The sequence below is a fragment of the Vespa mandarinia genome, chromosome 7, assembly GCF_050613455.1.
Source record: "Vespa mandarinia isolate Hongniang chromosome 7, ASM5061345v1, whole genome shotgun sequence".
In the NCBI taxonomy this organism is placed as follows: Eukaryota; Metazoa; Arthropoda; class Insecta; order Hymenoptera; family Vespidae; genus Vespa; species Vespa mandarinia.
In genome coordinates this window covers 6,538,194-6,680,816 of record NC_140816.1, presented here as the reverse complement: position 1 = coordinate 6,680,816, position 142,623 = coordinate 6,538,194, and the positions used below count along the sequence as shown (strand labels likewise).

Genomic DNA, 142,623 nt, shown 5'->3' with positions numbered 1-142,623 from the left:
ATGTACATATATACATATATATTGTAACATATATTACATACTTTATTGTATACATTCAATAATAAGGAAATATATATTTAGAAATGATACAAACGTAAAAATACAAATCAATATTGATGCTTACTATTATCACAATTGACACATGCAAAAACCTATCAAAATTAAAATGATATATATATACTGTTGTTGTTTTACATAATAAACCTGTTGATTAAAATTATTAATCTAATCATTCGTATAAAATAAGCATTTCATAATTATGTTAAAAGATCTATTCATTTTTTATTAATTACCTTTGCTTTGAGTTTTTCCACCTCTCCATCTGCTAATGCAAGTTTATATTGACTCTGCAAGCAATTGATGACATACACAGTGCATAAGCAAAAACAAAAAAATTGTACTAAGAACTATACTAATTTACTATGATAAATATTACAAAATATATCTATATATAAAGATAATACCATAAAAGATATAAGTGAATAATGAAATATATAATAATATAATGATAATGTACATGTACAATATATATCCTATACACGCACGATAAAAATATAAAATATATCATTTATTACATTACATTCTTCAAAATCTTCTCCTATCTATTATAAACATATTTACTTGAAAAAATAAAAATGATAGAGGATAAATTAAAGCATGCTGCAAACAATGAGACTATAAGTAATGTTTCTCTCATTATATGCATATTATAATTTATATATTATCATAAATACTATGAAGCATATTCTATAAATAAAATCATTTACAAAAAAAAAAAAAAAAAAAAAAAAAAAAAAAATTAAACACATTAATAATTGAAAATCTATTATATACAGATGATGTATAGCACGAAACATTTTGTACAAAAGCATTTTCAAAAATTTAGAAAAGAATACCTCTTGTAAAAGTAGCCTCAAACTATCAACATCACTTTGTGAAGGTGCAGAATGTGGCGGCATTGACGAACTGATAATGGGAGATCTGCTACGACTAGATGGAGATAAATAACTTTCAATGGGACTCTGAGGTGGTTCTCCCTCTGAACAAGAAGACATTGCCGGTGAACCAGGTATTCCACCTATGGAAGCACCAAGTGGTGCATCTTCTCCACTTCGTTGTCCATCGGGTGATGCATCCGAAAAATTAAGTCTTCTAAATAAAGAAGAAATTATATTTATTATTCGACTCCAAAAATATCTTTCGTAAATTGTTATATATATATATATATATATATTTAATATTTTCCTCAGTACTTCAAGGAGCCTCAAGCTCACGTTGAAGTGGCCACAAGTTATCGTCACAAAGTTTAGCGAGCAAGGATATACCATCATAGGAAAATTAGATTTTATAATGGAGAAAAAAAAAAAAGGAGAGAAAAGAAAAGAAAAATTACCTGTTAGCAGAATTAGCTTGTTCCCTTTCTCTGTCTGCTTGCAAACTTTGCCGAATTAACATCGCAACTTCAGAATTTTTTGGATCACGCTCCCTACCAATCACAAAACACACAAGACCTGAAGTATTACGCAGAACGCTAGCTGCATATGCTTGTGTGACACCAACTAAGGATTTTCCATCCACTTCTACAATCTGATCATTTACTTGTATCCTGCCTTCTCGTGCGGCTGCACCTTTCGCTGTTATAGTTTTTACAAAAATTCCCAATTTTTCAAGACCTGCATCTGCACCAACACCCATTCCAATTATACTAAGGCCTAAACCTTCTGGTCCCTTCATAAGTTCCACTGGAAATACCTATTAAAAAATTTTATTTCAATACAATATTTATTATAAAATATTTTACACTTCGTAACGCGCATGAGCATATGAGCGAGCTCGTGTATATGTATTTTTATTATATATGTATAATTAAATTCGAAACATTGTCAAAATACCTCCATTTTCTCAACACGTTTTTCAAGCTCATATTCTGCGCTTGCTGCTATAGGATCTACGTCTTCATTACGTCTATCATATTCATTCACAGAATGTGTCGAATATACTCTCATTGGACCTGTATCAAATGAAACTTTAGTAGTCTTTTTAACTGGTACAGTAGATGGATAATCTTCATCTTCGTCTTCAGACTCTGGTATGCCTGAAACTTCCATCCAAAAGTGACCATCTTCAAAATAATGAACTCCATTCTCCACCAATATCTATAGATAAATTAATGTACCCTTTATAATAGGTTACAAAGGTATAAAATTATTGAAACTGTATGATCAATGTATTACAATTTTTCCAGGTGTTGGAGTATAATCTTCTTGGTGCTCAGTTTCTGTATCATCATTGGTTTCATGTGTGTCATTTAAACTACTAACGGATCCCAGTAATCCACTTTCACTACCTGTTACCGAACCCACTTGACTCTCCGTTAACGAATCTATTGTCAAGTCGCTACGTGATCTGTGGGATAAACTAAAAATGATAATACCTTAAGTATATGGAGTGTAATATATCGCTAATATCACATGGAAAATGAAAAGTTTATATAATGTGCTAATATAATTAAGATAAAAATTTAAATGAGAAGATGCAGAGAATAAGCCGCAAAATATTTTTACCAAACAAAAAAGCATAATATGCCAAACTGAATCACCTATAATCATGAGTTGTGCTATTGATAAGACTGGAATCAGGAGCAGATAAAACATCAGAAAGCCAATCTGGCGCATTATCTTGTTCTTCTCTATCCTTATCCTTATCCACATCTTTCTCTTTTTCTATAGAAATTTCTTCATCAGCTGCTTCTGTAGTATTTGTAGGAGATAGTAATCTGGCAATTTCTTGTGCTTCTTCATCCGATAATAGAGCTGATCCTTGTCTAATTCATTATTTTCACGATTCAATTTTATTTTTATCAATTATTTGAATGAAAAAAATCCTGCTAATCAAATAATTACATTTACTTACCTTATTTTTTTCTCCAATATACTGCATTAAGTTGATTAAGTTGTTTGGTAGGAGATTTATATCCAAATAAAAAATCAATGTATTAAAATATAACAGAATAAATAAAGTAAGGAAAAGGCAAAAAGTGAAAATAAATTTTACTAAGCCATTTGCAAATATATAGCAGAAATAAAATATTATTGCTTCATTAGTATGTATATATATATATATACATTCTTTATATCATTTATTATATATATATACAAACACACATACTTTATATAATATATTAATATTAAATCTATTTCTCTATTAAATTCAAAGTTTATATCACATAGATTGCTATAATATGCATTTACTTACCGTGAACTTAATAAATTTTCCGCCTCATCAGCTGTCATGGTATCTGGAGTTATAGGAACTGTTTGAGAAATATTGGCTTTAGATGGTGTTTCTTCTATTGCACTTTTTAATTCTTGTTGATTTTTTATATCTGTTACCTCTGTTGGAGGCATATTTTCTATATTAGTAATAGTTTTAGTATCACTTGAATCACTATCATCTATAAAACTATTTTCAGATGTAGGAAGTTCATTAATTTGCTTTCTTTCCAAATGCTTTTGTGATGTTGTTATGGGTGATATGTTTACTTGCTGAATTGAATTTACAAAACTGTTTTCTGATAAACGTAGTTTAGCTAATTCAGCTTTTTGTTTTTCTTGTTCCCATGTTGTTTGAGGATGAATGTCTTCTACGTTTTTATTATTTATAAAGTTAGAAGATTTTGATGATCCATCAGTGTTTACATTGCTTTTGTTTGCTATTGTTTTTATTACAGCATTGGATGGATCTGCTAAATGTTTAAGTTCATTCAATTCAGTTGTATTAATATTTGGTTCTGTTATACTATTTGTGCTATGACTGGTAGAGATAGGAGCATGCTCAGTGCAATTTGATGACATATTGTCAATCTGATCCACCTTATTACCTCCTTCAATAAAACTCGAGCGTTTTCCAGAAACCTCTTCTTTATTTTTTGCCAATTTTTCTCGAGCAGAACTTTTTATTTGATCATTTTTAACATTAGACATTGTCTTTTGGCACATATTTTCAGTTAATAACTGCTTCTCGTTGGAAATATTTGTTTGTGATTTATTATCAAATGTTTTACATTGATTTGTTTCTTCAGGCATGAGATTTACTTTTGGTTCTTGGACATTATGAATTACTTTCTCTTGCACATTTTTAAGAGAATTTGCTCCTGTATTAGATTTTATATGAGCTTTGCTATCTATTTTACTTTGTAAAACATTATCCTGACTTTGTTGCACTCGCTTTGTATATGGAGAAGGTATTGGGATATCTTTATGTTCTAGTAGCGGATGTTCCTGATCAGAACTAACAACAGATGGAGGCCGCTGTCCCAAACCAGCAGCTTGTAAATCAACACGAACATGAGAACGTCGGACAACCGTAGTTGTGTCTGTTTCGTTAAATTTTGATTCTTTTTCTGCTGCATTATCATCCTCAGCAATAATTTCTGTATATGTGGCTGGTTTTTCCTGTTCCTCTGAAGCCAAATCATAACTATTACGGCCTGAAAATATAAAATGTAACGTTTCTATGGATAAAATTTAATCAGAGAAAAAATTGTGATCATTGGTATTATATGTAGAAAGGGAGATCATAAATGTACCTCGACAATCAATGCAGAGCAAACGGAGACACATGGTACTACTATATTTTCAAATTGAAAAGATTATATATATTATATGCAAATGAAAAATGAAAATTAATATATTTTTTCAATATAATAATACTATAATTGAATACTTTCATATTTAATAATGAAATCTTTTATGTTTGCGAACATAACCTTTCACTATGTTTATTCTACATATGTTGTGTTACAAAGAAAATTCTATTGAAATTTGTATGTATTAGCAATCTCTCTCTATCAAAGTTTCTTTTTTTAATAATATTATTTCATTTACTTTATTTATATAGATACATTATAAAATATTTTATGAAAAGTATATTAGCCATGACTACATTATTAAAAAATGTTATAATATTTAAACGATAAATTATTTAGAGAATCTTTTAGTTAACTTCATTATTAATCTTTAACTTTCAGAAAATTTTTCTTATATCATATGTATAAACCATGTTATGTATCTTAAGCACAATATTTAAGCTATGTACATCTCACATAACAAATTTTTGATTTTTAAAATATTTAAATATTTAAATATTTAAAAAATATCTTTAATAGTATTATATAAAAGTATTAATAAGTTAATCAAACATGCCAATCACTTTTGTAATATAAATGCACCAAACCACAAGGAGGCAGATGCTAAACAGAGTTCATACTGATTTCTATAAATAATACTGTTGAGACTAGCAGGAGAAGTATAAGAGCATGGGTAGGAGGAGAAAACAGAAAGAGAAGCTCACATATTTTTATGTTTTACTATTTTGGCAGATTGCCAAATTTATAAGAAAGCAAAATTTAATTGTTATTAGCATTTAAGAGAATATGTAATAACAAAAAAAAAATAAAAATAAAAAAAAATAAAAAAATAAAAAAATAAAAAAAATAAAAAAAGATAAAAAAAAATAAAAAATAAATAAATAAATAAATAAATAAATAAATAAATAAATAAATAAATAAATAAATAAATAAATAAATAAATAAATAAGTAAATAAAGGAAAAAATATGGTAATAGAATATAATTTAACTTTCCTGTTGAGAAAATTACATATTATTTTGGCATTTATATCATATGTTGAAAATAAAAGGAATATACACTTATACATTTAAAAGTAATATTACCTGCTTGAAATTTTTCTGACATTTCTCTGTCAGCTTTTTCTTCTTTACTGTCTTTTGAAGGTGAACTAGGAGAGCTCATACTAGAAGATGCACTATCAGTACCTCGTGAAGGAGGTCTTAAATCAGATTCTGGTGATTTTGTTGCTTCTGTTCTTTTTTCTTCTAATAGAACATCTTTTCTTTTTGTAGTATTTGTATATGGTTTAGCCCAATCTGGTCTTGGATCAGTTCTAATAACTTCATTTTTTATTTCCACATCTAATGCATCTCTAGATGATTTTAAGTCTGCAGCTTTTTTCAAAATTTCATCATTTTTAGCCAGCCATTCATTTTTCCACTCTGATGTTTTTGGTGGCGAACGTATAGGACTTGTTGGATAATTTACATAATCTGGTGCTTCAAGGAAATCTATATCTTTACTCATCTTATTCTCAGATATACTGCTGCTTACTGTATTTTCTGTAGACATGCTGCAAAGTGGACTAGAAGTACCAGAACTTCTTTCTCCCAAAGGAACACTTGCTTTTATTGGCCCAGGAATATTACAATTTGAATTTGTAGAATTGCTTTTATTAACTCCTGCATTTATTACAGTTTTAGACGCTTGAGTACCTGTGCTTTTTATAATCTCAGAATTTTTGGCAAGAGCTTTTCCTGTTGTACTTTTTTGTACAACAGCATACTCAGGTACAGGTATATCCTGAGTTTTTTGTGCAGGTGCATTAAGTACATTCTTTGAAACATCTTTTTGTTCTTGATTTCGTTGCAAATTATTACTATTTTGTATATTTGAACCTTTTTGCACAACAGCATATTCAGGTATAGTCGGGGAAGTTTCAAAATATTTGTTTATAGTAGCATATTCTGGACTATTAGGAAGTTCTGATGGACTTAATGAGGCAATACTAGCAGGTCTTTCTTTTTTTGTATTAGCATTGGAAGAATTTCTTGTTGGTGGTGGAGGTGGAGGAGGAGATGTAGCAGCCGATGGCCTTGCAGAACAAAAACTTGCAGATCTTATTGCTGGACTCGCAGATACATCTGTTGATCTTTTAGTATCATTTTCTACATTACTTGAAATCTCATTAAGTCCCGTGGAATTATTATCACCAGAAAATTTATTAAAATTTTGATTTAAAGAAATTTGAACAACTGATCGATTTGGGTCAGAATTATATCTACTTGGTCTAGTTTTAGAAAAATGGCTTGTCCAATTTTTTTGTTTTTCTATTAATTCTTTAGAATTTAATTTTCTTTCTGGTTTCTCTGGTTTTTCTGGTCTTTCATCTAAACGATTTTCTTTTCCATAATTCTTTTCACTTTTGTTAAATGGAATGCGCGCTTTAAATTTGTCAGTTACATTATCCAAGCCATAATTATGTCCATTTTCAAAATGTCTTTCTGCATTTAAAGTTGGTACACTTGCACTCCAATTACTCAAGTGATCTCTAGTTCCTGGTGGTGATGGAGAACGTGGTCGTGGTGATCTAGCTGGAGAAGTACATCCAGAACCTGAATTCGCAGAGCTAGAGCGAGAACGCAGGCCATGCAAATTACTTGGCTTTGTAATACGATCAACACTGTAGACATAAATATGCAATATTTAAAAATTTTATGGCTTACGTAATTTTATACGTTTAATAACAACTTACGGTCTGTTTGGTTTATTTTCTTCACCAAGTTTTTCAAATAATGCACGAGCATTATTGAAACGTGCAACATGACTTTCTGTTCTTACAACTGTTACTTGTGTAGGTGATTCTTTTAGAGGTACAGATGGTTCCTTAAACCCATCCGATAAAATTGCATTTCCTTTGTGAGTTAAATTATCCAGTTGTGGTTTTGATTGAAAAATATTTGCTATGGCTGAAACCTTAGAGCCTCCTACTCGCTTCTTCTCCTCCACTGTTGCCATTGTTTGTATAACCTTATATACAAAGAAAAAAATTACGTTATATGTATATTATTTATTCATTAAAAAAAAAATATATATAAATAAATTTATTATGTTTGTGATAAAGATACTTTTATTTATTTATTAAAAATTTTAAGTAGATATATAATAATACCTGCTTTTATTCTAGGTATATATAGAAGTCATATATTAGATTTGTAATCCAGAATACTTCAGCCCATTGTCATTAGAATATAGTGCATATTCACCACCTTGTTTCTATTCTAAAAATAGAAAAATCAAAAAAAAATAAAAAAAAAAATAAGAACTTAATATCTAATAAAATATTAAAACATAAACCTATCTATACTTAATTATCTTATGCATAATTTATTATAATTTTATTGACATATTTCTGTTCATTAAACACTTGCAGAGTGTATTGATTTTTCTGACCTTTTTCAAATTTAGATACATGTTTCCATACTCATAGAAAACATGCTTATAAGTTTTATAGCAGTACAGTACTGCAAGTGATAATAAAAAATCTTAAATAATAAATAAAATAATATTTATTATTTTCTTATAAAAATCATTTAGAGTTAGAGTTTGTGTAAAGATAGTATATAGACGTAGATCTTGTCTGGGTTCTACCCTCCTCCCTTTGCCATAGCACACCATGCTCCTGCAATCAATACTTGAATCCTACTCTGTAGTTGAGACATGAAAAGAGGAGACATATATTCATACATTGGATTTTTACATGACAATAGATACTTTTTTAGGGTATAAATTTTTGTGAATAGTACATTAACAAATACAAAATAAGTGCTAATATTGTATTATTGAATGCAAAGACGAGTTTCTTTTTAGTTTGCATATATTATTTGTGTTTAATAAATATTTTTTTGAATTAAAAAAAAAAAAGAAAAAAAAAACAGAAAAGAAAAGAAAAAATAATTCGAAAATCAAACATTAGTTTTATTATAATTTTAACAATAAAACTAATTCTGTCTCTTTCTCTCTTCTTTCTAATGTATTTTAAATACAAAATATTAACTTTTTTTTACATGAATAACTCTACTAAAGTCTTTTTAAGAATTAAATAAAATTAATCAAAGGATTTAAAGTTTGAATGTTAATGAAATTTTTAAGCACGATTCTATTAACTGATATTTGCAAACTTTGAATAATATATATATATATATATATATAAATATATATATATATATAAATATATATATATATATAAATATATATATATATATAAATATATATATATATAATATATATATTTATAGAGTATTGATAAAACACATTATAAAAAAGTAGTCTTCATAAAATATAAAATAAAATAATTAAAAAATGTAGCAAGATCGAATACAAAAGCATAAAAATAAAATTACTTTATTTATAGATAGAATATAGAATTTATGTTATACTGTATATAAGTTTATATTTTAAATTATGATTATAATTACTTTATTACTTCAATATATTTTATTAAAATTGCAAACAAGAAATAAATTATTAAACAACAAGTTGTTTACGTCCAATAAGAAATGTATAAGTCATAAACGTGTTACATACACACACACCACACACATAACACAACACACATACACACGCAACACATACACACACAACACACATACACACACACGCGTTATGCAAGCAAATACGAAAGCATATGAATTAATTTTTCTCTTCGGATTAATAAATTTCATTTCTATTGCTTATAAAATCATTTCATCTATTTACTTTTATTCCTTAATAAGGAAAAGATATTTGTTAAATCGAATATATGGATTATTTCAAGATAATATTTAAATGGAGCAAAATTATAAACAAGGAAAATAATAAATATTCTATCAACGAGAAAAATAATATAAAAGAATAAAATTTGATAATAATATTTCGTTAGATAGATATAATAAAATGTGATAATATAAATATGTGTATAAATATATCCAAATAAATCTACCTTCCAAGCGCCATTATGAATCATTAGCCATCAAATATAACGACTATATAAAATCATGATTTTGTAGTGAATACAAAACGTTGATTCTTATTCGTTACACTTACACAATACACAGAAAAAAAATCTATATATTAAAGTACAAAAAAAATCTCTCTTGTGTTAAAAAAAAAAAAGGGACAAAAAACTTTTAATTGTTTATAGGAAATATAAACTAACCAGAAATGTCACCATGTGCACGAAACCATTTTCTCCGGGAAGATGGAGAGAGTAGTATTGAAAGTTTTGTTTTTTTTTCTTTTTTTTTTTTTTTTCTTTTTTTTCCCTAACGATTCGATAGTCCTTTAAGAAACAGGACTCTCTATCGCGCACTTAAAATTTGTTTCTTCCTAAAGGGAAAAAAAAAAAGAAACTATTCTTGGCACTGTCAAATGATAATCACTGCTTGGATTCCTGGTAAACGCTTGTTTTCACGGATTCTTTTTTTTTTTACTTGTGTTAAAACGACTCCAGATCTAACAATCTTATTAATATCGAAAACTATTCTACTTATTTCTTAATTTGGAAATAATAATTGATTCTATTTAAAACTAAATGTAATAAGGTTTTACATCACGAAACACTTTCACGACCGGCTGGGTTCCGTCCGTGTCAACAACCCGTGAAAAATGGTCCAAGATGGTCGCCATCCTTTTTTGAAGATGGCGTCTATGGTCTTTCCTAGGGAATTTTCAACACGGCAAGTTATCAAATATATAAACACATAAAAGAACAAGCTCAGCTGTTTTTTTTTTCTTGCTTTTACAGCTTTGACCGAAATATTTTAATAAAATCATTATATTATTATTATCATCATTATTATTATTATTATTATTATTATTATTATTATTATTATTATATCTACGAAAATGTCTTAAATAAATAATACGAGTTGCGGCATGAGGTAATACTTATATAAATGTCGTTATCTTACATTTTACCCTATGATAGACAAACACACATAGATTATTTAAAATATATGTAATATTTGAGTAATAAGACGAATGGTAATGATTATATTTAAAAAAAATTTTTTTTTTTAAACAAGATTCTCGCGTATTTACATAAGAACTATATAAATTTTATGAAAAATTGAAGAAAAGTATTAACCACTAATCAAAATTGTTATCCCGTAAATCTGGACTACGGTCGCTAGTATCGATCGTGAGAACTGGTGAGAACACGTCACACACAATGGACGCTACGGTTTGTATAATGGTGAGCACGTAACTGTTTATCGTGTATTGCATCACAAGAAAGCAAGTTATGGTGTGCATCCTGTGTCAAATAAATGAAAACCGTTAAATGCGCTTGAATCGATGAGCATTCTTTGGTGAGGTGCGAATTGTGTTAGTGAAGAAAATACCAGTGTCACGTAAGTGTGTACGAGCCACTGAAGGTCTTGTAAAACATCAAGGACTTATCTTCGCAAAACATGAACTTTTCTAAGATTGATGAGGATATATAATCATTTTACATATCCGTAGTGGTGCCAAGACATAGCTAAAACCTGTTTTAACGATGAACTTTTGTAGGCATAGCGTTCGCGCTTTAAAAGACTATATATTGAAACTTTTTCAAAAAACGAGTATATTATGTGTCATGAAATATAGAAGAATGTTAAGGACTGATTATATTATTCGGTAAAATTAGGGCTTAACGTTTAAATTGAAAAGATAAATTTAATCACATAAATTTTCACAACCGGTATTTTTATGTTATATACGGACGATTCATAATAACAATCGTGAGACGTCAGTTAAAATGGTATTTTATTATTATAAATTTTAACGAAAACTAAACCATAGCGCGAAACAATTTTGATTGTGCATAGCTGGAACATGAACATTTTGTGATAATGTTAGATGTAAATTGGAAACTGCTATGGATTATACACACGTTCTAATTAAAGTATACGAAGACAATTTTAGTATCAAGAGTTATAAACCAATGCAAGTTTTTGGCCAATGGATTTCTTGAATATAATAAAACATTATAAAAACTACATCTTTTACCACAGTGACTTTAAATTGGATATTATGTGCGATCTTCTGAATCTTCTTATACTAAAAACATTACTGAGTTGTTTGCTACCGTGTAATTATCGTAAGATGTACGAAATCCTTTCAAATATGATATTCTTGTGGGACAAGTACAATTTTATTTTATCTATCCAACTAGTAAGCCTTTTTTTATATTTGATTTTCAGAAAATATTTAAAGGTGCCAGCACAGCATCGGTCTTACACGGTAACGTCCTGTATTCCTAAAACGATAGAGCCTGGATGAAGGAATCAATAAAGAACTGATCTTCAAGCCTATATCATATTAGTATCAAGGACAATTTCAAACTAGAAGAAGAAGAAGAAGAAGAAAAAGAAGAAGAAGAAGAAGAAGAAGAAGAAGAATGGACAGCAACGCAGATGCAGATAATTTAAATCTAAGTTGTGGAGAAAATGATATAGTGGATGAATTAAAAATTGGAGCTGATGAAACATATGATACACGCAGTGAAGTATCATCCAGCAGCTCGAATTCAGATTCTAGTCAACCTAGTATAAGTTCCATTTCTACTAAATCATCGCGTGGGGATAACAAGAGGAATCGCAAGAATAAAGGAAAACGTGCTAGGTCAAGAGAATCTAAATCTTCCAGTCCCGAAACTAAGCGTGCAAGATCTAAGGAGAGCAAAGGACTTGCTAAGAGTTATGACTATGCAACGAAATTGAATTACTTATTTAGAGATGCAAGGTTAGATATTTTTTTAAATATAAATTTTCAATGTATTATCGATTATGTTAATACTTAATATTAATAAAAAAATAAAAAATTCTTATATATATATATATATATATGTATATATAATTTATATATCTATCAAGAACATATCATACATTTTTTTTTGACAGATTTTTTATCATCAAATCTAACAATGCTGAGAACGTAACACTTTCCAAGGCCAAAGGAGTATGGAGCACACTTCCTCAGAATGAAGCTAATTTAAACCAAGCGTATAGAGAATCACGGAACGTATTGCTTATTTTTTCTGTAAAAGAATCAGGAAAATTTGCTGGTTTTGCAAGGCTCAGCACTGAATCTAGAAGAGATGGAGCACCTATTTCATGGGTATATATGATTTATAATTACATTTTTAAGAAAAAAAAAAAAAAATAACAAATACTTTATATCTATAACAAATAAATGTTTTTATTTTTAGGTTTTACCTCCTGGCTTATCTGCAAAAGCATTAGGTGGTGTATTCAAAGTAGATTGGATATGTAGAAAAGAATTACCATTTACAGCAACATTGCATTTATATAATCCTTGGAATGATGGCAAGCAAGTTAAAATCGGTAGAGATGGTCAAGAGATTGAGCCTCGTGTCGCAGAAGAATTGTGCAGATTATTTCCTGAAGATGAAGGTAAATCTTAAAAATTAATTTTATTTATAATATCTAATTCTTGTTTACATAAAAATTCTATATTTTACAGGGATAGAAATGACTCCAATCTTAAGAAAGTCTAAAGAAGCAGCTAAACATATTATTAAATCAACACGTTCATATAGAGATAGTAGACCTATCAGTAATAATAGTAGATTTTTACGTACTCGAGGCAGAGGACGTCGACTTTTCCTGACATCAAGATCACGATTAGCTTCTTTAGCAAGAGGATCACACTTATCCAGTGGAGAACATAGAGGCTCAAGGGATCATCATCATCATCACCATCATCGATACACTAATTGGTTTAATAGAGGAGATTCACCTTATTCAAAGTATGATGATTTTCATAGTTACATGTTATATAAGTTGTATATTATTTAAATAACAAAAAAGTACAACTAAAACTAATTTTTTAGAGGATATGGTAACACTGGTCTGGGCGTAGCTGCTGCTGCTGAAGCTTATGTTGCAGATTATATGCGTACTATGCAACATCAATTACCACCATTGCCACCTTATGCTGCACCACATCCATATGATCCTCTACCTCCACCACCACCACCCCCAAGATATTATGATGGCTTGCCACTACCACCCGACTATACTGCAGCTGCTTCGGCACTTGAAAAACGCAGTTATGAGCGAAGTGTAGATGAATTTTTATGGAGAACAGCAAGTCGTCATAATCGACATAGCGATCATCGATCATCTCGTGATCACCATCATAGATACAGAGACCGTAGATAAATCACATTTTAAATATTTTATTGAGTATACACATATATTATTAATTTTTCGATTTATACACAACTATCAACTATCCTTATTATGAATAGATAATAGCATGTATTGATTTTATAAAAAAGATTCGTCTAGACATTGAGACTTATTTAAGTCTGCTATTATATGCACTTATATATTATATAAGTATTTTTTTATTACTTTTATACTACTAACTTTTAGTTCCTTCTTTTTATGACAAAAAAAAGAAAAAAGAAAAAAAAAAGAAAAGAAAAAAAAAAGAAAAAAAAATTATATGTAACTAAGTGTTATATTCCGTAACATTTATCCAACTATTCTACTAATCTATGCTATCACTTCAGAAATAATATTAATAACATGTAAAAATTCATTTTAGTTCTTTGAATAATCTATAAAAATGGTGTCGGAACTATACTCTAAATATAATATACAATAAGTATCACTTTTGTCTAACGTGAATACCCTCATTTTTTTTTCATATGTTATTTCTTTAGTCTTTTATCTAGTATCAATACCTATTCTGAGTATATATAATATTATTAGAAATATATATAATTTTCAAACTATTAACATCATTTTATCTAATCACATATAGAATTGCATTATATATGTTAATCAGAACATCTTCTTTAACACAATTAATATTTTTATAGAAATAGATATCAGATGTAAGAAAACATTTTTAAAATGAAACTAATAAATACTGAGGATATCCACATTAGATGATATTGTCAATTTGAAATATATTCATTCAATTTTATTGTACATGGAATTCAAATCATACCTATATCTAGGCTTTACATTATTTTAGCGAAGTAAGATCTTTATATGTGAAATCTTAACTGTAACTTTGATATACTACATGTTTTTACAGCATACATATATGTAACATTTATAGTCAATTTCATAAGTCGATATGTTGGCTTAATAGAAGACACTGCCATAAATAAAAACATAGATTAACAGTGCAATGGAATAAAGTTTAAATAAACAATAGAGACATATGCATTTGATAGAAAAATATGTATGTGCAAAAGATTTCATATTCTTTTAATTCAATATTAATAGTTTTTACTAATCTAAATTAGTATTATATTATATTAATCTAAATTAAATTTTAAATAAAAATGACATATGTTAATAATTATATATTATTATTACTAAAATTTATATTCACATTTTGTTCTGCATTTGCACTTGTAGATTTATGTGTGTTTCTCAGTGCTTTTGCATAGTAAATATAACAAAAAAAAAAAAAAAAAAGAACAACTTTTGAATTGTTTCAACTTTCCTATCCTTTTTGTATCAAAATAATTTGATGCATAGATCGATCTATAAATACAAATGTTTTATAAATATTTTTAGCGTCAAGTATATAATTATTTATATTGGATTTTATTATTCAATGTTATTGTATTATGAAATTTAATAAATAGAAAGGGCTATAATTAATTATAAATGATAAAGTTATGGAAAATCAAAACTAAAAGATAATACTTATCTATTGGATACTCCTACTGTGTTTTTGTTCAAAACGGATGTATATAATCATCGCAGTAAAGAATTGTAAGTGATGAAGATCACATCATCAAAATGTCACTGAAGCTACTGTTCGTTAAATGCATTTTTTGTGTGATTTTATATCTATTAACTTGTTTACTTTTTTTACAATTAAAAGCTAAACTAAATTTAATAGAACATATCTATATTGAAAAAAATAATAAAATAAAAGAAATAGACCTTTCTTCTACAATGTTTGCATACAATAAAAAATCTGTTAATTCGAATATAAAACTATTACAATATAATAAAGTAAAACTTGAATCAAGTATTCTGCAGGTAAGTACATTAAAACATAGAGTATAATTGTAATCATGTATTTATATAAAATAAATTGTACATATTAAATTTTGTATTCTTTCAAACAGGAAAATGGATCATTACTTAAACAAATTTCAAATACATGTGTAAAATATAATTTGAGAACTCCATTAGTAACAAAACATTTCTTATATAGTTCTAAACATAAATCATTATACTGTTGGATCAGGAAGGTTGCATCTACCACTTTTACAACATTATTCTCTAATATACAAGAACATAGGTTTTTTAAAGCTATTACAATTTATTTATCTTTATATTATTTTTTTATTAAATGAAATATCATAATTTATATGATATTTTTAGAAACATGAACTCTTTAACACCTCATAGTTCAAAAGAGTTGGAACATTTGACTAATGATTCAAATATATTTAAATTATTAGTCGTAAGGCATCCATTTGAAAGACTTGTTTCATCATATAGGTAATTTTTTTTATGCTATTAACAAAATATAATATTTTCTTTTTACATGTAAGAACACGATGTTTACAGAGATAGAATAGAAGATAATACAAAATATACTGATCAAGCTTGGATTTATACCAAAAAAATATATCATTTGACAAGACCAAATTTATTTCGTTCTAATAAAACAACTAGTAGTTTTTTCCAAAAAATATTTACACGTGATAAAAGGTATATTTATAGCATTAAGATTATAATGAAATTACAAAAATTATATTAATTATATTATCATTAATTAAAAAAAATTATATTATCATTAATTAATGATTAATCTATATTTTACAGGTTACAAATAGTACCTACATTTAAAGAATTTGTAGCGTGGGTATTACAGGAATCGCCTGAACATGATGATGTACATTGGAATCAATACTACACCCATTGTGCTCTTTGTAATATAAATTATAATTTTATTTTAAAATTAGATCATTATACTTTTGATCAGATTAATTATATTTTTTCCAAATTTGGGATAGATAAAGACAATATGAATTTACCAAATTTGGAACAAAGTAAAGGAGGATGTACTGATTTCAAAATGACTTGTAAATATTTTCAAAATTTGACTCATAACACTATTTTAAAATTGCATGAAAGATATAAAATAGATTTTGAAATGTATAATTATGATTTGGATAAATACTTACTATGTAAATCAGGAATTACTAAGATATAAGATATAAGAATCAAAATATGGAAAAAATATTTATTTCTTATACATTTTTTTAATTATGAATACAACAATCGCTTTACATTTTACGATGCAAATAAAAAAATGAAGGCAGACAAGAAATGATCTAAAATATTAATTAATTTAATTTCTATATTATAAATATTGACAAAATAACACAATCGTTAATTATAATGTATGAATTAAGATGTATGGATAGAATTACTATTTTTGTAAATGTTAGAAAATTAAATGATTTTTGACAACTATTTATATATAAATTCGACACATCATTTAAGCTTACTTCTATTTACCTTAAATAAAATACAAAAAAGAAAATTAATATATACCTATTACTCTGAATATGTTCATTTATTTTATGACATATCTTATCATTATCAACTTTTTTTATATATTTCTTTTAAGTTGTCTCAGTGCCTTCATCATATACAATTAAACAATCATCATCCGTGGAAGATCTACTTTTTTTTGTGCTTGATGTTTTCCTTTCGGAAGAAAGATCAGTCGCATCATCTTCTATAATAGAAACATCCTCTCCATTATTAATATCCAATTTTCGCTTTTTAATGAGGACGTCATTTTCAGTCATATCAGTTTTGCGTTTCTTAGCTGTATCTGTATGTAATGCAGAAGTAACTTCTGTTTCTACAATCATTATAGAATCTTCAGATGAGATATCGATCTGTAAAAAATACTTTCATCAGTTAAATATAATTCAGTAGTAGAATATAGTAAAACAATGTCAACATTATATATACCTATTTGTTAATTTTTTCTCTCTCTTTTTCAATTTCTTTCTTTCTTATAATGAATTTCTAAAAACAAAAAATATGTTAAACTTGCCTTGCCATTTGAAGTCGATGGTTTTTCATCATTATTTTCTTCTTTTGGCATAAGATCTTCTTCGTTTGCTAGTATTAAAAATTCTGGACTTTCATCCTTTACAGAAGGTCGTTCTCGATGCATTATTGTGATAGTTAATGAATAATTTTGATGAAAATCATCGACTTTTAAAATTGTACCATCTTTTATTCCAAATTCTTCTAGAATTTTATTATTGTTTTCTTCAGTCTCCCCTTCTTCACTACTAATAATGACTATACCTTTGCCATCTATTATAACGTCCGGAGCAATCATATTAAGTCTATTTTTCAATACCAATTCATCAAGTTCTCTAATCGTCATTTTGGATGTATCTGCAGCTAATACAGCTTGTGGCGTAGGTGCACAGACATAACATTTAGGATTCGGAGGATTAACATTTTTTTCTGGTACTAATAACTGATTTCTATGGTTCATTTTTAAACGCAAGTATACTGATCTACATTCTTTTAATCTATTTTCAAGAATATAAAATGCATGTAGAACAACCAATCCAGCAATGATGGCATTTGTAGTTGCTATCGCTGGAATTATATTTCCCGCCATAGCTGTAACAAAACAATTAATAATATACAAATTGAATCATTTTATATGCTACGTAACATATTACAATATTATATTGTAATACTTCAAAGCAATTTTCTTGATACTTACACTTGATATCAAATCTTGTCTTTTGTTGTATTCCAAAAATATAAGCTCGAATATTAGCACACGCTGCAACAAAATCCATAGCATGTTGATCATCTTTATCCCATATGAGATGATTATCTGATGTTGTTTCTTGATTAGATTTTAAGCTTTTGCTTAAATTATTTATGGCTTCAGCAAAAACAGTTCCACATTTAGCAATACTCCAACGTTGTTGATCTTTTAGTCCAGGTTCAGACATTTCTTTACTAGATCCAGGTACTAAAGAAATTAAAAATTATACTAAACACTATGAAGCAAATAAATAATGTCATTGATATATTTTACTAACCAGCATCAGGCAAATTTGACCAATCTAAAGGTGTTGGAGGTCTTCTTTTTTTCCATAAATTTTCCATACTGAGTAGATATTTAATATCATCATGGAAAAATTTTGTAAATAATTTTTTGGAATCATAATTACATGATTGTGCCCAAGATCGCGTTGATACACGATCAACATTTCCTTTACTATTTGATTCTGATTCTAAACTATCTTGTGCAACTGTATCTACAATAATAAATTAATTTATACAACTGTTAAAAAATCAAAACTTTCGTTCATTTCGATTATTAAAATATAAAATATTTACCAGTTGCTTCAGGATCTGCAGTATCTGGTGAAACATCTTGATCAGGATCTTCTTCGCCAAATAACTGACTAATAATCATAATTATATCAATATTAGATATAAATCGTACAAACTCTTTTTTGATTTATTTTTATCATTCAATAATACATACTTAAAAAGATGCTTTGCCCATACAATACAGTGAATTGGTTCACTCGGTGTATTACGTATTGTACATCCTGGAAATGTTTTTTGTGCCGCTTTAGGAGTACATTCATAACACTGACTTAAACCTTTCTTAATCAGTTCTACCTGTCCTTCATAACCTGCTGTTCCAGATTCAATTAATGGTACGTCAGCTGCTAGACACATACGGTTTACATGATTTCTTGCCGCTCTATTATCAAGAGCATTCATAACCAAGGAGAATTTTTTAAAGAAGGATAATCCAAATTCTGATCTATAAAAATATATGACATTTATTTAATTTATAATTATACAATTATAAATTACAATATGAACAAAAAAATAAAGACTCTTAAAAGTACTTACGATGTAATACTATCATGATAATGAATTATTTTGGCATTAGGATTAAAAGTTAAAGCAGTTTCCTTTGCTACTTCAGCTTTAGATTTTCCCACGTGTTTCTTTTGAAATAAAAATTGTCTATTTAAGTTACTTACATCAATAGTATCCAAATCAATCTGTAAAAAGAATAAATATTATAAGAAATAGTTTGACATGCATCGAATAAAATTTTAAAATCGAATAAAGAAAAAAATAAACAATCTTTACGAAAGACCGATTCAAGAAAGTGGGGTTATAGAATATTCATATATTTTATAAATATTGATAGGCTTACAATTTCAATATCACTAAAACCAGTCATTACAAGATTTTTCAAGATTTCGCAACCGATCCCTCCTGCACCAACCACAAGAACTTTACTTTTAAGAATAGCATTTTGCAAATTTTCGCGGAAAACTCCACAAATATTCGCCGCCATTTTTAACGCTAAGTGTTATGCACATATATAGTATATACACACCAGCATATAATCAAACGCTTGCGTAGTAAAACATTAAATATGGCTTCCAATCAACCAATTAGAAACTAGAAGACTGGACAAACCACATTTTTATTCAAAATCGTTACTTCAATTATGGAAACGATGATTTTATAATGTTTAAGATAGTTCATTACTTGAGTGATAATATATATTAATAAAATATATACTACAAGAGCAAGCACGGAATGCTACCACCGTCATACGTTTATCATATTAATCTATAAACTTTTGTAGGATATTTACGTAATCAACTCTAAATTAAGATTGTTTTAAATTTCTCATGTGTTACGATTTTTTAATGTTTAAGCGAATATACTATTTCTTAAATATTATGAACTTGGAAGTAAATCATCTATTGATTATTTATTATTTCTAATATGACAATAATTTGAAGTGTAGTATTATAATAATATTAATCGTAAATTTATCGAATGCTAAGAAAAATAATAAAAATTCCTCGTTTCTTCTGTATAATGATGATGAACACTGAATGGATCAATTTTTATATTTTTTCGTATTAATAATATTAGCAAGTTAGGTGTAACCTTGCCTGACGGTCCTGTAAGTTACATCGAATTTAATTATTACGTTTGTAAATGTTTATAAGTGACTACTATATAATAAAATAAACATTGAATTATAAAATAATATTGAATTATACATGACATATAATATGATTAGCAATGTAAAATGTTTAAGTACTTTAAAGTCTAAATGGATAAGAAAAGAACAATTTTTTAAATCGGATAAAGACATGCAGCCATTCGCTCGATAATACTTGCATTATAAGATTTACAATTAAACTTTGCAAGTATTAACGACCCAGGTCTCACCACGTGGAGGTTGCTGCATGTGGAGACCCACGGACTGACGGTGACTCTACTCTAAAATCCGCGTTCCGCGATACCGGTCCGCGATACCTTTCCGCTTCAATGCACTGGCTTCTTAACTAACAGGGTATGAGTAGCTTTGCTACTACACACCTCTTACAGATAGCTCCACCATTTGCACCGTCCGCTTCAGACATAACGGATTATTAAGCACATTCGAATTCGTGCTTTCCGAATTTCGAACAATCAAAGCGCACTCCTTAGAAATACTAATCGCGTCGCGACACTCACGTGTGTGTTATAATTACGTAGATTCTACTGTTAAGCCGAAATTCGCGAAGTACCCCCAACGAAATTTTGAAGAAATCAAACGAAGTCCACGGTAGGACCTTTAATCGCGCCCGAACACCCACGCGAGTGTTAGAAAAACGATGACTCTACTCTACAATTCGCGTTTTCGATTCGAACAATCAAACGAAGTTTAATCGCGCCCGAGAACATCAACGCCTGTGCCCGCCGACACGCGCGCTAATGTTCTTCCTATCCTTCCCGTATTCGCGTGAAAAAATCGATGATGAATCCTGCCATGCGATGTACCATCCGGTCGCAGATGAACCTATCCCTCGATGATCTATCCTGGAAAAAAAGAATGTAAGCAGAAAATAAGAAAAAAAAAATATATTAAACAGAAAATAATATATATACACATATATAAAATACAAATAGAAAATATATATAAATAGATAAGAGACCTAGAAAAAGAAACGAAAAGGGAAGCAGCATGCATCATACCATGAGTCCTACCTAAACTAAATCATAATTAATAGAAATATATTAAAAACATAATTAAAAGGAAATAACATATTAATAACACAATTGAAAACATAATTGAAAAAGAAAAATATGAGATAGAAACGAGAGCCGGAGAAAGAAAAGAGAGACCCAGAAAGAGAAGAATAGAGGGCCCCAAAAAGATAAGATAAGAGAAACAGTTCTATATGATGCTGAGACAGCAGCCCGCACAGAAGCCCTCACCCATGGGCCCCACCCATGGGTCCCACCCGAGATTTATAATGGATAATTAATAATAGTAAACAAGACAAAATAGAAATGACACCGGACATTAAAGTGTGATAGAGAAATTACCTTTTCGTTTCTCTGAGAAATTATTGTACAATAGAATTCTGCCATATTTCTTCTTTTGAAGTATTATTAGCGACATAAAGTGGAAATATATTAATGTTCAGTTGGAATTAGATTAAAAAGATATTGGAAAAGTAAAAAAATATGCAGCCATTCGCTCAGTAATACTTGCGTTAAAGAATTTATAATTAGAGTATGCAAGTAATACCGACCCAGGTCTCACTACGTGGAAGTTGCTGCATGTGGAGACCCACGGACTGACGGTGACTCTACTCTAAAATCCGCGTTCCACGATACCGGTCCGCGATACCTTTCCGCTTCAATGCACTGGCTTCTTAACTAACAGGGTATGCGTAGCTTTGCTACTACACACCTCTTACAGATAGCTCCACCATTTGCACCGTCCGCTTCAGACATAACGGATTATTAAGCACATTCGAATATCGTGCTTTCCGAATTTCGAACAATCAAAGCGCACTCCTTAGACTACTAATCGCGTCGCGACACCCACGTGTGTGTTATAATTACGTAGATTCTACTGTTAAGCCGAAATTCGCGAAGTACCCCCAACGAAATTTTGAAGAAATCAAACGAAGTCCACGGTAGGACCTTTAATCGCGCCCGAACACCCACGCGAGTGTTAGAAAAACGATGACTCTACTCTACAATTCGCGTTTTCGATTCGAACAATCAAACGAAGTTTAATCGCGCCCGAGAACACCAACGCCTGTGCCCGCCGACACGCGCGCTAATGTTCTTCCTATCCTTCCCGTATTCGCGTGAAAAAATCGATGATGAATCCTGCCATGTGATGTACCATCCGGTCGCAAATGAACCTATCCCTCGATGATCTATCCTGGAAAAAAAGAATGTAAGCAGAAAATAAGACAAAAAAAATATATTAAACAGAAAATAATATATATACACATATATAAAATACAAATAGAAAATATATATAAATAGATAAGAGACCTAGAAAGAGAAACGAAAAGAGAAGCAGCATGCATCATACCATGAGTCCTACCTAAACTAAATCATAATTAATAGAAATATATTAAAAACATAATTAAGAACATAATCAAAAATATAATTAAAAATATAATTAAAAACACGATTAAACACATAATTAAAAACATAATGAAAAGGAAATAACTTATTAATAACACAATTGAAAACATAATTGAAAAAGAAAAATATGAGGTATAAACGAGAGCCGGAGAAAGAAAAGAGAGCCCCAGAAAGAGAAGAATAGAGAGCCCCAAAAAGAGAAGACAAGAGAAACAGTTCTATATGATGCTGAGACAGCAGCCCGCACAGAAGCCCTCGCCCACAGGCCCCTCCCATGGGTCCCACCCGAAATACACAAAGGATAATTAATGAGAGTGAATAAGAATAAATAGAAATGACAGTGGACGTAAAAGAGAGATAGAAAAATTTCCTTTTCATTTCTCTGAGAAATTATTGTACAATATATTTCTGTCAAATTTCTTCTTTTGAAGTATTATTAGCTATATAAAATGAAAATTTATTAATGTTTAGTTGGAATTAGTTTGAAAAGATATTGGAAAAGTAATACAATATGCAGCTATTCGTTCGGTAATACTTGCATTTAAAAATTTACAATTAAACTTTGCAAGTATTAACGATCCAGGTCTCACTACGTGGAAGTTGCTGCATGTGGAGACCCACGAGCTAACGGTGACTCTACTTTACTCTAAAATCCGCGTTCCGCGATACCGATCCCTTATGCCTTCCGCTTCGGATATCTTAGGCATGGTACAAAGCTAACAGGAAGTATCTAGCCTTAGCTACAGGGACTCCACTTACAGAAAGCTTAACCGTTCAACACCCTCCGCCTCAGGCATAACGAATTATTAAGCACATCTAAATTCGTGCATCCGAATTTCGAACAATCAAAGCGTATTAATCGCGTTCGCGACACTCACGTGTGTTGTAATTACGTAGATTCTACTGTTCTATCCAAATTCGCGAAGTAATCTAATTGAAGTGTCGAAGAAATAAAACGAAGTCCTCGGTAGGACTTTCAATCGCGCACGCGAACACTTACGTGAGTGTTAGAATAACGATGACTCTAAGTTGAAATCCGAAGCGCACTCCAAATTTCAACGCTAAAACGAAGTCCATGATAGGACTTTTAATCGCGCCCGGATACCCACGCAAGTGTTCGAAAATCGGTGACTCTACTCTAAATAAACTAATCGAATATTCGAGCAAACAAAACGAAGTCCCCGGTAGGACTTTTAGTCGCGCACGCGAACACTCACGTGAGTGTTAGAATAACGGTGACTCTAAGTTGAAATCCAAAGTGACATATGCTAACCGGTATTTAGACTTCCATGATATTTGTCGGGATTTCCGCCCCGCTACCAAACATTAGGATTGTCATAACATCAGCCAGCTATGTACAGCACTACAAGGTAAACCGTTCGCGCACCCCGAATTTCAACACTAAAACGAAGTCCATGATAGGACTTTTAATCGCGCCCGGACACCCACGCAAGTGTTCGGAAAACGGTGACTCTACTCTAAAAAAACGCGTTCGCGTGGTAATCTAATCGAATATTCGAGCAAATTTAAACGAAATCCCCGGTAGGACTTTTATGTCGCGCTCGCGTTCAATCACGTGAGTGTTAAAAAAACGGTGACTCTACTCTATATTCGCGTTTTCGATTCGAACTATCAAACGAAGTTTAATCGCGCCCGAGAACACCCACGCTTGTGCACGCCGACACGCGCGCCAGTGTTCTTCCTATCCTTCCCGTAACCGCGTAAAAATCGATGATGAATCGTGCCAGGCGATGACGCATTCGACCAGAGATGAACCTATACCTTGATGATCTATCCTGAAAAAGAAAAAAAGAAAATGAATAAAAGAAAGATAAGAAAATAGAAGTAGCTCTGCACGCTGCTAAAACAACAGTCCGCTTCATCTCATGGGTCCTACCTAATGCTTAAAAATTAAAATTAATTAGAATATATTAATAACAAACCTAAAAACATAAAAACATAATTAAAAAAAATAACATAAATAAATATTAAAAAGACATAATTAAAAAGAAAAAACATAATAAAAATCTGAAAAGACATAATGAAAAGAAATAACATATTAATAACATAATTAAAAACATAATTAAAGAAAAAAAATATGAGTAATAAAAGAGAGCTGCTGAAAGATAAGAAAATAGAAGTAGCTCTGCATGCTGCTGAAACAACAATCCGCTTCATCTAATGGTTCCTACCTAAAACCTGTAAATCATAATTAATAAGAATATATTAAAAACATAATTAAAACCATAAAAACATAATTAAAAAGAAATAATATAATAATAATCTGAAAAGACATAATAAAAAGAAATAACATATTAATAACATAATTAGATACATAATTAAATAAGAAAAATATTAGATAGAAAAGAAAGCTGCAGAATGATAAGAAAATAGACACAGCTCTACACGATGCTAAGACATCAACTCGCACAGAGGCCCACACCCATGACCCCATCCCATGGGTCCCACCCGAGACTAATAGATCATAATTAATAATAATAAATAAGAATGCAAAATATGAAATAGAAAAGAGAGCCCCAAAAAGAGAAGAAAAGAGAAGCAGCTCTATAAGATGCTGAGAAAGCAACCCGCACAGAGGCCCACACCCATGTGCCCATCCCATGGGTCCCACCCGAGACTAATAAATCATAATTAATAATAGTAAATAAGATTGCAAAATATGAAATAGAAAAGAGAGCCTCAGAAGGAGAAGAAAAGAGAAGCAGCTCTATAAGATGCTGAGATAGCAACCCGCATAGAGGCACACACCAATGGGCCTCTCCCATGGGTTCCACCCGAGATATGTATAGAGGATAATTAATGATAGTAAATAAGAAAAAATAAAAATGACAGTAATTATACGAACGATAAAATGCTGAATTTAATTTTATTAAACTTAAGAAAAATAAAAGATTAATTAAAAAGAAATGAAATATTCTGAACACAGATATAAATAAATATTATTCTCTCTGAAAAACATATTATATTTATTAATCGATAATATATGATAATATATGTACATGTTGTCTATAACTTTGCTAAGAATATCCTATTGTTTAAATATTAATTAATTATTCCTTCACGTGTTCGTGATCCCACGACTCGGGCCTAGCTGAAAAGAAATAAGGAAAGAAAAAAGAATTAGTATATATGTATATAAATTATACGAACGGTAAAATGTTGAATTTAATTTGATTAAACTTAAGAAAAATAAACGATTAATATAAATAAATATTATTCTCTCTGAAAGAAATATTATTATATCTATTAATCGATAGTAAATGACAATAAATGTATATGATTTTTATAACGTTCCTAAGAATATCTCATTGTTTAAATATTAATTAATTATACTTTACGTATATCGTACATTGTTTAAATGTTAAGATAATCCTATTTATTAATTATTCCTTCCAGTGTTCGCGATCCCACAATTTAGAGCTAGCTGAAAAGAAAAAAGAAAAACGAAAGAATATGTATATATGTACATTAATTATACGAACGATAAAATTCTGGATTTAATTTAATTAAACTTAATAAAAATAAAAGATTAATTAACAAAAAAAATGAAATATGCTGAATATTGATCTAAAGAAATATTATTTTCTCTGAAAGAAATATTGTATTACTTGTACATTTCATAGATATATGATTTTAATATAAAACTCGATTTTATTAAAATAAAAGTATGAATTGAATTGAACTTTAGAAAAGAAAAAAATGTACAAAATTTATCAATCGACTTTAATGTAAAATTTGATTTTGTAAAATTAGAATTATAAATTTAATTGAATTTTAAGAAAGAGAAAATGTGTAAAATTTATATCTCGAGTTTAATATTAAAAATGCATAAAATATGAAATAATCCTATTCGCGTACGTGTAACAGTGTGGGACCAGAGACGGTTACTTCGTCTCAGTTTTTTAAATCCATACCTATCACCATAAGAGCATTTTGAGTGACAACATGGTAAAATTTAAATAGGATTAAGAGCCATTCTCGAAAGTTTCTAGTGAATCTTCGAAAATAACTCAATATCCTAATAGTTGCTCTCTTGAACCATAGTTTGAAAATACATTTTTACAGCTTAAGAGAAATTAGAATTAGTATATTAATTGCTGAAAATCCTGAGCTAAAAATTCATTAATTTATAATCTAGACCTACGGGATATGACTATGAATCTCTTTGTTTATTAGCAAATACTCTACTAGACTTTTCTCTTACAAAAGTAATAACTCTACCGAGACTTTTCTTTTTTTAATTCAAATTGATTTAATTAATATTTATTTAAAAATATAATTGCAAATTCTTGGACACTCCTTCTTATAAACGAGAATTTTAATTATTATAAGAAAGTCATGCACAATTTCGCTTATAATCCAGAGACTATCCATCGCGAATATCTTCTTGCTCATTTTTTATTAAAACCCTTCAGTAAGTATTATTTTTCGCATTGGACAAATATTTAAAAATGTATTAAAATATTCAAAATTTGAAATAATTATAAACACATTTGAGTAAAAAGATCCTATCCTGATCTAATAAATAAATCAAACAATAAGAAACCATTCACGAGTAAATATCCGAAGAAATTTACTCGTGGTCACTCAATGCTCTTCTAATAATTAATTACAACCAATCACTCGTGCCGATTCGGACCTTTCGTCCTCGACATGATTGAGTGATCAGAGGGATTTAAAAATTCACTCACTACTTAAGAAGTTCTGCGATGGCTCCAAAACACTCGTTCACGGTTGAAGTCGAAATTGAGGATGGATGATTCTTTAAAATTAAATAGGTCGACATCGAAGTTGATTGAGATCCTCTTCAATGATGCACTGACCCTATTACGCGATAAATATTTTTAAACGAACGGTCACTGAATTTATTTCGCGAAACTCTACTGTCTTTTATAAATACAGTCTATGTAACTGTTAAAAAAGCAAAACGTTTTGGTGAACAAACACTGATTCTAACGATTGCATTGCACGCAATCGATGCAAAACAACACATTTGTTTAAATCGCGAAACCCGAACGAACAAACACTGCTTCTACATCGCGATAGTTTTATTTAAACGATACAAATATTCGATTTTATCATTGAATTGCTGGCGATTGCAATGATATTCTGAAACAAAAAAATAAAAACAGAATTATTATTAACACTGTTATAATAAGAAACTGTATAAATTATTGAAGAAATATAAGATATAAAAATATATTTACCTTAAATATTCGTTGATACTTTTAGGAAAGAAATCCTGAGAGACTTCCGATGTTTTCTCGTCAAAGGACAAAGGAGAACTGATTCGGTAATCGTCCAAGTATGTAAAGATATCGTATATGATAATAAAAAAAAGGCCAAAAAATACAGAATGAAAATTTAAAAATATCGAAATATTAAATTAAAATTATTGTAAGTAACACGCGAGTTATTACCTTCTTAATGTTTAAATAAATGCTTAACTATTGTTTAAATATCAGTATATTATACTATGTGTACATCAAAAATTGTTTAAATAATTGAAAAATTATCGAAATTATTAATTAATAAGTTTTCCCGATTAGAAATAGAGATTATTGATGTGCACTGGTCGGAGTGCAAAAGAAAACTAACACGCGAATCGTCAAAGTTAATCGAAGGATCGTTTATGTTTATACTACACAAGGCCAACTACCGCGAGATCAAATTTTTAAGTATTGGAATTTTATTTTAAAATTATTTTTAGTTTATCACGCGTCCCCGTCTTTTTAATGTTTAAACGAATAAACTATTATTTAAATATTACTATATTGTACTACGTGTACATTAAATATTGTTTAAATAATTGAAAAATTATCGAAATTATTAATTAATAAGTTTTCCCGATTAGAAATAGATATTATTGATGTGCACTGGTCGGAATACAAAAGAAAACTAACTCGCGAACTGTCAAAGTTAATCGAAGGATCGTTTATGTTTATAATACACAAGGTCAACAACCGCAAGATCAAATTTTTAAGTATTGGAATTTTATTTTAAAATTATTTTTAGTTTATCACGCGTCCCCGTCTTTTTAATGTTTAAACGAATAAACTATTATTTAAATATTACTATATTGTACTACGTGTACATTAAATATTGTTTAAATAATTGAAAAATTATCGAAATTATTAATTAATAAGTTTTCCCGATTAGAAATAGAGATTATTGATGTGCACTGGTCGGAGTGCAAAAGAAAACTAACACGCGAATCGTCAAAGTTAATCGAAGGATCGTTTATGTTTATACTACACAAGGCCAACTACCGCGAGATCAAATTTTTAAGTATTGGAATTTTATTTTAAAATTATTTTTAGTTTATCACGCGTCCCCGTCTTTTTAATGTTTAAACGAATAAACTATTATTTAAATATTACTATATTGTACTACGTGTACATTAAATATGGTTAAATAATTGAAAAATTATCGAAATTATTAATTAATAAGTTTTCCCGATTAGAAATAGATATTATTGATGTGCACTGGTCGGAATACAAAAGAAAACTAACTCGCGAACTGTCAAAGTTAATCGAAGGATCGTTTATGTTTATAATACACAAGGCCAACAACCGCAAGATCAAATTTTTAAGTATTGGAATTTTATTTTAAAATTATTTTTAGTTTATCACGCGTCCCCGTCTTTTTAATGTTTAAACGAATAAACTATTATTTAAATATTACTATATTGTACTACGTGTACATTAAATATTGTTTAAATAATTGAAAAATTATCGAAATTATTAATTAATAAGTTTTCCCGATTAGAAATAGATATTATTGATGTGCACTGGTCGGAATACAAAAGAAAACTAACTCGCGAACTGTCAAAGTTAATCGAAGGATCGTTTATGTTTATAATACACAAGGCCAACAACCGCAAGATCAAATTTTTAAGTATTGGAATTTTATTTTAAAATTATTTTTAGTTTATCACGCGTCCCCGTCTTTTTAATGTTTAAACGAATAAACTATTATTTAAATATTACTATATTGTACTACGTGTACATTAAATATTGTTTAAATAATTGAAAAATTATCGAAATTATTAATTAATAAGTTTTCCCGATTAGAAATAGAGATTATTGATGTGCACTGGTCGGAGTGCAAAAGAAAACTAACACGCGAATCGTCAAAGTTAATCGAAGGATCGTTTATGTTTATACTACACAAGGCCAACTACCGCGAGATCAAATTTTTAAGTATTGGAATTTTATTTTAAAATTATTTTTAGTTTATCACGCGTCCCCGTCTTTTTAATGTTTAAACGAATAAACTATTATTTAAATATTACTATATTGTACTACGTGTACATTAAATATTGTTTAAATAATTGAAAAATTATCGAAATTATTAATTAATAAGTTTTCCCGATTAAAAATAGTGATTATTGATGTGCACTGGTCGGAGTGCAAAAGAAAACTAACTCGCGAATCGTCATAGTTAATCGAAGGATCGTTTATGTTTATAATACACAAGGCCAACTACCGCGAGATCAAATTTTTAAGTATTGGAATTTTATTTTAAAATTATTTTTAGTTTATCACGCGTCCCCGTCTTTTTAATGTTTAAACGAATAAACTATTATTTAAATATTACTATATTGTACTACGTGTACATTAAATATTGTTTAAATAATTGAAAAATTATCGAAATTATTAATTAATAAGTTTTCCCGATTAGAAATAGATATTATTGATGTGCACTGGTCGGAGTGCAAAAGAAAACTAGCTCGCGAACTGTCAAAGTTAATCGAAGGATCGTTTATGTTTATAATACACAAGGCCAACAACCGCAAGATCAAATTTTTAAGTATTGGAATTTTATTTTAAAATTATTTTTAGTTTATCACGCGTCCCCGTCTTTTTAATGTTTAAACGAATAAACTATTATTTAAATATTACTATATTGTACTACGTGTACATTAAATATTGTTTAAATAATTGAAAAATTATCGAAATTATTAATTAATAAGTCTTCCCGATTAAAAATAGTGATTATTGATGTGCACTGGTCGGAGTGCAAAAGAAAACTAACTCGCGAACCGTCAAAGTTAATCGAAGGATCGTTTATGTTTATAATACACAAGGCCAACTACCGCGAGATCAAATTTTTAAGTATTGGAATTTTATTTTAAAATTATTTTTAGTTTATCACGCGTCCCCGTCTTTTTAATGTTTAAACGAATAAACTATTATTTAAATATTACTATATTGTACTACGTGTACATTAAATATTGTTTAAATAATTGAAAAATTATCGAAATTATTAATTAATAAGTTTTCCCGATTAAAAATAGTGATTATTGATGTGCACTGGTCGGAGTGCAAAAGAAAACTAACTCGCGAATCGTCAAAGTTAATCGAAGGATCGTTTATGTTTATAATACACAAGGCCAACAACCGCAAGATCAAATTTTTAAGTATTGGAATTTTATTTTAAAATTATTTTTAGTTTATCACGCGTCCCCGTCTTTTTAATGTTTAAACGAATAAACTATTATTTAAATATTACTATATTGTACTACGTGTACATTAAATATTGTTTAAATAATTGAAAAATTATCGAAATTATTAATTAATAAGTTTTCCCGATTAAAAATAGTGATTATTGATGTGCACTGGTCGGAGTGCAAAAGAAAACTAACTCGCGAACCGTCAAAGTTAATCGAAGGATCGTTTATGTTTATAATACACAAGGCCAACTACCGCGAGATCAAATTTTTAAGTATTGGAATTTCATTTTAAAATTATTTTTAGTTTATCACGCGTCCCCGTCTTTTTAATGTTTAAACGAATAAACTATTATTTAAATATTACTATATTGTACTACGTGTACATTAAATATTGTTTAAATAATTGAAAAATTATCGAAATTATTAATTAATAAGTTTTCCCGATTAGAAATAGATATTATTGATGTGCACTGGTCGGAGTGCAAAAGAAAACTAACTCGCGAACTGTCAAAGTTAATCGAAGGATCGTTTATGTTTATAATACACAAGGCCAACAACCGCAAGATCAAATTTTTAAGTATTGGAATTTTATTTTAAAATTATTTTTAGTTTATCACGCGTCCCCGTCTTTTTAATGTTTAAACGAATAAACTATTATTTAAATGTTACTATATTGTACTACGTGTACATTAAATATTGTTTAAATAATTGAAAAATTATAGAAATTATTAATTAATAAGTTTTCCCGATTAAAAATAGTGATTATTGATGTGCACTGGTCGGAGTGCAAAAGAAAACTAACTCGCGAACCGTCAAAGTTAATCGAAGGATCGTTTATGTTTATAATACACAAGGCCAACTACCGCGAGATCAAATTTTTAAGTATTGGAATTTTATTTTAAAATTATTTTTAGTTTATCACGCGTCCCCGTCTTTTTAATGTTTAAACGAATAAACTATTATTTAAATATTACTATATTGTACTACGTGTACATTAAATATTGTTTAAATAATTGAAAAATTATCGAAATTATTAATTAATAAGTTTTCCCGATTAGAAATAGATATTATTGATGTGCACTGGTCGGAATACAAAAGAAAACTAACTCGCGAACTGTCAAAGTTAATCGAAGGATCGTTTATGTTTATAATACACAAGGCCAACAACCGCAAGATCAAATTTTTAAGTATTGGAATTTTATTTTAAAATTATTTTTAGTTTATCACGCGTCCCCGTCTTTTTAATGTTTAAACGAATAAACTATTATTTAAATATTACTATATTGTACTACGTGTACATTAAATATTGTTTAAATAATTGAAAAATTATCGAAATTATTAATTAATAAGTTTTCCCGATTAGAAATAGATATTATTGATGTGCACTGGTCGGAGTACAAAAGAAAACTAACTCGCGAACTGTCAAAGTTAATCGAAGGATCGTTTATGTTTATAATACACAAGGCCAACAACCGCAAGATCAAATTTTTAAGTATTGGAATTTTATTTTAAAATTATTTTTAGTTTATCACGCGTCCCCGTCTTTTTAATGTTTAAACGAATAAACTATTATTTAAATATTACTATATTGTACTACGTGTACATTAAATATTGTTTAAATAATTGAAAAATTATCGAAATTATTAATTAATAAGTTTTCCCGATTAGAAATAGAGATTATTGTTGTGCACTGGTCGGAGTGCAAAAGAAAACTAACTCTCGAATCGTCAAAGTTAATGGAAAGACCGTTTATGTTTATATTTCCTGAGGTCAACTAAACCGAAATTAAAATTTGGAAGTTATGGTATTTAATATTAAAATTATTTATGATTATTCACGTGCTCCCGGCCTTTAAATGTTTAAATAAATGTAGTATTGTTTAAATATTATTTTTATGTACACCCTGTACCGTAGTTATTATTTAAATAATTAATAATTATAAAGTTATTGAAAGTAGTAATGTATTAGTTTCGCGATTAGAAATGAAGAGTCGATGTGCACTAGTCGATGTGCAAAAGAAAACTAACTCACGAATCGTCAAAGATAATGGAAAGATCGTTTATGTTTATATTGTTCGATGGCAACTAATCCGGAATTAATATTTGAAAGTTCTGGTATTTAATATTAAAATTATTTATGATTATTCACACGTTCCCGTTCTTTTAATGTTTAAATAAATGTACTGTTGATTAAATATTATTTTTATGTACACCCTGTACCGCAATTATTGTTTAAATAATTATAAAATTACGGAAAGTATTATTGTATAAGTTTTCGCGATTAGAAATGAAGAGTCGATATGCACTGGTGGAACTGCAAAGGGAAACTAACTCTGTAATTTTCAACCTTATTCGAAGGATCGTTTATATTTATATTGCATAAGGCCTACAACCATGAAATAGAAATTTTGAAGTATTGTAATTTTATATAAAAATTATTGAAATTTTCTCGAGCATTACGATCTTTTTAATGTTTATGCTAATATATTATTGTTTAAATATTTATTTACTGAAGTCCGCATACTTTTGTATTGTTGTATTGTTTTAATCAAAAATTACCGGGAGTATTAAAGTTTATGTTTCACTTTTAGAAAGAGAGAGCTTATATGTTTATTCATCGAAAGTGATCTTGTCTTTCAAACCTACATCTTCAAAGTGAAACTATATTAAAATTGGTCAAGTACTATGCCTGGTTTAATTGCTGATATAAACCATGATGTCATTAGTGATGATTAACGTTCTTAAATAACCGTATTTATTTATTGTACAAAATATAAATTTTGTACAATATATTCTACATTTGGTTATTATTTAAATATTTGGAGAATGACGAACTTTTGATAACATAGTTTGAAAGTACTTTTTATTGTAAGAACTTATTTTTCTCTTTATAATATTTATAAATTGCGCAATTATTACATAGTAAATTAATCAAGGGAATTAATTAAGGGATGCTAGCAAGATAGTCTTTAACATTAGATGGATCTAATCTTCTAAATCCATTTGCATCGCAAATACCAACTTCTATGTTATCTGCCGTCATTTGACCTTCAAATCCTTCTTTCAATGTAAGAATCGCAGTGTGGACAGCATCATCCAATTCCAAATCTTCGCTATATCTTTTTTCAAGGAATGTTTTTCCATTAATGAAATTTTTTCCCATGGCAGTTGCTTTCCATGCAAAATAAGCACCAGATGGATCGCATTGAAATAGATATGGTTTTCCATTATCCCATCCACAAATTAATAAAGATACTCCAAATGGTCTAACACCTCTATAATAACATATTATCATTATATAGCATTCGTACAGTCTACATATATTTATTATTATAAAATATTGTCAATTTATACCCAGATTGTGTATATTCCTGCATAAGCATAGCTACTCGTTGGACTAATTGAGCAGTAGGAATAGGTTCTTGATAAACAAGCAGATATTGTTGAGCCATTTTACGAGCTTGTTTGACAAGTAATCTGTAGTCAGGTCCCATACCGCTATATACCATACCAATGTGCTTTGTAATCATTTCAACTTTATTGACACTGTGTTCATCGTAAAGTATCGATTTATGTTTGTTTTCGGTAGCAAGTACAACTCCATTTGATGCCTTAATACCAACACTGGGAGCACCTGCAGCCACTGCAGCTAAGGCATATTCTATTTGAACCAATTTCCCGGATGGGCTATATTAAACAATAATTAGTTTCATAAATTTGTAAGTTATAATGATATATCAAACAAATATTAATTAAAAAATTATGAACTCTATTAATAATCTAAAAAAATGATATTAAAACACTGTAACAATGTGTTTTAGAAATAAAAAATAGTTGATTATAGGTTAACTTCATAATATAAAATCTAATGTTAAAACTATGTATGTATATGTCTTAAATATATATATTTTTAATATTATTTAAAAATTGACAAATTATTGCACTAAAATACTTACCTAAATGTGGTTAATGAGAAACTATAACGTTCCGAAGCCATGACAATTACCTTGCAATAACCGCGACGTTTTAACAACTCTGAACTTGTGCTTATATCATTTCATACCTTATTACCTTACGATTTTATTCGTCAAAAAGTACAATATCACGCTATTGCTATTGGTACCCCAGATAGCGGCAAAATTCAAATTCTATTTCTTCATAGTAATATTTTTATAAATATCAAAGGAAATAATAGAAATAATATATGTTTAATTGATTCTGGTATAGTATTATTACTATATCAGTCGTATGTATTTCAAGTAACATAATGTTTTGTTATATGATTTATTATAATAATTTCAAAATATGTAAATATTACATTTACAGCTTATCTTATTATCTAATTATACATACGTTATAATTTTAATAACTAGAAAATAATAATCGGAATAGGAATAAGAAGCGACTATTTTTTTATTATTCACAGCATTTCTATATACTAGAAAATTCACATTCTTTAACTAATGTAAGACATTTTAAAGAAATTGTGTTTTAATGATTGTCGCTCTATTAAGGATAAAAATATTTTTTGATAGCAAGAAATTTTTTATACATCAACTTTTTTTATACATCACCATTCGAAATATATTCTAAATTCTTGTATCAACTAACTGACTAGAATTAAAAATAAAATGCATGACATATTGCACCCAACATATTATTTTGTAACAGTGACCTTTCAAAATTACAAAAGGACATTGTGAGAAAAATGCTTATCATAAAATTACAATTTACATGTACATAAAAATAGAAAATACAATGTTGCAGACGAATTACAGAAATGTGCATTTTACATTGAACTTTATAATTTGTTATAAATGTATTTAATAAATACTATCACATCAATTTATCCTTAAAAGTCCACTACTGCGATAAACTTAAGACTATATTTACATTTTAAGCAATTGTAGAGTACTTCGGGATATGTAATAGTATTATTTAACAATGTAGCTGAAGAATATACTATTTTAGTATAATAATAAAAAGTAAAGTAATAGATATTAAACTGTAAATATTTTTTCTCTGTGTATATCAAGTATAAAAACCCTAATTTAAAGCAATTTTGTTACAGCAATAAAAATAAGCAAACAATTACAAAATATAACAGATTCGTCTAAAACTATAATAACAGAATGTTAAAAATTCTTTTTGCTTTGTAACTATGGTGGTGCAGAATGTGGAGGTTGGGGTCAGTAATTTGATGTTCCACTTCGTTTTTCATTGGCAAAATATGATACGAAAACTACATCTCCACCTACATTTATGAGACACTGACCCTAAAAAAATATAATATATACTTTAATAATTATTATCGATCCTGAAAATTGTCAATAGAATTTAAAAGCGAAAATTTTATGTTAAATATATAAATAATATACTTGATTTTTATGAAGATTATGGAGAAGAACACATTGAGTCATAAAAAAAGCAACCATTGCATTTCCTCCTAATGCTGTAATATGTGCACGTACAATTGCTAATATTTCCATTACAAAGCTATGTGTAAATCCACTTAATCCACCATTCTGTAAAAAATGTATCTTTCTATACGATTTTTTTATTTGCTATCTTTAAATTATTATTTTTAGTAATTTTTCATAGTTATATATATGCAGTCAAAGTCTAACATAAAAGTTAATATCCTGATAATAATATGAATATACCTCTCTTACAGATGTGCTTTCTCTGATAAAGAAAAAGTTTAGATTTCCTAAATATCTTTCAATTCTACCACCTGGTAAATATGATAATGGTGTTATATCTACGCCATATCTTTCTTTCAAAGGCACCTAAAATAAAATTACGGGGGATAAAATATATAAAATATATTTCACAAAATTACAAATTTTTAACTTTTCAATTTAATAACAACTTGTACTCGTGAAATATCAGTGTAGACTCACATGTTTATGTCTATGTGTAGTATGTATCTTTGAACGTAATGGTGAACGTGGTCTTGATTTTCGTCCAGAAAGGACCGTTAATGTAGACGAATTTGTAGTTCGAGTATTTAATGTATTGTCAGACACAATAGGAGCTTCTATGTGATCATCTTCGAGATTAAATATCATCTCGTGTTCATCTACAAATAGAAATTTTTTAACTGTATTATTATAATAAAGTCCATAATAATATTATCATGACGACATGAAAACTAAAACTTTACCTGATTTTTTCACTTCATCTTTACTAAGTTGATGAATTAGCAATTTTCGTTTAAATTTATTTGACTTCACAGGTTCGCCTAATCCAAGTGCCATACCAACAACAGAAAGTTGTATTTCATCTTGTTCAGGAAGTGCAACTTTAAATTGCATATCACAAAGTGCACAAGGAACCATTCTCCTTAATTTGAAGAAAACTGTCTACAATATATTATAAATATCAATTTTTCAAAAGATATATTATATTATTTACAAAATGAAAAGTATATTCTTGAATGCTACTTAAAAAGAATTTTGTAATATACCTGCAGTAATCCAGCAAAATATTTTGAAGGCATTGATGCTAATTGACCTGCTGGAATCTTAGCTCTGGATACTTGGGTAAACATTTGTAAATTTCTTACAATTTCTAGATCTTCTAATCCAGGAATAGTTTGTGTATTTACTACGTGAAAATCATCAGGTGGCCTATCATCTATTAATAATGATATTCTATCCATATCCTCAAGATCATCTACTTCTAGTATGCAAGCATCTCGGGAACCTAATGCAACATCAAGTTCAGGTAAATCCTCGTCCGAGTCGTCTGTATCAGATGTAGTAACAATACGTCCAGTTTCATTGTCCTATTAAAAAATTATAATAGTTGCTTAATATATAAATTCCATAAAATCAAATGAAACAATTTGAACATATTTCATTTGAACATACCCCTCCTATTGGTTTCAACTGATAAAATTCTATATTTTTTTTTACAGTTTCTGAAAGAATCTTTTGAATTTCAACCAATTGTTCTTCATTGTGCCAAGAATTATGAGCAGCAATTTGAGGAATAGAAGGATTAGGTAATGCTGTAAGAAAAACAGCAGTTCCAACTGCCATTCCAATCACCAATCTTTCTCCAATGGAAACTTGCAACTTTAAACCAAAGACAGCATTCATACCTTTCATCTTTAACTTATTCAATAATAAACAATATAATTCATATTCCAAAAAAGGCAAACAATCAGAAATTTCTTTTGCATTTAATTCACCTCTCAAATCTTTCTTACTTTTACAGACTGTTGCTTGAATAAAACATCCTCTACCAGTCATAGGTATATTTTCAGGAAGTTCTATAGTAGTAAACATTACGTCTGGAACTTTTGCTCTCTTACATATAGCACATTTTGACATATTGACTTTAAATTGAATATTATTTCCACTATATGGTAAATGACAAAGATTGCATCCATGAGATTGCATATATGATTCATGATCATTACTTTCAGATGTACATTTATTTCTTCCACTTAAATTCGTCGTATGATTAGATGTATCAATGTCACATCTTTCTGTTTTGTTAACCGATGACTTTTGGCAAGGTTTATCACGATCTGATTCCATAGATGCTGTAAGTAATCCTTGTTGCAATCGACTTACAAAGACATTATCCTGATCTTGATTTGAACTATGAAGATTTATAACAGCAGCTGTACCACTTGCATTTAAAACACAAACGTCGTCGCTAAAAACAAATGAATTGATGTGTATCATATTGTCTATTATTTATGCTTATTTAAATATACATTTATTTAGATATTTTACCATATGCTAGTTTCTTCTTTATAACCTATGACGACATTACACGCTAATGCCCTTGCATGTGATCTTACTTCCATTCTAATTTCTGTCCACCATGCATCACGACCTTCTGGTTCTTCTAAATTACTTATTCTTTCCAATAGTTTAACTGATCTTGAGCTTACCAGACCACCTACCTCAATATGATGTATACAATGTATAATTTTATATATCCACAATATTACATTAATATACTTTATTCCTTCCTCAAAATACTCTCTTTTACTATTTTTATAAAACATAACAAAATAATATTTGTTCTTTAACTTACGTGAAGATGATGCACAAAGCTTACCTATATGTACAACAAAACCAGGAGGATATTGTTGCATTGTAATAAATGGATATTCCAACATTTCTAATGCATCTTGATTCATAGTTCTTACTACAGCTGTTGATGTTTTCATAAAACCACCCATTGATCTATCGCTTCCTGCCAAAGAATTACCTGAAATATAGAATTAAAGTAATTGTAATTATTACAAATATGTTAGTATTTCATATGTTTTTTCTATTACATACATACCTTTTGGTGTAATACTCAAATCGGAATCACTGGATCTTCTATGTAAAGGAATGATATTATGTGTTTTTGTTGCAGGCGAATGTAAAGTTTTTGTAGTTGTTGAAGAAGGAACAGTAGGAAGTGGGTAACTTGGACTGAATGATGCTTCCTCTTGATGTCTACAAAAATACAAATATAACGAATTTATATTTATATTTGATCAAATCACAAAACATATTTCACTTATATTTATTATATTTATCATAAATTAAATCAACAAATAAAAATATACATACTCTTCAAGTGGTATATTATCTGAAGGAGAATTAAAAACATCATGTACTTTTACAAGAGTTACTGCAGTTCCTATACCTCGCGCGACAATACCTGATTCTCCTTCTAAGTCAAAATTTTGCAGATATCTAATCATAAATGAAAAAGTACAATTGAGAATTAAAGTACAGTTCACAGATAAATAAAGATATTTGTACATATTTACCCAATAACAGCATTTCCACCTAGATCTAATGCTTTCAAACCTATTTTTCTCTGTACTTCTCCACTTAATTTAAAAAACAATGTCTGACGTGCTTCATTTGATGCTCTAGGTGTCCTTATCTTATCGATCCATTTGTATTCCGGATCATCACTCACTATTAATTCTTCAACAAAACCATGTATCACTTGAGCATGATATCCATGTGGTATATTTGGTGCTACAAATATTTCATATTTATTTTACTATTAGCAAGATATTTACATAATAAATATTGTTCATAAAATATAATTAAATTATTATATATGTAATTTTGAATAATAAGTAAAAAAAAAGAACTATTTATATATATATATATATATATATATATATATATAAATATATATATATATATAACAATTGCTCCTATGATTTGCTCAAATATATGATATGAAATATATACTTAATATCATACAAAATTTTTTTTCTCGATAGTATTATTCTCTCAATAGTAGTTTTTTTTTAATCTCAATAATATTATTACAGTTAATAAAATAAAATAAAATTCACACACTGTTTTAGGATATATCTCCTGTAATATGTAATTGACAGATAATAACACTTATCATCAATAATATGTACTTTCTTGGAGATTTAAGACAATTTATATGTAACAATACTGTTTCTTTGCTAAAATGGTTGCCAACACTGATGTTTTATCAGAATGGATATCTTTTGCTGATCCAATTAAGAGAATTGCTGAGAATATTCCCCCTATAAAACAAAAATTTATTTGTAAAAATATATAAATGTAAAAAAATATACGCATAAAAAATTATTTATAGGAGGTATATGTACTTTTAAAGATATTTATAATTATTCTCTTAATAGTTAGTAGAAAAGAATTACTTTCACCTAAAATAAAGCAAATCATAGTGCAACATAGTAATATAAATGAAAACATTATGAAGAAGAACCTAAACCTCCTTTATGTTCATTAAATGTAACATGAATAATTTAAATGCTTACAATAGAAAAACTGTACACCGCATGATGATTGCCTAAACTTATTAAAATCTAAGAATAATTCCACTTTAACAATAATGTTTACTTCACCACGAATACCATGCATTGTATCATATACTGGCAACCATCCTGTCATAACAGAGCCTATAATAATGCAGAATGTAAAAATAAAAAACTAAAGTCAAAATAATATTCGTATATATACACATGTATGTAAATTTTTCTATTCATTTTTTATTACTACCTTGAGAACCAGCACTCGAATTTAAAGCTGCTTCCAAAGTCCAAACATTCTTAATTAAAGGTGTTATACCAGGTAATAATAATGGATTTAAATTTATATAAACTTTGCCAATTGCATCATTGGCAGAATAAGTGTCATGATCCATTAATCTAATTTGTAAAGGTTCATCTTGTAACTCGGCATCGTCTACTTCAAATTTATACCATTCAGAATTCCATTGAGGATTTAAAGATTTTCTGCACACATCAGTTTTATACGTAACATTTCCAAATTTTAGTTCAACGTATGCATCTGTTGTATCACCTGAACGATCCATTACAGGCAAATTACGGCCTGCCAATACCTTTACTTTTATCTTTCCAGGCATAGTATTTTTTTAATAAGTATAAAGGTTATCGAATATAATTATATCATTTGAATAAATTAAATATCCACTTATTTATGACTAAATATTTACATTCTACTGTTTTATGGCAAGTTAATGTTTGTGTCATGCATTCACTTGTATTTTTGCTACAGATATTCACAATTAAAAAAGTTATTACCATCTAATTTTCATGATAATCAGATTTTATATTATTGATCAAATCATATGGTAAATAGATCAACTATTTTACAATATCACCCACTAATTATAATATTTATAAGAAAACTATTTATTAACCTTAAAACTTTCAACGGTACACGTTTCATGCTTATCCAATAAGGATAATTACTGATAGATTTTTTATTTATGATCTACAAATTGGTTATGCAAGTGTGATTTTGTACTTGCGATTCTTCATCATTGATCTATGATCATGTGATATTAGCGTGATAAAATTAAGCGAATATCTATAAAAACAATCACCCAATACTGTCCACCACTAGAATCTAATAAGATTAAAGGAATAGTGAGCGAATATGACAAAAGGAAAAATCAAATAAAATCGATTTTGATCTTACGATATTTATTATTCTTAAGGTTGGTACGAATTGCAATATATCAACGTAGAATTTGAAAAAATTTTTGTTGGTAGAATTTTGTATCTTTCTATGTGCTTTTAATTTGAATAAAGTATAAATTCTTAGAAATTTTTAATCCTTCAAATGAATAAATCGAAATTTTTAATAATATAAAAGAAAATAAAAGTAATGATTTAAATATATATTTAAAAATTACTTGTTTTTATTGATTTTTATTTGCAACATTTTTTAATGCAAATAACACAATCATCTAATTGTAACCAACCAACTTTAGATCTAGTGATATTTTAATTTATCTTAAGTATGTTGGTGGGTGTATACGTTGCAGTTCCATTGTCCATCTTCTATCCTGACAATACGCCATTACTTGTTTATTAAGCGTGGGTTTCAGTGAAAAATAAATTGACTCTCGTGTTGTATCATTTCACTTGTAGATAAATTTTATTATTTTTGTTAAAATAGTGATTGGAAAACTTAATCTATCCCATCTGAGGCAATGCCTTGAATTAAGTATATAGGTTAACAATTTTTCTTATGATTATAGAGAATTATATTAATAATTGATTGTACACGTATTAGGACGAATACAAAGTTATTTTATTGTTTATCTATTGGTGTTTACTTTGCTATGTTAATCTGTGTTGATAAGATACGATATATCAATTGCACACACATATATCCCTCTGATGTCATTAGTGTGTTTATTGTGCAATCTTATTCAATGTTATTTTCTTTCAAACATAAAGAAGAAAAGAAGAAAAGAAGAAAATATAGAATAAAAATAATTCTCTTTTTCAGATTCTGCAATAAGACATATATTAATAGAACTTTACTAGAATTTGTGGAATTATTATATTGAATAAATATGTTTGGACAATCTGGAAATACATCCTTCAGTATGTTAATTTAATTCATTGAAAAGTTTTGAAACTTTTTTATATAATATGTTCTATTGATACCATTTATTAATTTTAGCTGGTTTTAATACTGCTACACAAAGTAGTCCCTTTGGTCAATCAGCATTCAGTAAACCAATTACGACAAGTAGCTTTGGAATGGGTACATCTCAAGTCTTTGGCAGTGGTAATACTTCACTTTTTAGTTCAAAACCTGCTGGTTCTTCAACTAGTGGGTTATTTGGCAATACGACTACGCCACCAGCATTTAGACAACAAACTAACGCTCAGCCTTCTTTTGGAGGTATTTTTATTGTATTAAAAACTGCAAATATACATTGTTATAGACTTGCATATATGCATTAATATGCATTTCTAATATTTATCTAAAAATTTTAAAGATTAATCAAGAATATACATATTAATTTTAACTCCTTAATTTCTCTAAAATATTACTTTTATTTACTTTTTATTTATTGTTTTGCAGGTTTTGGTACAACCAATACAAATACTAATCTATTTGGTACACAACAAAATGCAACCCCAAGTCTTTTTGGAGCAAGTACAGCAACGTCTGCTTTTGGTCAAGGAAATAAAACAGGTGGATTCAGTTTTAACAATCCAGTTTCCAGTAATTTATTTGGTCAACCACAACAAACATCTCAACAAGTTACTCCTTTTGGTCAAACTAACGCAACTGGAAACACAAATCTCTTTGGTACAACTGGTGGTAAGTTACATATAAAATAAAATTTATTTTAATAATCAATTTAATTAATATATATATATATATTAATGTATATCTTAAGGTTTTAGTAATACACCTGCTAATACAGCTATGACAGGGACAGTGGTTAAATTTACACCTGTTATAACTACGGATTCTATGACAAAAAATGGTACAGCTCATAGTATATCTGGAAGACATTGTTGCATTGTTGCTATGAAGGAGTATGAGTCCAAATCGTATGAAGAATTACGTTTTGAAGATTATTCGGTTGGTCGAAAAGGTCCACAAGGTCCACAAGGTAAAGACAATAATATTATTTAAAATATAAAATTTCTGTGTGTGTGTGTGTGTGTGTGCGCGCGTGCGTGTGTGTGCGCGCGTGCGTGTGTGCGTGTACGTGTACATGTACGTGTACGTGTGTACAATATAAACTACTGTAATAATTTGATATTAAATATTAATCAATTGGCTAATTAAACTTGATTTACATTTGTAATAGGACCAAGTACTGGGCTTTTTGGATCAACAGCACAACCCTCTCCTTTTGGAAATACAGCAGCTGGCACTAGTACTGCAGCAACAGGTATACATTTGAAATTGTATTAGTTATCTTATTATATAGAATTGAACTGAACACTTCATGTTATTTATTCATATTATAACAGGTTTTAGTGGAATGAGTGGAGGTTTTGGAAGTACCAGTCAGTCTGGATCAAGTAGTCTTTTTGGTAAACCAATGACAAATTTTGGAGGGCAACCAGCAACAACAGCAAATACATTTGCATTTAATTCTACAACCAACACAAATCTTTTTGGCAATAATACACAAGCTAAACCTTTTGGCAGTGAGTATATAAGAATTTTTAAGGATTACTTTGTAGCATTTTTAATTGATTATATTATATATAATAAAGTTATATTAATATTAATTAGCTAATTATTACTTGCAAAATATAAATAACTTAACATTTACAGCAGCTGCTCCAACATCACTTTTTCAAACCAGCAATGCTAATCAAACTGCTGGTACAGGTTTTGGCAACATCAATACTACACCTAATACAGGTTTTGGACCTGCATTTGGTAATCCTCAACCTAATCAGGTAAATAAGAAATATAAAGTTAAATATAACGTACTTCTATAAATTGTATAGATATTATTTATATTATATAATATAATATTATATATATTATATAATATAATATATTATAAAATATAATTAATATCTTAACATTTTCTTTTATATGTACAGACAATTGGATTATTTAGTCAGAATAAATCAGCATTTAATATACCTTCAACATCATCCGGAACTGGTTTTACAAATTTTGGACAAACATCTGTAAGTAACAGTGGGACATCTTTGTTTAATGCAAAACCTGCTATGAGTGGATTTGGAACTCCATCGTTTGGACCGACATCAGCACCTTTGAGCTTTGGATCTAATACAGGTTTCAATACAGGCCAAAATTCTGGGAATTCGCTATTTAATTCATCATTTAAACCTGCAGGACAAACTCCTGGTTTTTCTTTTGGCTCAACTGGAGCACCTTCTACGGGTCTTGGTAGTGATTAAATTAAATTATAAATGTGAAAATATATTACAGCGATTTATATGGTAATAGATCTAATATTTTTAATTCTTTATTTAGGCACCAACACAGGCTTAAATTTGGGTGGTAGTTCAACCCTATTTGGCCAACAAAAGCCAAGTGGAGTTTTTGGAAGTACAGGAAATACTACAACATTTAATAATCCTGGTTCATTTGGAGGATCTTTTTCCTTTGGAGCAAATAATAATACAATGTCTGGACAAGGAACTGGTTTACTCAGTGGGTAAGTGTAATTATGCAATATGTTACACAAAATATTTTATAGCATTCTTTAAAAATATATATATATATAATAATCTAACGTGTTATAGATTAGCACCAAACCAAGTAAAAAATTCTGGTACTGTTCCCGTACATCAACAAATTTTAGCATTGGTATCAGCACCTTTTGGTGATTCACCTTTATTGAAAAACCTACTACCAGTAAGTATTAGATTGTAATTTAAAACAATATATAATCAAACTGTATATCATTGTTTTATAATTTAGGCTTCTGGAAAAACAGAAGAGCTTTTAAAACCGACAAATGCAGCATCGAAGATATTGAGCAATCCACAGTACAAAGTCGCGACTAACAATAAATCACCAAAAATTAAAACAAAAATTGTTAGCACTACTCAGTTATCTAAGGTATATTTGTTATTAATTTTTTTTTTTTTTTTTTTTTGTAAATAAAAGAAATTGTACATATAATTATTTTACTTTTTTAGAAATCATTGTTTGAGGGGCTTGAAGAAGAAGATCCAGTATTGTCCGAGGCATTTCAACCGCGCCCTAGTGCTAAACGATTAGTATTACGACCAAAACCAATTACAAATTCTACAACGCAGTCACTAAATGAGAATTCTGAATCTCATACAAAAAATGATAGCACGGAAGAGAGAATAGATAATTCCAATGTACACAATAGTAGTATTGAAGCTATTGATAAAGAAAATAAAAATTTAGAAACGAATAGACAATTTTCAGCTGATAGAAAATCATCTACATCATGGTAAACCTAAGATACTTAAGATATACACATATAGTTGTATATATTTACAGATGTTATATTAAAAATATACTTTCTCTCTTTATAATACCACCTTCTATTTTTATTAATAGGTTGAAGTCATCACTTCCACGGAAAGAAAGAATACTATGTGATGACGAATTATTCGAAGGACAACAGTCCCCATTTTCTGAAACTAATAATTCACAAGAAATAATTAACAATACGATAACTGAGTTAAATCCTCATAATAGTATAAATAATCAAACTGATACAGATTTATCTAATTTAACAGAGACGCCTCTGAGCGCATCATTGGGTGATAAAAGTTCCATTGATTTAATTACACAAAATACAGGTATATATCATTAAATATATATAATAGTATATTTACAAAAATATAAATAATATTGAAAAAGTAATCTTTTTTTATATTATGTTTTGTTTAAGATACCAGTCAAGAATTAGATGCAAATTCAATGTCTACATCGCAAAATAATTGGTCTACTAATTCGGCCAAAGTAACACTCCAACGAGTGGGATATTATACAATTCCTCCGCTTGATAAATTAGATAATTATGTTTGTGGAGAAACTTGTGTAGTACCTCACTTTACTGTAGGACGTAGGGGATATGGCAATGTACTTTTTCCAGAGTCGTTTGATATTTATGGCTTAAATTTAGACGAAATAGGTAAAGTTATAAATATGTTATAAATTAACAAAAATCTTTTCATATATATATATATTATTACATATTATATTTTATAGTATATTTTCGGCACAAGGAAGTTATTATTTATCCGGATGATGAAAAGAAACCACCAGTTGGTCAAGGTTTAAATCGAAAAGCTCAAGTTACATTGGAGAGAGTATGGCCACATGATAAAACTCGGCATGAACCAATTACTGACCCACATAGAATAGAAGCCATGAATTATGAGGCAAAATTGCGTAAAGTATCAGCAAAACACGATACAAACTTTCTTGAATATCGTCCAGAAACTGGATCATGGGTATTTAAGGTAAATAAATTATATATACGTAATATGTGATTTACATATAAATGTAATTCTTTATTTATTTTTTTTTTGTTTATTAAAATCGTTGTGCTAGGTCGATCATTTTTCAAAATATGGTTTAAGTGATTCGGATGAAGATGATAATAGTGTGCCACCTAAATCAGATGTGAAAAAATTAAAAATTGCAAATTTGCAACAAAAATTACCTGAAAAAGTGGAACAACAAAAGTCTATAGTAAGAATTAAATAATTTTATTTTTGATATCATGATAATTTATAAACAATAACGCGAAACTGATGTAATTCTTTTTCTTATTTTTTTTCCCCCATAGAATAAAAATGCCACCACCACGACAGAGAATCTAAAAGCAGGAGAGTCGCGACTTTCAAATTTGGAATGTGATTTTTTAGGTACAGATCCCGATTCTCCAACTTACAGTGAGTCTTAATCATATTTCTTTTTATTGAAGATTACTATATAATTTATAATTTTAATGTCCACATTATATTATTGAATATTTTTTTTGGTATATTATATTATTAATATTTTTCATGTTTTCCATATGCAATCTAGAAATAAATTAAAGAATATTAAATTTTACAGGACATCATAATGATGAGAAAAAATTGTTAATCAGTCCTACAACAGCTTATGCACGCATTACTGGCACAGATTCTCATAAATTACAGTTAATGAAAGCAAGTTTTTTTGATACTGCCGAAGAAGAAATGGATCAAGGTAATATTTTCAAATAATAATAAGCGTAAAACAAAAGATATACTATGGTATAGTAATTTTATAATATTCAAAAAATAAATTCTTTTTACAGAATCAGTTCATGATAATTTATCAGTTTTACCAGGAAAAGATCTATCAAATAATTTTTTTAACGTGGGATCAAAAATCGATCGACACAGTGTTGCGAATATTTATACACCAATATTACGATCAAATTTTATATCTTCACAAACATCGTTATCAACGAATGAAGAACAGATGATACATGAAACAAATATTCGTGAGAGACCTTTTGATTTATCTAAATTTAATTTGTAATATAACAATGTAATAACATTTTTTTCTTGTAGGTTCAAAATCAAAATTATCAAATGAAATTACTGGCGCTCAAACATTTGTTCTTGCAAAACCTTTTCCCGATCCTTCAATAGCACCAGTAACCAAAGTAATGAGATGTCATTCAGAAGTGATTCCACTTTCAGAATCTATTCTAAATAAACTACACTTTCGTAGTGCCGCAGATTTTGGTAATATATTATTAAATATTTTATTTCATGGAGATTAATTTTTTATAAAAAATCTATTTTTACTTTGGTTATCATGATACGTTTTAGATTCACGTGTTTTTATATTTATGTCGTAATCATCATATAATTATTTATACAGGTATACAAATGGGTAGAGTATTCAGGTCAAGTTGGGGTATGGGTTTGACATTACTTTCTTTAAGTACGCAAGAACAAGCAGCTAAAATACCATTGCAAAATACATTTGATCAGTTAGGATCTTATGTATGTGGTCGTATACCAGGTGATACAACTTCAATGAATGTTGTGCAACGTTTACAAATTTTGGGAGGTAATGGAGCAGAAGTTGAATATATTCAGATGTTTAAGGTGATTTTTTAAATATGTTAAATATTCTGAGAAATTAACTGTTTTTTGATATACAAACTTATCTTACGTTTATTATAAAATGTTCAAAGGAAAGTATAGAAGGACATTTAAAAATTCAGCTTGCTAATTGTATTATGGGACAGGAAGGAGATTGTCCAACTTTTAATGTAGCAACAGAAACAGCAAGTACTACTTTAAGTGCTCATAGCAAATTAGCTCAAGAACTAGCTGATCAATTTTCTTCAGACATTATGATGGTGTATACTAAAACAGTTTTCAAATTATGTGTGGCACTTTGGGGAGATCTCCCTGATATAAATATATCCACTGGTAATTTATTTTGTATGTGTGTGTATGTATGTGCAACTGCGGGTGCGTGTGCGTGCATGCATGTGTACGTATTATGCTTCAATCATAATTAAATTTAAATAATCAAATATACAATTGATTTGTTTTAGGAAATGCGAAACATCATACTGTAATGGTAAGAAAGGAAGCTGTAGGGGAATGGCTCCAAAGTGTAGTTAAAGAAACTGTAGAGCAAGAAATTGCTGAGATTGATACGGATGATAAAATAATACTTTCGCTGCTTACTGGTATGTATACACATATATATGTATGGTATATAAATATTGTTTGATTTTAGATAGGTTGCACACTATCTTCTAATATTAATTTATTAATAATATATCTATTAATTCTAATAATCTTAATATTCAAAAGCATTGAGGTTGGAAGAAGCATGTCAGATTGCTAGAAAAGTGGGAGATCACTGCTTAGCACTGTTAATGGCACAATTACGAAGTGGATTACCTGTAAAAGAAATGGTGAAACAACAACTTGCAGTATGGCAAGATTTGGATGTTGATGAAAATCTTTCTATGAATCGCTTAAAGTTATTTACTCTGATAGCAGGCGAACCTCTTATTTCTAGTAAACATGGTACCATCAATACTTGTGAAGGACTTGATTGGAAAAGAGCCTTAGCTGTTCACTTGTGGTAAGACAATACTTTATTTACATGTAAATTTATATGTTTAATTAATTAACATTTTGATAAATCTATACAGGTATTTGTCTTCTCCAACTGCTTCAATAACAGATGTTTTGGATTTATATGAATCATCATTCAATGTTGATCCAACTGAAGCATATTCAGTAATACCAGAGCCTGAATATAGAAACAATGAATATGATCCAGAAACAAATAATAAAAAATCAGTGCATGATTTATGTTTTCATATATTGAAACTATATTGTACTGGAAATCATTCCTTGGAAAAACTTTTGAATCCATTAACATATACTTTAGATCCATTCGATTACAGACTTAGGTATTTTTCTAGAATAATATTTCTTTTTCAAATTTATTTATTTCACTTATCAATAAAATGTTGAAAATAAAGTGATTATAATGTGTATTAAAAATAAAAAAATAATAATTTGATACACGCACACATATCCAATCATATTGGATTACTTATGAATTTCTTTTATAGTTGGTTAATGCAACAGACATTACTTAGTTTGGGTTATTCACATCTTTCTGAATACGTGACATCATTGACACATATCAATTTTGCAACTCAATTAGAGGGATATGGTTTATGGCATTGGGCTATTTTTGTAATATTACATTTACGAGATGCTGGACGAAGACGTACTGCAGTATTAGATTTATTGGCAAGACATGTAGAAATAGATGACATTCCTGAATATGTTAAACAAGAAGAATTTTTAAAAGAAGAGTTAGGTATACCGTCAGCATGGATTCATCAAGCCAAAGCCATGAAAAGTCGTGTTAGTAAAAGGTACAAAATACAAATTCATGTTAATCATCTTAAATTTAATTAAATTCCCATACTCTTGTTTTTATCTTAAATGACGTTTGAATTTGTCAGATATGGAGAAGCTGCATGGTATTTTATACAAGCTGAAGAGTGGAATATGGCTCATGAAATTATTATTGAACATTTAGCAGCTGATGCTATAATAAACGGTATAAGATTAATTTCTGTGATATAATTTAACTATTATTAACTGAGTAATAAAATTAATTTTTAATATTAATTTCATTATACAGAAAATTATGAGTATCTTCAATCTTTGCTTAACCCATTGGTACCTGAAGAATGTAGCAATATAATTAGCAATTGGCCTAATCAAGGTCAATTACTTTGGGATTATATAGAAATAACTACTCAAATCCAAAATTTATTAAATTCTTCTGATTCTTGTGCAATAAATTATAAATTGGAATTGCTAAAACCTAGATTGACGTCATTATGTTCAAAAATAGATCAATTTCCTTGTCTGAGTGCTAAGCACAGGTAATATATATATGTATTGATACTGATTTTATATACATACATATATATATATATATATATATATATATATATATATATATATAATAATATAATCCATCTTGTAATAATATTTTCAGATTGTGTCAAGCCGAAATTGCAAAAAGAACATTACATGTAGCTAAAAATTTGCTTATACTGCAAGCAAACGAAAATACATCTATGCTAAAGGTATTAGTTTATCTAATCTCACAATTACCATTACCAGAAGATTATGCCCAACAAGAGTTGCGGCCTATTATTAATATGTGTGTAAATGAAGCAGTTTCGCAAAAAGCATAATTTTTTGTTACAAAGTAATTTAATAATAAGCTATATGAACAAGTCTTTCGTACACTATTTAGAGATATCAATAGATTTTAATTTACAACACAATATAAATAATATAATGTTCATTTGTTTATATTACTTAAGGATTTTTCAAATTGTGAAGTAACAATTAATTAATAGATTTAACTAAAAGGATATCCTTGATTAATATCAAGTTTATAAGATATTAAAATGCACATTTATAAATGTTTAAAATATATTTTAAGTTTGTCCGCTTGCGATATTCAAATAATATTAATGTTTAGTAATGTAAATGTATGAATTGTAATTTTTAATTTATAATAATCCAATTATATATATATATTCTTGTTTTTAACTGAAACAAGAAATAAATCCTATTTCACTTTTTTAACGAAATAAATATCGCATATTTAAATATATGTAATTTCAGTATAATGTAATAATAATTTTTTTTTATAAATTACTATAATATTTAAGCAATTGAATTAAACAAAAATGTAATTAAAATCTTGACCGATTTGTTATGTGTTTATTACACTTGATAAAGTACGTATTTATAATGTTTCAATAATTAATATGCTGTAATGAACATGTAGAGTCTATTACATAATGTTTAAATACTATTATATAGCTTCTTAATCAGATAAATATGACTTATCTGTACTTGATTTGTAAACAAAATATATAATATTATAATAAAGATTATTCGTTCCTATTTTTTTTTTTTTTTTTAATTATTTTTATTCTGTATAATCGAAAAATAAAGTATACTTTAGTAACTAGTTTTTCGTCGGTTTCTATATAGCCATGTGTATCTTAACCTTACTTTTTGATAACTGTAATAAGTATTTCCAACTGATGTTATTCTATCTTCATAATTTTTCTAAAACAATTTTACTAAATAATATTTTATAAAAACTTTACAATAATATATAATTGCAATCAATACTATTAATTAATCATTAAATAAGTAATATTTGAATAAAATATAATAATTATTTATTTTATAAGATATCAATATTTCAACATGGCTAATAAAAAGGTAAATAACTCAATGTTTAACAATTTATCAAAAGATATACATTATAATACTTGTATAAATGGTTTTTTTCTTTTCAGAGAAATAATAGTTGGTTAATATCTTCATTTGATTGTAATACTACGAACAACAAATCTTTAACTAAGAGGACTTATTCTCAAATATCTTATGATGATCATACAGAGATTGTTTATGATATTACTTCAAAGAAGAAAAATACTCATAACTTATCAACATTATTATCAAATTGTGAACCAAAAATGCAATCTGAATTAGTTATTAGTAGACAAAAGCAACAAGAAATTCTGAACTGGCTTCAAAACAAAGCGCATAGAGGAAAGCCAACTGCATTAGTTATTTCTGGTCCATCAGGTTGTGGAAAAACCGTCGCTATAAAATTATTAGCTAATGAAAATGGTTTTGAAGTTACGGAATGGATAAATTCAATAGATCAGATAATGGATGAGAATAGTAAGATTTATAAACAAAAAATTAAATGTAATACTACATGATCCTATAATTATAGATATTTTCATCAGACAGGATAATGAGACAGAGTGATAAATTTGAGGACTACATGGTGAGAGCTACTCGATATAATTCTGTATTATCCAATTGTTGCAAACGTCTTTTATTAGTTAAGGATTTTCCTAATATATATTATGAAGATAAAGAAAGTTTTCATTCAATGTTACAGTAAGCAGTTACTATTTATTTTTATACTTATATTAATTAAGATTTTTATATTTTATATTTAATAGATCATTTTATTTAATTTCTAAATACATGAATACAATTATTTTAGCAAATACTTTGAATTTGGAAGAGATCCTATAGTATTTATATGTACAGATAAGGAGGGAAATTCTAAATTACTACAATCTTTATTTGCACCTCATATAAGAGAAAAATTTAATATTTCTTTCATCAGGTAAGATCTTTTTGATTTAATCGATATGTTGGATTAATTTTGATTAATTTTGATTAATTTTGATTAATTTTGATTAATTTTGATTAATTGATATTTTTTAACATGCTAAATAATTATAAAAGAGATCTGTTTTATTGCACATAAATCATCTTTATGAAGATATTGTATGAAAAACTGAAATGAGAGATAATAATTTAATGGCATTCAGTGTTTACTTCAATATGTTAAAACATGTTCAATATATTTATATAAGTAATGAGATTACTAGAAAACATAAATTTATTCCTTTTTTGTTAAATACAGTATAAATCCTGTTACACAAACAGCAATGAAAAATATGTTAAAAAGGGTATCACTAATATTAAATTCAACAGCAGAAAACTTATTACATATAATGCAACAACAAATCGATGAAATTTTATCCAACAATATTGGTGATGCCCGCAATGCTTTATTGAATATCATATTTATTTCACTTAAAGGTAAATAAAACTTATGCGAAAATTTATAATAATCTAAATCATAAATCAATAAATTCAATCCATCTGAAGGAATATTTTTCTTATTAGTACCAGAAGAACTGTTGGAAAATGAGTGTACTAACCGTAAAGAGAGTCTTGGATTATTGCATGGAATTGGTAGAGTTATTAATCCTAAAAGTAAACAATAATCTCATTAATTTGAAAAAATATTAAAAATATCAAGATAACATTACAATATACAACCATCAAATTTTAGGGATAGAAATAGAAAATTCATGGAAATTTGTTCATAATCCTGATGAAATAGCAGAATATTTTCAATCACAAACGACTACATTTCTGTATTTTCTTCATGAAAATTATATAAATACTATTAGATTCATAGAAGAATCAAGTATAGGTGCTGATGTCTTAAGTCTAACAGATATCCTAAATTCAGAATGGCGTGTAAGTTTTACTTATTTTATAAATTATATGTTAGATTATAATATTACAAAATTTGTGCAGATAAAGTTATTCTTTTAGGATACAAATTTGAATAAACTTAGTTTATCCTTATGTATACGTGGTATTATGGTAGCTAATGAATCACCTGTCACTGGATGGAACCCAGTACGAAAACCACAGTATGACAAAACTATTGTGTTAGTATATTATCTACTTTAAATAAATAAATAAATGCATATAGATTATATATTAATTAATATACTTTTCAGACGAAACTCTTTAGACGATGCAGAAAGTCAATGGTATAAGTCACTAATTGTTAAAGATAAAAATATATTGATCAAGTCTGATCCTGACATGGAAGAAATAAGTGATTGAAACATTGTATCGAATTGTATCGAAAAAAATAATCAGAATTTTGAATACCCTTAAATATAAGTTTTTTTATTTTTCTATTTGTGTTTGCATAATTTCTATCAGGTTAGAATTTTATCTAATTACATAATAGTTCGTTCCTCTTATATTCCTCAATATTACATAAAAACAATATTACATAAAAGTGACCTTATATAACTTGTTACTTTCTTACGAATTTAATATTCATAAACGATTCAAAAATGAAAAATTTTTTTAGTATTTAACATATAATTAATTCGCACACACCATACACACGTACACACACGAATACGTAAAGGTTATAATAAAATTTGTAGTTCAAGTTTTCCTTCACCAGATGGCAAGCCGATGAAATACATGAAGTACATACGCGAATAGTACTGTCGCTGTAAAAAAAAAAAAAAAAAATTCTTATAAAATATTCGACTATTTGTATGTGCAATTATTTAAAGAAAATAAGTAGACATTTTAATTGTTATTGTTATTAAAAACAAGTAGTGCATATTACATTTGAATGTTAAGCGTCTGAACGTATTGTTTTACTTAAAAAATAAAAATTGGCTTATAATATAATTTATTTAAAAAATGTCCTTGATACTACGAGCTAATTTACGACAAAAATGTGAAATTTATTTTAAAAATACTAAGAACTTGAGTTGCAGTTATCTCCGTATAAACTATAATAATAATTATGTTAAGGTTAGAATTACAATTTATTAAGAAGCATTGTATTCAAATTTTTCTTTTAACTTTTTCTAAAATTTTATATATAAATGATAAGTAGTGTGATCTATCTTCTATTTATTCAAATAATTTCTATATTAAGAAGTGTTTGATATTTAACTAATAATATTAAATTTGGAACAAATTATATATTATACTTTTTTTAGAGAGCTGTTCACAACAATCAAGAATATTCTCAAGGAAAATCTTTAGAAATCTATGATGGGATTCTGAAGAGATACATTCGTAATCTGAAGATATTTTCTTTATCATCATCGGCGTTTGCAATTGCGATACAACCTTATTTTATTATGCAGTCTATTGCAATGGACAGTACAATGGGTATTGCAGGATCCATCATATTAGGAGTTCTCTCAATTAGTATGACTTTATTTTTACACATACTAACAAAGAGATATGTGACATTTATTTATTATGATTCTGAGAGAGATAAATACCTTGCTACAACCTACAGCTTATTTCTTCTTGAAAACAAAGTATTTAATATATTTTTTATAAATCTAAAGGTTCTTATACTTCGTAAAAAAGTTATAGATAAAATTTATATTTTACAGATTGAATTTACACCAGATGATGTCGTAATACCAGAGATTAGTGGTATATTTACAACATGCCTTATTAAAGGCAAGCCTTTACTTTTTGATGAAAATAATTTTAATGATTTCAATCATTATCAAAAAATAATGGGGTTTGATAAACCAATAGATTACAAATTGGGTAATCCTAATTTAAATAATGTAACTACTGAAGAAAATTTCTCTGATAAGACTGAAAATAAAAGATAAACATTATAATTTAATATCTCAAAGCATTCGTATTTATTATACACATTTTTTCTTATTTTGAAGAGAAACTATACATTATTAATTTATTTATGATACATATAACTAGTTACAAAATATGTACAAACCAATACTTGAAAATTAAATATTTTTTGTTTCCTATATAAGAAACATTATTGAAATTTTGATCATAGTTAATGATCGTTTTTAATGAGTCTTCATTTGAGATTGATAGAATGATAAACTTTGTACAAAGTTATTGAAAGTTTTGCCTCTTTAAGCAATCAAGCTTTTGCATATTTTGAATTATTCACTTAAAAGGATAAGTTTAATTGAATAAAAGATTAATTAAAATGTTGTAATAATTTTAGAAAATCAGTTAAAAGAATACGAATATTCTCATTCTAACTATTTTATACCAATTCTACCTTCAACCTCGGGATGCATTTGTCATACATTATATGAAAACCTATATATGAAAAATAAGTGCAAAAGAGCGGATATATTAATGAAGAGATCACAGATTAAATAACGACCATCCTTAAAGTTAATTTAAAGGTACATGATAGAAACGTACAATATGATTGTTCAGTCACTGTATACTAAGCAGGTAATAAGTCAAAGTCATCTGAAACATGTACCATCGGAACATGAACATCTTCTATTTGAGGTGTTGCTTTGAATTCACAAAGTCCAACTTCTTTTAATTTCCATTCCCAGTCCATTTTTTGAACGGCATGTAAGGATTCGGCTTCGTTATGATGTCGTAACAACATTGCTTCCTACAAAACAAAACAAAAAATAAAGAATAATTTATAATACAGAAAAAGGCGATGAACAGTATTTAGATTATTGACACATGTACTGTGCTTTTTTAAACTGATATGCAAAGTAATGACAATCAGTCGGTTTTAACACAATATTTTATTTTAACCTGAATTAATAAAAAGACCATATATGAATTTAAATGTGTCCATGTAAAAAAAATAAAAAAAAGAAAAAAAAAATTCAGGTAAAAACGACAATTATTTCTCATAAATTACCTTTATCTTTTCCCATTTATCATCAACATCTTGCAGCCAGCTTAAAAATAATCTCCCATTATACCTACTTCGTGCATTTCTATCTTTTTCTTCTTGTTCTGGAGTAATGACATTATAAACTTCTTCATCTTTAAGAATAGTACAAACTGAAAAAGGAAGTGACTGATTGGCTAAAGCTCTGGCCGCCCTGCCATGAACTCTAAGGATTTCTTGTTCCACAGATAATACTAATTTTTCCTTCTCTACTACGTGTTGCATCCTAAGTCGATATCTCTCTTTTTCTTGTTCTATATACAAATCTTTCATAAGACTTTGCAAACTAACTGGTGGATTAACATTCGGTTCGTTGTTTGCATTTCCAGCTAATACATATGTACAGCGATTCATCAAATAATCTTTAAAACCTTGAGGAGGTTTTGGTTGAACTGGAAATAGGCCTTTTCTTCTTCGTTCAATCTGAAAAATTCATTCGTTATTCAACTAACAAAAAATAAGGCTCGGAAAAAAAGAAACCCTGAGATTATTCTCATGCATCAATAACAAACAATAGATAGTATTATATCGTCGTAACAAAATCCATTATTATTTTTAATCTCACCTGTTTTCTAATATTTAGGAATAATTGGTAACAATTAGTAATAGGTTGATCATGCGGATGTACTTCTGGTCCTGTATTATTCGCTTCCGCTGCTTCATTAGCTGCAGCTGTTGCTGCAGCTTGTTGCGCTTCTTTATTAGGCTTCATTTTTCTTTTTCTAGGATGTAGTTCAACAGGAGCAGATGAAGTAGTTGTATTAGAAGCGGCGGACGAAGCCGCAGTAGTATTACTTTCAGAATTTTCTACTCCTGTATCTTTTTGATTTTTTCCTGTAGATTCGGTATTCTTTTCCGATTTTTCTGTAGCTGTATTCGTTTTTGTTATAGTTCCAGTATTCGATGATTCCGCAGAAGTAGGTTTATTAGATTCTGAATTAGTGTTCTCGGGTGGCGGAGAATGATGTCTTTGTTGTGGCGAAGAATTGTTAGATCGATCGGTCGTAGCTACAGGTAAAGGAGAAGAATTTGAGTAGTTACCATTACCAGCACCAGATCCTGATACTTCTTTTGATGCTGTTGAACCATTATTACCATTACCAGTTCTATAAAAATAATAATGACAATGATAATGATTTAGAAAATAATATAAAAAGAATATGCAAAGTATTATATTGAAAATAAGTGATTGTATATTATAATAATAAAGTGAAATAACAAAAAAAAATAAAAGATTATAATATTTCGTTTTAGCACGAAGACGTATACAATGTTATTAAAAATGAAAAATCGATAGATAAAATTCTTTAAGTAAGAATCTTCACTATAAATCAATGACAATTAATTTTTATTTATACAATAAATTGTATCCTTTACCTATGCGAACTTCTAAGAACTCTTTGATGATGGGTCGATCTTTCTTCAGAATGTAGAGTACCAGTAAAATCTTTTTTATCATCGACCTTTGTCCCACTTCCATTTTCCGTAGGACTAGTTGTACCGCTGGCAGATTGATTTTGATCTTTATCCGTTGAATCATTACTATTAGAACTAGCTACGACGTAAGGCAACTGATGACTTCTATTGGATGTATTCTTTCCATTTCTATTACCCTGTTCCTGTTCGGACGTAGTACTTTGTGGTATAACTATTTTCAAAGGTGGAACTTTAGGAGCCGAACCGGAATCAGAACTTTTAGAACGATCATCTTCACCGTCGGATTCAGGTAATACGGGTGTTGCAGTTTTCGTATTTGTTGTGGAACCAACAGGTGTATTCGAAGGTTTAGGACTGCTCGCCATCGAAGCTGTACTCGGACTTTTTCTATCCGCAGCATTGGAGGCCGCGTTTTGATTATTTTTACTGGATACAGCATTGGAACTTTGCTTTCCAGATTTCGTACACTATATAGAGTAAACAATATCAAAAATCGTATCAAAGAAATATTTCAAATATCTAATAGAGAGGCGCTTTAAATGATACAAATAAAAATTACATCAAAAGTCAATTATTTTTTTCCGAGAATTTCGAGAGTTTTATGGCTTTTACTAAAAAATTAATCTAGAAAGTCTCGAGAAAGAATATAATTGATTTTAAAAAATTATCTAAAAACTTTTGATCTATTATGTATAAGGAAAAAAATTAAATCCTTCGATTAAAAATGAAGAAGGATAGTGTATGATAAAAGCTTCTTACTTTATCTCCTGCATTTGTGGCATTTCTGCCAGTACTTTGTCTTCCAGTTGGTGTACTCTTAACACCGTCCTTTACATTTTCCGTATCCTTACGCTTCTTTCGCCGATTTTCTTCGTCTTGATCATCGGCATTGTCACCCTCGAAAGCTCGTTTAGTCGAGGGTGATGAGGAAATCGATGAGGGATCGTCGGATGTGGAAGAAGCAGCTGTGGAATCGCTAGTAGTCGTTGTCGATCCACCGCTAGTTGTTGCATTATTACCATTGTTTTGGTTTATCTGTCCGGATAATGATTTCCCGTTCTCCTTATCCTTTTCAGGATTGGGATTCGGCGAAGAACTCGTGCCTCTTACTGGCGTAGGTTCTTTCGAGCTTTTGAACTCATAAACGTCACCGTTGTCTGCGGTAGATGTTGCATTTCCAGATCCACTCGATCCAGAGACGTTTGTGATAGCCGATGAACCACTTAATGGCATCTTCGACGACGATTCCATTTGTCCCTGACTCTAAAAATAATATAAATCAATGATCTATATATATATTTTTAGCGATATATCATTGTAGATTACATATAGATATAGAAAAATAAAGATAAAAATAAAAATAAAAAAAAAAGATAAAAAGAATAAAATCCTTAATTCGTAAGATAGCAAATAAAATTACTTTTCTCTAGAAGCTTTCAACTAACAGATAGATTTAGAAAAAAAAATTGTCATTACGCATTAGTGATCTAAAATCGAATATAGATATATAGATCCTACTACTCCGTGAATCTTTTGTCGTACGAATAAAATAGGCTTACTACAAACCGTCTTATTTATACCTGTGCGTTTATAGCACCCTGACGGGAGTTTGATGCACCCCCTTTTTTCTCATCCCTCGCTCCTCGTACCTGGTTGAGCCGGAGCGTCACCCTCGGCGAGCTTCCAGACTGCCCGGTTCCCGATCTATCGACTGCGAAACGCAAGCAAAATTATTTTTTATTAGTTAATAGTTTAGGAGGATGAAAAGATGACGATGAATAATACGCCCTTTAAACATGAATATAACGTAAAAAGTGATTTACGACCTATTTGTCACTGACCTTTCCTACGATTCCGTATACGATCGTAGTCCTTTTTAAATCTATAGAATGTGAAAAAGTGATTTACGATCGATTTGTCACCCTTTTTACGATCCCGTATATACAAGATCGTATTAACAGAAATGTATTTATTATTTTGTCCCATTTTAAATGTATATTTATTATTACGTCATTACAATATCATAAATTTACAACATTTAATTTTACATACAACAACCAAAATTTGCATTCAATTATACGATCATTTACAACTTTAAAACATCGATTAATCCTGAAATAATTATCGCGAACAAAACATAACAATTTGTTGAGATAATAAATTTTTATTTTTAATTTTTCCATTGTTCCAAAATTTTATTTCGAGAAAATAATAATAATAATAATTATTATTATTATTATATAATTATTAAAATATTATTTTTTTTTCCTCTTTTTTTTATGATCTCACGTTCCCTGAACCGAAGGAGAAATCGTGCCAGAAAGAAAGAGACTTGGCGGTCTCACGTATAACATCCGAAAATACATCGCGCATCTCGTTGGTCAATGAATTCTTCTCTCTCTCTCTCTCTCTCTCTCTCTCTCTCTCTCTCTCTCTCTCTCTCTCTCTCTCTCTTTTTCTCTCTCTCTCCTCCGTTCTTCTTGCATATTCATAAACGGGAGAATATTTCAAAATCGATATGAATAGGTTATATTTTTCATAATCTTCCGAAGCGATATTCATGAATATTGTATATTCGACGAAACGAAGTGTCCTCAGTGTGTATTAATATTTATTGATCAAGCACGTTTTTACCATAAATAATGCGTCCTCCAACATCGACGTTTATCTGTCGACAATCGTCGCACACATTATCTCATCTCTCAGCTAACAACAGACTTTCTCTCTCTCTCTCTCTCTCTCTCTCTCTCTCTCTCTCTCTCTCTCTCTCTCTCTCTCTCTCTCTCTCTCTCTCTCTCTGTCTCTCTCTATCTTCTTCCCCTCATATTTTTCTTTCTTAATAACTTCAAAGAAAAGAGATACGAAAGGTGTATATATTATTTATTTTGAAAACAAAGGATCGAAAGAGGACAAAGAAAGAAAAAGAAAAGAAAAAAAAAAGAAAAGAAAAGAAAAGAAACAAGTTGACGTTGCGATAAACAAACCACTTGTCGGAATGGAATATCGAAATAATCACACATCTTTCTCGCTTAAAGAATATTCTCATGAATAAATGAGAATATTATCGACTTACTTAAGCGTAATGTTGATAAGCTAACTCAACTACGGAAGATTGATTTACTCGACGAGTTCACGAACGACACTGCAGTGAAGAAGAAGAAGAAGAAGAAGAAGAAGAAGAAGAAGAAGAAGAAGAAGAAGTAGAAGAAGTAGAAGAAGAAGAAGAGGTAGAAGAAGAAGAAGAAAAAGAAGAAGAAGAAGAACAAGAAGAAGAACAAGAAAAGAACAAGAAGAACAAGAAGAAGAAGAAGAAGAAGAAGAAGCATAAGAAGAAGAGGAGGAAGAAGACGAAGAATTTCGCGATTGTAGTCGTCGTCTCTTACAGAGAGAAGAGACATCACGTGGGTGACGCACGATCGACCATCTTCGTGCTCGCGTTCCTTTCTCGGATATCTTCGACGCGACGACGATAACGGTTCTTCATGGTTGTGTCGATTTCGACGCGAATTGGCGCGAAAATACAAATCATTCATCATCATCATCATCATCATCATCGTCGTTGTCATTATTTTGCAATCGAGGTTAAATATTAGTAAAATAAAATTAAAAAAAAAAGAAAAAGAAATATAAAAAAATAAAAAAAAAATAATATATAATAAAATAAAATAAATTAATTAAAAAATAAATTTAAAAAAAAAAGAAAAAAAAGAAAAAAGTAAGAATTCAATGTACTAAGAGAGAGAAAGAGAGAACGGAGATTTGATCGGATAATACAATCTCTCTCACCCTCTCGGAGGTGCAATAATCCAAGTAGCTGAGTGTCGATGTACGCGCAAGTGCATAAGCCCCCGAGGAGCATAACCAGTGCGAGCAGCGTGAACGTGAATGTTAACGTTAACATGTCACACCGCACCGCACCGCACATCACCGCATCGTACCGTGCCATGCCGCGCCGAGTAGCGTAGTATACACATATCATACACACACATACAACACGTACGTGTATTTGCCAGTCATAGCATGCTTCCGACCTTATCCCGTTTATCCCTCCCACTTTACCACCTCGAGCGCATTCTCTCACGGTTCCTCCCCCCCCTCCGCACCGCCGTTAAGCCAATCCACTCTCTCTCTCTCTCTCTCTCTCTCTCTCTCTCTCTCTCTCTCTCTCTCTCTCTCTCTCTCTCTCTCTCTCTCTCTCTCTCTCTCTCTCCTCACTCTTTTTTCGCTACGCACTCGAGTGTCCACTTTACCAGCATGCCCCGCTAGCCCGTTTCGAGGATGACTAAAGCCAAAGCCAAAGCCACGCTGCTGCTGCTGCTGCTGCTGTTATAGTTTACTCTATGACTCCTCTTTTAGTTGTCAAATAAGATACGATGTTGACTTTTTATCGAACCACGTGCTACATACATTTCTTCACCGACGCAACATTCATTCGCTAATAATGCTAATGAATAAACCTATCAATATTGTAAACAATTAACATTTTCGTGACAGCATCGATAAAAGATATATATTGTCATTTTGTTATCGCATAAACTTTATAACCTTACTTATTATATGTGGTTTATCAGTTAATCGTTTTATCATGTGTATTATTAGCTTTGATAATGAGAAAATTTTCTTATTGATGTATCGATAAAACTATTAATACGGAATAAAGGTCTGTTTTCATAAAGTATATATATATATACGCACATTAAAATCCGATATATTTGAGTTATTATTCCTTATTTTAATTCTGCATCATACAATTATTTGAAATCCTCTTTCATTTTCCCGAAGCATCTTGCAAAGCTTTCATACTTCAATTTGAAATTAATTCATTTCGATCGGATTAACGTACGTATCTCTTCTTATCGAGGATCGTACGTGAAACCTCGTATCGTTTTTAATTCATATCTTTTAGCACAGGAAAATAATTCATTATGATGACGAATTACTACTGGCTTTCTATAAATGACTTCGTTTAATTTCCAAACGCGTCATTTTTGCATGACGAATGTTCTGCCTGAACATTTGTCGGACTATTATCTTAAAAGGAAACAAAAGAAAAACTTTCGTCTTGTAAATTTTGTTGACAGAAAAAAGGATAAATTAACCTTTGCTAGACACATTATTGTAAATTGACATACGAGTACCTCCAGAAGCGAGAAATATTCAATAGTACAAGGTAGCTCAAAAGATATAAACTTATGAATAAAAAGGTATTTTCTTCAAGGAGTGCATATACAAAAATGCACATACAGTTTTACCTTTATTTTGTGGTGGTGTCCTCCGCATTTCACAGGGGGCTCCACTGTCTTCGGCGACGTGCGGTGCAGCGATTGACGCACTTCCGGTCGTGCGTTGCTGCTGTTGGTGTTGATACTGTGAGTGATGATTGTAGTGTTGCTGATAAAGCGACGACGAAGATTGCTGTTGTTCGTGTTGCTCATTCGATGATGTTGCCGTTGTACCAGTTGACGTAGTTGTCGTCGCTGTTGTTGTCGAAACGATTGTCGTTATAACCGGCGTTGCATCTGGGTTCTCGATTTGGGGAGAACGATTTGGACTATCGGTAGTGATCGTCGCAGTTGTCGTTGTTATTGTCGTCGTCGTCGTTGTCGCCGTTACCGTACACGTAGTCGACGACTCGTTGGGCGAGTTTGCACCTGGAATGTCTGTCAACGCGAAAACAATAATGAAATTTCTTGTAAAAGAACGTAGACAAGACGATTTGTTACGAAATTTTATGAAGTGAAATATAAATGTACGTGCGTACGAATACACACACACACACACTGATTAGAATCAACTTAGTATCATTAGTGTTTTTGTATTGTTTTGGAATGGGATAGATAAGGTTAGAATATTTTTACATTCGTCGTGATATTCAAAGAATTTATACTACGTTGGAATTTTGTACGTTTTTTTGATAAGAAATAAAAGCAAGGTCATGGTTTAATATACGACATTTGTAACGAACGACGAGATACATTAGTTCTCGAACATTTTCATAAAGGAAATCTCAACGATGATAGACGGAATTCGATATAAGCGATCAGAGAGAAAAATAAAATCCGTATTCGACGGTTTTCGCAAGGATGCAATTAACCTTGAAGGGAAAAATTCAGCTCGTATCACGGTAGAAACTTCCGGCTACTCGAGTAGATATGTTCGCACACGCACTACGTTTCCGCTAATGTAGTATCTTCCTCGTTCTTCCCTTTCGTTGTTTCGATGTTCTGGAAGCGAGGACCCACACCAGCGGTACGAAGATCTCGTCGAAGAAGCGCGAAATCTTTACAATATTTCGATTCCTTTCGATTTCATCCAAATGGATCATCATTCTCGCGCGTCTTCGACAATTCGAATCAATTTCGGTCTGATATCACGTATCGACTTTCTTCCCATTTTCTCGATTATTAATCAAATTCTCGAATTCCGCTCTTCTTAGCTGCTATTATATTCTATTCTTTTTTTTTCCTTTCCCCACCGTCTTTCACCACGAATCACGAAAGAGTTTTCTCCTTGTTTCGCGAACGAAAAATCAACAGAGAGAAACACAACCGTCACGCCGCAATTGTCGTCCGTCGTCGTCGTCGTTGTTAAACTCAACTTCGGGCGAGTTAAAGCGCACGTTGCGACATCTGTCGTTTAATCGACGAAAATTGCCTACACGACGTGCTCGACGTTCACCCAAGCACGGCCCTATGCAAACTGGTGGCCATGTTGTATCGTCCTGTCGATGATTGGCTCGCCTTTCTCCCCTCCGACTACCTCTGATCATCCCTTCCCCGAATCTACCTCCCACCATCACGTATCAATCGCAATAGGTTGATCCCATGAGTTTGCGCACTACTCGACATTTCCGTATTTGTGTTTCGAACGTGTCTCTGCTCTACCATTGCCCCTTAAATCGACGCTTAAAGGATTTCCTTAGAAACAAAAGAACGAATTGTATTTTAAAATCCATTTTAAATACGTTTTATCATTCAAATATATATACTAAAAATGGAATATCGCAAATATTTTATTTTTATACCGCAAGAAACTTATTATGGCCATTGATATTAAGAGAAATATTATTCGACGATATGATTGAACGAATGTCGAAACATTCTCTTATGTTTGTATTAATCGTTTTTCTAATATCGTATAATATATAATACTATTTAATATTGATTACATTGACTAGTTCAAACATTGACTAGTTTAAAACTCCATATTTTACATTGACGAGGTTATGTTGAACTTAAAGTCGATAATAGATTCGATCGATTCTATTCTCGAATTTCGATTAAATTATATATATTATAATAAATTTTTCTTATATACATATCATTTTACATGAAGTATTTAAGAAAAAATATTATCCAAGAAATCCATTTACTTACACTATATTAGAGCTCAAGTATATAAAGCGTTTTCATAGAATTCAATGTGTTTCCATAGAATTTCTATATATCTCTGTACGATCTTTTTTTTTTTTATTTTTTTATTTTTTTACACGAAAAACAAAGAAATAATAGATGCAATCGATTATAAATCATAAGATTGAAATGAACACATACGATATGTAGGCGCATGAAACTGATTTTAAAAGAGTCGTAATAATTCGCTGATAGCGAACGAAAAAGACGAGACGGATATTTACATACGTGAAAAACAAGTACACAGTACCGGTCTTTAAAGAAGATAGAACAACATAGGAGAGGAGAGAGGTCGTTCAATTATTTTGTTTTTATCACCGATTTTCTCTGATCCATAGAAAGATCAAACGATTATTCGATATGTGCACATAATTAGTATCGATAAATAATGTAATATTTATAAAAATAAATAATTTTTTGTTCGTTCTTTCTTCATTTTTTTTTTTCGAATATTCGAACAAAATACAGAATGGAGCAAAAGTCTTAAATGATTTTAAGGATCAATTATTATTTTTCAAGACATTTTAGACTAATTTTTTTTTTCTTTATTTATTTGTTACAAGTTAGACTTGTGGTTTTATAATCCGGGGAAAAAAAGAAATAACCTAAAAAGTCTCGAAAGAAAGTGATTTATTGTTAAAAATCACATAGAAAAAACTTTTGACCAATTTTGAGAAAAATATCCTTTTGATAAGAATATCGAAAATACATATCGATAAAAATGATGGAGAATGTCCTTATTTTTAAAATTAATAAAAATTTTGAATAATATATCAATATTTTCAACAATAGTATGTACATTCTTTAAGAAGAAAATGATATAATTCTGCATTTCCGTTTTCAATAATCAATCATCTTTGTAAAAATAATATCAGCCATGTACATACATACATACTATACACATATTAAATGTATTAGTGAAAAGTTGCGTTCAGCTTTTATCGATGCATTTATCTCGATGCATTGTTACTATCATTGAATTGAATCGAACAATTGAATTTCCATTGCTCTTGTATTTTTTATAAATCGAAATGAAGAGAGCCCGACATATGAATTTTATAAAAAAGAAAAAAAAGTCAGACTTGTTACAATTCGTTCGAAGGAACGAAATATGTATTTTACTCTGTTAACGCTAACGTTTCATCCGCTTTAAAAGACGCGGGCGGCGCCCGATATCACCTTTTATTCTGCAATGTTTCTTAAAAATATTCTTTCTAACCTCAAAAATTAATTTATTTTATTTCGTTAATATGTGCGTGTGTGTGTGTGTACTTGGGTCTTCTTTTACACGGTATTTGTTTTCATCATTGTTATTTATTCGGTCAGTAATTTCAATCATTTTTAATCTTGTATTTTAAATAAACGATCAGTATATATAATAAACCCAGACGCAACTTTGGCAATTACTTAAAATCTGGACTGACCAATTATATTACGTATTGATCTTTTATTATAAATAATAAACGAAAATATTCATATATATTTAATCATTTATTTAAGAAAATACTTGTCATTAATTAATCAAAATATTAATCAAATAAATAAAAGTGATCTTTTTATACGATTCATACTTTTTATTTATGTTTTTTTTTTCTTTTTTTAAACACGTTTTATTTACTTTTACACGATTGCAAAAATGCACACTAATTAGCTCCCAGAAAATGTCACGAAAATTTTGCATAATTTTCTTTTTTAATTTATTTATTTATTTATTTATTTTTTTTTATTTTTCTCAATAGATTAATTATTCTTTTATGTGTTTATTAAATAAAATGTTCTTAATTAATATATTTCTATATTTTAGATTGCTACTTTTATAATTTGTTATATTTATAGTACATAAATTTTATATTATTTTTTACAAATCAATTTTTTTATATGAATATTTCTTTTTGCACCGTACACGCCCATCGTGTAAAAAAGAGATTTGATGTACCTTGTCCCTATATTTACGCATAATATATTAACGTCACATTAATATTTCTTAACTGAATAAAGCTGTAATAATTAAATGAAATTTTTTAATTTCAATATTAAAAGAAAAAAAAAATAAATAAATAATAAATATATTTACATTTGCAAAGTAAAAATTACGTTTGATCTATAAAATCATAGATTCAACGTGCATAAATCATTTAGAATCAAAAATTAAGAAAAATAATAATAATAATAATAATAATAATAATAATAATAAAAGAAAAAATCCTTCGAAATATTTCTAATGAAATGTTTCAGGCTGTATCGTTACGTATAGTGTGCATATATATGCATGCAATGTAAATGAGTACGAAACGTTCGTCTTTAAACCTTTGAATTCTCAATTAACTTCATGTATATTCCAGAAACTAAATTATAAAACTGCACTTGTTAGAAAATAACATTTATATAAATGATATTAAAAAACATTATATTTTCTTTTCCAATATCTATCCGTTAATCAATGAATCATATAATTTTAAATAATAATATTATAAATTTATAAATAATAATATTATAAATCTTTGTAAACATATTGGATTCAAAGTTCCTAGATTATTTTTAAAAATCGATTATTCTTTTTGCAAGCACTTTTTAGATTAATCTTTTGTTTCCTTTTTTTTTTTCTTTTTTTGTTACTTTCAAATTGTAAAACTATAAGCTTAGAAACGTTTGGCCCACCCCATATATGCCTATAAGCTATAATATCATGATGACTAAGGATCGAATGACTATACGTTGTAAGAAGCGGTATATATACGTAACGCTTTCTATCACGATATATAACATTATCTGTCCCGGTTTGACTATGCGGGTCAATCATAACGTATACGCATTCATGCGTGATTCATTTCAGTCGGTTTTGCTAGAACGAATTATTTATACGTGTTATATGTAAATAATGAAATTTGCTAAATAGAAAAAACAATGGTATAATGACAAAATCATAACCTAAATTTTTTTAAGTGCAATGTTGATCATAGAAATTTTTTTCTCTCTTCCTCTCTGCCTTTCTCAAGAAAGAAAAAAAAAAAAAAGAAGAAATTGATGAGAACAAGTATTAATGAAAATATTGTACAGTTTCATTGTATCTCGTCTTGATAATTATTTTATTATGAAATATTTCATAGAGCCATGAATGATCCTTAAAAGAATGATCCAAAGGACGTGGTCAAAGGAGAAAAGGGAGGAAAGGGGAAGTGCTTCTTAGTCACATAATTAACAACGGAACGAGGACTATAAAAATATATATTGCATTTATTTGAGGGTTTTTTTTTTTAAGAACAACTTTTCTTATTCGTAGAAAAAGGGAAAACATTGAGATATATATAAATAAAATTTTGATATATATTCGTCAGCGTTCGTATGTACACGTCTGTTATAGGTATGGTACGTATATATGTATGTACATACAGGACAGAGAGATAGGCTGAAAAGGAAGAAGAGTCGTGGGGGGCCCTACCTCGAGTATTGATCTGTACGGAGAGTTGTGTGCGGCCAACGTTGCTACCGCTGTAACCGCCATAACCGAATATAATATTGGCCGACATATATATTATAACATATGTACGTCTTATTCGTTCGTAACACCTTGTACAACAAGTGTGTGCGTGTGTGTGTGTTTGGTATGTATGTATATATACACATAGTGTTATAATACTATATAATGGTGAATATATATATATATATCCGTCTTAATACACATCCAATCTCTTTCTCATGTTAGAAAAATTTGAATGAAATAAATATCCGATCATAACTTACCGCTAGCAGGTTCCTTCGCATTAAGATCGTAACCATTCACAAGTACTGGCCGCACACGAAAATCTTCCTTACGGCCAATCGACGATTGAACAGACGATTCTCCATTTTTATTGGTCCATCGACCTTTGGAACCTCGCTGTTGTTGCAACGTCGACGATCTCGTAGTATTCGTATTATTATTCGGTCCTGACTGACTTTCCGGACGATTTCCACCTGAAAATTTGGAAACGTTTTTTCAATGCTTGTCCTTTGTTTTATTATATTTTTCTTCCTCTTTTCTTTTCTTTTAATCAATTTCATCGTAAGACAATGTAATATTAAAAATATTAAAGATCATTGGCGAGAGATGATTTTAAAAAATGACCATATTCCCAGGCTATTTCTACTTATATATATACATATATATATGTATATATGTAAAATTGCAAATAAAAGAGATGATAAATCATCGATTTTCTCGGATAATTAATTGAGATAAACATTAGTATAGACGATATTAAAAGATTCGAAAAAATAGGTCGGTGCAATTTTGGTGAACGTTTTATAAGTCGCGCGAAGAAGGAGAAGGCATGTTAAAACGTTTTTGGAACGGATCCCGGTTGCAGAAATTCCAATGACAGTGAGCGAGCGAGCGAGCGAGCGAGCGAGAGAGAGAGAGAAAGAGAGAGAGAGGGAGAGGGAGAGAGAGAGAGAGAGAGAGAGAGAGAGAGAGAGAGAGAGAGAGAAAGAGAGAGAGAGAATATACGTGGGCGTGCGCACGCACGCGGGCGCCATTTGGCGCGCTTCCGCGCCAATTTTCTGCGACCTGTCACATGGGTCACATAGATTGGTTGACCCTATACGCGCCGATCAGATCGAGAATGCGAATGTAACGATTCGTTCCTGCGAATGAACGTAAATAAATATATCGAGGGTGATCGTTCGTGTGTAAATAATCAAATATTTATTGGTAAATGCTGTTAAGAACGAGACGTATGGAACGTAATAATCGAGCTTGCTTTCGCGTATAGAGTTAAGATATGTTAGGAAGGTAAAAGGAATAAAAGGGCAAGATATTTTCTATTTATTTTTTTTTTTTCTTTTTTTTTTCTTTTCTTTTGTTACGACGATATTGAAAACATAACTCACCCGATACCATTTCCTGAGAGGTCATTTGCAGAAGAAGCGCGAGTTGTTGTCGCTCGGACATCCGCGCAGGGTAACCGCGGAAACGACCGCTACCGCCTGCGGGCATTCCGTCCTCATAACTCATGTAACTCTTGGCAAAAGAACGCACGTGGAGTCGTCGTAATAAGATTCGAAAGAAGAAGAAGAAGAAGAAGAAGAGAAGGAAGTGAAGGAGGAGGAGGAAGAGGAGGAGGAAAAAGAAGAAGAAGAAGAAGAAGAAGAAGAGAGGTAGGAGGAAAAATAAGAAGAGGAGGAGGAGGAAGAAGAGAGGGAGGAGGAGGAGGACGGGGAGGAGGAAAGGGTCCCTCGTATTTTGGCCCTTGTAATTTTCGTTCTCCTCGTTGTTGTCCTCCTTCTTCTCGTTCTGATTAGTGTCGCCGTTGCCACCGGCTCCGTAATCGTATCCGTCGTGTGTTTCGTCGACGTCGTCGTCGTCGTCGTCGTCGGCGTCGTCCTTCTCCTTTTCCTTCTTTTTATTGTTGACGTTGACGTTGACGTCGACGTCGCCGTCGCCGTCCTCGTCGGCGTCGACGGCGTCGTCGTCGTCGTTGTTGTTGTTGTTATTCCGTTCGCGCTCGTCGTCGTAGCCGTTGCCGTTGCTGTCGCCGTTTTCCTCCTTTTCCTTCTGTTTAGTATCGTCGGGGCCGTTGTTGTAGTCGCCACCTTTACTTTTACCGACAACGCTCACGACCTTGTCGTTCTCTTCTTGTATTACTTTTTTCTTTTTCCCTTTCTTTCTTTCTTTCTTTCTTCCTTCCTTCCTTCCTTCCTTCCTTTTCTTTCTTCTTCCTTCACCTCCTACTCCTCCTTCACTTCCTCTTCCTCTTTCTCTTCTTCTTCCTCTTCCTCTTCTTCGTTCTCTTCGTTCGTCTTATTAACGTTCCGTTGTACCCGCGATCGTGGCCCGCCACGAGCGAATATAACCTAGAAGCACACGATCGGTTCACGCCATTTTGATGTGCCGCGCGCGCACTGATACGTCCGATCAACGGTCACGCGATACGCGAGCATTTACACGCGCCAAAGTCGATCGCGCCTTACGAATCGTTCTCGTTCCTCCGATACTTTTTGCCCGCTCGTTGCACTCTACGTTTTTCGACAAGACGATGTGCTTTCACAGGACGACACGTTAGTGTGGTGTAACGCGCGCGAGTGCTGTGAATCCCCTCCCCCGCCCTCACTCATGCAAACGCCGTTTTGCGACTTGAGCTACGAGAACATAATATGACGCAACAACGAAACGTTTTTGTGATCTTTTTTTTTCAGTTGGTACGACTGGATCGCTGTGCTAAACACAAAGGCGGTATTTTCAAATTATCAGTAATATAAATACGTGCGTACGAATGAGATCTGCATACGTAGTATGAAAATATTACTAAAAATATTGTACTTTTTTCTTTTTTTTTTTTCTTTTATTTTTGTTTTATATATCGTTAAGTTATATCCGAGTGATTTTTGTGCACTAATTAGTGTATTGAAAGAAAGTCTTGGGCAAAATAAGATAATATTAACACGGTAACAATAGTAAATTAATTTTAATCGTATACATTTTACATATTTTTTCTACTTTCTTTAGATTTTAATGTTGTTCTAAGAAAAATAAAAAAAAATATCTATTTGAATCGTTAGAATTATAACAGATATAAAAGAAAATTTTTAAAACTAAGGTAAATTATAGTCTGATTTATGATGAACTTTGTAAAGAATATATTGCATAACGGTATTCCATAATACATTATGGATTATATTGGGCCGTCATAAATATTTGTTTCATATCTTTGTATTTTTTTTTCTTCTGTAAAATGATAAAGGATAACTAATCAAATTTATATTTCTTTTTTCTTTCCATTTACTTTTTCTTTTTTTTTTTTTTTTTTTTTTTTTGTATCTCACATGCATTTGCACAGTATCTTCCTTATATAAGTCTTATGACTTGTGTTTATTGTAATGATATTACAATTTAATTATGAATAATTATATAAGAACGCATTCGTTAATTGCATCTAACTTATTAGCTATCTACAATTAACATTATAGAAAATACATAGTGACTTTCTTGTTGCTCAACGAACTCATTCATTACATACAAATTGTTTTTCGTTAATTGACTTTTCGAATACTGCAAATCGTATATAAATTTTGTCCCTCTTTAATGAGTAGTTTTATAGCGATAAAGATTATGAAAACACCAATAACTATGCACAGAGCATTATATGAATCATGTATGGAGTAATTTATTTTGTTTATGAGATTTGTTTTATTTATGAACTGTGTTCATCAATGTCTATGTAACGATTTTAATGATGTCTCAAAGTACAATATGATTTTTATCGAATGCCAAAGTATAATATTTCTATAATTCTTTATAAATGATTATATTAGTAAAATATGTTTATCCAATTAATTTCAACTGTTTTATGGAATAATGTAAAAGATTGCTCACGAAATAATTTTAAATCTAATCTGCATAGTCTGTTTCTATATTTCTGCATTATATATATATATATATATATATATTAATTTATATATATATAAATCCCATAAACAATTGTCACTACACTTAGTAAATTAAAATCTGACAGTCATAGATATCAAATAATTAATTCTGAACTTATATGCATTTACTCAGTATCGTATACAGTCTTCACAAAACATTTGCTGAAAGTTTGATTCAGCAATATGACTAAACTATCTTATATAACTAAATGATCATTGTTCGACAAGAAAATTACAGGAGACATGATTATTCTTTGATAGCAATTAGTCTGCACACTTGAACAATGAGACATAGATAATGCTGTTTTTCGAATTGTGAAATTTATGTGCACTGTCGTATATAAAATTCATTATTATAATGGTAATATTCACATGTTTATATAATTTTATAATAAAGGTGGACACAACACATTTGACATAAATTATTTATATAAATGTAAAGAGTTATACCAAATTTTTAATTACAAAATAAAACATATTATACGCATACATCTTCACATATGCATAACACAATTTATTCTGATTTTATCATAGAAAGTGGTGTGCACAATGTTTTTTTCTCTTTTTCTTTTTTTTTCTTTTTTTGATAATAAAAAAAATTCTTGGCATTTTCATCCTTATGAAATTTTTTATGCGATGCTGAAATGGGAAGATAATTATATACCATAGAGGGTAATTTGTATATCTATATGGCATAAAATTTTCAAAAAGTAGTAATTGGACAGAATGGTCATGTAACTCCAGGCAATTTTAATTAATTATTATTTCCACAATGAATTTTTGGTTAGTCCCATTTCATTGGTCTATTGATTAAGACAAATATCTTAAGAGTTAGAAAATGAATTTTTTTCAATGAAATCTTTGTCCATGCTTTCTCTTGCTTTCTTCATGTATATCATATACATATAATGTTAGTTCGATATTTGAAAGACTAGTAGTTTTATAATATATTTAATTGTTAATGTTTGTTACTGCAATCATTCATTGATGCAATGTCTAACCATGCTGCATTAACAATAAAAAAAATTAAAAATCTATATGGAAGCAAGCAAGGATAAATTAAAATGAGTTTATTCCAATAAAATATAATAAATTTTTTTTTCTAATAACATGAACTTCTTGCATCTAATATAGATAAGGTACATCAAAAGCACTAGCAGACTTTGCATCAAAACAGAATGAACATTTTATTGGAGAAGATCAGCTAAGCATTGTAAGATTTTATTTTGGGAAATGGATATTCTACTTATTGTGTAGGTCAATGATTATAGCAATTATTAGTTTGATTAATCATTAATTCATAAAATGTATTTCACTGAATTTCAGTGATGTAATAGTATAGTTACTTTACTTTCAGACAAGTCGAAGAATGGCAGGTTATAGCAATACACAAAGAGAATTTCAAGTTCTCCATGGTGTAATTTTTACTCATGATTGTTTATAACAGCTACACTATATAATAGTTATATTAATGATTGTTAATAAAAAAAATTTTTTAAATAATCTTATGCAGACACATAGGTACATAAGGGCAATTTAACTGTAATTTCATCATGCTATGGTTAATGTAATTTGTACTAAAAAATTTAATGCTTCAACGTCAATTTTACAAACATTTTGCATGTCATATATTATACTTAATTCATGTACTGCAGATTTAACATTGATAACATTTTCTTTTTTTTTTTATTGCTAAGAAATCATCAAAACAATAATTTGCTAATTAATGTCAAGATGAATCATATTAGTCTCACTATAATCTATACTTCAAATATCTATCTACACGAACATCTTCAAGAGATACTGTCTGTAATTACAATAATGATGAAACTATGACAATGAAAATGGTCAATGAAATCAATGAAGATAATGTAGTATAGTTATAGCTAATAATTAGCATAGTTGACTCTTAAATATACTTTTTACAATGTATACTACCTCGGAACAATGTATACTTCCAGCGGAATGTCTACCAACTTTTCTATCTTCATCATTTGGATGATAAAAGGAAATATTTTTCCCAAGTTGAGTATATGTTTATTAAAACCAGCTCAAATAGCTTTTAGTTTTGTTTTTTTTCTTTTTTTGGTTTTTCTTTTTTTTTTTTTTTTAATGTTAGATGCTACCTTTCAATTTTAAGAAATAAAATGAACTTGCTTCTCGTGTATGATTTAATTTTAATATATATATATAATATATATATATATATATATATATATATATATATATATATTTATAATGAAAGAATTTATAATTTTAAATTGCACCAAAAGAATTCCTAAATAATCAATTAAATAAAGTAGTGGAAACTGACCATGAATATGAATGATATTACTCGGCTTTTTGCACAATTATTATTATTATTTTTTTTTAATAATTAAAAGTTATCTAACTATAATGAACGAAGATATCGCGCTTCGCTTTTCTCAATCTAAATCTTTCTTTAATCGTCTATTTCTATAACGTCGAGAGTTTCTCTACCAGTCTTTTCTTCTTCTCCATATCTAGGCTTTTTTAAAATCGTCATATTGAACCCTGTGTATGACTGTGTATAATTTTATTTTAAATCCTTAGTAAACACACGAGCATATCATATCTGACTTGAGCCACGCGGGCGCACTAAGTTTTTTTTTCGCCAGATTCATATTAGCGTATCTTAGCAAAATTTGGCGTATGGCACAAATTAATGTGGCACGCACATTATGTTACCACTTAGTATTCTTAGTGAGAACATATTTCTTTTTTTTTTCTTTTTCTTTTTTACTTTTCTTCCATATAGGCGCAGGGAAGACTTTAATATATTATCACTCGTTATTTTCTTCCTTTGTTCAGTCATCTTTATGATCGTATTTCTTTCTAATTTGATATTTAATATTTTCAATGTTAAATCTTAACAATGTGCAAATATTTATATGTAATACTTGAAACTGATAAACGTTAAAACTTATGGCTTTTGATTTATTCATGTAGAAGGAAAAAAGTAATATCGCGGTGTAACGATTATAATAATTTCAATACGATCATCATTATAACTTTTCGCACACAATGAAAATAGAATTCCGTTAAAGCCTTCTTTTTTTCTTTTCTTTTTTTTTTTTTTTTTGTTTTTTTTTTTGTTTTTTGCGTAAGAACAAACGTTGAAATTTTGGCTGAGTTTATATAACTTGCACTTGCCCGTGTTTTCACATCATAGGTCAGAAGAATACTTGCATCTTTTCGATCTTTCAATTCAAGAACCAAGTGTCATCAGCGGAGCACTGGTACTTTGTAGAAAGAGTTGCATCGTGTCGTCGATCGTTGTTGATGTTGGTGGTACCATGGTTGATTCTTCTTTTTCTACCATAAGCTAAAGTCTCCAGAGGCTGGATCTTCGGGCTCCTGATGCTGATCCTGTCATACATAGATAGCGATTCCGTCAGATCCAACCTACGATGGATTTCCTATTCTTACGAATGTGCATAATCTCAATCATGGGGCCTTATTAATAATAATAATCGTAATGATGTTCATAACGTGACAATGAGAATTAATAATAATAGTAATAATAATAATAATAGTAATAATAATAATAATAATAATAATAATAATAATAACAATAATAAAAAATATTAAATAATAAATAAATAATAATAAAAATGATGATGATAAAGATGATGACGATGATAAGATGATGACGTTTATGGTTACTTCTCAAATCTAACCATTATATTTTTTAATAATGATAAATAGTCAAAAAATATTGCCTCCCGAAAGATGAAAAAGAAAAAATAAAAGAAAAGAAAAGAAATCAAAATAAATAGTAAAATAAGTGAGTATTATCTTGATATATCTTTCTCTTAGAAAATAACTGTAACGCGTGCGGGGACTTGTACTATACATTTCTTCTTTTCTCTCTCTCTCTCTCTCTCTCTCTCTCTCACTCTCACTCCCTCTTTCTCACTCTCTCTCTCTCTCCTTTCTCTCACTCTCTCTCAATTCCTGTATCTAAATCCCTTTATCTATGGTTGTACCGACCAGCATGAGAAGCGGCAACCATCTCTATGGGCAGAGAACCTCGTCGTTTTACGAGAGGTTCAGGAATAGAATCTCTCTTTCCAAGTTCTCTCTTCCATTTATGGGACGTTCCAATGTCATTTCCTTCGACGATACCTCCTGCGAACATCTCTGGTCCACCGCTACTTCTTCTTTTTAAGACTTTCTTCCGGTTACGTGGTTTCCCATTGACGTTACTCTTGTTAAATAATTCTCGTCTTAACTCTGATATATCTGCTGGTATGGAACCTCTTCTAGGTGATGGCATACCAGGAACAGAAGCAATACTATCAAATGCTCTGTTTGTTCCATTATTGTTACTACTTTCTGTATTATTGTTATTGTTATTGTTATTATTGATCAGCGGGAAATTTTCTCTTTCATCTGAAAAAGCAAAAAAGAAACAAAAATTCATTGTGATTAAACGAGACATAAATGCGCGTGTACATATACATATATACATGAACACACACACACACACATATATATATATATATGTATTTGTGAAAGTTAGAAGAATAAATTTTTGTTACACACTGGGTAAAGAAAACACATTGCCAAGAATATTTCTCAATGTAGCTTCCTGCGGAAGACTAGCTCTTCTGGGTGCGGGAAGATTTTCTTCTCGTGGTCCCAATGCTAAACGATTGAATCCTCCTTCTAAATATAATAAAAAAGTATTTCTTAAATAATTTAAATTTTCGTAAGAGATTTATACGATAAATTTTATGGAACGATTATAATACTTGTTAAATTATCTTGATGCCTAGTAATGTCGGCTGGTACGGAACCACGTCTGCAACTATGATCTACTTTTTGTGGCATAGAAATCATTGTGAAATCATCTAGTCTTGATAATAATGCAACTGGAGCTGATCCACGTCTCTTTTCCCAGCCCTAAACATATTTACAGATAACAATATTCGTTTTATGATTTTCCCTTCTTTTCTCGAATCTTTCATTTTTCCTTTTTACTTTTTACTTTTTATTATAATTTTGTTATTATATATATATAGTGCGATCCAATGATAAACTTACCTGACTATTTCTTCGAGATAAAGAGATATTTTTTCCGGATTCTTCGAAGCCTCGTGGATCGACGTTCTCTTTCATTTGCACATCGAAACTTAGTTTGGCGATCTTGAAAACTTTCTCCCTCACATAATCAGAATCCTTTTTATTAGTTGAGGTTAAACTTTCACCAGTCGAATCACCGATACTCCTTCTTGGTTCACTACTACTATCGCTCGAAGAGGATACACTTTGAACCCGTGGAGGTGAGTCGGGAGGACTGCCAATGAAAAATTTATGAGTGCTAAGCTCAGAAGATACAGGTATCGCAGTGAATCGTCTACCAGTATTATCAGTCAACGGTTTGGGCTCGGTTACAGGGGTTGAATATCTACGTAATTCCGAATCCGTGTTTTTAATTTTAATATGATGAGTTAACGTATAGTGTTCCGATATTTTGCTCGCCAAAATAGTTCGTATTTCATCAGACGGTAACTTCGTCGGACTAGGCTTAATCTCGATGTTGGATTCTATCTTTTGTATATCACCGATCGAATCCTTATTGCTGTGGGAGCCAGTTAAAGAAGCATAAAATACTTCGGTAGAGTCAGATCCCTGAGCCGAAGATGGTCGTTTATGTCGATGTTTCGAATTCGTTTCGTCGTTACGAACGATTTGCATGGAGTGACGCCTTGGATATTCAGCATTAAGATTAGACTCTAATTTTTGTCTATTTAATTCTGCGAAAGCCGAGGTTCTCTTTCTGCATAATATATCAGACGAAAGAGATTCTCTCGATGACTTAATGCCAGTTGTTTTCTTAAATGAAATTACATCCATGTCTAGAATCGGAGGTGTTCCACAGCGGCCACCGGAACAAGATTTATCTTTTGTAGGACTCGAAGAAGAACTGGAAATACTATCGGCCTCCATTAAAATCTGCGTGTAACATTGAGACAATTCTGCCGTTGTTGACATATATCTCATTCTAGCGTATGGTTGCAATGGCGGGAAGGTTTGTTGTCTTGTCAATTGTTTCGTTTGCGTAGCAACTTTCTGATTGTCTGATTGAAGGACCGTACTTAATCTCGATGCTTCGGTACTATTGGTTATACTAGCTATACTAGGCTCCGGTAATAGATTTTCAGCACTGACAGGTCTCTCAACGACAGTAGATTTTTCCGACGATTCTCCTCCTATAATACTCGTTTTTGACGATAACAATGACAATGTACTAGGTTCCAAAGGATTTTGTTCCTTTAATTTAATCGTATGATTCTTCAATTTACAGTGTTCGCTTGGAAAACTATCTCTCCTGTCTGTATTTCGAATCGATAGGGATAATGGTTTCGATACGCTAAGAGGTACAGAATGACGTCTACCGACTCGACCGAATATTGTTTTCCCTGGCAAACTGGACCTTTTAGTACCTTGTATGTATGACGTTGGAATTAATAAATCTATGCTACCTGAATCATCATCCCCGGTGATTTCTTCCCCAGAACTAATAACATCTATTTCCTCCAATTCCGAAATTTCTGTTTCCGTATCTTCGGCGGTTTCTTGGGCTATAAGTGTTTCCCATTTTTTCTGATTACTACGTAGATATTCCATCAAGGAAACGCTTAAACCATCACCAAGAAAACGATGCCATTCTTCATAAAGAGGCGTAACGACGAATTTGAAAAATCCAACTTGAATCTTTGGAATACTTGTCGAGTGTCGATCGCACAATGGCGTTACTGGTAAATTAAGGCGACGTTCGTAATCACCTTGTCGAAAGAATTCTTCGCAGACTTTATAGGACCATTTCCTTGATATATCCCAGGGCCTACATGGATTCGATATATCGGCACATTTTAATGCTATCTGCAATATGAAATGACGATCCTCGGATTTCTTCATATCAAGAATATTTTCATCCAGATAATGCTGGAAAAATGAAAGAGGGCGGATTGTCAAATATCTTTATCATCTCTCTCTCTCTCTCTCTCTCTCTCTCTCTCTCTTTTTTGCTCTCTTGATATTCGATACGAAATGTAAATAAAGGATTTACCCTAAAACATGTAAGGAATTCCTGTTGCCTCGTGATATCTGTAGCCAAAATCAACGAACTGATATGATGTTGAAGTTCCGATTTTATTTCACCTGGTAATTGATCGGAAACACCGCTTTCTATAAGACATCCGATGGCGGACCTCCAGTGATGATTCTCCAGAACCGACGTATTCTGAAGACAATGAGCGAAGATTTCACGTATATTGTGGAATACACTGGATATTCTGCAACGACGAATCGTCGAAATTCGTTTTATACATTTTTATTTCCCTATTATGGAGAATCATTTTCACCTGATATAATGCAGCCAGATGATTACTCGTTGCGACTAAGAACGGTTGATTAACACCTGGATGATCCAAATCGTGGGTTACCGCAGCTATCAAGGAAGCCATAATTTCTAAATGGGTTAAGTGCGTTCGAATCTGCAATTCCATGGCATAGATAGATCAAATTATCGTTATCCTTTCGTTGGCTGGAAATGTGATAGAAAAAGAAGGAAGAGGGGAAGAAAAAAACAGAAAAAAGAAAAAAAGAAAGAAAGAGAAAAAGAAATGGAAAAAAAAAAAAACAAAAAGATTCAAAGTTTCGTTGAGAGCAATTAGGGATATACTCACTTTTTCCTCTTGGAGGAAACAATGCATCGCCTGAGTAACATCCGTGGCGTGTATACTGTTGTGGTAAGGATTTGTACTGTGATAACCCTCTTCGATAAAAGCTTCAATTGCAAAATTGCAAGTAACCAAGACGATTAATAAAAAAGAAGATAAAGTCACATTTCATAAATAATCTTTTAATCTTTATAATTATTTTCATAATGATCAATATCATTTAATTCTTACCGAAGAGTTTCCAAACCGTAACGACATCTAAATTAAAATATTCAAGGAGCCCGTACCAATGAAATAGATGAACGCATAATACTGGCAGAGAACGTCCTGAAAAATCAAATACCGTATATAATATTACGAAGATAGAATTACGAAAATGTATGCTGTTATTCATGCTTTTTATAAATTTAGACTTTTGTTATAGAAATGACATTATACTACAAATAAAAATAGATCGATATTAAGTTGTTACGTAAAAATGATATATTATGTTCTTAGAAATGTTTAACTGAAAATAAATATTTGATACGATATATATATATATATATACACATATATCAGAGGTTAAGCATTTTTCACTGAAAAAGGGCATTTCATCTTAATTTAATACTACTGAAGGGAAACTTGTGAGTTCTAAGAAACATTCAATAAATATTTTTACATTTTAAACGAATTCGGTAATACATTTTAATCATTATCTTTTATAATCATTTTATTTATTTATTTTTTATTACTCTTTTTTTCCTTTTCTTTTTTTTTTTTTTCAATATCCGACGAAACGACGGATACTTTTAAAGCGTGCCCCGTGTTAAGCCACCTTCCGACATATGTAATATTACATGAAATGCAATGAAATTTTCTAATAAATTTTATTTCAAGATGTAGCTCGAAGAAAATCATATGAAAGAAAAAGCAATTTTCGCACGTCACTCACCACCCGTAACTGTTTCCAACGTGAAAGCGTTAAATCGCCAGTTTCCGGCTTTTTGCAAAATACACTGTAAGAAATAATCAAAAAAAGAAAAAAATAAAAGAAAAAAAGAAAAAAAAAATAAAGTGTCAGAGTTTGAATAGACAGAGATAGATATATGATTGATTAATAATAGAGAGAAAAGAACAAAGAATTAAAGTAAGTACATGGACGAGAGGGAATGGGAGTGGGGAACATAGTGGGATGCTATGCGTGTACGATATATAAAAAGATCTTGTAATTGTGATAATATCGCAATTACTCGTTACGAGTAATTAGTAATTAGTAATTAATAAGTCTTGTCGAGAGAATCGCATGTCATCGTTGATAGGGAATTAGACGTTTTTTTAGTACTCGAATGCTCGCGAGGATGAATTGTTACGCGATGATGGAGTGGGGGTATAGAAGGGATGGACGGACGTGTGGGGAAAAGGAGGGGAGACGGTGGTAAGGGAAGTATAATGTAATTAATACTAATTACGTGGTATACATTTACATAGATATCTCGCTACGCTGATAAAAAACAAATGTCATATTTTATTTTTTTTTTCTTATTTTCTTTTTTCTTTTTTTTCCTTATTTTTTTTTTTTTTTATTTCTTTTTTCTTTTCATTAATCAAAGACTTTTAATAAGGCAAAACTCTCTGTGCGAAGTAAAAGGTACGTTCAAAGTGTAAATATATATATATACATATATATATATATATACACATAAACGTACACAGTAGGATGAATAATTACAACTTTTTGCTTGCTCTATATTAGTAGTGTGCGTAACAAAGTGAAAAAAAAAGAAACAAAAAAAAAAGATAAAAAAAAATGAAATTATATTTACTACAGTTGCATTTAACGAGCATCTCGAGAAGTTATATTACTATAGTGAGGAGTGTGGTGTGTATACAGATGGAAAAGCTTGGGTGTTTGAGAGAGAAAGAGATAAAGATAAAGGGTGGGAGAAAGAGAAAAAAGGAATGAGAGAGAGAGAAAGAGAGAGAGAGAGAGAGAGAGAGAGAGAGAGAGAGAGAGAGAGAAAGAGAGAGAGAGAGAAAGAGAGAGAGAGAGAAAGAGAAAGATAGAAAGAAAGAAAATGATAATATGACCAACCTGAACTAAACCATGAAAAATGTCATCCAATATAGCCGGTTCTTGATTGAGAGATCTTGTAACGAGTCTTTTACGTCGTCTTTTATGCATCGTTAAAAATTTGCCGGTACGTTTTATCCTGGATAGTGTAATGTCCAAACTATCTAATAAAATTCGGTCGACGTCCGACAAACGTCTCGTGGATGCTGCTTCCGGTTTCTCAGATAGTAATGTGGCATCATCATCGGTCAGCTCAATGGTCGTTGGTAATGTGGCATCTTCTGTTCTCATAATATACAACATAATACGTTCATTGTATAAAATCGATATTAATACTTGATCTATAATATATGATCTATTATGTAAGTATAAATAATCGATTTATAGTGAAGGAAGATAGATATATTTTAATGTTCGAAGAAAATTTTTATAATTATGATAATTTAATTAATTTATATTAATTAAACAATTGTATATTGATTTTGTGTTTGTGTGCATATGTGTGTGTGTGTGTGTGTGTGTAATACTCAAATATTCTATAAACAATATTGTACTATAAATATTATTATTGTACTGTAAACAATATTGTATTGTAAATATTGTGCATACAACACACACACACACACACACACACATATATATATATATAATATTACATATATAATATTGTTTGCACAATATTTATAGTATAATGTATATGGTAGAATAAAAATAAAATATATGTAATAGTATGTAAAGTATGATTATAGTATATGATATACATAAATAATATCACTATATATTAAGTCAAAGTTATAAAAACTAGAAACATCATAATCGACCTACGTCTGTCATTTGTGAACAATTGATCGAATGTGAATCATAGAGTAGGCCACTCTAATAAGAATTAACAACCCACGCGCACATAAAACACTTTGTACGAAACGATTACGTATTACATATTTATATCAATTCTATTTAACAAATTATTATTATCATCGATAAATCTGTTAAGAAAACTTTTCTTTTCTTCGAATATATATGTATATATGTATATATATATATATATATATATATATATATATATATATATATATATTATATGTGTTTAAGCATCCACGAGAAATACCGAGGTCTCTTCATTTATTTTCATCCTGCGATCTTTACTCTGATGCTCAAATCTCGACGATTTTCTCAACGTAATTCTAAATCTCTTTCTCTCTCTCTCTCTCTCTCTCTCTCTCTCTCTCTCTCTCTCTGTCTCTCTATCTCTATCTATCTATCTATCTCTATCCCTCGCTCTTTCTTTCTCTGTGGGTCGTTGAATCTGTCTGCAATCTGAGAGATTTTCAGAATAGACAGGCAGTTTGTAATTTTAGCGAAGCGTGTCTATTTCAACGCGGTCTGGTTAACTTTGTCGGCGAGTAAACGAAATAAAAGTGTTCGAAAAACGACAACTTTACTATTATTACATATTATATATTTTATTTTGACAAAAAAAAAATCGAATTTTCATATATACACGAGGAGTGCATCCAGAATTTTAAAAAGATAAATATAAAACATCATTACAATATGTATTAATGTATTTTCAATTCGATTACGTTAAATATAGAAAATTTTGATTCGTTTGAAAGGAATACAGGTATAATTATGGTATGTTTCAAAAAAAGAAAAAAGAACTTTTATTTTTTTGTTTGTCTTTTTTTTTTTTTTTTTTTTTTTTTTTTTTTTCTTGAATAAAACATTATATCCGTGTCAAGGATGTTATGTTAGTTATGTATATGTACACGGATTATACGTGTATTAAGTCAGTCGTTTAACTAAGTCCCAGTCGTGATCCATTGTGTTGCAGTTAATTGCAACATGACGTTAAAAGGTCCTAAGCGTTAGTTCGTATGTGAGTTATCTTATTTATAGATCTCATTACATAATTTAAAATGCACTTGCATCCAACCGGGGCCGATGTGCTCTCATTTTCTACGATGCTTTTTTAATACGCATATTAAACATTCGCGTTAATTAGATGCGAGCGATATAGAAAGATTCTATTGTATAGTTATGTGCGATTTAATTTTAACTTAAATTGACCTACATATAAATTTTTAATTGTGTACTCTGGGTATATATAAATTAAATTAAATTAAATTAAATTAAATTAAATTAAATTAAAATAAATTAAATCAAAAAAAGAAAAAAAAAAGAAAGAAAAAAGAAAAAAATAAGTTATAAAATTCAAGCTTCAACCAATTTAAAAACTTAATCCGATCCGAAGAAAAATATGAATGGTGCATATTCATTTTTCGTGCATGTCATAATAAACGAACGATGACAACAATTGAAAGGATCTTTACGTTCTAAATCTTTCATATAAACTTTTTAATCTTATTCTAAAACATATTCAATATCATTGATCATGATCATGCTTTAACTAATTCTACATAGAAATAATATTAAAGATATTCTAAGGAAAAAAGAAAAGAAAAGAAAAGAAAAGATGTACGTATATAATCTTGTGAATAAGAAACGTTATATGAATATAAAAAGGGATATTAATCCTTTATATAAGACTGGGAAGAAAAGTTTTTAAATGACTTTTAAAAATCGATCACTCTTTTTAGACACATTTTTTAGGTTGATCTTTTATTTTTTTTCTTTTCTTGTCAAATCATGAAAACTACGAGAGCTTGGGAACTTGTTTTTGTTATTTGAGAAGAGAAAAGAAACGAAGAAAGAAGAAAAGAGATTAGCCAAAAAAACATTGAAATTAATTTTCTTTTTGTTTTTAAGCTTTCTCATCTAGAAACTTTTGTAACATTCCTTGTATGTGTATGTAGTATATATGTATGTATGTATTGTGTATGTAGTATGTAGTATGTATGTACGTATGTATGTATGTATATAACCATTTGATAGACTGTAAAGTCTGCATATCGAATTGGACTTTACTCACCGGTGATTCGCACAAACACTGCATTCTGTTCCTCGCTATTCACCGTTATTTCGGCAGACCGCCTCTGCAAGAAAAACAAAAGAGATTTTCATTCGTGAGTTTCCATCATCGTTATCCTTAATCAAGTTTAGCGACCGCAAAAAGACAGAACATTGAGATATCACATACATACATACACATATATGCGCGAGCGCGCGCGCATACATGAACATACATCACATACACATATATCAATTACTTTCCAATGTATATGTATTGTACATATGTGAGAGGTAGAAAGGTTACATAATATATTACGCATTCGACTTATCCATCGTCAAATGTGTGTGTATATACGTATGTGTGTGTGTGTGTGTATATGTGTTTCACGTTCATCGTAGTAAACCCTTTTTGAAATGTAGAACGCATAAACCGATGTCTCTCTAAAAATTTTAAAAAATAAAATAGATATTAAATATGTCGATAAAACGAATATGCTTTCATTTTTTCATTTTTTTTTTATTTTTTCTGTTTTCTTTTTTTATTTTTTTTTTATTTTTTTATGATTACAATCGCATCATTGTAATTATATATATATATATATATATATATATATATATATATATATATATTACTATAATAGTATCGGGATAATGATAACTCTATGTAAAAAGATAAAATCAGATGTGATTGATGGCAAACAATTTTTTTTTGTTTTATTATTCCGATCATATTATATAGTTTCATATATTTATCTCGTGACGCTAATAATTGTATATATATATATATATATATATATATATATATATATATAAATGAATAAAATTGTTTTGTTTATCATTAATTGATAGTAAACAAAATTTCTTTTTCCTTCTTCTTCTTTTTTTTTTTTTTCTTTTTTTTGTTACGATCACGATCATAATATTATCATAATTTTATATATTTATCTCGTGACATTGATAATTGCATGTAAATGATAAAAGAATTGTGTCAAGTGCGTATATCGATCTTGACGGAAATTGTTCGAATAAAATGCGGATGGTTTTGAATGTGAAAAGAAAAGAAAAGCAAATGGAAAGGATAAGAAAAAGAAAAAACAAAAATAAAAGTGGTGGGTGGGGGAGGAAAGGAAGGGAAAGAAAAAGTAAATAAACCCCTTAAGGTGAAGGCAATGACGAATGTAAGCAAGAAGCGAGTGAAAATCTTTCTGGCAATATTGATGCCGACTGGAACTCGTTGGCAGGCTTTTCAAACCGCCAACGCCGGCCGATTGCCAATTGCAAAATGGGCCGACCTGAATTCGTATTCATCTCGAGGTCCCTCGATACTGTTTCGCCGTTGGAATATGATCATCGTCGACGTAGCAATGACGAAAAAGGATAGACGTTCGAGATTTCACAGAACTAACGACGTCACGTAGTATATCGATAACCAGTTTAGCGATACCGATACATCTATTGCACATATCCATTACATGTTCTGTTATTACTAGCAAATTTTATTTTATTTATTTCCTTTTTTTTTTTTCTTTTTTTTTTTTTTTCTTTTAAAGAAACGAAGAAAAAAACGAGAAGTAATATCTTTTACGAGGTTTACTCCATCCCTTCTACATCCATTGAGGGAGGGGGGTGGAGAGAGATAAGGTTGGGCGAATTTGTGTTTGAAGAAGAAAAAATAAAAAAGTCCATGAGAATTCATAGAGTTGGATAAATACGTATTATGTATTATAATACGTAGATTACATGTGTATGTATGTACCTGTCTTATATTCATTGGCTTAAAGAACTCGTGAAACTCAATAGAATGTAGCTACAGTAAAGATAAAAGTATTATAGAATCGGATTTTTCTCAAACGCAATTATAAAACGAGTAGCTTCCAGCCAAATACTATTCACGCGATGTACTCGAGATTACTTCAAATGAGATCTTCTTTTTTATTTTTTTTTTTTTTTTTTTTTTTTTTTTTCATTTCTCTTTCCATTTCTTTCTCTTCTTTTTCTTCTGTTTTCTTTTTTTTCCTTTCTTTCTTTTTTTCTTTTTATTCAAACGACGTTTGTTATAAGAGAAAAGAGGAAGACACTCAAAGAGTGGTGCTTATACATAGGAAAGGTGAAAATAATAGGTGAAAGAAGGTAGATAGATAATACCTTGATCTAGGTGTACGATCGATACTTGAAAAATAGTTGCAATTGGGTCAGGTACTCGTATTCTAGAGTAATAAGGTAAAATTTCGAGAGACAGATAATAAAAAAGAAATTATATATATATATTTATATAAACGTTATTGTCAGAGAGATAACAAAATCCAAGAAGGATAACGATAAAGAATTGTAGCTGTGAAATAAAAGAAGGAAAAAGAAAAAATCGATCATCGTTTTATTTTTGTTCTGTTAAAAGGAAGGAGTGTCATCCGTTGCAATATGTTTTGTGCATTTATTCATTTATATATATATATATATATATATATATATATATATGGATTATATATATAGTTGAACATATAGATATTATATATAGATGGTAAAGTTCGTAATATTAGACATTGCGGCTTTAGCCAAGGATAAAAGCAACGGTAGTTAGTGTACTAGGTACCGCCTGCGCAAAAGCAGTAACGTTTAAATTCTTTCTTGTTTGTTTACTCGCAAATATATCGAAGACGCATATCGTCGGTAGGTTAGTATCGAACTAACACTGGTTGGTTCGCGGCCAACCTCCGAAAGATCATTAAGATGATTGGCACGGCCATAAGCGGCTTGTAAACGATATTCTCGCCGATAGAATCGATGTTATAATGATCGAAGCGACACGGATATAGCGTGCAACGGATCTCTTTACTATTCCGTACGGAACGAAAATAAAAGAGATATTAATTAGCTTAAGTGGCTGATCTTCGACGTAAAATACGACGTTTCTTAATAATGCTTATCTTGCATCTCCCTCTCTCTCTCTCTCTCTCTCTTTCTTACGTTAGATTCTTTTTCATTTTTATTAGTATTGATCGAAGATACCATCTTGCTTGTTGAATACTAAATTCATCATTTTTTTGCTATACCCTGTGATAACGAGAATATCGATAATTTATACGCAACATCATCGCAATATGTTTTTCTAACAATTCTATACGACTATAGCCTTCTCTAGAAATGATAAAACGTGTTTAATCATATCCCCCGAGAAAATCAATTCTACGTTCTCGTAAATTGACTTGAAAACTGTAAAACCGTCTAAGATTAACTCGATCTCTCTGTCTATCTCTCTCGCTCTTCCATTCGATTACGAAAGCGGAAAACGACTATTAAGATTGGCGAAAGATCCACAGAGAAACGGCAGTCTCCGTTGAAAATACTATTAATCGGACGTGATTTATCGTCGTGGCGTGCGTTAGCACGTACGCACGCACCAGTATCACCACCACCGACTACTACCACCGAACATTACTACCGACCACTACTACCACCATCCACCACCATCACTAGTATTACTACCATGTGGATAATATTTGCATGCGTAATCTCTTTTCGAATAAGCTAAGTTCCTAATCGATCGATTGATATCCTTTTTTTTTTTTTTTTTTTTTTTTTTTTTTTTTTTTTTTTAATATACAAATCGATTTATATTTCGCATATCGATACGTGAATAATGAAACGTATCAGAACGAAACGGTCCAACGAAAGTTTTAACTCGTTTGGTTCAATTTTAAAAACCGACATTTTTTTTTAATTTTTTTTAATTTTTTTCTTCATGATTTCCTTCTGTATTCGAAATTGACGTATTGTACGTATGTATATATGTATATTGTTTTAAAGTATTATCTCTAAACAGAGAGAGAGAGAGAGAGAGAGAAAGAGAGAGAGAGAGAGAAGAACGAAAAAAAAGAAAATATGCGAATCTATTCGATTTATCGACATTCGTCATGCGTATGTATGTATAATATGTATGTATGTATAATATGTATGTATGTATAATATATATGTATGTATAATCGTTGAACGTATATTAGCAACGATAGACAGTGATATCGACAGGATTTAGCATGTCACTATTTCGCACTGATAAAACTCAACCTTGATGGTATTGGTATTGGCAATATGTATGGTGGTAAGAGTAGATGATATTATATATATAGGTACCTAGATAGATACAAAAATACATAAATACATACATAGATACGTACGTACATATAATAAATGCGTACGTACGATTATCTATCTTCGATTGCATTCGATCGGTTTTTAGAGAATAGGAAAAGAATAACGTTATGAATAGTCGAGAGAGAGAGAGAGAGAGAGTTAGAGAAAGAAAGAGAGAAAGAAAGAGAGAGAGAGAGAGAGAGAGAGAGAGAGAGAGAGAGAGAGAGTTAGAGAAAGAAAGAGAGAAAGAAAGAAAGAGAGAGAGAGAGAGAGAGAGAGAATAATAAAAGAAAAATGGAAGTAATAAAAGAAAAAGAAGGAAAAAAAAAATAAAGAGGTGGAAAAAATCGATAGTTAACTTCTCGTCTCGAGTTTTTAACATCTCGAGCCTTAACATCTCGCTCTACTCAGCCCAGTTTCAGTTCGTCATGACACGATAGTCTGAGCTACTTAACGCGATTGCGAGGAAGCTTTTGAGAGGCTCGGCCCCGTTTTCGATTCGTCCTTTCTCTCTCTCTCTCTCTCTCTCTTTCTGTCTCTCCCTCTTTTTTCTTTCTCTTCTCCCTCGCACTCAAGTTCGGCCTCTGCTGAGTTTTCGCGGCCCCCGAATGCCTCAAGACGTTGGAGGGTGAGTTAGGGTCCCGTGACGTCACAGAGTCTCGCCTCACGTGTCATGGAATTCAGGTCGACTCACCCTTTTCTCTATCTCTGCGCATGTACCAGCGAACGGTTACATGCGCGAATCGGGAGAAGAAGAAAAAGAGAGAGAGAGAGAGAGAAGCAGAGAGGGAGAGAGGGTGGGAGGGAGGAAACGAGCTACCCTCTTCTTCAACTTTATCTACGATCGAAGAAAAGAGACAGCTGCGCATCCCACATCTCGACCTTTCTCTCTTTCGATCGGTGTCATCGAAGGCACGATCCATTCTCTCTCTCTCTTTATCTCTCTCTCTCTGTCAATCTTTTTTTTATTATTTTTTCTCTTCTTATTCTTCTTTCATGTCTTCTTCCATCCTGGAACATCCTACGAGGGAAAAGAGCTTTCCCAGAGCCGACCCCGTTTTAAACCCGCGAATAGGTTTGGGGGGTTAGATGGTTCGAGAATTGAGGGGTTGGAGAATTGGGTGGTTGAGTGGGTAGAAGTAAAGAGTGAGGGTGGAGATACGTCCCAGTTGAGGAAATGATCAATTTTATTATACGTCGAGTGTGTATGCACCGAGATAGGAAATATAGAAAAAAAAAAGTAGAAGGAGAGGAAGAAGAAAAAACAAAAAACAAAAAAAAGAAAGGAAAAAGAATAAATCCAGGATATTTTGCATCGAGCCAAATATTATCGTGAAGGCAGAGAAAAATGTTGTGATACACATATGCACATAGATATCTATCGTAAATATGTACGTGAATAACAAGGGATTTACGATTGACGATTTTTGATCCCTGTAGCCGAGCTTTTTATTGTCTTTTTTCTTTTTCTTTTTCTTCTTTTTTTTTTATTATTTTTTTTTTGTTTTCTCTTTTTCTTTTTTGTTTCTTCTTCTTCATTTACTTACTTTCAAAATTAAGTAAGTAGATATATTTAGTTATACATATCCGGCAAAATTTTCTTGGCAAATGTCGAATATCTTTTTACGTTGAATCATTTCTTCTTTCTACATAAAAGTATCTATCGTAGTGTATGTAGATAAGTGCATGTACATAAAATATTCATTATAACGCTATCTTGTTGTAAGAGTGATTGATAGAACAACGTTACGCATCGCGACGATTTTCTCTACTTCATCTATCACGTTTTCTCTAGATACACGTTGAAACGTTTATAAAAGTGTGTGTGTATGTGTGTGTGTGTATGTATGAAACGTAATATAATTAAAAAAAAAAATTCGTATCTAACATTTTCTTATATCCGTTCTAGGATCGAGATTCGATTGATATGTATCACGTAGAAAGAAGAGACGTTGATTATTTCATATATTTCATTACGTATTCGATGCATCTTCATTGTCGTCGATTGAGAAACAAAATATATACGTGCTCTTTGTTTCATGGAGGTATATATATACACACGCACTCATATATATATATATATATATATGTATATATACATACACACATGCATATATAGATACTTATTTCTCTTGATTAGAGGATGCGAATGTATGTATCGCGCATACCAGATGTGTCTTATTTTGCAATAAGACAAGGCTAAGAAATTTCATTAAAGACATTCATTATGTGCAATGCACACGTGTTATTAACGTTCTTAAAAAATATCACGATAGATTTTCCGACACGTGCGCGAATACATTTCGAATATCTATCTTATATTGGATTGATTTAAATGTAACGTAATTTAATTATTTATCTAGCGTGTATGTGTGTATGCGTAAGGAAGAAAGAAAGAATGAAAGAGAAAGATAGAAAGAGAGAGAGAGAGAGAGACAGAGAGAGAGAGAGAGAGAGAGAGAGAGAAAGAGAGAGAGAGAGAGTTTATGCAAATACGCACACTTCGAATATATTTACGTTGTATTATGCATGTAGTAATAATTGCGACGCGTTAATCACGAACGATTCGTTCCTCTCGTCACCAGGCTAGGGCGATATTTTTCTTTCTTTTTTTTTTTTTTTGTTCTTCTATACTATGCTCGTAGTAGTATTTCTTTTTTCTTTATTATTTTCCTTTATTATTTTTATCTTCTTTTTTTTAATTTTTTCCTTTTTTTCTTTTCTCATAACATACCACAAGAAATATAAGCAAGCTGTAAGAGTGCGTTGAACGATATTATCACTCTTGGGAGAATTTGGAGTGAAGACGATTGAATTTTTGTTGAACTTACATTGAAATTATTTCGAAGTACCCTCGTAAATCCATTCTTTTTTTTTTTCTTCTTTTCTCTCTCTCTCTCTCTCTCTCTCTCCTCCTCCTCTTCTCCTTATTTTAATTAAATACGAGAATACAAAATGAAAATTCTATTGTATTTTTTATCTTTTTTTTCTCTCTCTTTTTTTTCTTTCCCTTTTTTTTTTCTTTTTAAAGTCAGTCAAACAATTTAGGAAATCATTTACAATCGTTCTAGCAATTAGAAATGTAGTCGGCGAATCTTTTATATCAATTGAGAGCCCTGTTATATACTACCTGTTCCTGGTCGTGACAACGGTGTATCTACGTGATCATTTCAATGAAATTATTTTAATCGAAAGGGATTCATTTTGAAAGTCATGAAAACGTTCGTTTAAGTTCGTGTCAAGCACTCCTCCCTACCATAATTTCCTCTCGGCTATTTCAAGAAAATCTACGCGAATCTATCTTTGTACCTGACAGCGGCGAATAAAGTGGAATAATATTATTCTCTTTAACGGAATATATAGTATCTATGTATATTCCTTGTGGAAAATAGATAGTTATATACATACAGACATATATATATATATATATATATATATATATATATATATATATAGATATAGATAGATAAATAGATACGTATTCTGATAAATGTATCGAATCGTGAAATGTGACAGAAACATTAAGCGTTCGCGTAAGAGAGTAGCTAGATCGGGCGATTCATCGACGTGGATGTACAGTAGTAATTATAGTGCTAAGACAAATTGATAGTGCCGGACTTAAGGTTAAGTGCCGCTAACAATTACTCGTTATGCAAACTTGTCGACAACGAATAGAGAATGCGATTGCAAAGAGAGACCTCCTATTCTCGAGGCTTCTCTTTCTTTTTTTCTTTCTTTTTTTTTTCTATCTTTTTCAATGCATAAAAAAAAAGAAAGAAAGACAGACTGAAAGAAAGAAAGAAAGAAAGAAGAAATTTGCAATGTCTAAGTATATATATATATATTATTTTTTTTTTTTTAACCAATACGATATCCATTTATCTCTATACGAAATAAAATTTCGAAACGAATAAGAATGAAAAAAAAAGAATATATATATATATACGATATAAAAGGATACGTTATGGTAGATGTTTGCGGGTGGACTCGTTCGAAAGCAACGATTCAAAATGGTTACGTGTATTTAAGTATGTTGTACGTGCTTTAAGACGAAAACTTTACGATAACGTCCAAGAACACGGGAATAAAGTATATACTCCTGATGCGTTTGTATATATGTATGTGTATGCATGTATCTCTGTCTATCTATCTCTTTCTCCCTATATATATATATATATACGTGTGAGGATCTCAATGATCGCAAATATTCGCTGCCAACATTCGCCCTTTTCGACAATTTCAAGAGACGCCTCGTGTTAATGCCTAACATTAGTCTTCTTTACCAACATGCATGTTTCTCGTGAAATATATATATATATATATATATATATATATATACTTATGTGTGTATGTATACATATACATACATACATACATACATACATACATACATACACACATATATATATATATGCATAAATATATAGTATGTCGCTCTTGGAGACGCTTATTATTAGGTTTACAATTCGAGAATTAGGAGACTGAATCTCACTCTCTCTCTGTCTTTCTCTCCCTCTCTCTTTCATTTGCCTTCAGCCACATTCGTATTCGAAGACTGCACTCGCATTCCAAGGCGTACGTCTTGTGTTATGTTAGTCGCGAGTGAAGTTTCTTAAGTCGTTTAAGCAAGCATGACGACCCTTTTTTTTTACTCCCCCCCTTTTATTCTTTCTTTCCTTCAATAAAACGTTCTCGTTTCATTGTGAACGACAAAAAAGAAAAAGAAGAAGGGAGAAAAAAAAAAGGGAAATTCTAACGGAGATTGTTTCGCCTCCCGTTGTACTGTTAACGGGGTCAGGGCCAATGATTTCGAATGAATACGATACGAGAAGGAAAGAAACAAAGAAAGAAAGAAAGAAAGAAAAAAAGGAAAGAAGAGAAGAGAAAAGAAGTGAACGAGTAGGGAAAACAATTTAAAAAAAAAAAGAAAGAAAAAGAATAGAAAAAAATAGAAGAAAAAAAAAGAAGATAGAAATAAAAGGGAAAGGAAAAAAAAAGAGAGAAAGAAGAGGAAGCAAAAAAGGGAAAAGAAAAGAGAGTAAAAAGCTCCGCTTAAAAAGTCGAATGTTGCGCGTTTGACGGCCGATAATAATCGAGCTCGTGCGAATGATAACGAAGAGACAGTAACAAATGCATGGATCCCAGCGTTCGAAGACTTTCGAACTCTGTGTTAGTATAGCTCATAGCCGCCAATCGGGGAAGCTCTTATCGCACTGTTTATGTCTCATCGAGTAGTAATGTAGTGTAAATGTAGTATATATATATGTATGTATGTATGTATGTATGTATGTATGTAGATGTATATATATATATAGGTATATATGTTGTATGCAGAGGGAATGCTCCAATGAAAGTCGGCGACAATGTCCGATCGATTCTTAATTGCGCTGTAAATCTATTCACCTGTCAGACCTTACCGTGCACCTTTTCCTCCTCCTTCTCTTCCTCCTCTACCTCATCGTTCACCTCCCTTTTATGTCCCTCTACGTTTAGCTTTCGATACTTCGGTGCAATAAACTCTCTCTCGCGCTTGCATCTTCTTTCCTCTCAGTGCACTCCATCCTCCCTTCTCACCGGTCACCCTTTAACCATCCTGCTAATTGCTTATATATTTATAGTCTCTTCGCTAAGAAGACTACTTCTTTTTTTTGTTACTATAACGTAATACTTACTCGTCTTTAAGTAATAGCACGCATTCTACTCTGACCCTTTTCTCTTTTCTTTTTTTTTCTTTTTATTTATTTTAAAAAATGATTTTCCTTAATCTATCATAATAAAAGTTTATAAATTTGAAATAACAGATCTTTCATTCGCATTTTCCTTTTCATTTTCTTTTTTCCTTTTTTCCTTCCTTTATTTCTTTCTTTGTTCCAGTGAAACATATGAGTATCGATTGAATCGGATAAAGTCATTGAGATTTCGGAGCACGTACGAATTTCTCAAGATATTTTCAAAGCGGAGGCTCGATTAATCCGTGCATCTTGGCTTCGTTCGAGAAACTACCCCTCTTTTCCCCCGTCTCTCTACACGAACCCCATCTCCGCCCACCTCTGCCCGCTATTACCCACCTCCCTCCGAACCCCTTCCCCCAAGAATGCGGCACATCCGCAAAGCACGTCACGTAAAGAAAAATAAGTCCTCGAAAGTGCCGACGGCAGCCCGTCCGACGACGAATCGATTACGTTACAGTTGGATGTTTCTTTAAATACGAAGTCGTGTCTCGTACAAAAGTAATACGATACTTTCTGAATCACGTCAAACTTACATATATATATATATATATATATATATATATATATATATACCTATATATAAACTTATATATTATATATTATATAAATCTATATATAAATAAATCTCTATCGCGAAAATACTATAGTTATAAAAGTTCGTCTAACTAGGTAAGGCAAGACTCGCGATTATATTTGAAAGAACTTTGACCGATGTATATACATATACATACATATATATATATATATATATACAACGATACCTTGAACGCAGATATTTAGGAAGATCCAAGCAAGGTTTTTCTTATTTTCTCGATACTTCCCACTCGATCCAGTTTTACCGAGGTTAGGAATAAAGTTTTTTAGGGATGCATCCTATTCTTTTCTCTTTTCGATTTGCTATTCTCTCGTCGTCGTCAACATCAATCGACTAGAGTTTTATATATATATATATACACACACACACACATAGTGAATCGGAGAAAACATTCGTTCGTAGGGGATCCATAAAAAGCCATATGTACTATTTCGTTATCTCGAGTTGCGAGCGATATCAGAAATCGACGCGAAATCGTACCCCGTTTCAAAGTCCATTCCTCTTTCCCCCTTATCCGCTACCACCCTTCCTTAACTCCCACCCTCCTCTCGCCTCTCATACCCGTTCGCCTTTTCTGCGCATTTCCTTTATTAAATAAGTTTCTTCGATTGGATTCCATTTAAAATTTCTGACGATCGGATGAAGAGACAGGTGATCGATAGACACAGATATTCCGTTCTCACTATACGTTTCGTTGCCACGTTACCGAATTAAACTCGATTAGACGAAGTTCTACGAAGAAACAGAGTTAAAAGAGAGAGAGACATAGAGATAGATAGATAGATAGACAGATAAATAGATAGATAAATAGATAGATAGATTAAAAAAAAGGGACGATACGCTGCTACCCGTGAGTTTCTGCTAGCACCTGCAGAAGCCTTAGCCTTTTAAAATAGACTCAATTTGCACAATAATATAATATAAGCCGGTTTGAAAACGACTCGAAAATATTTCAGGGTCAGCGCGGATAGAACGTTCCCGTCGAAACCGTTGATCGAATCCTTTCGAACTAGAGAGGAAAGATATAAGAGAAGAGGATAGGGGAGAGAAAAAGAGAGAGGTAGATAGAGAGAAAGAGAGAAAGAGAGAAAGAGAAAGAGAGAGAGAGAAAGAGAGAGAGAAAGAGAGAGGATATATCCAAGTAGATATTGGGTATTAAGATAATAGGGAAGTGAACGTTTATATGTAAGTAAGTACTTACGTATTTCGAGATTGAAGTCAATATGATGATCCATGCAAAAATAAATGTCGGTGATGGTAAACGAATGATCAGCGGGAGGGAATGAACAAAGCGAGATAGAGATACATATAAAGGAAGAGAGGAAAAAAGAAAGAAAGGAAGCAAGATAGATAGATAGATAGATAGATAGATAGATAGAGAGAGAGAGAGAGAGAGAGAGAGAGAGAGAGAGAACGCAGTGTCACGCATAATCATCGTCCTCACCTCATGCGCTTGCACGGCCTCCTTAACGCAGGCGACGATCTCGTCGGCCTTGACGATACATGCCGTCTCCGTCGGCAAGCTTACTCGAAGATAACGAGGATACGTCGTTGTAGAAGACGTAGCAATCGTAGTAGTAGCGACGGCTGCGGTTGCGGCTGCGGCAGTGGTGGTGTTAGTAGTAGTAGTAGTAGTAGTAATAATAGTAGCAGTAGCAGCAGTAGTACTAGTAGTAGTAGTGGTAGTAGTAGTAGTAGTAGTAGTAGTAGTAGTAGTAGTAGTAGTAGTAGTAATAGCCTTTGCCGTGATGCTGGCTGTTGTAACAGCCGTTGTTCTGGTCGTTTTGCTTTTTGTCATAGTCGTCATCGTCGTAGCCGACAAAGTAGTAGTGGTCGTTGTCGCCGTTGCCGTCGCCATAGCCATAGCCATCGCCATTGCTGTCGTAGTGCTCGTCGTCGTTTTCGTCGTTTTCGTCGAGGAAGAACATAATTCTTGATGAAGATCGGTAGCGAGTTCTTGGTAACAAGATTCGCCAGAACCTCGTCTACTACCGGCGATACACATCGCCCTTCGAAAAAGTGCGGCGACGACAGCGCAAAGGCCGCATTGCGTTCCGCTAGCGCTTCCTCTGCTTGAGAGGGAGCCGCCATTGCTCCGAGCCGTTTTCGTTGTCGCCGTCGTCGTCGTCGTCGTAGTTATCGTCGCCGAAGAAGAATAAGGTGGAGTAGTACGCCGGCGAGTTTTAGTCCCGCTTCCGGGATGCCGCGAACCGGAGCTGCGCGATGCGGAACGTGAACCGGAGCGGGAAGTTGCCGAGCGGGAGCCCGCCTCGCGAGTCTGGGACGCCAGTTTTGGGCCTTCTCCTACATATATATCTCTTTCTCTCTTCTTCTTCTTGTCCTTTTTCTTCTTTTCTTTTTCTTCTTATTCTTCTTTTTATTCTTCTTCTTCTTTTTCTTTCTCTTTCTCTTTTTTCCCTTAGGTACGTTCGTGAATTCACCGTGCCAACCACAACATCAATGAGAACATCCGTCTAATGTCTTTGATAACTATGATGATAACTATGCAACCCCCAAATAAAACATTCCTTTTTTTCTCTTCTCTCTCTCTCTCTCTTTCTCTCTTTTTCTTTTTTTTACATACGTTCGTATATCTCGTATATGTATCTTCTCACGCTTCCATATCGCACAGCAACGATCTCAAGAAGAGAAATCCATGCACCATCCACATGCACCATTCAATTATATCTGTGTCCGTCTTATCTCTTTATCGAACGTTAATGCTTGCCGAGCTATATATATATATATATATATATATATATATGTATGTATATATATATATATTATATTTATATATGTGTATATATATATATGTATGTATGTATATATGTATATATACGTCGATCAATACGAACGAAAGAATATAGAATATATTCTTATTCTTGCACTCGCACGGATAGTTTCTTGACGTTTAAAGATCTAACGCTTCCAGGTACCTTTGATTTTCAATAATATTTGAATGGGTTCATAAATAAGGGAAGAGAAAGAAAGAGATACTTAGATCGTAGCACATCAACGATTTATTCGCTAACCGCGTTATACACGGAATTAATAAAGTAGGCAGCGCGCGCCGGAAATGGATCGAGAGAGGAAGAGAGAGAGAGAGAAAGAGAGAGAGAGAGAAAGAGAGAAAGAGAGAGAGAGAGAAAGAGAGAAAATCGATCAGCCGATATACCGTCCAGAGAAATAAATGAAGAAGTCTTTTATTATCTTCTTCGATATTACTCTCGTCTTTAGAGCTATCGCATGTGTATATATATATATATATATATATATATATATATATATATATATATATTTATTTATTCGCACCACGCGCACATACATATATATTTATTTATGTATGTATGCATGTATGTATATGTATGTATATATATGTATATATATATATATGTATATATGTATATATATATATATGTATATATGTATATATGTATATATATATATATGTATATATGTATATATGTATGTATGTATATATATGTATATATATGTATGTGTATTTATATGCATATGTGATATGTTATATCTTCATAACTATGGATTCGAACATAACTATAGTTCGCTATTTGGTAAACAAGATACAAATAAACATATAAAGGAAAAATGGCACGCGTCAAACGTCTTGACGATTTTCCTTCGATAATGTTATTATATGTATACATTCGTCGTTTCATACGTACGTACATACATAGATCATTGCGAATACTTTTCTTACGAACGTGTTTCGATACGATGAATAAACAGGAAAACTCTTTCTCTCTTTTTTCCTTTCTTTCTTTCTTTCTTTTTTATTCTCCACGATAAGATAGATAAAGAATGAAATGCAACGCAAAAATTCTTCTGGGTTAGTCGCTAAGGTAAAGAGGAATATTAAAAGAGAAAGAAAACAAAAAAAAAAAATAGACAAATAAATAACTAAATAAAATGAAAAAAAAAGAATAAATAAATAAAAAAGAAATTAGAAGAAAAAGAGTCGTAGTTTTTCTTTCCTTCGACCTCGTTTCTACGTAGAATTTTTATTCTCGAGTATAGCGGAGATGGAGAATGAGAAGAGTTGGAGTAAGAAATAATTAGAAAATTGTCGAAAGTATTTCTCGACGTTTCAACGTTTGTAACTCTTTCGAGGCAAAAAAAGGAGATTGGAGAGAAGGGTGAGAGAGAGAGAGAGAGAGAGAGAGAGAGAGAGAGAGAGAGAGAGAAAAGAAAAAAAGTTATAAATCGTAACAAAATTATAGAAAAATATTATTTGAAAATGGCTTCTACAAGGATTATTTCAAAGTTTAAACGTTCGACGCGTTATTTTATTTAAAATCAAAATTTAGATAATCGATTGTTTTCATATTTACGGAGGATCACTCCGTTCTTTCGTCATTAAACCGTCGATAAATAAATAGATTTACAGAAAATTATATTGTCATCGGTCGACGAAAGAAGAAATACAAGTTTCGTGACTATACATGCATACGTACATACATACATACACACACACATATATATATATATATGCATATATTTATGTATGTATATAATTTATATATATATATAAATATAAATATATATATAGACACACACGGTAGTTTCGTACGAATGTATTTATGACAAACGATGCACAGAGTTTATCGAATCGATACCATTTTCCAATCTTCATTATCAGTAATATATTGTTTCGCGTGTATACTATGTAAGATATATATATGTGTGTGTGTGTGTGTGTAGAGAGAGAGAGAGAGAGAGAGAAAAAAAAAAGGAAAAGAAAAAGAAAAAAATTATAACAAAAAAATGAAAAACAACGACGACACGAAGAAACATCGTAATAATGTCGTAAGTCTCTCTCTCTCTCTCTCTCTCTCTCTCTCTCTCTCTCCTTTGTTTGTTTTCTTTTTTCTTTCTTTTTTTTTTTCGAAAATATATCATCGATAACAACGCGAGTGACTTTGCGCCAGTTAAGATTTACTACGATAGTTAACTGAGAACTTTATAAATACAAGACGTTACTATTTATCGAAGCTTATTCAATATATAATATGAACGTAGGTAAATATATATATATTAGATAATGTTACTTAATGACATTCGTGGACTTTCTCTCTCTCTCTCTCTCTCTCTCTCTCTCTCTCTCTCTCTCTCTTTCCCTCTCGAATATATTATTACAATTACCAATCATCCGGCACTAATTTTTTCCCTTCGAGTCAGTTCAAACTAAACGTTATAAGAAAATATAATAATGTAATGTTTAAACATATATATATATATATATATATATATATATATATATGTAAATAGATAAGGCATTCGTTAAATATTCGTCTTGAATATATAATTTCAAAGGGTTAAAGTGAGGATCGAAATTCCTGGGCATATTAAGTATGTTGCGCACGTGTTAGGTCTCCGACGTATATAGAAAGAAGATCGACATAATTTAAAAAGGGAAGTTTACATTTACGCAACGTCATTACGATGCTCAAACGGATTAGAAAATAAAAGAAAGTTAGTTAAGTCTAGTATCGGAATATCCTAGTTATTTTAGTCAACAAAAGGCGAATCTAATTGGTATCGTATATTTAATAATTCAATGACGTTACGCGTAACACTTTGTAGAGAGTTTCTCGTATCGAAAGAAAAAAAAAAAATAAGCAAGAGTTGATAGGATCGTAGGACAGCGAAATCCGGCTACATTTGTTATATGTTGCCATTAATTCCGAAGAAATGAAAAAATTATCAATATCCGTGCTGGAGTCGTGCTCGGTTACTCGTAAAACGCCGAGCAAAGAATTCGCGAAGGAACTCGCGTACGAATAATACTGACGCAGTTAAAGAGCGATTATGTTTATATTACTCGACGGCTATCTAAGTATCGAGACGCGTGAGTATTTGAAAAATAGGAAAAAAAAAAAAAGAAAAAAAAGCAGTCTAACCATCTCCGAACATAGCTGCAACGAGCTAGGCAAGCGATTAAGGAAACGAAGAAGTGAAAGGAGGACCGTAATCTGCGTGCACTGGTTCGATAAATCGTGGTTAGAGATGCGCGTACGATCGACGACCTCTCTCTAGCTCAAGCCAGTAGAGTACTGAAAAAGGAAGCGCGAGGGTGTACCTTCTCCGTTCGGAGGAGAGCCTGCCACTCGTGGCGCTGAGACGAGTGATATCCTCTACGTGAGAAGGACGACGACGACGACGACGACGACGACGACAACGACGATGACAAGGATAAAGATGACGATGACGGCGGCGGCGACGACGACGACAACAACGACGACGACGACGGCGACGATGACGATGATAACAACGATGGGGTAACGCCCGCGCAGAGTTGAGCGCACAGTACGCGTTCGGATCGTCTCCAAGGCGAGCCTAGAAGCTCGACGAGCTCCTCCATCCTTGGCTTTCTGCCTTTCTCGACGATATCGACGAGGGGCCTATCGGGCCCCCTCGCGACGTCACCGTTGCCGTCGTCGTCGCCAGGGACGACGCCGGGGACGTTAGAAACGAAAGGAACGCTGCCACGACGACGACGCCTTCTTGCGTTGGTCCCGATCGCGCACACGCTTCCCTCTCGACGACGACGACAACAACGACGATGACGATGATTGACAAAGAAAAAAAAAAAAAATGGAAAAGAAAAAATATATGACAGCGTCGTCAAAAACGAACGAACGCACCGCGTAAATGAGGGACGGAAAACCGAGCGTGCGTGCGACGGACGTTTGGAAAAAGGAAGGAAACAAAAGTGAATAAAGAGAATGTATTTCTCTGTGTGTATGTGTGTGTGTATTTGTGTTTGTATGACAAAAAGAGAGAGAGAGTAGAGAGAGAGAGAGAGAATGAAAAATAAGAAATCGGTTCGGTAGCGCAACGCCACCCCCGTCGACGACAATGCACGTCGGCCGGCCGGCCGCTATGCACACACTGAGCCCGTACCAAAGCGTCCAGCCGCCGAGACTCGGTCGACGCTCGCCGTCGGTTACGCTCGGCCACTTCCGCCGTTCAACTTCGGTCGACTTCGGACGCTCGACCACGCTTCCCGGTTGTACTCCCTCGCCCCCCACCACGTTACTCTCGCTCGCTTCTTACACGATACATCCGCAACAGCACGCACGGAACTTTTCAATACGCGACAGACTCTCGTCGCGAAAGTGTTTGTTCTGGGGTTGTGACCTCTACGATACTCTTTCTCTCTTTCTCTCTCTTTCTCTCTCTTTCTCTCTTTCTCTCTCTCTCTCTCTCTCTCTCTCTCTCTCTCTCTCTCTCTCTCTCTCTCTCTCTCTCTCTCTCTCTCTTCAAGCATGTCACACCTTTCCCTTCACGTTTCCCCTATGCGGGAATCTAACGTACGGGAATCAACAAAAAAATAAGATTGATAAGAGGGATGTGGGAAGTAAGAAAATAGAAAATGGAGAGAGGATCGATGCATATTCCTTTCCGTATTATATACATGTACTTGACCACGATGATGTACAAAGTTGTATACATACACATATACACGGTATTTACGTATGTACGCACAACGACAACGACAACGACGACGATCTAACGGGTTATCCATATATATGTTACACGATACTGCTTGTCTTGTGAATTAAATGCCACTATCTATGGAAATTCAAATATACCTTCGATCCATCTTGGCGTTGGATGTTGCAAAAAATTATTTCAACTCTATCGAGAGATATGAAAGAATGAATGTACAAAAAAAAAAAAAAAAAAAAAAAGAAGAAAAAAAAAAAAAGAGAACGAAACGATCCGTCTTTACATTAGCGCACCGATATCATCTTTCTCTCTGCGAAAGAAATGTTCCTTTATTATGTATCCGAACGGTTGATTCGAGAACTGGGGATACATATGCAACGAGCTCATGGAATCGCTGTAAAAAAAAATGCCACGATAAATGATATCACTTTTCAGGGAATCGTTGATTGTCCGTGATTACTTTTTCATCTCTTTTACATATTCACTCGTACTTATTGTTAAGAAATGTTACATTCTTTTTATCGAAAGGAAAAAGGTTTACGAGAAATTTATACGAGATGCAAAACTGCATAAATCTCATTCATTTTCTCGCATTATCCAAAGAAGAAGAAGAAGAAAAAGAAGAAGAAGAAGAAGGAAGAAAAAGAAAAAAAGAAGGAAAGAAATGTAAGAGAGAAAAAAAAGAAGTACAATAGTAATATAATTCTCGTATAAGATTAATGGCAAAATATTATTGGAAATAATATAATCCGAAGAAATATATCTTGACTTAAATTGCTTCTAGTTATTAATAGAGGCGGGGCGGTAAGGTAGGAGAAGACAAGTTACTTACTGCGTTCCGTAATCAAAAACACTGAAAGGTAATGAGAAGAATAATTCATTGTGTGAGAGAATACGTCGGAGGGTGAGAGTTGGTGGGTGGAGAAGTAGAAAAAAGATATAAGAGATGACGGAAGAAGAACGGAGAAGTGTAGTAAGTAACGTGTCCATTTGAGAAACATTGCAGTCTCTTTTTTGCTCTCTTCTCTCTTCTCTCTATCTCTCTCTTTCTTTTTCTGCTTGGAGCTAAAACAAGGCAACTGTTTTTCGGGCATCGACCTCGCAATTGCAGGCATCCCTCCGTTGTCAGTAGCTCTTTCCAGTCATGGTTGCTATCTAACGATTCCGTCTACTTCCACCCTCCTTTTATCTATCATTCTCGTCGTCCAAACTCCCATGATTTTCTTCTTTTGTTCCATCTCATCCATCTTCTCCCTTTTGCTCTCACTCTTTTATCTCTCTCTCTCTCTCTTTCTCTCTGTTTCTTCTTCTTCTTTTTTTGTTTTATTACACGTGAAAGGGATAGAGAAACGCATTTATACTGAAAATCCAATTCGTTTCTCAAAGATCGAGGAGATATAGTTTGACTTGACGATAATCGAGAGGAAGTTTATCTGACAAAAAGGCTAACTATATGTCTATCACTAACGGTTAGAATACGGTCAAGGGGGATAGATATATTTTATGGACGAACAAAAGTCGAAATGAAAGAAGAAGAAGAAGGAGGAAGAGGAGGAGAAGGAGGAGGAGAAAAGTGGAGGTGGAGAAGAAAAAGAAGAGGAAGAATAGGACGATTATTCCCCTATATAAGAGAACAAATGAGTCACTTAAATATTTTCGATGTTCGTAATAACAGAATATTTAAAGTATTGTTAAGAGGGATAATAGAGTATATAGAGATAGGTATTATTAATATAAATACATATATATATATTTTTTTTTTTCGATGTTCGTAATAACGGAATATTTAAAAGTATTGTTAAGAGAGATAATAGAGTATATAGAGATAGGTATTATTAATATAAATACATATATATATATATAGCCATAGGGGAGGTAGGTTGCCTCCTTCATCGAGGATGGATCGTAGCAAGTAAATGGGTGGGCTAGGGAGAACTCCGGTTGCGAGAGAATGCGCGCAGGAAGGGAGAGTGGGTTTTACTCCCCGACTGTGGGACTGGGAATTGCGCTGGCGCACCAGGACTCCATTGGCTTTCGGGCTCTCCTGGAAGCCCGGGATTCATCGAGCCCAATGCGAAAGACCCCTACCGTTAAATACGATCTAAACCTATGAATCTAGTAAAACACCTGACCTGAGATCTTAACTTCATAGATAAAAACTTCGTGGTTGTCGTCATTGTCGTCGTCATTGTTGTCTTTGTTGTTGTCATCGTCGTCATCGTCGTTGTTGTCTTTGTTGTTGTCATCATCGTTGTCGTCATCGTCGTTTGTCTATCGTTCAATCTTCCTTTATCTCTCCCCTTGTTATTTTTCACATTAACGGTTTAACGATTAACGAGACGCAACCCAGGAAACGAATAGGCGTAACTCCACGTCACATAGGAGACAAATTCTTCCGACCGGAAGTCTAACGTAAGCAAACAAGCAAGCAAGCAAGCAAGGAAGCGTAACATATATATACATTATAATGCATCAGAGAGAAATTTCGCGACAAACAAACGTTTTCTCTATCTCGACGAGTAAGAGCTTGTATGAAAGATAATAGGACGGGCTTTTGGAAGGGCGGCCAGGCGAACAGGAAAGGTGAACGACGAAGGGAAGGGTCTAGGGAAGGGAGGATGTAACACGGTATTAGCTGTGCAAAATTTCCGAAGCTTACATGAGACGATGCGTTAATTGGTGTGGTACTAATTAGGTAAAGAAGACTTATCGACGCTTATTAGAGATAGCTATCGCTACGATACTCAAAAGAGAAAGAGAGAGAAAGAGAAGAGGGAATGGGAAGAGAGATAGAGATAGATAGAGATAGATCGTCGAGTACGAACTTGTCTTCCTCTTTTGGTTTATGCGAAGCGTAATTTTCAAACGACCGTGCCTCAGAGCCCATATTGATTCTAGAGCTTGGTATTATACACAAACGTGGAACTTGTACATCGAGGGGCTGAAGCGAGAAAGAGTGGCGAGGACGGGACAGGGAAGAGGATGGAGGAAAGGGAGAGACCGAACGAGGCTCGATCGAACACGCTTCTCTCCCTTTCCCCCTCGCTCTTTTCCATCCCACGATACTCCCTATAGTGACTCTCTCTCTCTCTCTCTTTCTCTTTCTCTCTCTCTCCAACACTTCCTCTCCGTGTGGTCCCAACCTCTTCGACCACTTGAGCGTTTCCTCTACGTCGTTGCTTTTCTCTCTCTCTTTTTCTTTCTATCTATCTCTATATCTATCTATCTATCTATCTCTCTCTATCTTTATCTCTCATCTTCTTTTTTCCTCAGCCTCATTAACCTTTCTCTCGATTCGCGAGTAACACTTGGAAATAGGCCACGCTTGCAAATCGTTCCATAAGGAGATACTTTCTAAACGACGACGACGACGACGACGACGATGACGACGATGAAAGAAGACAACTACGTCAACGATGAAATACTTCTGTCGATATTAAGAATACCAACTATAGATACTCGCATCGTTCTCGATTTTGAGTCATATATATATATATATATATATGTTCTAAATTATCTTTTTTTTACCTTAACATAAAGAAAAAAGAATACGATAGTAAAAAGTAAATGGCTCGTACGTACGTACATACATACAACATACATACATACGTAGGTAGATAGGTAGTTTGCTATCTATATAACACATATAAGTAATTATGTAGACATGTTGTTTACAGGAAATGAGCTACTATTAGATCTATTATAAATAACATAAGAAAAAGAAATGTGTACAATAAAATGCGATCTTTTCTTTACGACGATTTGACCACGATGTGATGGTAACATCGAGTAGTAACAGGTAATAAAGTTAAGTAATATTTACTAACAGGTAAGGTAGGGCCGTGCTCGTAGCAGGTCCTCGGGGAATGCAATGGTTTTTTCTGAATCGTATCGAGACAGAGCAGCCCACGAAGCGCATAAAATGCGTACATTCAAAAAAAAAAAAAAAAAAAGAAAAAAGAAAAAAAAAAGAAAGAAAGAGAGAGGGAGAGAGAGAGAGTTGAGTAAATTATTCATTCGAAAGATATGAAAGTTCGAAACTATTTTCTCTCCCTCTATCAAAAAAGAAGAAAGAAAAATAAAAGATAAATAAGTAAATAAATAAAAAATAAATAAAAGGAATAAAAAATCTATTCGAGTAACGACGACGTCAACTGATGATCCTTATACGACATTATTATTATTATCATCTATCTATTATTTAAAAAAAAATTTTTTTTTCTTCGTTTTCTTCTCCTTACTATTATTATTATTATTATTATTATTATTATTATTATTATTATTATTATTATTATTATTATTATTATTATAAAATATGGCTTTGGCTTTGGCTTTGGACTAATTAAACGGATGGATTTACATTGAACGGCTCGTCTTTATCGGCGATTTCCCCTTCGATCAATCCAGACTCTCGGCGTCATTGCACAAAGATAGATTCGCAACTACCCCATAATGTACGTCACCGAGTTTATGAGGCTTGAAAAGGCCATTCGGCTGCACCTTTGGCGGTCGAGCTAAAGGACGTGATTATACGAGTCGCTGAAAAGAAAGCTCTCGCTCCTTTCCGCGTATAGCTCGAAATCGATGATACGAGTCGTCGACTTTATCCCCTGCGGAGAGAGAGAAAGAAAGAGGGAGAAAGAGGTAGCGGGGGAGGGCTTCGCAAAGAGTTCGACGATGTATAGAAACCCATTAACGCACAAAATGGTATTACCAAGTAAACACGATTCTTTCTCGCAGCTTTCCCGTTGCGTCGATTTTTGTTTCTTTACTTCTTTTTTTTCTTTCTCCTTTTCTTCTTTTTTTTTACCTCTCTCCTCTTTATTTTTTGACGTTTCCATAGAGATCATTCTTAAAGTTTACGTGACGTTTCACTTCATATATCTATCTTCGTATATATTTCGTGACGTTTCTCTTCATATATGTATCTTCGTGTGTGTGTGTGTGTGTGTGTGTGTGTGTGTGTGTCTGTCTGTGTGTGTGTATAAAAGTGTCTGACAGACATACAGAGAAGAACAAAATTTTTCTAGATCGGCTCAAAGTTTCTAGATGATCTTAAGAAGCAATTTTTCTCTTAGAAACTTTTTAGACGAATTTTTTTCTTTTCCTTTTTCTGTTCTTTTTTTTTTTCTTTCCTTTTCTCTTTCTTTTCTTCTTTTTTTCTTTATCAGATAGTAAAACTATGTATAGATAGGTCTAAGAACTTTTGATCCACTCTCTTCGGCGTAATAGTTTTGTGAATGTACGAAAAGCAGACAATTTTAATGCTTAAATGTTTCTTATTTTCTTTCTTTTCTCTCTTTTTTGTTTTTTTTTTTTCGTAAATTTTAATGATTCATTCCAATTTGATGTAACTTTTAGAAGAAATTCGCATAAAGTTTCCTGATACGCACAGAATAATCTATCAAATCGTTTAACAAGCGAGCGCGTCGAAACATAAGAGAGTAGCAAAACCTTTACCTTCCCTCTTAACTGTGTGCATGATGTCACGTTAGGGAAAAGTTTTAGATAGAAGTTTACGTTCGAAGTTTAGTTTGTGCGTTCACGTTTACTTCTACTCGAGAAGGGTAAGAACAACTTTTGCATTCTAATGGATTTTCGGTAATTACGTTCCCACGCGAGATACATATACGTAGATATTCGCGGTTTGGTAACTACGAAATATTAAAAAGTTATTTTTACTTGTAATGTATACCTAATATTTTTAATGGAAATCGCGAGTCGTTTTTTTCTTTTTATTTTTTCTCCTCCTTTTTTTTTTTAAACCTCGATTATTACATCTGGATTGGCCAAAAATATTTTTGTTCTTTTCTTTTTTCTTTCTTTCTTTTTAATATCAATTCTTAAATCAATTTTAATTTAATTCAAGAATTAAATCATTTCTACGTTTATTTATTCAATAAATTTTATATTTAATTAATAAATGATACATATTTTGTAATATAAATGATCCCAGAATATTTTGATCAGTGTAAATAATTAAATGTCAGGGTTGCGTCAGGGTTGCGGCGTCATTTATATTAAAAGAACTGATATCTATAATTTATTGTAAATACTGATCATATTTATTTAAAATATTGATCCGAATTAATTTGGCAAACGAATTAAATTTCGAAATTAGATTAGACGAGTTTTCGTTCGTTCACGGGGATTTCATGAAGTTAATTAAAAAAAATTAGAAGAAAAGTTTTGCATAATCGACGAAAAAGAAAGAGTAGAGAGAGAGACAGAGAGAGAGAGAGAGAGAGAGAGAGAGAGAGAGAGAGAGAGAGAGAGAGAGAGAGAGAGAGATGGAGAGACAGAGTATGAATATATTATTTATGAAAAACGAGGAGCCGTAAAGAAAGACACCTCGTTAAGACGTCGAGACACTTTTAAAATCGGATAGATTCTTCTAGTTACCTCTTTCTACCATCCTTCTACAATGTACCATCAGTGGTGCCATCTTGAAAGCACTTTAAACCAATTTATTAGCTTCGTTTTTAATCGTTCCCCTTTCTCTGGATGGACTTCTCGGACCCATCGGTACAAGAAGGTCGACTCCCTTAAGAGCTCTTCAGGGAAAAATTAAAATGAAGTCCTTTACATCGTGAGAATATTTTCCCTATAAACTTCTCTATTATCTTTCTCTCTCTCTCTCTCTCTCTCTCTCTCTCTTTTCTTTACATTCACGTATTATTTCAAAAATTATACATCGTTTCGAAGAGTACAGAAAAAAAAAAATATATATATATATATAAAAGAAAAAAGGAAGAAGAAAAATATAAAAAATGGACTTTTCAATTCCTCTTAAATAATTTAAGTTGATCCTTTAACTATTTATAATTTAATTCCACTGTTAAAAGGATCTATCAGCTATTGATGAATTTTATTTTTTTTTTTTTTTTTTTAGAAAAACACGTACTTATCGAAAAACGAAATATTGAGGTTAAATGATAGAGGTTGAATCGATGTTGGTCTTGATCAAAGTACCGCTTACTTACGTCGAATTTCTTTGAACGTATTGTTACAACTAAACGAGACAAATGAACCGAACCTCCGTTAACGAAGCTCTCAACGTGCTAAAGGTTTTCCCTCGCTCTCTCTCTCTCTCTCTCTTTCTCTCTCTTTCTCTCTCTTTCTCTTTCTCTTCTCCCTTTCTCTTTCTCTCTTCGAAATTTCACGACTAGAATTCCAACGACGAATTATAAAGCAATCCGTTAGGTTAACCGTTTCTCCTCGGCCAGTCAAACAAGCAATTTCGAACAGAGGAAACTAATTCGACACGACCGCAAATACTATTAATTGACGTCAAATTGCTACGTTTAATCGACTACCAAACTTGATTTTCAATGTTTCCTACTACTGCAATCCCTCTTTCAATTGAACGTAACTAGTACAATATTTGTTTTTTTTTTTTTTACATTACGTATTATAATTAATCGATAAGAAATCTTTCATTTCTCTCCCCAACCCCTTTAATATCATCGATATTAATTATTACATTGAACAATTAAGCTAGATCGAGATTTTCCCGTAAGTCGTGATTGAATAACGATTTTTACGTTTTATACCATTTCTAACGAAGAAAAATGACCAACCGCTTTCTATCTAGTTCTGACATTACTCTGACCCAGTTATAACTTGGATTAATACGAAAGTCAATTAATCACGAAAGCTTTGATTGGCGACATGAAAAAAAAATTTTTCCTTTTTCTTCTTTTTCTTTTTGTTCGATGATTGACTCGAAGGATAAACGAATGTAATTAACTTTTCAAATAGTTTATTAAAAGTACGATGATAAAAATATCTAAGCGATTCATCTCTCGTCAAATTTTATATCAATAATATTATTTATATAAAAAAAAAAAAAAATAAATAAATAAATAAATAAAAAATAAATAAAAAAAGGAAAGAGAAAATATCGAAAATTTACGATCACATTAATTTTACATCAATAATATCGTTGCATGAAATATGAAAATTTCTTTTCCCTTATAATTGACTCGTGGGATCAACGAATGTGATTAACTTTTCATATGATTTATAAAAAAATCTGATAATAAAAATATCCCAGCGTTCCCTCTCTCTCGCTCTCTCTCTCTCTCCCTCTCTCTCTCATCTCTTTAAATTATACATCAATAATATTATTGGGAAAAATATATTGAAACTTTGCGATAACATAATTTTTAAAAGATCAATCACGATTTACAAATGTCACGAAGTTTATGCATGTGATAAGACAAATCATTTTGATACGATAAAACGTAGATAAACGATTTAAGAAAGATGCAGTAACAAATCAGTATAAATAAATAATACAATTTCCGTGACAGCGTGATAGGAATTGGTAAAAAAATGCATATCGATTGCAAGAACCCGTATTTCTCTATGCGCATACGTATGCGCGTATATTACACAATTATGCAAAGTGGATAGCAGCACACGAATTTCCATAATTGTAAATCAGATCTATTTATATATCGATAATATTAAACAAAAATAAAAAAGAAAAAAGAAAAAACAAACATTGTTACGATCGAGTTAAACGATTCGATTTCTTTTCTTAAGCATAGAATTTACTCTACGACAGATCGATAAAATCAATTATTATGCGAATAAAACGAACGAAACTTTTAATAATTTCGTACGCGTCTATATCTAGACGATATATTTTCAAGAAAAATTAATTGTGAGATACATGAAACAACAAAGATCTTGAATAATTATTAAAACTCTTTTTAAACAGAGAACGAACTATCTCGAAAAATATATATATATATATTATACGAGAGAGAGAGAGAGAGAGAGGGAAAGGAAGAGCTGTAATACATGAAAATAATATTCATAGTTGGGTCGATGATAACCACTAGTCGCAACAAGTGTTAACAGACATTTGTTCCTAACCATAGTCGAACTTAGAAAGAAAGAAAAAAAAAAAGAATTGCTTTATAGGTAGGATCACGAGAACGTGCTAGTATTATTTATCGCTTTTGTCGGATTTCGTTTGATATAGAGTAGAAAGAGGATAGAGGGTAGAGGTGTACATAGTAGAAGGAGATCGAGGGAAGAGATGAGTTAAAGTTATAGGAGGAAGGGTGCAAAAGTATAATACGCTTGCGACGTCGCTTTCGACGAAAAGAGAGAGAGAGAGTTTGGTAAAAGGGTAGAAAGGTGGGGCCGAGGGGAAATCGGGTACGAGGAAGAAAAGAGGGAAAGATAAAGAGACGAAGGGGGGAATTATTCGTCGTGCGTTCTCGTGCGTACTCGTGCTGCCGACTCACCGGGTAGGGAGAAAGCTCGTCGTGCAGGATCACCCAACGGCGAGCGTCGCGACGACTCCCAAAAGACAAGCACGCGGAGTATGGTATCATGGTGTGTGCGTTGTCGACCGGTAGGGGGAGGAAAGTGTGGTGGAAGGAGGGAGCTGCCAGCGAGCGTCCTCCTCTTCGCTTTCCTCCTATTAACGTCCTCGTCTCCTCCGCGTCTTCTTCGCGTCACCCCGGTTGCGAGGTGACGGTTGTTTTTACGGCTGCGCGGGTGCGCGGGCGCGCGCGCGCGCGCGGCTCTACCCTCCGTTGCGCCTCCACTGGCCTCCTTGCGCGACGAAGCGGGACGAACGCCGCCGATGAACACACAACCGAGCGCGCGAGAGAGCACACGACCCCGATCGTACTCGGATCGTAACGTATCAGTACGTAGAGGGGGTAAAGAGCTTCTACGATTGGCTCTACGATACAGCGCCGCCGTCGACTTAAATGCCCGACCTCTGACGGTCGTTGCGTGAAACGAGAAGCGAGACATAGAATCAGCAGCCCTGACGCTTCGCGCCTGCTTACTTTTATGAAAATCAATGTGCATGTATGCGTGTATGAGAGAGATAGATAGATAGATAAATAGATAGATAGATAGATAGATAGATAGATAGATAGATAGATAGATAGATAGATAGATAGATAGATAGAGAGGAAGAGAAAGAGAGAGGGCGAGGAAAAAAATGTAGAATAATAATCGTACTTTTATTCTTTAATTATAAATTCTATCCATTTCTCTCTCTCTCTCTCTCTCTCTCTTTTTAGATATATTATTATAAATAAAATAACGAAGAATGTACGCTTCTCTAGATTTCTTTGTCCTTTCATCTTTATCTTTTATATCGATTAAATTCGTTTTAAGGTTCGATGTACTCCACGTAGATATGGTATGTATGTATTTCGACAAGCATAATATTACAATGAAATTCATTGAATCCCGTTAGATTTAGAAACTTTAATGATGATTATGTACGAGACGAGAATATCGGTAATCGATATATATATATATAATAAATTCGTACTAGATTTTCCATTAATTCGAAATACGAATATAATTCTCGTATTGAGATATACGTGGGACCGTCAAAATGATGACATAACTCGGCTCGATGGAATAAACGAGAGATTGAGTTTGAGATTTTTGAAAAGGGAAACAAAAACAAAATACAAAAAAGAGAGAAAAAAACTCAAAAAAAAAAAATAGAAAGAAAAAAATTATAAAAAGAGAAAAAGAAAGAGAAAGAGAGAGAGAGAGAGAAAAAAAGAGAGAGAGAAAAAGAGAGAGAGGGAGAGCTCGTCATTTAATTTTAGCACGATCCCTTGCAACCAGCCAATGGTTGCTCGCAGGGGCATGTCTCCTCACCACGGCCAGGGAGTCGGTTGCAGTATCGATCCGAACTTTACGCACCTGAAGCGCACCTTCTATACATTACTCTTTGCAAAAGAATACTCGCATCGCGTTTTTACATATCTAAATCTACTATCTTCTTCTTTTTTTTCTTTTTCTTCTTTTTCTTCTTATTCTTCTTCTTCTTTTTCTTCTTCTTCTTTTTCTTCTTCTTCTTCTTCTTCTTCTTCTTCTTCTTCTTCTTCTTATACTACTTTAACTTCTAAACTTATCGCGTATACATCGAATATACGCTTTTTACATGTGATTCATTTTTGTGAACAAGAAAAAGAAAAGAAAAGAAACAAATGTGAATTTTGAAACGTGAAATGCATCAACCAGATCATCTTTCGTATTTTTGCCTAATCAATCGCGATAATTCAATGAATTTATCTGAATACTTAAGTCGGGTTCATTTTTTTTTTTCTTTTTTTTTTTTTTTTCTTTTTTTTTCCCCCTTAATGTTCATTCCAAATACGTAAGTGCATTCGTATTTTTTCTTACGATATTTATTATAGGAATAATAGAATCGACGTAAAACGATCTATGAATCAAGCCATATATTTGTTGTTTGTCTTTCTCTATAGTCGAAGAGATCTAATGATAAATAAATAACTAATCGTGCTAATGTTAAACCTAATTGTTTTCATTCGATAATTGTTACACAATGTCTCTCTCTCCCTCTCTCTCTCTTGCTCTCGTCGATCTATACACATGTATAGATAGTATGGAGAGAACGAATAATATTGTTAAAACAATAATTGATACACCTCTATATCGATCGTATTTGCTCGTAAATCGAGTTCAACGAGACTATGACCTACGTGATTTCTTTCTCTTCGATGAAACGTTCACAAAGGTTTTTTCTCAAGGTGGTATTGAGAAAAAATATATATATAATAATAATAATATTAATAAAAAAAAAAAAAAAATGGGGGAAAAAAAAGAAGAAAAAAGAAAAAGGGTAAAAAGGTCAACTGCGATATGCATTTGACCAGAAGAAAAGTGTGTGTTTGTGTGTGCATGCACTTAGGTACTATAGATATACTTTAAAGCTTTACTTAAAGAAAGAAAGAAAAAAAAAAGAAAGAAAAAAACGAGAAGATACACTTTGTATAATATGTATAATGACGTGAGATTGTAGTGGTTAGCCAAATAAAAATTCGTCGTGCGATTACGGTATAATCGGTTTTCTATAACAAATTTATCGATAAATAAATAAACACGATAAGAGTGTTATGTAACGTAATAACTCACCCCTAAGGAAGGCCAGCCGATATCCAGAGGAACTATGGCACCCTCGCTCGAGGGTGATAGGACTTCCGGTGAATGTACGATGATCGACGACCAAAATTCAGGATATAGTTTCATCGTCGACAAAAATAAAGTATTATCGAAGGAAATTTCTTCTTTTTAATTGCATAGACAATTTTTAATTATCTATTTAATCCGATATCGAATCGATTCGATACAATAAAATGGACGAAATAATTCCCATTGAATCGACATGACAAGATCGACGAAAATAAATTCAAACGATCTGAAAAAGAAAAAGAAAAGAAAAGAAAAGACGATAAATAAATTTCAATTTGGATCTGTTTTATGTAAATAAAAATAATTTTGTATTATTACATGGTTATTTTCTTTTTTGGAATGAATTTTAAATGACATGTTAAATTTAATGTTAACGACGTTGTAATGATCCCGGTTACAGTCAGTATTCAGTTTGAAATAAAATCTAACAGTAAGTGCACTTAAAAATCTTCCTCAGTGCAAATACGGTAAAAGTAACAAACCCGATAAGGGATATCTGATTCCAGTGACTGCACTAGCATCTGCCATCGCATAATGGTATTTTACTAATATATCCTGTCAAATAAAAATAACAATCCGTTTGACGTATTCGAGTTAAATGACGTATCACGTTTATCTCAATTTTTCCAAATTCTTTCTTTATTTCTTTTTTGTCTTTTTCCTTTTCTCTTTTTCCGTCATTTATAAGTCAAGGAAAGACAATTTTGGAAATGCGATCGATCAGAATATACAGTTGCATTACATATACATTCATATATATATATATATATATATATATATATATATATATACATATATACATGTAAAATGTACTATTTGTGTACAACAAAATATATAAAAGTAATACTATGTTACATATATCTAAAATTATTTTTAAATTATATTATATGTGTATATATATATATATATATATATATATATATATATATGTATAATGGATATTAAAAATATAATAAAAATTTTCTTCTTACCAAAAATACAAGTCGATTCAAAAATATTTGATATATGAATAAGTCGAAGGAACTGATTCGACGTATGTATATTTGAATATTTAATTAAAATGTTAATATTCACGAAAGATTTTCTTTTCACTTTTCTATCTTTCAACATTTAAGCTATAAATTAATTCGTTCGTTCGTTTCTTCTGGTTTTTTTTTTTTTTTTTTTTTTTTTTTACTATCATAGAAAACACGAGAAAAATTCCAAGTTCATGAAAATGTTATAGCACTAAAATATCAAAATGTCGTGAAGAGAAAACAAACTATCTCGAAGATCGTACACCCTCGAAAATCACCTTAGCCTCTATTTGTATCCGTAAATCATCATCAACACTAACCACTTTAGAATATTAATGTAATAATTCTTCATAAAACGATGATATTTAACGATCTACTTGATCAACGAATTCATTATTTTCCATTATTTATCCATATATCGTATTGTTAATTAACCTTATCTAAAAACTTTTTCATTGTATTTTGACAAATTATCTTTTATTTTTTTACTTCTTATTTTTACTCCCTCACACACTCTCTCTCTCTCTCTCTCTTTCACTTTTTCTGATCTTTTTCTCTTTAATATTAAGGCTGTTTATCATTCCTAATTTTATAACAACAATGAGAACAAATGTAATTCTTGATCAATTTTAATGAACAAGATTTCAATTTAAAGACGAAGATTTAATTTCTGTCTAAGATTTTTTCGAATTTAAAAAAAAGGAAAAAATATTTCCGTGATAAAAACTATTCTCGAGAAGGCATTATTTTTTAACAGAATTCTTTTTCGAAGAAAAATTAAAACTTCTTCAAACGTTCGAAAAAGCAGAATCATGGATTATACTTTCGACTTGAAAATGGGACTCATACATCGAAATCGATCAATAATTATACCTGTTCTCATTGTTGGCGTAAACCGTTATAAAGTCAAGAATGATGAACAGCCTTAATATAAGAAATTTAGTATCGAAAGATAACGCGGATCTTATTTTTTCTTTAAAGAAAAAAAAGATACAGATGGCGCCATCTGGTCGAAAAAAAATTAACCCTTTTCAATGTTCCATTCTGTAAATGCACAACGATGACGTATATACGTTTTAATTATTAACACGATAAATAGACGTATTATTTATAGGTTCTATCACTTTTTTTCCTTAATTATAAGTAAATATAATATTTATTATATATATGTATATATATATATATATATACATATACAAATATAATATTATTATAACGAGTAAAAAGCAAACATAACTGAATCGCGCGAAGTTAGAATAAATTGGGATTAATTCAAGTTCAAATAAACGTTGATATATGGATACTACGTGCGTTAACATAATCATTAATATTTCCCATTGAAAATAACATATATAATTCTTTGTTAATGTTCCTTTCGTCCAAGGGTTATTTTAATTTTCATTTATAAAAAATATGTTAATATTTAATTTGAAAATGGCATTAAAAACAAATATTTGATTTATCCGATTACGTCGGGGATAATAAATATTAAACAGTTTGGAAGATAATGGCGTTTCCCGACAATTATCCTTTTTTTCTTTTCTTTTTTTGTTTTTTCTTTTTTCTCCTTTTCTTTTATTGTTTTTTACTATTTATTTCATTACAATCGAGAAGAAATATTTCACAATTTCCTTTAAGATATAATAATAAAAAGAAAGAGATAATTTTCTTTAACAATAACGTTTATTTCTTTTTTTTTTGTATTTATTATTAATAAAAGCTTTATGTATAAAACGCATCTGTACATTCGTAATATCATTAAAGATCGTATTCAGTCTCTCCACAAACCAATTACGAACGGGCCTATATTATTTTATCATTATAGAATTATGTTATTCGACCATATATGCGTATCAGAAAGTGATATATATATATATATATATATATATATATATATATATACACATATATATATATGTATATATTGAACATAAAAGCGCATGGTACAAGAACATAAAACTTATCGCGTGTCTATTTCAAATTCATATTGACAATTTGTAATGCACTTTCTTCTTCTTCTTCTTCTTCTTCTTCTTCTTCTTCTTCTTCTTCATTGTTTTTTGAAATCGTACAAATTATATGTTTTCATTCATAATTAGTGAAATCCTATTAAGAATCATAATATCACAATAATCACGTTTAGGAAACAAAAATAATGATCTATATAATCCTGGCACGATAAAATAGATGATTAGTATATTACTTGATATACATTAGTCGGATACGTCAATTTAAAAATTAAGGAATATAAATTTCTATCGTTTCTTGTCGTATTCTTAGATATAAAATAAAAGAAATAAAAATTCGCGCTAATATATTCGTTGCAGCAATTTGGAATTAAAATTTCGTCAAGATTTTACTGTCAAAATTAAGATCTACTTCTGTGAGAGAATTTCACTTCATCCTTTGATTCTTTGGTTAGCAAAGTATTATCGTTACTTGCTCTAAGAAAAAAAAAAAAAAAAAAAAAAATCTATCTCGGCAAATTATGAAAATCCTTAATATCTATAAAAGTATGTCTCTTTCTCTTTCTCTTTCTCTCTCTCTCTCTCTCTCTCTCTCTTTCTCTCTCTCTCTCTCTCTCTCTCTTTTTCTCTTTAAAGTGAGTTCTATTCGCTTTGTACTCTACGCTAAGAAAATTATTTCGTGGAATTATCTAAATTTCATGTGCCACGCGTTCAAATTCATTTTAAATTAAAAGGAACTGTGTTTTTATGAGATAAGTAATTGGATTATAAAAGATTCGAAATATTTAACAGCACGAAAATAAATTGTTGCATTGAATAAAATCCATGTTGATAGCACACGATCGTTGTATGAAAACAACGAATTGTATATCGTGCTTTATGATTATTAGCGTAAACTAAGTTGAAAAAGAATCATCCAATGTTAAGTTACCAGACGAATTTCTGCTATCGGGTGATTGCATTGCAATATATCGTTTACGTAAAATTTCTTGTAAGTCATTGCACGGACTATTTACACGTTTCATTTGTAATGGCCGACCTCCAGGTGACCTAAACGCATAAAATCATATAATTTAACATTAACAATGTACTCTTGCATCGTTACTCATATAAATTTCAATCTAATACTTTTATTTACCTTGCGATCGGCCTCAATTTGACTTTATCAATGTCTTTCAATATATCACCCATTGATTTCTGTGTATTTAATGGCACTTTTTTACGATCTTCAATTTTGTGATCTTGTAAACTGGCCCTCCTCGCAATGTGCGGAGTTGAAGGTGGTGGAAGCGGTGGTGGTGGAGGTGGCTGAGATTTAAAATCTTTCTCGCTGGACAATGATGCAGCTGATGCATCTATAATGCAGATTTTTTTTTTTTTTTCTTTTTTTTTTTTTTTTCTTTACTTTTTTTTCCCCCATCCCAATGAAAATATCTCTCCTTCTCTCTTTTTCTCTTAATAGGTATGTAATAATATTAAAGTTTATAGAGATGTATATTATATATAATACTTACACTGCGATTGTTTACTACTTTTAACTATTACCGATATCTGCTCTCTGAGCTCTTGTAATTCTTGTTCTAAAGCAAGTAAACGAATTTCAGAACCAAAACTAATTGGTTCCAATAAATCCGGTCTGCTACCTAATAACCTACCACTGTGAACATAATACCAGAAGTATATTATTTATTTGATAAATATAAAATAATTTATTAAAATAATCGTACTTACCTTGTAGGCCCATAACCATTCGAATCAACATAATCATTGCTGGTTTCCTCATTAATCATAGAACTTGTCATAGAATGAAGAGGTGTTACGCTTACATAGATTTTTGGAGGTGGCCTTAATGGTAAAAATGATCCAATTCTGCGAACGATACTCCTTCTTTTACCATAATATTTAGGTGCTTCACCCATCTAAAATTATAATTAATTTAATCTGTTTTTAAAAGGTATCTAATTGTTATACAACTTCTCGTTACGTTCCAATTAAAAAGTTTACCTTCCTTTAAAAAGAAAAATATTTAGGTTATCGTACGTCTATTTGTTAGGAGAATAGAAAGGGAAAGAATAAAAGCTCACCTTTGAATTTATAAAATGTTTTTTCGGAAACTTGTTACTTTTAAGTTCCAATTCCAATATGATACATGAACACGTGTAAGATATCTGGCAGAGTACATCAGGGTCATTCGAAATTTAAAACGAAAATAGCTTCGTTACATCGACGCGCGGCCAACATGCAATGACTGCACAACGACAGGTTGTTGAAAGCAACGTAACCAAGCGAAACAAAAAAAGCATAAATTTTATTATATGAATTCGAAATTCGTGATACATTTGATATCACTAATCAATTAATATATATTTCATAATGCTCGAAATATTATAACGAAGTATAACGCATTATTTCTATATATTATTAAAATATAAAATTTTTCTACGATCATTTCTCAGTAACTTTATCGATCGTCGATAATTATCCAAATTGTAGTTTATTTTTTTCACCGTACGGGGCGTTAAAGTTGATTTTTTTTTAAAACAGTTACTTCGTATTCGATAGATACAATAAATTCGTAATATCATCAGAGAAGTAAATTTGGTACCTTTCGTAAATTTTCATATGTAATTCAACAAAATTGTGTTTTTTTAAGTCAATAACATGTGGAAATTCGTAACGCGGGGCATTCGTGAAACATTAGAACGACGATTAGAATGCCGTACCAATATTTATTCTCAAATTATTCAAGGCAATAATACCAAGAATGAAGTTAAAAAGAAATCATTATCATGCAATCAGGAATGTATCGGTACCAGTTATTCCGCATATAATAATGAATTTTGTGAATCCACGAGATCTAAGGGTGCAAAAGATAATAATGAAGGTACCAAATGGAATACCAAACATAATTGGGCCGAAGCAGTTGGCTGGGTAAGCAGAGAAATTGTTTTTCTAAAGTAATTTCTTAAATATTATATTAATATAAATGATTTAATAATTGTAATACAAATGTAACATCGATATTTTTCTTAATTATAATATAAATATAATATCGACAATTAAATATACTAGATATTGATGATATAATAATTAAATTTCTGTTAAGAACAATTATATCAAAGTTTGACTATTAAATAACAATATGAAAATAGATTAATATTGAACGAAACGTAATACTTACTTTCTTGTAAAAACTTGATCGATATCTGTATAATAATGTAATTATTATTAAATGACATTATGTGATCAAATTATATATTAATTATAAACAATTATTTTGGAATCGTCCAAATGTATATATGTGTTTTTGTAAAACACACGTATACTCGTACACACGTACGAGCACGTGTTTGTGTGTGTATGTGTGTGTGTGTGTGTGTGTTAGGGTAATTAGTAATTAAATTTTTTTTTGTATCCTTTTTACAGTCTAGTGTATTGGCAGTTGGTTGGGTAGTCTGCCAATCTTTATGTTTTCACAGAAGATTTTTTAATAAAGATAAAAATGAATTATTAAATTTTGAAATATCACTATTATCCAAGGCTCGCATATCTTATCTCCTTAATGAAATATTACATCTACAACCAAAAAATATATTACCGGTTACTAATTGCATAAATACAACTAATAAGTATATTAGTAAAGAAAAGACCAATGAAATTGAAAATAAAGAGATATTTGAAAAATCATTTGGGCCTATCACAGTCGAAGAGGTAAGAATGCTGCTGTTAAGACATTATGCACTCTGAAGCTTACTATTGCAAATTGAAATATATTATTGATTAAAAAGATACATATATATATATATATATATATATATATATATATGTATACTTTTCTTATATAAACTATATTAAATTATAGTTATAGAACGGAAAAAATATTTTATTCCGAAAAATCTAATATTTGTTCTGTAAAAAAAAGTACATGTATTTACGTATATCTTATGTGTAGTTGTAAATAAATAATATATATATATATGTATATAATAAAGCATTTATGTTAATTATCTTTTTATTTTTTTTTTTTTTGTGTGTTAGTTACAGCATTATTTGTGTAGTATACCCATGTTAAAAAGAATTTTTATATGTCATCATATATTCTTATAACATTCTAATTAATTTTTTTTTTTTTTTTTCCTAAAATTAAGTTTAAAAAAAAATTTAATTTTCTTCCCTCTCATCTACCATCTCCTATTTTTATAAACTTTTTCCTTTATGATTATTAATAGTTTATTTATATATAAAAAATTATAGAAAAAGTAAAAAAAGAAAGAAAATATTTATAAATCATGGAATAATATGTCGTATTTAAAATTTTTCAAAAAATTTGAGAAAATATAATGTTACGTTATGATTTTTTACAATGATTTAAAAAAAAAAAAAAAAAAAAAAAAAATCTTGATATGTATATTGGAATTGTATAAAACATTTATGTTTTTTAAATCCTTATAGAAATCTATATAATTATTGTTTTTAAATTTTTAGGCCTTCGATAAAGCTGTAGATGAATTAAATGATGTTCATAAATTAGTTATGGGAGAATATGAATTACATTTTGGTTTAAAAGCACTCGATGAAAAGCGTTACAATGATGCTATGAGACATTTTTCAGCCGGGACAAAATATTCTTCGGTTGAAAGCATGTTTAATCTTGGTCTGTGCTATGAATTAGGACTAGGAACATTGATAGATCATGCAAAGGTACATTATGTTTGAAATAACAACTATATTTTTAATTCGTAAACAAAATGTAAATAATTGTATCAAAAGAGAAAAAAAATTTACAAATATTAATTTTATAGGCTGCAAGGTACTATGATCAAGCGGCAAAAAAGGGTCATGCAGATGCAATGTATAATTTGGGAGTTTTTCACGCTCAAGGGAAAGGTGATCTTATTTTAGATTTGGACAGAGCACGTTTATATTTTAAAAAAGCTGCACAATTAGGTCAGATTCAAGCACAACAAGCGCTTGATTTAGAAAATATTACAGTACAATCAAAGAGTAATGATAAATATTCATTAAAAGTTGATGATTTCCATCGTGAAAAATCTTCTAAGAAGCTACTTGCAAAACTAGAAAATTATACTAATATATATAATAACCAATCGCATGCTGAATGTAATACAAACTCATCTAAATACCAAAGCGTAGATAAAGTTAAGAATCCCACAGAAATATTTTTAGATTATTTAGGATTAACTGAACCGAATATAGTTCCAGTTACAATTAGTTTAGATGAGTGTAGAGTACAATGTTAAGTATTTACAGTACAAAATACTTAAATAAAGCGCAATATAATCCTGTAATATTAAGAAATGTATATTAAAAAAAAAATAAGTTTAAAATATTTTATCTATTGCTCTAAGATATTCTCTTTCATATTTCGTGAATGTGTTTATATTTTATGTATTTTATAGATTACATAAAATATTTTTTAATTTATACAAGGCTTTTTTAAGACTTAACATAATCTTAGTTAAATAAGTGTAACATTTTTGTAAATATTTAAAAATATACTGATATGGCTGTGCGATACAGAGAATAACATAGAACTTCAATTTCCAAAAAAGAAAAAAAATGATGTAATGTATATTTAAGGAAATTTTGTCTAAAAAGAATATTTTTATTTGACTAAATAAAATTAGTAGTATTTTCTATATATAATTATATTATTTATATATATATAACAAATTTGAAAAATAGTAAACATCATCATTTTTTTTTGTTATCCTAGATATAATTAAATATATAAATGCGATAATTTTTATGTATTTAAAATTAAAAGATTCTATACGATAAAATAAGAATAATATCCAAAATCTTTTTCTTTATAATTATCATGAAAAATATTTTATATTTTTATATAATATTTGAAGTTATTATTGTGTTTCACCAATGTGCATCATGTTTCTCAACAGTTTTTTTAATCAATTCTGAATGACTAGCATACAAATTTAGCTTTGCATCAATATCCATCCATCTTACGTTACAAGCATCATCTCCAGCCGTTAAAGGTAATTGTCCAAAAGTATTGTTATCTTCGTCATGAAAATTTAAAGCAACAGTTTCTATCCAAGCGTTATCTGTATTTCGGGGATCGTCCACGTAACCCTTATAAATTTCAATTCCGTTTGTAAAAAATAAATTCATATTTGCTTCCATCTCATTGCGTTTGGCAAAATCATTTTCTAATAAATTCATAGCTTCTTCCATAAATTCTCGTTTCAATGTAACAGATATCATTTCTCCTGGATCTACCATACCTCCGGGTATTGCCCACTCTTTGCAATCTCTTCTCTGAATAGCTACAAATTGTAATACAGGTTTATTCGTAGTTTCATTTATTTCTAATATATCATTGTTATCTCTTTTCCATCGTGTGACGATTGGATCTGCCGCATGATTTGGTCCCCAACGACCTAAAACACCTCTTCCAACAATGCCTGTTCTACCAACAGGATTTAAAGGATAACCATCTTCATTTATAACATATTCTCCCATATAACTTTTACGATCTATTTTTCCTATATAAAATATTAAATAGATTGAAATAGATAATGTTTAAAGTATAGACTATGTACATATATAAAAGAAAAAATATATTTTTTTTGCTTATTATATATATATATATATACATATGTTCCATTAATCTATCATAACCAATAAAAATTAAAGTTTCTTTTCTTTTCATTAAAAACATTCTTGTCATTCAAAATAAAAAGTATAATAATTGTCTTGTATCTTAGGAATAATACTCGTACCATCTATTTTATTCCATTTCGGTATGAAAGAAACACTTCCAATTTCTGGATCTGCCCAAGGTTTGTTTTGTATACTAGGTGCTGTATATTTAATTGGTTCATATTCAGGATATTCCACATTCCATGGTACTTTATTCTCTTGTACTTGAAATCTTTTAATGTTTGAATGCGGATAAAATCCTTGTCTACATTTTTGATGAATCATTTTTACACATCTACCGTACATACGTGTAAGGGTATACCTGTTTCTATTTATTGACAAATGATAACCAATAATTCTTCCTTTATTATTTTCTATTTGATCCATATGTATTTATATACATATATACTTTGTTTACATGCCAACTTATATATATATATATATATATATATATACATACATACATATAGATATATATATATGTATGTATGTATGTACAGTATAAATCATACAAATTATAAGCAATCAATTTAAATGTATTTTATTATATACCTTAGATTGAAATGTCTCACTTGTTTTAAGATATATGTATAATATATGCAAAAAAAATATCATATAAAAATAATAATGTTACACACACATTATATTATATACAATACTATATCATATAAGAAATTTCTATTGCTATTAATTTATCCATTAAAATGATATCCTTCATTGTTATTATATTTCAAATTGTTCAACTGACTTTTTTGTTTTTTGTACATTTTCATGACCTTCAAAAATGTTCATTTATCCGACAGTGTATCCATTTATATATAATTTCTGAAGAGAAGATACGTTTGTTCAGTGACTAATAAAATATCGTGATTCCCTCAAATTAAAATATTCTTAATAGAGGTAATATAATTGTACAAAGAATTTCGTTTCTACGTTCTAAAAAAAAAAAAGAAAAAGAAAAAAAAAAAAAGAAAAAAAAAAGCACTGCACAAGTACTTTGCCATCGAACATCTTAGTACTAGTTACAATTTAAAAATGAGCTCGCGAACGATGCTCGAACGAATCAGCTTTGTGAGAAGTGATATTTTAAAATTGGAACGATAAGTCTCGAAGTTTTATGAAATATAACTTGCACGTCATATTTTGTTGTTCAAATGATATATTAAAAGAAAAGTAATTTTGTACGTTGTTGTTATTAGAAAATATATAAAGTTATTTTTCTTATTTTCACTCAGTTACTTTTTATCTTAGTATTAATAGTAACGGATTTTTTCAGTCAATACTTACGTTAGCCCTGTTAATAAAATGTTTCGTCCAATTAAGTAAAAATAAAATATATTCTTTTTCTCTCTTTCTCTCTTTTTTTCTTTTTTTTTTTCTTTTTTTTTTTAAATAAACATAAAGCAATCGAGTTAACACATATGGCAAATGGAATGATCTGTCGGTAATTAAAGTTCATACGTATAAGTAAGATGTGACATGGGTGTATATGTATAGTGTGTTCACATTTTTAAAACGTGCTCTAAGTGATATGAAAAAAGAAAAAATTGCATTGTAATCGAAAATCTAATAATCTTCTTTATTCGTTAACAATAAATGGCAATGACTATTTTAGTACGTACAGTTCGCAATGCATGCAAGTGCAGATGTGAACATTGGATTTGCTATGTTAAAAAAAGGTTATGTTGCCCCGTTTTGTTATATGGATAATATAGTCTATCATAGAATTTTTAAATAATACGAACACTAAAGTTTCATGAGCATTAAGTTTGGAATAATGAAAGCTTGAATATAATAATGTGAGCACATCAAGAAACATTTATTACGGTCTATAGATTTTTATACGCTTACCTTATGTAAAAATATTGTTACATTATTTATATACTCATTACAAAAGATATTATAATTATCTAATATAAAAATGTGAAAGTATACCAAACTGATCATCTGTTTAATTAATTAGAAGAAGGTTCGTCTCTTATTTATTATTAATATAAGTAATAAGTATATTAATAATAATAAGTTGATCTATATATAATAATATAGTAAGATATATCTCGTCTACTCTAATAATATATTTATATAATATTATTACATAAAGTTTAAAGTCTGTGCATTTAATTCTATAGAATAATGATAATTATTTCGAAAATTAATAATTTTTTTACTTTAATGATATTAATGGAAATATAATCTATGTGCCGATTAAGATTAAATGTGAATAAACGTCAGGCCTTCTTCAACATTATACGCATAGAAAATGTGAAGACTGGAACTAATATGTACCATTATATTATTGCGTATGGATTAGTATTATCTCCAAATGATTAATTTATAAAAGTATATTGTTTACAAATATTTAGGTATTTGTATAATATATTCTTGCGCATTTGATATATATTAAGTATGAAATTGTCCATTTAACAATTAGAAATATGGTATCAAGAACTATTAAGTTTAATGCATAAGTATCAAAGAGCACATATATTTTGTGATCAGAAGAGTAAAAGAATTTTTAATCTGTACTATTACACATCATATACAAAAAATGCAATAGTAGTGCAATTGTTTCTTTATACAAAACACTGGAAGTACTTAATGCATATTATGCATAAATTTAAAGCTGTTGAGAATATATAATTCTTCCAAAACGTGGTTACTTGTTAAGTTTTAGATACATACATTGAAAGTCAGTTAACCATGACTGATATCACCACTCAAGATCTACAGCAATTAGTTATCTACTTCTCTAAGAATACTTATAAGGCTAAGGATGCGGATAGCGAAGTAATTATTTATTATGTCTATTATTATATATTAATTGTGCATATTCCTATTTCTATATTTTTTTAATATCTCTTCATAATTTTTTTAACAAACTTGAGCAATTTTTATTTTCAGAGTCAAGCCATTATGCAACGATGCCTGCTTCTTAGCGATTTAGATTATACTCATTCGATAATAAATAACAGTGGGGGTGATCTAAGTGCACATTACCCAAGTCATCTTATTATATTAGAATATGAAAAATCCAGAAATCCCACTACATGCGATACACCACCACCACTGCCACGCACAACAGAGACTATATATGAAAGCATGTATGATCCTATTAAACTAAAGGAATTAATAAAAAGCGCTAGATTTGCTAGATGTCGTTCAAGATTTCCACTGCCTGTAATACTTTACAAGGGTAGACATGTATGCAGATCGGCAACATTATCTGGTGGACCAGAAATTTATGGTAGATCGGGATTAGACTATTTGTTTGCAAGTAACGAAGGTGTAGTTTCTGTTCATGAGCAAGTAGATGAAGCATGCGGGGGAGACTCAAGGCTTAGCGATTGGCAACTATTTGACAAAGTTAGACATCAAGACATAAAACTTTTGAAGACTCTTAATGTAGGAACCATCATCGATTTAATGGTAGAAAAGAAGAAAGTCAAATTTGGAATGAAGTAAGCCTAAGATTTAAATTAAAATACAATTTTTTTAATCTGCATGCATTTCTTTATGATATCAAATTTAATACAATGAAAGGCTCGTTTTGGAAACTTTACAATTTGTTAAGTATGTGCATTCTTTTCTATAATTTAAAAAACAAAATAAAAAAAAGGAAGTAATACTTAGGAATATAGTGCAAGTAATTATTTATTTTATGCATAATTTGATGTCGATAATATAATCTGTTTAGTGTAAAAAAATTATGACTTCATGTTCTGAAATAGGAGAAAGTTGAAATTGTTATTAAGTGTATATTCGATCTATGGAAATAAGTTTTTTTTTTTTTTCTTTTTTTTTTTCTTTTTTTTTTATTAATGATTCTTCTCCACAGACACTGTAAAGTTTCATAATAGTTAATATAGCATGTATAGTCTGTTTTACCTTGTGAATCCTCTTTTAGAGGCCCTTAAACAGAGCTCTTTTGTTCGGTACTCAGCGTAACTTCTTCAGAGAAGGTAGACAAAGAGAAGAGGTATGCTGATTTCGCCCTTATTTCCTTGCCATATCCTGGGTGTGAGTTCTTCAAAGAATTTCGAGAGAATGATTATTGCGCCAAGGGTTTAGTGTTTGATTGGTCTCAGACTTACGTGGATGCACAAATTGGTATACCTGAAGATTCAATTTCTTGTCAGTTTCGAATAAATTGGGAACAATATCAAGTTTGGGATCTTATAAAACTAACTCAAAATTATTTAAAACTTATTTTGAGGTATTTGAGCGATAGTAGTAGTGGAATGCTGATACATTGTATTTCAGGTAATAAATAAGTCTTTGATATTCCATTTGTTATAACTTTGCCTTTAATATATGATATATTAAAGCTATATTTTAATTACAGGCTGGGATAGAACTCCTTTATATATCTCATTATTGAGAATTAGTTTATGGGCCGATGGTGCTATACACACATCGTTGGATGCGTACCAAATTCTTTATTATACAATAGCATATGATTGGATGCTTTTTGGACATGATTTGCAAGATAGATTAAGTAAAGGAGAAGAAATCTTTTTTTTCTGTTTCTTTTTTCTGAAGTATATTCATGATGAAGATTTCAGTATCAATCGTCATAACCGTTCTAAGCATCCTGTTTTACGTAATGACAGTGATTCACAGTTGGATAATGTAATGTTTGATAATGAATCTATCGTAACTCTCAGTTCAGTTAGTTCCAACTTAAGTCTGAATAGTTGGTGTAGTTCTGTTAGTCAGAATAGTAGGGATAGTCAGGATAATAATCCACCAGCTGTGTTTCAATGTGCCTCTGGAGACAACAGTCAGGAAGAATATCATAGTAATGGGTATACTTGATTTTTAAAATTTTATAATTTCCTTAATAAAATAATTGATTTTAACTTCTTTTTAATATCATTATTAATTAACATTTAAGTAAATAAATGTCATATATATGTGATCTTTGTTTTACAGAAATGTTGTACAATTTGCATTTTACCATTCTCCAAATAAAGAAGCACACGGATCTCGATCCCCTCTTCCTCCTAACAGAACATCTCCAGTTGCTGTACCTGTACCAGGTCGTCTTCGACAACGAAATGAATCGTCTTCTTCTGGTGGTTCATGGCAAATGATATCTGGAACTGGAAGTTTACGCGGTTCGACAACTGCCAATGCACCTATTGCAGATGCATTAACTTCTTCTAACTTGGCTTGCAGAAATTTGTGTGAAACTTTTGGACATACATCACAAGAATCTAGTACAACTATAATAGAAGATGAAGCATGCTCGTCGTCACCAGTACAGTAAGTTTTCAAAAAAAAAAAAAAAAAAAAAAAAAAAAGAAACAAAAAAAAAGAAACAAAAAAAAATTCTATGTAATCGTTTACTCATTGAAAATGTATAGGTATGTACGCTCGTATGTATTCATGTATAATATAACTAATATATAATGTGTGAATTATATTTTTTAGAACTCGCAAAGATAGACTGCAGTGTTTAAGAACAATATTTTATAGTGCTTATAAACATACTGGATTCCGTATGAAAGATAATTCTGAACCAGGAGGTTTAGGTCAAATAATCGGCAATTTTGCAGAGAAAGTAGGAATCCTTTGATGTTCAACATACATCTTTGTGACTAATATGTCATTAATCATCTTCCGCGAATCATCAGTTTTTCATTATTGACTTTTTTCTTTAACTCAGAAAATTTTTCAAATTATTAAAGAAAAATCAAATGAAATATTTGTATATTATTGTTTATGTGGACAATGTATTGTTATATGAAGTACGGTGTGTATACACGTAATACAAATAAAAGTTAATATTTTTTTATGTATTTACAGCATATATATATACATATATATATGAATATACAATGATTCTTCTTTGTTTAATGGATTTGTAGATATATTTGATATAATTATATAAACCTAGTTCTCAGCTCATTTTAACGAATTTTACTAATATTCAGTATATTGCACAATACAGCTTTATCATAAAAAAAAATGTTTCAATGTCATTTACTTATAAGCAAAAATCAAAAATTCGAATTTTATAACAAAAATATTTTATAAAAATTTATATAATTTATATATTGTATTATAGATTCATTAAATATACTATTCTTTGGGGTGGAACATTTTCTCTACAAAAGGGACATTGTGGTTTATTACGCAACCAGTTACTAATGCAAGGCCAACAAAATGTGTGACCACAGGGAGTTGCAGTTGTTGATATTGCTCCGGTACACAATTGACAGTTTTTATGAACATCTGTTTCCGCTAATTTTATAAGTTCTTCGTTATCCTTTTGCTGCGATTCATTTTGCCATATTCTTAATACAGTTTGCATTAAAGTTATAATACCAAGTAGCCTTAAACCCCAGCTAACTTTGTCCACTGATGAACTACCATAAACCTTAGAAATTAATAAGTCATCAAAATATATTAAATAGTTATTCATTCGTATTTAATATTATAATAATATAATATAATATATTTTGAAAAAAAATTTACCTTTGCATAATCTATTTTAGTTAATCTTTTACCTAAACTATAATATCTACCAGAAATATAAAAGAAACCTTTATGAATTAATACAAGTAGAGGTATTATTGACTGTAATCTTGTTAAAATCAAATTAAACAATTTAACCGACTGCTCTGTTAATTGATTACGAGGGTCATTAATATATCTTTGTAATACGCCCAATTCTTTTAATAACATTCTTTCTCCAAAATATTCAAGAATCATACTTATAATCCTTGCCTAAATAAGAAAGAAAGAAAGATAATTAATTAAATATCTTATTAAATAAATCATTTTTAATGAAAATTAATTCATATCTTATAAGAATATATACATTTAAAGATGGAACGGTATAATTTTTAATATTAGCTTGTACGATCCCAGTATATTCTTCGCCTAAAGTTTGATTGCCCATTCCAGACGTGAAAAGAAAATATATCAATCTAGCTGGGATATCAGAGATTACATATTTAGATAAGGTTCTATAATTCTTAAAGCCATGTAATAAATTGTAAATCTTTTCTTGTAATAATGATATAAAATCCATGTCCCTTTGATGAGACCTAAGTATTTCTGCTTGATTGGCATATTTTAATGTTCTTTTTTGATGATATTTTGATACATCCTGATCTTCCCGAATATCCATTGTATTTATTAACCTGTATAAATGAAAATATATATTTTACTTGTATTTTATATCGTCATATTTCAAAATGATTTATCGAATATTACAATAGAAGTATATGTAATAACCTTAAAAATATTACATGTATTTTTCTTCATGTAATAAGAATTGTCAATTTAATTATAATAGATGATCCTTAATATAGATAAAAAAAATTTAATTGTTTCAAAATATTTAAAATTACATATATTTAAGATGCAAATATTTAGGACTTTGTATTTGAAATTTTTTTTTTGTAAACGCACAACTAACCTTTTACATGAAAACTACTGACGTTAAAAAATACGATAATTTTTCTTTTGGACAAGATTTTTTGTATGTACGTATGCATATATACATATGTATTATTTAAAATTATCCATTATTTAACGTAACAAATATGTATTATGATAATTAAATAACTTTTGTATAAATATAATTATTATATAATAAGTATTTTTACTAATGAAAATTATTTTATTCAATAATATTTTTAAGAAACAACAATGTCATAAAGACAATAATGTTAATCTTTCTAAAAGTGTTCAAAAGAATTTAGAAAATATTCCTTTTGACAAATTTCAAATTATTGCGATTAGAAATTAATTCGTTTAAATTCCATAAGCGCTTGAGTTGCAGAAAATATATTCTTAGGTAGGATTTACTATAAAATGTTAAAAGTCATTGATAGAAGTGCTTACGTACGTATGAAAAATTAAAAGAAATTCAATCAAAGTCTAATTTTCTTTTTCCTTTTATATTCTGTGCATAGATAAATACATAAAGTTAGCGAAAGAAGTCAATTATAATTAATATTTACTTATTTTTTTAAGTAACATGATATTAATGGAACAGTCCAAAGTATTTACACTTACTGCAACAACAATGGAACATAATTTGAATAATCAATATAGTGATTATCAGAAAATAGTATGACTATATACACATCTATATATATATATATATATATATATATATATATATATATTATACATTACACACATATATAAAATGATAATTTGACAGATTCATAGCTTATGAATGAAAACACATACTATTTGGAGTTTTCAATTGTTTTTATTTTTTCACATAATTTTCATCAATTGCACATCATGCACAATACTCTAATCTTTTTATACTATTTTACAAATTTGTTTCTTAAAGTTTTCCAAAATAATTATTTACTGTAGCCATCGGTTTATCTTCTAACAACAATCGTCGATCACTAATAAATTTGTTCAATTTTAGAAACAGACGAAAAGTTAAATTTCGTTTTCCAAATGAATTACAAATGACAATGAGCAACTTAAAAACTTTAAGGTTATACATAAAACAGATGTCACTTTAAGACACGTCAATGAAGTTAATAACATTATCACCATCTATGAATGATTCTTTGAAACTTTTTAAAAATTGTCCTCTTATATAAATGTATCCTAGGAAGTAATGATACGAAGTTGGCCACATAAGTTGGTTCATCGATATTTTCATAGTTAGCAACATTGTTGCAATTGTTTGAAATAACGGGATGATACAATATCTTATTACATTAATACGGAAATAATATCGTAGTTTATTCGAATTGATAGAGAGTTACCTTTTTGAGAAATTATTGTAAGAGAAAGAGAAAAAGGAAAGGGAAAGAAAGGAAAAAGAAGAAGAAGAAAAAGAAGAGAGAAAGAAAAAGGTGAAAGAGAGGAAAAAGAAATTCCCTAGAACAAATATTTCAAGAAAGGGATTGCAATCGGTAAAGGAGGAAGAAATTAATCGATTGCGTCGTCGCGAGAAACAGTGGATGACGGCAGGACGATCGCATTGAATAGATAGAGGGCCATAGCAGCGAAGAGCAGAGAGACATCGCCCTAGATAACGGTAGAATCGTGCGCGCTGCTGTCGCCTTGCCTCTCTGCTCAGGCTCTGCTCTCGACGGTGTAATATTTTGCGAGGAAGAAAAAGTGGAAAAGCCGCGAGAACTCTGTTCGGTTTTGGAATTAAACAAAAAAAAAAAAAAAAGGAAAAAGGAAGGAAACAAAAAAGAATATTAAGGAAAAAGAAATAATAATAATAAATAATAATAGTAACAATAATAATAATAATAATAATTAAGAGAACATAAAAAGGAAGGAAGGAAGAACTTAAGTCCATCGAGAGAGAGAGAGAGAGAGAGAGAGAGAGAGAGAGTGAGTGCGAGAGCGAGAGATAAATAGATAGATAGAAGACTTCCAGCTCATAAGTGCGCGTGTGTTTTGTGCTTGTGTGTGGGTGTAGGTGCGTTCGCGTGCGTGCGTGCGTACGTACGTTCGTTCGTTCGTCGTGCGTGCGTACGTGTATATGTGTGTGTGTGTCCCCGTTCGTCGTTCTCGGTGGTGACGAGGACAAGGTGGAGCACGACGAGAACGGCGGTGGGCAAGGTGGAACGTGAAAAAAGGAAGACGGAAAAGAACCTAGGGATAAACGTGACAGTAATAAAAGTGACTAAGAGGAAAAATAATAGAAATATAATAGCTGCTGCCAATGGTGGATCCCTTTTCCCCCTACTACTACAACAAGAAGCTTTTCGCGAGTTTCACGCGCCCCCTGACACCTTCGGTCTTCCTTCTTTCTCTCACTCTCTTTCTTTCTCTCTCTCTCTCGTTTTTTTTCCCTCCTTTCGGTTTTGCCTTCCGCTCTCTTTCTCTTCTCTCTCAGTTACCGACCGTACCGCGACCCTCGATGACCCTGCAACCGTGCGCCGAGGAATCGAACGGCGAGCCAGAAAACAACTAATAGCGCTGCGATATATCCTTTCGTAAATCGGGATACGAGTGTGTAAAGGCACGCTGGGGGAGAAAGAGGGAGATAAGAAGAACGAGGAGATAGAGAAGGAAAAAAGAAAGAAAGAAAGAAAGAAAGAAAGAGAGAGAGAGAAAGAAAGAGAGACGTAGAAGAAGAGGAAACGAGTGAGAGGTACGACTAGAGTCAGAGAGAAAGAGAGAGGGAGAGGGAGATCGAGTGTGCGCGCGCGCCTGAAGGAGAGGGAGGAAGAGAGAGAGAGAGAGAGAGAGAAAGAGATAGTTAGATAGAGAGAAAGAGAGAGAAGAGAAGTGAAGAGAAGAGAGGAGAGAAGAGAGAGAGAGACTGAGTGAAGAGAGGGAGGGAGGGAGGAGTAAGAAAGAGTCGTTGGACTCTCCTCCATTAGCCAAAGAACGGATACGTCGTTGGAAGCGGAATCTAGGAGCGTCTCCGAAACGGCGTACACGAGGTAAGCTTTGAACGGATTGACGTTCGTACTACACTGCAAGCGTCAAATGCGCTTTCTAAAAAAAGATCCCCGTTCGAGTCTCCCAACCGAGCCCCCCTTCCTCTCTGTCTCTCTTTTTCTCTCTCTCTCTCTCTCTTTCTCTCTATCTATCTCTCTTACTTTCCCCCTCTTCATAACCTCCTCTGGTAGTGCTGCCTGCCTGCCTGCCTTCCATCGCGAGCTCTCCCGTGGAACCATGATCGTGGCGTGGCATGCTAACCGCCGACCCCTGCCGGAAATCGACGAACGCCGGTCTCTCCTCCTTTGCCTCTCTACCCCCACCCCTTTTTTGTCACAGAAAAACCACGGCGAGAAAGCAAAAGAGAGAGAGATAGAGAGAGAGAGAGAGAGAGAGAGAGAGAGAGAGAGAGAGAGAGACATGAACGTTCCGAAAGCATTCGCTTTCGACATTTTCTTTACCAACAAGATCCATCGTGTGTTATCGATTACTCATCGTTTAAGATTTACATTAGATCATGATATACTCCTTTCTTTTTTCTGTTTTTTTTTCCTCGTTATCTTCTTTTTTTTTTCTTTTTGTGTTTTTGTCTCTCTCTCTCTCTCTCTCTCTCTCTCTCTCTCTCTCTCTCTCTCTCTCTCTCTTTCTCTCTCTCTCTGTCTCCACAAACGTACGCTGCCTTACAAATCTTTCAACAGTAAACATATTTTATTCTTTTTTTTTTATTGCTTTTTTATTTTTTTTTATATATATTTTTTTTTAATTATTATTATTATTACTTCGAGTCAATTACTTCGAACTTGGACTCGGATTAAACACGGCGCGCGTTTCGAATTACATTCGTTCGTTTTAAACGAGTTGGAGGACGTAATTGCACCGCGAAGGGAATTCGCTTCTTCTCGTACGTTCTCGACTATTTTCACGCCCGATAACTGTGTCGCTCGATTCTTGTCAATGAGAGAGAAAAGAGAGAGAAAGAGAGAGAGAGAGAGAATAATAATATACTCTTTTTAAAATATTCGCTATAATGAAAAATTCAATATTTAAAGATTATTTTTCGTTCGTTCAATGTTTTACTTTAATTTCGAACAATCTTCAAATTAGATTTTATTTTCATGCGAAGATAAATATTAAATACGTGAAAAAAAAGAAAAAAAAAAAAAAAAAGAAATATTATCTGTATCTATCGTATATTACGTCATCCATATCGAAATGATATTTCGTATTTGTTATTAAATTTTTCAAGAAATATCTCGTATTAATCGGAAAATCAATGTTCTTCAATCAATCATCGCGATTTTGTTTTTTAAATCGGTTAACAATCTCTGTCAAAGTATCAATGATATTTTTTACATGCTCCGTTGTGTTTCAACTCATCGTGGATATTTCCTATCGTCTGTCTGCGCTTGCGCACGAGAACTCGATTAAAAGTTCCATTCTTTATCGTTACAAATATTTAGTCTGTTATTCATTTTTTACTCCTTTGTATATATCTCTCTACGTATTTTTCATGTATAATTATAAATCTGGGTTAACATAAATGAGGATAACTCGAAACAAAGAAATAGAAAAACTTATTGTGTTATTTATGTGTTATTTACAATCTTTGTATTTACAATTATTATAATATCAATGGTAATAATAGTACATGATACTTTCATCTTATTTTTCTATACATTTATATAGCGTTATGGCATAAATGCACAATTGAATTTATTTTTGAAACGTAAGCGTTGTTAAAATCTATTTATAATTTTTATAAATCTGTAACATGTTTTTCTAATCAATGACCTCATTTAATAATTAATGATTCTTCGTACTTTTAGATACACAATTTCTTGTTAATTTTAATATATGATATATATATACAATAACATTTGTGTATTCTTGAAATGTAAAAAAGAAAAAAAAACCTTTCTGTACTATAATTAATTCCATGTATCTATTTTTATCTTTTTATTGTTAATAATGCCGTCATGTACTATATCCAATGTTTTTATGTCAATTTAACAAATAACATCTTATGTGCGGTTGTAATTAATTGCACTTGTACATCTGCACCTTTATTATTAACAAAAAAATATTGCATATCATTTTCATTTTTTTACTCAAATCCACTCTAAGAAAGAAATAATATTTTGATGATTTCTTTTGCCTCACTTAGAATAATAATATTTTGACTTTTAATCTAAATTATCTTCATGTCTCCTAGCCGTATATTTTTGCTTACATATTATTACGCCATGAAAAATTAATTTGTCAGTCGCGTTGCGTTTAGCTGAAGAAATATTTAATTATTATAGTACGGGTTTGTAGAATCTAAATAGAATACTTTGGATTCTACGACGTTGATAGAAGCATTATAAAATATTATGTAAATGTATTGTCAATAAAATTTACGCTGTACAATCTTTACGCTCTGTAAAATTTAATTTTTAGGTTGCTGTTCTATGTTTATTACCCATTAGAAGTTTAGTTAGATAGTTAGATAAGTAGATTTGCATGAAATGAGGTTATTTGATGGAATCAATAACAATAACAATAACAATAACAATAACAATAACAATAACAATATAAATATAAACATATATATACATATATATGTATATCTATATGTATATCTATATGTATATGTATATATATATAAATATAAATATAAATATAAATATAATATAATATAATATAATATAATATAATATAATATAATATAATATAATATAATATAATATAATATAATATAATATAATATAATATATAAATAATACAACATATCGCCTACCGTCGGAAAATCTGTCTATCGTACTGTATCTCGCGATTGAATTCTCCGGAGTGAAAGGATTAACTAAAGTATCAAAAGAAATATATACATACACACACATACACGCGCGCGCTTTTATTTAGAAATATACAGGTGACCTTGAAAACTTTGAAACCGAGAAAAATTATCTCCTCGTTGCTTTTTTTGCACTGTTTGCTTAGATTCTTTTTTTTGTCATTATTATTATATATTATTGATTATACATGTATTATATATATATATATATATATATATATATATATATATATATATATGTATATATTCATATATTATATTCATAATATGTATATTATCAGGTCTGTTAAATTAAATATTAACAAAATAAAAGATCAATGAAGCTTTTTTTTTTACAATTACTTGTACTTGCATGAACTAATCAATTTTCGTGGGCTTCGTTTATATAAAATTGTTGATATTAAATGAAGAAATAGTTAATCATTCTTTTTTTGTCTATAGTTTTCACTTAAAGCGAAATTGCACCAAAAAAAAAGAAAAAAAAAAAAAAAAAAAAAAGAACTTTCCACGGAAATGTTTGTACTATCCACCATTAACGATAATTGAAAGAGAGTCTATACACGCGATTCGTATGATGTAAATCGTGCCGTTGCTTTGTATTATCAGACGTTACATCATATCCTGCCCACCTCTTATCTAGTCAGGATATGATCGTCTACGCGACACAGATTCCACGCTAGTTCTGATCGCTTTTCTTTTATTTTAAAAAATCCGCCGTTATCCTTTTCATAGATATTGTAATTACGTTGAATGATATCAAAGTATATTTCAATTATCTTATTGCTAGAAATACCTATTTCTGTGTATTTTATCTACAAAATGTTACTGCTTTTATATCAATTTCTCTCCTTTTTTATTTTTATTTTTATTATTATTATTATTATTTTTTTTTTTTTTTTTTTTTTTTTTTTTAATATTTAAAATCAACGTAAAAGGAAGGTTATGATACGTAAAAATTTTTCAATGACAGTATATATTATTATTTCTTGTAAAGTTTTAATACAATGATATGAAAAGAAAAAGAAGAGAAGAAAAAATAATATGAACGTATTATGATTCGTAATAAATTAAAATCTAATTTTGGATATAAAATTTCAAAAGGAAATATTATGTTTACAAAGATGGCGACGAGGAAATAAAAATAATTCGGATAAATAATTCGGACATAATTTTGCCGGTTATGAATTGATACAAAATAAAAATTATAAATAAATAAATAAATACATAAAAATTATAAATTAATAAATAAATAAATAAATAAATAAATAAATAAATAAATAAATAAATAAATAAATAAATAAATAAATAAATGCAAAGTATATACATGTGCCCGTGCGCGTCTGTCTCTGTGTATTTATATATCTCTCATTGACTTTTGGCGCATTCGAATAACAGAATCTGGGTATATAAGCGGGACTTCGAAAAACAGAGAAAAATGGGGACTTTGCTCTTTTTATTCTTTCATTCGAGAATGACGCATCCCTGTGACACAGTTTTACACAATGGAACAGTCAGGCTGCTTTTAACGAGAGGCTTCTGTATATAGCACTCTTTATCATTCTTAAAGGACGGCGCCCATGCATGCGCGCTTATTTTTAATCGCCGTTGAAAATCTGCGAATGTGGAACGTCTTTCATTTTTATTAAATGTATTATATCTGTCTCTCTATCTCTTCGGTGAGATATTTTAATCATATTTTTTTCGGACAATAATACTAGTCGAAGGATGGATCCAAAGTTTTTGGTTGATATCAAAATATCAATTATTTTTTTCATAGAGACTTTTAAGGTTAGTTTTTTCTTTCTTTTTTCCTTTTTATCAGATCGTAAAAAATTTCTTAACCTTGTAGTTAGTTAGAGTCTGATTAAAAAAAAAAAAGAAGGAAAAAAAACAAATTAAAGATAATCTAAAAAGTCTCGACAAAGAGTCATCATCAGCTTTTAAAATCACCCAGAAACTTTTAGCCCACCCTATATTTATACATACACATACACATACACATATACATTGTCAGTGAACGCGTATCGATCAAATTATGCGCAACAGTCTAACAATAGAAATAGTATAAAAATAAAATAGTAATGGTAGTCTTTTTTTTCTTTTTTTTTTTCGTTTAGATTGTAAATACTTGTATCTTGAGATATAAAATAAAACGATCGGAAAATTATTAAGAAAAATTTACGAAATTATGGTGAAAAAAAAATTAGTTGTTCATATATATGTATATATATATATATACATACACACATATATTGTTGAATTAATTTTGTTTCAGATCCTCTTCGCCATATTACTATATATAGAAAGAGAGAAAACGTGGCGGATTCGGCGATCACTTGGCTGTGACAACGTGCACAGATACATAGATAGAGCAAGGAAATGCGTGAATATAAAATAGTAGTATTGGGCAGTGGAGGTGTAGGCAAGTCCGCCCTCACTGTCCAATTTGTCCAAGGAATTTTTGTTGAGAAGTACGATCCTACGATCGAGGATAGCTACCGTAAACAAGTCGAGGTCGACGGTCAACAATGTATGTTAGAAATTCTAGACACAGCTGGAACGGTGAGGATTCATAACTTTTGTTATAAATGTGTATTTTATATATATATATTGTTTTATTATTTTTTTTTTCTTCTATTCACTTTAAAACAACCGGTTTTCGTTTATGTAGCTGTTTTATTACACACACACACATAGACACACACACACGCGTACGTACGTACGTACGTATATATACTATTCATTAATATAGAAACTATAACGTAATCACAGCGTGTATATGCGTTTTATTTGTCTCTTTAGGAACAAT

The 142,623-nt window shown here is 30.7% G+C and overlaps 16 protein-coding genes across 49 annotated transcripts in view; 8 read left to right on the top strand and 8 right to left on the bottom strand.

The window, feature by feature from the left end:
* Positions 1-10,386, bottom strand: part of Spn (protein phosphatase 1 regulatory subunit spinophilin) — a 15,370-nt gene extending 4,984 nt beyond the window's left edge. For 3 of the 6 annotated variants that reach the window (XM_035863053.2, XM_035863052.2, XM_035863055.2), the window contains exons 1-12: positions 9,827-10,386; positions 7,802-7,910; positions 7,385-7,659; positions 5,733-7,312; positions 3,256-4,489; positions 2,914-2,934; positions 2,600-2,824; positions 2,235-2,418; positions 1,893-2,156; positions 1,394-1,752; positions 897-1,152; positions 294-347 (exon numbers count right to left, since the gene is read on the bottom strand). In XM_035863053.2, coding sequence (XP_035718946.2) covers positions 294-347; positions 897-1,152; positions 1,394-1,752; positions 1,893-2,156; positions 2,235-2,418; positions 2,600-2,824; positions 2,914-2,934; positions 3,256-4,489; positions 5,733-7,312; positions 7,385-7,647 — 4,440 coding nt within the window. In that variant the 5' untranslated portion in view covers positions 7,648-7,659; positions 7,802-7,910; positions 9,827-10,386. Of the gene's footprint in view, positions 1-293; positions 348-896; positions 1,153-1,393; positions 1,753-1,892; positions 2,157-2,234; positions 2,419-2,599; positions 2,825-2,913; positions 2,935-3,255; positions 4,490-5,732; positions 7,313-7,384; positions 7,660-7,801; positions 7,911-9,610; positions 9,763-9,826 lie in introns of those variants that run through there. The other 3 variants (XM_035863049.2, XM_035863050.2, XM_035863054.2) reach the window with 3 other exon arrangements.
* Positions 10,387-10,762: 376 nt separating this feature from the next.
* Positions 10,763-14,099, top strand: Ythdc1 (YTH domain containing 1). 3 transcript variants are annotated; one of them, XM_035863064.2, is made up of 6 exons: positions 10,763-10,864; positions 11,856-12,396; positions 12,555-12,771; positions 12,863-13,067; positions 13,138-13,423; positions 13,508-14,099. In XM_035863064.2, the coding sequence occupies exons 2-6, from the start codon at positions 12,053-12,055 to the stop codon at positions 13,836-13,838; spliced, it is 1,383 nt and encodes a 460-aa protein (XP_035718957.1). In that variant the 5' UTR covers positions 10,763-10,864; positions 11,856-12,052; the 3' UTR covers positions 13,839-14,099. The 3 variants fall into 3 exon arrangements, with proteins under 3 accessions (XP_035718957.1, XP_035718956.1, XP_035718955.1); XM_035863063.2 differs by having other exon boundaries at positions 10,771-11,021; XM_035863062.2 differs by having other exon boundaries at positions 10,771-11,759.
* Positions 14,100-15,422: 1,323 nt separating this feature from the next.
* On the top strand, positions 15,423-17,074 carry LOC118440429 (carbohydrate sulfotransferase 11). 2 transcript variants are annotated; one of them, XM_035863424.2, is made up of 6 exons: positions 15,423-15,692; positions 15,782-15,957; positions 16,041-16,160; positions 16,230-16,373; positions 16,488-16,594; positions 16,679-17,074. In XM_035863424.2, the coding sequence occupies exons 1-6, from the start codon at positions 15,447-15,449 to the stop codon at positions 16,876-16,878; spliced, it is 993 nt and encodes a 330-aa protein (XP_035719317.2). In that variant the 5' UTR covers positions 15,423-15,446; the 3' UTR covers positions 16,879-17,074. The 2 variants fall into 2 exon arrangements, with proteins under 2 accessions (XP_035719317.2, XP_035719316.2); XM_035863423.2 differs by having other exon boundaries at positions 15,444-15,692; positions 16,488-17,074.
* Uba2 (Ubiquitin-like activating enzyme 2) lies at positions 17,061-20,231 on the bottom strand. 2 transcript variants are annotated; one of them, XM_035863421.2, is made up of 8 exons: positions 19,903-20,082; positions 19,590-19,744; positions 19,210-19,497; positions 19,059-19,126; positions 18,758-18,976; positions 18,430-18,687; positions 17,737-18,323; positions 17,061-17,575 (listed from the first exon to the last, which is right to left on the bottom strand). In XM_035863421.2, the coding sequence occupies exons 1-8, from the start codon at positions 20,044-20,046 to the stop codon at positions 17,294-17,296; spliced, it is 2,001 nt and encodes a 666-aa protein (XP_035719314.2). In that variant the 5' UTR covers positions 20,047-20,082; the 3' UTR covers positions 17,061-17,293. The 2 variants fall into 2 exon arrangements, with proteins under 2 accessions (XP_035719314.2, XP_035719315.2); XM_035863422.2 differs by having other exon boundaries at positions 17,440-17,575; positions 17,652-18,323; positions 19,903-20,231.
* Positions 20,232-34,491: 14,260 nt separating this feature from the next.
* On the bottom strand, positions 34,492-35,739 carry Prosalpha2 (proteasome alpha2 subunit). The gene is made up of 3 exons (XM_035863605.2): positions 35,582-35,739; positions 34,980-35,312; positions 34,492-34,900 (listed from the first exon to the last, which is right to left on the bottom strand). The coding sequence occupies exons 1-3, from the start codon at positions 35,620-35,622 to the stop codon at positions 34,570-34,572; spliced, it is 705 nt and encodes a 234-aa protein (XP_035719498.1). The 5' UTR covers positions 35,623-35,739; the 3' UTR covers positions 34,492-34,569.
* A 259-nt stretch (positions 35,740-35,998) lies between these two features.
* Positions 35,999-42,574, bottom strand: LOC118440416 (C2 domain-containing protein 5). Of its 2 annotated transcripts, XM_085658262.1 has the most exons (15): positions 42,327-42,574; positions 41,663-41,995; positions 41,422-41,562; positions 40,417-40,633; positions 40,214-40,339; positions 39,939-40,096; positions 39,708-39,860; positions 39,377-39,545; positions 38,501-39,296; positions 38,095-38,415; positions 37,792-37,990; positions 37,529-37,707; positions 37,289-37,414; positions 37,004-37,150; positions 35,999-36,901 (listed from the first exon to the last, which is right to left on the bottom strand). In XM_085658262.1, exons 2-15 carry the CDS (start codon positions 41,976-41,978, stop codon positions 36,815-36,817), a joined length of 3,135 nt encoding a protein of 1,044 aa, XP_085514388.1. In that variant the 5' UTR covers positions 41,979-41,995; positions 42,327-42,574; the 3' UTR covers positions 35,999-36,814. The 2 variants fall into 2 exon arrangements, with proteins under 2 accessions (XP_085514388.1, XP_035719287.1); XM_035863394.2 differs by having other exon boundaries at positions 41,663-42,574.
* Positions 42,575-42,953: 379 nt separating this feature from the next.
* Nup98-96 (nuclear pore complex protein Nup98-96) lies at positions 42,954-52,439 on the top strand. 5 transcript variants are annotated; one of them, XM_035863213.2, is made up of 31 exons: positions 42,964-43,008; positions 43,091-43,146; positions 43,427-43,524; positions 43,604-43,828; positions 44,012-44,254; positions 44,334-44,552; positions 44,754-44,837; positions 44,920-45,099; positions 45,230-45,357; positions 45,508-45,820; positions 45,908-46,091; positions 46,180-46,291; positions 46,358-46,498; positions 46,579-46,862; positions 46,973-47,217; positions 47,310-47,552; positions 47,630-47,883; positions 47,975-48,115; positions 48,213-48,318; positions 48,485-48,619; positions 48,711-48,899; positions 48,970-49,146; positions 49,286-49,515; positions 49,605-49,845; positions 49,974-50,111; positions 50,239-50,515; positions 50,586-50,849; positions 51,015-51,326; positions 51,417-51,514; positions 51,599-51,845; positions 51,962-52,438. In XM_035863213.2, the coding sequence occupies exons 3-31, from the start codon at positions 43,494-43,496 to the stop codon at positions 52,161-52,163; spliced, it is 5,643 nt and encodes a 1,880-aa protein (XP_035719106.2). In that variant the 5' UTR covers positions 42,964-43,008; positions 43,091-43,146; positions 43,427-43,493; the 3' UTR covers positions 52,164-52,438. The 5 variants fall into 5 exon arrangements, with proteins under 5 accessions (XP_035719110.2, XP_035719107.2, XP_035719105.2 ...); XM_035863217.2 differs by having other exon boundaries at positions 42,954-43,146; positions 45,233-45,357; positions 51,962-52,439; XM_035863214.2 differs by having other exon boundaries at positions 42,954-43,138.
* Positions 52,440-52,926: 487 nt separating this feature from the next.
* Rad17 (Rad17 checkpoint clamp loader component) lies at positions 52,927-55,545 on the top strand. 2 transcript variants are annotated; one of them, XR_014982361.1, is made up of 9 exons: positions 52,927-53,214; positions 53,292-53,682; positions 53,751-53,907; positions 54,017-54,142; positions 54,446-54,624; positions 54,712-54,801; positions 54,881-55,071; positions 55,173-55,268; positions 55,341-55,479. XR_014982361.1 is itself a non-coding variant. In XM_035863717.2 (9 exons), the coding sequence occupies exons 1-9, from the start codon at positions 53,200-53,202 to the stop codon at positions 55,447-55,449; spliced, it is 1,377 nt and encodes a 458-aa protein (XP_035719610.1). In that variant the 5' UTR covers positions 52,931-53,199; the 3' UTR covers positions 55,450-55,545. The 2 variants fall into 2 exon arrangements, 1 of the variants encoding a protein (XP_035719610.1); XM_035863717.2 differs by having other exon boundaries at positions 52,931-53,214; positions 55,150-55,268; positions 55,341-55,545.
* Positions 55,546-55,752: 207 nt separating this feature from the next.
* On the top strand, positions 55,753-57,022 carry LOC118440538 (transmembrane protein 70 homolog, mitochondrial). The gene is made up of 3 exons (XM_035863722.2): positions 55,753-56,166; positions 56,358-56,687; positions 56,766-57,022. The coding sequence occupies exons 1-3, from the start codon at positions 56,053-56,055 to the stop codon at positions 56,994-56,996; spliced, it is 675 nt and encodes a 224-aa protein (XP_035719615.2). The 5' UTR covers positions 55,753-56,052; the 3' UTR covers positions 56,997-57,022.
* Positions 57,023-57,185: 163 nt separating this feature from the next.
* Positions 57,186-73,019, bottom strand: LOC118440533 (uncharacterized). The gene is made up of 9 exons (XM_035863715.2): positions 71,788-73,019; positions 70,660-70,872; positions 64,759-65,166; positions 61,087-61,217; positions 60,266-60,769; positions 59,447-59,973; positions 58,635-59,175; positions 58,037-58,492; positions 57,186-57,775 (listed from the first exon to the last, which is right to left on the bottom strand). Exons 1-9 carry the CDS (start codon positions 71,909-71,911, stop codon positions 57,596-57,598), a joined length of 3,084 nt encoding a protein of 1,027 aa, XP_035719608.1. The 5' UTR covers positions 71,912-73,019; the 3' UTR covers positions 57,186-57,595.
* Positions 73,020-73,346: 327 nt separating this feature from the next.
* LOC118440532 (uncharacterized) lies at positions 73,347-114,548 on the bottom strand. 11 transcript variants are annotated; one of them, XM_035863703.2, is made up of 15 exons: positions 103,553-103,692; positions 100,040-100,143; positions 98,900-99,957; positions 87,020-87,083; positions 84,109-84,368; positions 82,969-83,032; positions 82,266-82,361; positions 82,041-82,141; positions 81,717-81,848; positions 81,422-81,595; positions 79,393-81,297; positions 79,101-79,251; positions 78,892-79,014; positions 78,337-78,738; positions 73,347-77,712 (listed from the first exon to the last, which is right to left on the bottom strand). In XM_035863703.2, exons 3-15 carry the CDS (start codon positions 99,458-99,460, stop codon positions 77,669-77,671), a joined length of 4,077 nt encoding a protein of 1,358 aa, XP_035719596.1. In that variant the 5' UTR covers positions 99,461-99,957; positions 100,040-100,143; positions 103,553-103,692; the 3' UTR covers positions 73,347-77,668. The 11 variants fall into 11 exon arrangements, with proteins under 11 accessions (XP_035719596.1, XP_035719590.1, XP_085514437.1 ...); XM_035863697.2 differs by having other exon boundaries at positions 100,040-100,187; positions 103,553-103,691; XM_085658311.1 differs by adding an exon at positions 102,616-102,657 and having other exon boundaries at positions 98,900-100,187; positions 103,553-103,668.
* Positions 114,549-119,755: 5,207 nt separating this feature from the next.
* Positions 119,756-122,314, bottom strand: LOC118440537 (uncharacterized). Its single transcript, XM_035863720.2, has 5 exons — positions 121,987-122,314; positions 121,634-121,821; positions 121,417-121,559; positions 121,041-121,257; positions 119,756-120,952 (listed from the first exon to the last, which is right to left on the bottom strand). Exons 2-5 carry the CDS (start codon positions 121,819-121,821, stop codon positions 120,799-120,801), a joined length of 702 nt encoding a protein of 233 aa, XP_035719613.1. The 5' UTR covers positions 121,987-122,314; the 3' UTR covers positions 119,756-120,798.
* A 122-nt stretch (positions 122,315-122,436) lies between these two features.
* On the top strand, positions 122,437-125,364 carry LOC118440535 (uncharacterized). Its single transcript, XM_035863718.2, has 4 exons — positions 122,437-122,833; positions 123,329-123,613; positions 124,388-124,603; positions 124,705-125,364. The coding sequence occupies exons 1-4, from the start codon at positions 122,564-122,566 to the stop codon at positions 125,161-125,163; spliced, it is 1,230 nt and encodes a 409-aa protein (XP_035719611.2). The 5' UTR covers positions 122,437-122,563; the 3' UTR covers positions 125,164-125,364.
* A 267-nt stretch (positions 125,365-125,631) lies between these two features.
* On the bottom strand, positions 125,632-128,008 carry LOC118440245 (ADP-ribose pyrophosphatase). 3 transcript variants are annotated; one of them, XM_085658337.1, is made up of 4 exons: positions 127,874-128,005; positions 127,139-127,411; positions 126,667-126,914; positions 125,632-126,429 (listed from the first exon to the last, which is right to left on the bottom strand). In XM_085658337.1, the coding sequence occupies exons 3-4, from the start codon at positions 126,890-126,892 to the stop codon at positions 125,795-125,797; spliced, it is 861 nt and encodes a 286-aa protein (XP_085514463.1). In that variant the 5' UTR covers positions 126,893-126,914; positions 127,139-127,411; positions 127,874-128,005; the 3' UTR covers positions 125,632-125,794. The 3 variants fall into 3 exon arrangements, with proteins under 3 accessions (XP_085514463.1, XP_085514464.1, XP_035718892.1); XM_085658338.1 differs by lacking the exon at positions 127,139-127,411 and having other exon boundaries at positions 127,874-128,008; XM_035862999.2 differs by lacking the exons at positions 127,139-127,411; positions 127,874-128,005 and having other exon boundaries at positions 125,633-126,429; positions 126,667-127,008.
* On the top strand, positions 127,355-133,008 carry EDTP (Egg-derived tyrosine phosphatase). Of its 6 annotated transcripts, none has more exons than XM_085658336.1 (8): positions 127,355-127,486; positions 129,255-129,373; positions 129,488-130,044; positions 130,527-130,846; positions 130,929-131,391; positions 131,519-131,851; positions 132,020-132,120; positions 132,657-133,008. In XM_085658336.1, exons 2-8 carry the CDS (start codon positions 129,287-129,289, stop codon positions 132,737-132,739), a joined length of 1,944 nt encoding a protein of 647 aa, XP_085514462.1. In that variant the 5' UTR covers positions 127,355-127,486; positions 129,255-129,286; the 3' UTR covers positions 132,740-133,008. The 6 variants fall into 6 exon arrangements, with proteins under 6 accessions (XP_085514462.1, XP_035718897.1, XP_035718896.1 ...); XM_035863004.2 differs by having other exon boundaries at positions 127,356-127,486; positions 132,020-132,149; positions 132,657-133,007; XM_035863003.2 differs by lacking the exon at positions 132,657-133,008 and having other exon boundaries at positions 127,379-127,486; positions 129,261-129,373; positions 132,020-132,387.
* A 2,613-nt stretch (positions 133,009-135,621) lies between these two features.
* Positions 135,622-142,623, top strand: part of Rap1 (RAS oncogene family member Rap1) — an 8,820-nt gene continuing 1,818 nt past the window's right edge. The window contains exons 1-3 of one of the 2 annotated variants that reach the window (XM_035863013.2): positions 135,622-136,688; positions 142,090-142,376; positions 142,617-142,623. The exon at positions 142,617-142,623 is cut by the window's right edge and continues 275 nt beyond it. In XM_035863013.2, the coding sequence (XP_035718906.1) occupies positions 142,194-142,376; positions 142,617-142,623 (190 nt within the window). In that variant the 5' untranslated portion in view covers positions 135,622-136,688; positions 142,090-142,193. The other variant, XM_035863012.2, reaches the window with a different exon arrangement.

Excerpts from the sequence above, each read along its gene's own strand:
- LOC118440537 (XM_035863720.2), bottom strand. The coding sequence starts at position 121,821 with ATGGGTGAAGCACCTAAATATTATGGTAAAAGAAGGAGTATCGTTCGC. Across the intron at positions 121,560-121,633 it reads AATGGTTATGGGCCTACAAG|TGGTAGGTTATTAGGTAGCA; the intron begins GTAAGTACGATT and ends TTATGTTCACAG. Across the intron at positions 120,953-121,040 it reads AAATTGAGGCCGATCGCAAG|GTCACCTGGAGGTCGGCCAT; the intron begins GTAAATAAAAGT and ends TTATGCGTTTAG.
- Rad17 (XM_035863717.2), top strand. Across the intron at positions 53,908-54,016 it reads AGTTTTCATTCAATGTTACA|CAAATACTTTGAATTTGGAA; the intron begins GTAAGCAGTTAC and ends CAATTATTTTAG. Across the intron at positions 54,802-54,880 it reads TAGAGTTATTAATCCTAAAA|GGATAGAAATAGAAAATTCA; the intron begins GTAAACAATAAT and ends ATCAAATTTTAG.
- LOC118440533 (XM_035863715.2), bottom strand. The coding sequence starts at position 71,911 with ATGAGTTATGAGGACGGAATGCCCGCAGGCGGTAGCGGTCGTTTCCGC. Across the intron at positions 65,167-70,659 it reads TGCGAAGGAACCTGCTAGCG|ACATTCCAGGTGCAAACTCG; the intron begins GTAAGTTATGAT and ends TCGCGTTGACAG. Across the intron at positions 59,176-59,446 it reads GTTCTTAGAAGTTCGCATAG|AACTGGTAATGGTAATAATG; the intron begins GTAAAGGATACA and ends TTATTTTTATAG.
- LOC118440538 (XM_035863722.2), top strand. The coding sequence starts at position 56,053 with ATGTCCTTGATACTACGAGCTAATTTACGACAAAAATGTGAAATTTAT. Across the intron at positions 56,167-56,357 it reads ATAATAATAATTATGTTAAG|AGAGCTGTTCACAACAATCA; the intron begins GTTAGAATTACA and ends TACTTTTTTTAG. Across the intron at positions 56,688-56,765 it reads TATTTCTTCTTGAAAACAAA|ATTGAATTTACACCAGATGA; the intron begins GTATTTAATATA and ends TATATTTTACAG.
- LOC118440532 (XM_035863702.2), bottom strand. The coding sequence starts at position 99,460 with ATGTGTATCGCCGGTAGTAGACGAGGTTCTGGCGAATCTTGTTACCAA. Across the intron at positions 82,362-82,968 it reads GTTGGAAACAGTTACGGGTG|GACGTTCTCTGCCAGTATTA; the intron begins GTGAGTGACGTG and ends TTGATTTTTCAG. Across the intron at positions 81,596-81,716 it reads ATCTGGCTGCATTATATCAG|AATACGTCGGTTCTGGAGAA; the intron begins GTGAAAATGATT and ends CATTGTCTTCAG.
- EDTP (XM_085658336.1), top strand. The coding sequence starts at position 129,287 with ATGACTGATATCACCACTCAAGATCTACAGCAATTAGTTATCTACTTC. Across the intron at positions 129,374-129,487 it reads CTAAGGATGCGGATAGCGAA|AGTCAAGCCATTATGCAACG; the intron begins GTAATTATTTAT and ends TTTTATTTTCAG. Across the intron at positions 132,121-132,656 it reads TTCTGAACCAGGAGGTTTAG|ATTCATTAAATATACTATTC; the intron begins GTCAAATAATCG and ends ATTGTATTATAG.
- Prosalpha2 (XM_035863605.2), bottom strand. The coding sequence starts at position 35,622 with ATGGCTTCGGAACGTTATAGTTTCTCATTAACCACATTTAG. Across the intron at positions 35,313-35,581 it reads TTCTCATTAACCACATTTAG|CCCATCCGGGAAATTGGTTC; the intron begins GTAAGTATTTTA and ends TGTTTAATATAG. Across the intron at positions 34,901-34,979 it reads CAGGAATATACACAATCTGG|AGGTGTTAGACCATTTGGAG; the intron begins GTATAAATTGAC and ends ATGTTATTATAG.
- Nup98-96 (XM_035863214.2), top strand. The coding sequence starts at position 43,494 with ATGTTTGGACAATCTGGAAATACATCCTTCA. Across the intron at positions 47,218-47,309 it reads TTTAATTACACAAAATACAG|ATACCAGTCAAGAATTAGAT; the intron begins GTATATATCATT and ends GTTTTGTTTAAG. Across the intron at positions 47,553-47,629 it reads CTTAAATTTAGACGAAATAG|TATATTTTCGGCACAAGGAA; the intron begins GTAAAGTTATAA and ends TATATTTTATAG.
- LOC118440416 (XM_035863394.2), bottom strand. The coding sequence starts at position 42,029 with ATGCCTGGAAAGATAAAAGTAAAGGTATTGGCAGGCCGTAATTTGCCT. Across the intron at positions 39,297-39,376 it reads AAAGAAGAAACTAGCATATG|CGACGACGTTTGTGTTTTAA; the intron begins GTAAAATATCTA and ends ATTTGTTTTTAG. Across the intron at positions 37,415-37,528 it reads CTACACATAGACATAAACAT|GTGCCTTTGAAAGAAAGATA; the intron begins GTGAGTCTACAC and ends ATTTTATTTTAG.
- LOC118440429 (XM_035863423.2), top strand. The coding sequence starts at position 15,447 with ATGTCACTGAAGCTACTGTTCGTTAAATGCATTTTTTGTGTGATTTTA. Across the intron at positions 15,958-16,040 it reads TCTAATATACAAGAACATAG|AAACATGAACTCTTTAACAC; the intron begins GTTTTTTAAAGC and ends TGATATTTTTAG. Across the intron at positions 16,161-16,229 it reads AGACTTGTTTCATCATATAG|AGATAGAATAGAAGATAATA; the intron begins GTAATTTTTTTT and ends CGATGTTTACAG.
- LOC118440535 (XM_035863718.2), top strand. The coding sequence starts at position 122,564 with ATGTGGAAATTCGTAACGCGGGGCATTCGTGAAACATTAGAACGACGA. Across the intron at positions 122,834-123,328 it reads GGGCCGAAGCAGTTGGCTGG|TCTAGTGTATTGGCAGTTGG; the intron begins GTAAGCAGAGAA and ends TCCTTTTTACAG. Across the intron at positions 124,604-124,704 it reads CATTGATAGATCATGCAAAG|GCTGCAAGGTACTATGATCA; the intron begins GTACATTATGTT and ends TTAATTTTATAG.
- Ythdc1 (XM_035863064.2), top strand. The coding sequence starts at position 12,053 with ATGGACAGCAACGCAGATGCAGATAATTTAAATCTAAGTTGTGGAGAA. Across the intron at positions 12,772-12,862 it reads ATGGAGCACCTATTTCATGG|GTTTTACCTCCTGGCTTATC; the intron begins GTATATATGATT and ends TTTTATTTTTAG. Across the intron at positions 13,068-13,137 it reads ATTATTTCCTGAAGATGAAG|GGATAGAAATGACTCCAATC; the intron begins GTAAATCTTAAA and ends TATATTTTACAG.
- Uba2 (XM_035863421.2), bottom strand. The coding sequence starts at position 20,046 with ATGGCGGCGAATATTTGTGGAGTTTTCCGCGAAAATTTGCAAAATGCT. Across the intron at positions 18,324-18,429 it reads GACAAGATTTGATATCAAGT|CTATGGCGGGAAATATAATT; the intron begins GTAAGTATCAAG and ends GTTTTGTTACAG. Across the intron at positions 17,576-17,736 it reads CATCGACTTCAAATGGCAAG|ATCGATATCTCATCTGAAGA; the intron begins GCAAGTTTAACA and ends TATTTTTTACAG.
- LOC118440245 (XM_035862999.2), bottom strand. The coding sequence starts at position 126,973 with ATGGATCAAATAGAAAATAATAAAGGAAGAATTATTGGTTATCATTTG. Across the intron at positions 126,430-126,666 it reads GAAATGGAATAAAATAGATG|GAAAAATAGATCGTAAAAGT; the intron begins GTACGAGTATTA and ends TATTTTATATAG.